This window comes from Vulpes vulpes, chromosome 12 (genome assembly GCF_048418805.1).
Source record: "Vulpes vulpes isolate BD-2025 chromosome 12, VulVul3, whole genome shotgun sequence".
NCBI classification, from domain to species: domain Eukaryota; kingdom Metazoa; phylum Chordata; class Mammalia; order Carnivora; family Canidae; genus Vulpes; species Vulpes vulpes.
The window spans coordinates 171938980-172072305 of NC_132791.1; the positions used below are offsets into that span (position 1 = coordinate 171938980).

The window sequence follows — 133326 nt, forward strand, 5'->3', positions numbered from 1 at the left end:
ATTTTTTTTACAAAGCCTAAGAGTTAAATTCAATAAGCACATGCTAGGTTAATAGTAATACATTTATTTTCCGGAGTTTCTTTTGAAGCAAAATCTCTTTTGAAAAAAATATGAAGAAATGGTCTCTCTCTGATTGTAAACGAGCAATTCTAATTTCCGATTCTACTCACCATTTGAGTGGCATGTGTTTTTAAGTCAGAGCTAACTAGAGAAGGAGACCATGGTCTTGTTGCGCTCGAATGAACGCTCACAAGGACCGTGTGGGCCGAAGCCCACGGGCCCGGTCCTGCGGTGGGTGTGCAGGTGGCTGGGGTGCAGGCGAGCCATCTGGGCCCCCTGAACACGCCTCGCCAGGTGATGTGGGACCCGCACAGTGCCTTGTGGCTGGGTGCTGAGGTAGTACGTGTGGCATCTGGAGCCCCTTCTCCTGGCTCGGAGAGGAGCCCCAAGGACCTCCAGGCAGGTGTGGAAGGCGGCCGAGCTGTGCCCCAGGGAGGCTGTTCTAGTCTCCAACGGCTTGGGGAGCCTCAGCTCTGCAGCTGGCCATACCTCAGAGGGAGGCTCTGGCCCTGAGCTCTAACCCGAGAGGAGCAGGGTGGCAAGGACTCTGGGAAGCTCCCCGGGGCCTAGGGGACAGGTCTGGCTCTCTTGCAGCCAGCCAGGGCCAGCTGGCTGTGGAAAGTGCTAGTCACAAAGCTTGGGTCAGGAGCTCCCAGAAGAATGCCTTTTCAATAAATATTTTTAGGCTAATAGTCTGGGGAACAAGAGGAGGATTTTTTTCTTGCCCCCCCCCCCATTCTTTTTGGGATACATACTTTATAAGTAGTTAAAACCCTCGGCTGGGACAGGTATGGGATGAGGAGCAGAGGGCAGGGTGGGAAGGCCAAGCAGAGTGTGTCAATAAGATGACCCTTGAAAACAAGACCAAAATAACTTCTTCCACAATGACTGAAGTCCCTGAACTGGTACAGAGAGACATGCCAACTGAGGAGGAGCCTGTTTCCTGGTCTTTGGGCAGCCACGGTGGGATGTGGGGAGGAAAGCCAACACCGGTTCAAATGGAGCTTATTAGTAAGTGAAGACAACTCAAGAACTCAAGAAATGTAGAGAAAAGCACAAGAGATGGGAGAGCACAGACGACTCCCTCCCAAGGACTCAAGTGCATGCCCCAGCTGACGCCTGTTTCCTCTATTTTGGGGCAGATCTTTGCCAAAGCCAGTGGGGCCAGAAGAGACACGCAGAGTGAGGCGCAACCTCCCATCCCTCCAGGACTAAGACTGCCTTAGGCTTTCAGAGAAGAGGGTAAGTAAAGCCACCAGTGGAATCTGATCCCTTGGAAACTCTTCTCAAAGGAAGACAAGAATCCATCAAGCTAGAAGGGGCCTGAGGTGGTAGGCCAGCCCATCTGGCCCAGCACCCTGCTCAAAAGAATGCAGTTTTTACTTATTAGCTTTCTTAAATCTGCAGAGGTACTGACAGATTTCAAGCAAAAAGGAGATAAAAAGCAATAATCGCTGTACTAGTTGACAATATGGTTTTAGGCAAATCTCTAGAACTGTGCCTATTTCTGAAAGTTCAGCTGAAGAAGGCCATGGCTATTGGCCAGAGGCCACAGTAAGGAGGCTGTGGATAGGTGGTAGGCAGGAAGGGAAGAGAGAGAGAACAGATTGAAAGGGACAAGGACTCTTCTCCTTAAAAATCAATGTGCAAGTACAAGCCCTCCCACCCCCATGTTTTACTCAACTGTTCATCTGCAAGGAGCTTTGGAGATCGTGACCAGTATCTTACAACAAAGCAAGAACCCTCTCACTGACACGATCATGCTGCAAGAACTCTCCTAGGGGCATGTCCAGAGATAAATGCTCAGAACCAGGGAGGGCACCCATTTTACCATGAGGCCACTCTGTCTCCACATTCACTGTCGGCCTGAGCCATGCACATCTGCTATGTTCTAAAGACATCCCCACAGACCAGAGCCTCAGGCCTCCAGAGCCCCCACCACCTACCTTGGGCTTGCTCAGGTCTCTCCAATGGCGGCACCCGGAACTGGGTCCTGGGGCCCATCCAAGGGCAGCCCGTGGACAGAGTAGCAGAAGAGATTTCCTTTTCTGGCTACCAGTCCCCCACACAAACACTCTTCTTTTTTTGTTATTTTTAATTAATTTTTATTTTTTAAAGTATGCTCTACCCACAACATGGGGCTTGAACTCACGACCCTGAGATCAAGTCACATGCTCTACCGACTGAGCCAGCCAGGCGCCTGCCTCTATTCTTATTTTTAAACAGCTGGCTTATGTTCAAATCATCAATGATTCCTGCCCCACCCATTTTCTTTCTTTTTCATTTAGGAACTATCTTTTCTGAACCTAGATATAAGACTCTCTATTTAGCCATTTATTAGACTGTTACAGCGCTGCAGACCCTAATACCCAACACTTCATCCTTCTCAGCAATTTTCTCAGCCTTCTTTTTTATATGTTACTAAGAAAAGCGTTACAAACCTCCAGCCATTCTGGGCAGCACTGTCAGGCACGGCTGTTCCATACATTTCTCAGCCTTGTCGGCTCTGTTTCAACTGCCTTTTCTTATTCACAGAGAGATCGAGAATGATTTTATAGAATGCCTTCCATGTTGCTACATCTGCCAGTCCCAGGGTGTGAACTGGAGAGGAAGTGACCGTAGGAAAGGGTTAAGGGGCTCACTTTCTGTATCACTTTCTTAAGTAATCCTACTTTATTTGAAGGTGCAAAAGCTCTACATACACACATACACAAAAATGTATTTGTAACACAAATTTTGTTTGCTTAAGTTTCACATAGCATCCAAGTTAAGAGAGAATAGGTATACTGATCTCAAATAGAGATGTAAAATATACCCAGTTTATTTGACCAGTATAGCCCACTACTTGTGACATATTAGGGTAAAAAGAAAGATTCAACTTTGATAAAGAGTTTTAAGTATTATTAGAGGACTTCATTAGGCGAATTCTGATTTGAGGGTTATTTAAAACAACTCTAAATATTCTAAGTACATATTATGGGATGTTTCAGTTCTACAGAATCATCCTGAATTCAAATATTAGAGCAGCAGGAGAGCAATGGCATGGGTCCAGAAAGTAAATCATTTTATCAACACAAATATCCATTTACTTATAGATCCTGTGGCAGCAGACATTGGAATGGGGAGGTGCCAAGGCCAGGACATACCACGAGGGCAGTGCTGCCCCCTGACCAGTGACCCGAGGCTGTGGTGAGTGGCCATAGTGGCCATGGTTACAGCTCAAGCATGGTGGTGCTAGGTTCTCACCTTTAAAACGTATCTGATCTTCAGAGCAGCCCAAAGAGGTAAACACCCCCATTAACCTACATCTGTAGGTAAGGAACTGGGCTTCAGGGTTAAAGGGTCCCGAAGGGTCCCCAACAGCCTGCAGTGCTAGTCTTCATCTCACCTGCACCTGGCACCATGGCCTGTGTGTGCCTGAAGCCACTAGGTTTGCTTGGGAAAAAGTACATCAAGTGTTTATACATGTTTTCCTCAAAATAACCGAAAAAGTTGAGGCTCTAAGGCAGAAAGTCTCGGTTCTCTTGGAAACCACTCAGGAAAAGGTCTCACACCTGCTGCCAGACCCACATGGTGCTGACGTACTGTCATGTGGGGAGAAACTCTGCCCTCTGCTCTAGAAACTACAAGCTGAACAGCGAGATTGTATTAGAGCATAGTGACTGACCGTTTCATTGTTAGGTTTTATCTGGTCCGTAAGTTATTCCAGGTTGGCTAGGTTTTTAGGAATGGGCATAACTCTTCTGGGCACTAGCGATGCTGGGTAATTCCGGTGAGAAACCACCCCAGAGGGGAAGGAGTGACTGCAGGGCATCGGGGGGCCTTGCGGCCGCCCCGCCCAACTTACTAACTGGGGAAGCTGACAGATGCGGGTGCGGACAGAGCCCACGTATGCCACGTGGACAAGGCACATTTGACTGATGTCCAATACAAATCCAATTACTCATGAGTTTAAGTATAATGCAATTCTGTGCTGTTTGGTCAACCTCAATCAACTCTGTACTTCCTTTCACAACCCCAGCATGTCAGATCAGAACGAAGAGACGACGAATCTACTAATGAGCCTCTGTTTTCATCAAAATTAAAGATTCCTGGGAAACAAATTCATGAAAATACACTTCATAGCTCCTTAAACTGCTCACAGTAGCACCTTGCAGACCATGAAACACAGTAGCCCCAAGCATCTGAGCTCCATATTCTGGGTCAGATTCCACAGACACCTCCTATCTGACCATAGCAGGATGGGGAGTGAGCCCTCTGTCTTACACAGCAGTGCAGTTTAAATATACTACTTTCCTACGTTATGAAAACATAGTCTCTTAAAGACTCTTTAAAGTTCAAGTTGAGTTTCAAGTAATCATTTTGCAGCAGCTCTAGGAGAATGATTGTTCCTCCTGATTAAAAGTGCCTATTTAAAAAAAAAAAAAAAAGGTAGTAAAATGGAAAACATGCCTTAGAGAATTGTATTCCTCAAGGCCACCCGCTGCTTGCTTCCAGGCTTTTGTTAAAGGACAGAATGTGTTGAATTCTCCTAAATTGGCAGGGGATCAAGCACAACACTACATAATGAGGTAGCTGAGAACAGAGTTTTTCCTATAAACACAAAGAACAAGGGAATAAGTGCATGTAATTCTCATCCAATTAAACAGGAAACATGATAAAGTGAGCTACATATAGTCGTATTTATACCAAGTTCACAGGTTTAACTGGAAAAAATTCAATCCAAGGTTCTAACATATGTCTTATTTCTAATTGATGAGTAGGAACAATAAAAATAAGGCATTTAAAAACCTATGATTTTTGTGGAAACACCAAAAATAAAGGTCTAATAAATATAATCTGCTGACCAGAAAGAAAGTTGAACCTGCATCTACTTGGGATCTGAATTATCTTAAGTGGCCACGTATTTATACAAGTCACATGGAAGGCCTGATCTTTCTCCTCGTTACCTTAATGCAGTGTATACCTAGGCTGTGTGCACTGCCTTCCTCCCTCCGGCTCATCACTTCTCTAACGCAGATCACAGTGACTGAGGAATTTATGGCAGCTAGGTTGGACCACAAGGACGCCAATATTAAAAATTATAATTAGCCCAAATTTCGGCTGAGCAGCAATTTTAAAGTATTAGTTTTTATCTCAAAAAAAGAAAAGAGAAGGCGACAGGTATTTCCCTCTAGGTAATTAGGCAATGTCATTTTATCTATCAGGTATATGACGTGGTGAGGAAGAGGAGAAGCTTAAAGACCCAATCACTTAGAGAACTTCAGTATCAGAACCAAACGTGAGCAAGCCTTCCTCAAAGGTATGCCCTTAGACGAAAGAACAGAGTCATAACTGAGCTCCTCAGATATCACATAAACACAATGACTGTCATGAGACAAAGCTGAGATAGACTTAAGATTAAAAATAGAATCACTTCCAAAAAATAGAAAAGTTTAAAAAGTTTTACCAGTTGGTGTGCAAAAAAGGAAAAGTCTACCTTTCAATACTATTGACTTTACCTCCAAGAGGCAGCAAAACCTCAACCTGATTTCATATTCTCTGGTTATGGGCAAGTGGGTCATCCCTCACCTTTATACCATACATTTCTGTAATTCCTGAACTGACTAAACAGAGTACTTCAGGGGTTGTAAGAAGGTTACCAAAATACTTTCTCCAACATTCTAAGACACAATCTCTTCTCCCTTACTGATCAGATGTGGTAAGAAAAGCAGTATAAAATAAAGCTCCAGATTTTTATTTTTATTTATTTATTTTTTTTTAAGCTCCAGATTTTTAAAAGTTAGAACTGCTTCTCCATAAAATACACTTGGTACTTCTGTTCTCATGACCTTAATAAATTCTTAAATTTCCTATGGCTAACGGAAAGAAAACCAAAGATCTTTCAGCTTACATCTGTGTAACTTATAAAAGGACATATTTGGAGGCTTATGTTATGCCACAAATGATTATTTTATGACTAAAAATACTTGTATGCCTAGAAAATTAAGTGGTAGTCTCAAAGGCTGAATGGTGAAATGATAATAGAAAGACCCGGATTCTGCTTCTGGTTTCTACTCATGTGAGAGGTGGGAAATGAAGCCGTATCTACTGGGCCTCAGAGACTGCTCTCTGTCCAATGAGGGGGGCAGTGGAGGGCTCTGCACCCATTGCAGGAACATGAGGATCAAAGCAGTTTATTATGGGAAAGGCTTGGAGCCATATATAAAAAACAATAAATAAAACCCAACATTAAATGCGATAAATGGCATTAGATGTGCTGAGTATAGCCCCCCCCCCCCCCCCCAAATCCTACAGAACATTTGGAGACCACCAAATTCTGAGTCCATATGTCAGGCACTTTTTGCATTTTTTTAATTCTGTATTAGTTTCTCACTCTATAATATGAAGCCAGTCTGTGTACAAAGTTTCTCATCTAAAATCCAGCAAAATAAATCGCTCATGAGAGAACTTCTCAATCCTGTGAAGAACACTGCTTTGATTACAAGGGTACTATGCACTGGCCAACCATTTACTGACTACCTGCTGTGTGCCAAGCACTGGGATTAGCAGATGGCCAAGACAGGGTTGCTGCCCACAAGGAGTTTATGATCTAGAGGGATGGCAGCATGACAGCTCCCCAGAAATCCAAATAGAATTCTTAGTGGGTGCTCTAGAAGCATTTGCTGATTAAATCCAGGGCAGCTTTTTCACACTAATTGGAGTCTCCACTCTCCCTGGTTCCCCCCAAGGCTCACACACGTGAGGGGCAGCCACAGAAAGAGAGCAGTCTCATCCTACCCTTCCACCAGGTGCTTTTTAAGGGGGTTCCAGTGCCTTTTAAATTCATGCAAAGGGCCACCTCATTCTTTCCCCAGATAATCAAATGTCTTCATCTGACCACAGGAGACTCCTCTGGAATTAAGAAGACCAACAAGAAGGTAACACTGCAGTGTTTTTTTTTAGTACTCCTTTGAAAACTTTTTGGTTTGGTACACTGAAGTCAGAATGCACCAAATGGAACCCCAATGGACCAAGGCAGCTAAAGAATTTCTCTAAAAACCTAGCTTACTACCATGAATAAGAAGGTGCCATAGCAAAGACAGCCCTATCTTTACCAGGTCAATATAAGGATGTGTTTCCTGTATATTGCCTGAGGATACCCCCCCCCCATAAATTATAAAAATGGCACCTTCAAAGCATTATTGAAGTGGTAGTGCAATATAACAAGACACTTCAGTACAAAGAATATCATCACTCATATATTCTCTCTGGATTGTTGCAGTTTGAGCAAAGCCTACTGTTAGCTATCAATTCCTCACAGCAATGAAATAAAGAACTAATGAAATAAACAATGAACTTAAAAATTTCTTAGGCCAAATCTTTATAGTCTACCAACTGTACTAGTTGGTAAACACTGTTTTTAATCCCAGTAAAGAAATGCAAACATCAAGTAAAACTTACTACAAACCACAACGCTATGGATATTTACACCTGATTTGAGCTTAACACAGTAGTATAAACTGAAGGGCCACGGGCTCAAGAATTTATCTGAAGCACCAGGAGACAGTAATATATGTAGTTTGGAACTACAATTTAAAAAGTAAACATATATAAACAAACTTACCAAGACACATAACACACACATTCTCTCCCTCTCACAGGATATACACACTATCACACGCTCACAAAAAAAACCACTTCATTTTAAATTAAACACTTACCTCTTCGAAAAATCTATATTTGGATGCATTAAACAAACAAACAAACAAGCCTACTGTAGACTGTAGCCTAGGAGAGATCCTTTAAATATTCATTGACTCTAACCTGAGACAACTTTCCTTCTGTTGGCAGGTTAATGAAAATACATTGCACTTCCCCCAAAATTATTTTATTTAAAATTTTAAGATCTGTCCTCAACTGCCAATTCCAACCTACACCCGGTAAAAGTGCCTATGATAAAGAAGTATTAAAAATTTATCAAGAAAAGAGGTTTCAAGGCGTAAGTGGAATGTTAAAGCGAACCTGCATGAAATGAGTTAAAATTTATTTCACAATACTGAAGTAAATATCATTTACAAAAAAAGTCATGATTAATTTTGGAACATAATAAAATTAAATATATTCCTATACTTCAACATAATGTATATATATTTTTTCATATATATTTCACATATATATGAAAATAACAGTTTGGCACTTAGCAGCTTCTGTTGGTTATAGCATCCCATATTATGTGGCAAATTTATTGTAAAAAACATTACTTAAATTTTTGCAGCTACCGTGTCAATGAACAGAATAAAAAACTAAAAATGAACTGTTTTTATAAAATGAATTGACCAAGTCATGCAGGCACTGTAAATATTGCAATAGCGACCCATTCACTCCTCAACAATGAATTGTCTCCTTGGAGAGGCCTGGCGTAGACTGGAAAGTTTTAAACTTCAGAGATTAAACAGAGAGAGTTGCTGACTGTCATGGCTTTCATAGGACATCAGTCACTGCTTTCATGTACCTCAGCTGCAACTTCTGAAGGCCAAGGTTCTGTTCCACACAGGATAGGTTATCCAAGAAAGTTAACTTTTCCAGCAATTTGCTTCTCCTAGAAAATGAGTATCTAATTGAAAAAAAGAAGTTTCCTTTCTTTGCAGTGGCCATATGGCTTGCTTTGATGAAAAGATACCCCAGGCATTGCTGGGACAGTGTGCAGACTACAGCTGACTGGTACACAATACAAAGAAAAAAGGTCTTTACTTTATACATCGAATTCGACTGTGATACATGAATGTGTGGCAAATCTGGCCTACTGCCTCTGATCTAGAAGATAAACACTGCATGCCTTCTTTTACCAGTACTTTCTGCCACACATAACAGTTTTTAGAACCCCCACAGGCAAGGCTTCTTCCAGCAACGTTTATAGCATTGTACTGACTCCTAACAGGTATTAAGAAAAAAAGCTGCAGATGGGGTTTACCCTTCTTTTCTGTTCATGGGTGGGGAAATATAAGCGATGTTTCATATGCATGTTTTTAACAATATACAAGCATTCCATCTAGGAAGTTTCCAGAAGAAACTCCTATTCTCAAATTTATAACCAAATGATACATTTATACATTTATTAATCATTAAGACAAAATACTGCTTCTTCTAGACATTTACCAAGAGGGGGGAAAAAGCTGTAGAAAACAATCAGAAATGAAGAGTTTGGTATTAAATTGATTAGAAATCTGATATTGCATAAAATTCAAATTATGACATCATCAAGCACTTTGAAGTCCCCGACTGCACACTAAGGTGGCATAATTTGAATGGAAAACAAAGTATCTTATAAGGTAAGTGCTACTAATGACAGACTTTTTCCCTCAGTGGGAAGTGGGGTAGTGTGGGGTGACACAGGAGAGCTGTAGAAGAGCAGAGGCGGAGGAAGAGATGAATTTGCTCTACTATGAACAGAATGAAATTAAGTTGAGGTAGTTTATTCTACCAGCCAAACGTTACTTATAATGTAATTTGTCTAAAACTCTTGCTAGTGAACGGCATTGAGAAAATTCTGTTATAAAGACTAGATTCTTAACACAGGTATGCGTTCTAAGACAAGTTTTCAATCTCAAACAGGAGTAAACAAGACTTTGTGTGCTTTCGGACAGATTGAAGGTTTTGATCCCTATATATTTCGTCTGGACAGTTTTTGTAGTCATGGTAGATCTTTATTATTTGTCTGACTTAGGTCTTTCTTCTAGAAAATCTCCTATTCTGCTTAATAACCTCGTGTTTATAAAATGGTTCTAATTATTTGCAAGGAAGAATGGCACTGCATGAGATCCTTCACAACTCCAAGAGAACTACCCCAGAAACTATGGCAAGACCCACCTGAATCAACACAGAAGTTAGCAACTTCCCTTCAGTTCACAAGAGGGCTGCAACCTGACTCATTAATTTATTGAACCTTTAGATGACTAAGATAGAATGTCATAAAAGAGAAATTTTATCTTAGTTTCAATTCATGATAATATAATTTAAAAAAGATTCTTAGGACACAGTACTAGTAGTAAATGGAGACTAACCGGCATACAGTCCAATCTAACATTTTAGGCACAAACCTTAATTTGTCGGGCAGGGTTAGGCGTGATATTTCCTTCCAGGTGCAGTAGAAAAGCAATCTTGGTATGTTTGGATATGTTGATTTGCATATATGGATTTTTGTTTGTTTACCAAAGCCAGGTACTAGAACACAGCAGTCACTCAGATAGGAGTTCCCTTCAGGAAAAATGCACCCTAGTATTTTAACTTCACTATTTTACATGATACCGATTCCCACTTCCCTTCTCCTTTTGACATTTACTAGCCTGTTTGTCTGCAGACACATCTAACTGGAGGAACGGATTCCTCCAAGTTAGCTTTTCCAACAGTTACAGGTTCTCCCAAACGAGAGTGGAAGCTCAGGCTTCTAAGCATTATAGTAAAACCACCAGAGTTACCATACAAAGCCCGGCACACAGAGCAAGTTTCGGCTGCCACCTCTGTTCCCCTCGCAGAAAGCCGTGTTATGGTGCGCTTGGTCAGGAGCTCTGCTTCTGCTCTGTTTTCTCCTCAAGGTGAATGAACACGGATACGGAATAAGCCTTGCTGAAGCTGTAGGCGGAAAAGCTTGCAATTTGCAATGCGTAAGGCTGCACAACCCGTGCGGCGAAGGTCAGATGGAAGGAGTGGTTTGGTGTGATGCCAGGTTCCTGTGCTTCTTTTAAACTCACGCACATAGTCGTAATTGGTACCTAGACCATGAGAAGCGGCAAAGGTGATGCAAGGCGCCTTGGAGTCACCAGGAAACAGATCCAGCAAAATCACCACAACGTCCTTACCTGTATCAAGATCTCCAATAACATAAATACTGGCTCCTATGGGTACAGCTCCATAAACGAAAGAGGAACTGGCAGGGATGCATAAGTTCTGGTCGTTAAGATAGATCCACCTGAAAATGAACAGATGGGCAAATCCAAGGAAGTCAAGAGGATGACCACAATATCCAGGGAGACCATCAAACTTGGGGAGCCAACAAACAGCACTAGGAACTGCACCAGTTCAGCTCGACCTGCATCCCCATTGCCGGGTAACTGCTGAGTTCTCTCCCGTCACTATGGATACTAGTTTTGCCTGTTCTAGAATGTCACATATATTAAAACGTAAAGAGCATGCACTTTTCAATCAGCTTCTTTTGCTCAGCACAATTCATCTACACTGTTGTGTGCATTAATAATTCGTTTCTTTTTAAGTGTTATTCCATTATATGGATAGACCAGAACTGGTTTATGTGTTGACCTGCTCATGTTCATTTGGGTGATTGTCAGTGTGTGGCTGTTGTGAATAACGCGGTTTTGGACACTGGAGTGCAAATCTTCTTTGTGTGGATGATGTCATGGAATTGACTGGTTTTGTGGCTTAAGGTACATTCTATGCGATAAGAAAATGCCGCACTGTTTTCCAAAGCATTGTGCCATTCTGCATTCTAATTTGCAATGTCTGGGAATTCCAACTGCTTGGCATTACCAAGCCTGCTCTCAATACTGCTGGTTTTTCTGACTGTAGCCGTGTTAGTGGTGTGGGCTTCCCCAAGAAGGGTGCTGGCTATCTCCATGTGTGCTCACTGGCCGTTTTATCTATCTTCTTTTGTGAAATGTCTGCTCCAAGAGTTGCTCATTTTTAAAATTGGGTTTTCTGTCTTCCTACTGAATTTTAAGATTCTTTTGTGTTGTGGGATACAAGTCCTTTGTTAGATACATATATCATGAATATTTCCCCCAGCTTGTAGATTATCTTTTTGTTTTCTTAATTGAGCCTTCTGAAGAATGGTTTTTAATTTTGACAAATTCCTATTTGTTTATTTATTTAAATAGTTCATGCTTTCTGTGCCCTTCTTGGAAATCCCTGCCTATTCCAAGGTTGCAAAGGTCTTCCTCCTATGCTTTTTTCTGGAGATTTCACAGTTTCAGCTTTCACATTCAGGTCTTATCATACATCTCAAGTTGAATTTTGGGTATGGTATGAGGTAGAAGTTCACTTTTCTTCCATACAGATATCTAGTTGCTCTAGCATCATTTGCTGAAAGGACGTTTCTTTCTCCCACTAAATTGCCTTGGCATTTCTGTTGAGAATCAATTTAATAACCACAAAAAGGATCCAGGGCTCCACAAAGAGTAGCTGATTCCCCAGATGAGACAGAAAATACAAGATGAGTCTGGAGCATCTTGTGCTGCCAGACAGGAAGGGCTTAAGAAGGGTAGGGTGTGTCCAAAGGACATGGAGCTAATAGGGAGGTTCCCAGTGGCCAAAGCTGGAACAGCTGAGCAACAAAATGAATAATGATAGTATTGGATTTATAACTTATAAAATAAAAAAAAATATCTGTGAGTTCATACAGATACAAATAAGTAACTGAATATGTTAAAAAAAATAGGGAGGAGGGAACGGTCTTCTTTACTGAGTTCCAGTTAACAAATGTAGACAGAATGAGGGAAATAGATCAACATTAGGAAACCACCACAGTTGTAACTACTGCTGGTGTAACTACTCCACTGATAGGTGCTTAATTAGTGGTGAAAGTTTGAGAAGAAATGGTGTATTTGCACATTCTCATTTATCTCTTCCAATGTATTTGTAAATTAAAAGGGAAATATAGCAAATTTACAGTGGAGAAACCCAACAGACACTACCTTAACCAGGTAATCAAGGTTACTGTCACCAGTAATAAGACATGGAGATAGCATGTCCTCCTTGATGGAGTGTATCACCTCTGTGGTGCTCCTGCCAAAGATGCCTATCCTCAGCTCAATCACGAGAAATTATCAGACAAATCCAAATTAAGAGATATCCTATAAAAACACGGACCAACTATCTTTAAGAATATCCTGGTCATGAAAGGCAGGGAAAGACCAAAGAACCATCACAGGTTAAAAAAGACTAAAGAAACACAACTCAGTGTGTTGTCAGTTCCCACATGGCATCCTAGAGCAAAGGGAAAAGAGAGATTAGTGGATAAGCTGGTGAAATTCGAATAAAGATTAGCGTTTACTTAATAATACCGTGCCAACATAAATATCTTGATTGTGATATCTGTACTATGGTTATGTAAGATGTTAACACGAAGAGAAGCTGGGTGAATGTCTTACTGGGGATTCTATTTTTGCAATTTTTCTTTAAGTGTAAAATTATTCCAAAATAGAAGTGATTTTTGTTTAAAAAACCACCACCACAACAACCGTGGATTCCACTATATAATAACATTCACTTAAGGTAATTGGAACAAATAATTTCCTTTCAATAGCTAATGACATAGCTGGGGTAAAGCAGCTCTAAGTCAGACCCTGGGAACATATCTAAACCCTAAGAACTACAAATGTCCAGGCTGACATGCATTATTGGAGCATATGACATACGGACGTTATTCCTGTTCTCTCTGTGCTATGAAGTGTCCAAGAAGCCAGCAGCTCAGACCTAGTACATCTGGATGTCAAATATAAATGTGAAACTGTTCCACTAAGAACAGTGCTTTTATTTCAAAGAACTCTTCCCAGATTGTTATAAAGCAGCAGCTTCCATATTTTGAATTCTAAGAAACAGGGAAGCAAAATTATCTGTCCAAGATCACATAACAACTCAGAAGCAAGCTAACGTAAAGCTGCTATATTCGAAAAACCTTCATTCAACACTTGATTCATCTTATACCCCCATCTTGTTGACTGGTATCCAGCAGTTTGCTGGAACTGGGACTACAGCTTGGCTCCTGGTTTCAAAATGTCTCTAGGAAACAGGGGAAGGGAAAAATTCAAGAGCTCTCACTGAAAAGTAAAAATAGGGACATGAACAGGCCTTTGAAAGAAAATGTTTGAAAATATCAAACTACAATAACTGGCTTATTCACATTTTATGTCTTCAGGGCTAAGCATCGCTATCTAAACCTTGACATTTAAATTCTTCCCAGGTTCTGAATCAAACGAATCCAATGACTGTCCCCCAGGCCTTGTCTGTGGCTGAACCTTATACCCAGGCCCAAACTCAGGGGAGAGGCACAACACTCTTCTGGGCAAACTCATGATGGGGCCATGTGTATGCTCACAAGAGTAACTGGTACTTCTAAATGAGCATCAATGACTAGACTGTTTACTGAAAAGCATATCAGAATACAACAATATTTTGGCATAATTTTGTAGAGTTGAGAATCTCACATTATTCCTCCCAGGAATAATTAAACAGAGCTCAAGAAACCAGTCTATGTAGATGATCTACCAAATTTGGTCCAAAGCAGATCAATGACTCAGAGTTCCTGAGTTTCAGAAAAATAATCCTAGCTGATCTATTTCCTATAATGCTGAGGGTTCAAATGAAGTGAAACTAACATAAAAACTTAACTGCATCATGTACTTAGCCGCTGCTTTTAAAGCAGGTATAAAAGGTATATGGCTTTGCCTTCTTTCTCTGCCATCTATCACCTCGCTGACCTTAGACAATTTAGCTGTCATCTATAAAGTGGGGACACCAAACACCACCACTAACATCCAGTGACCTGTGGGGATGACATGACATGGCCAGTGCAAAATACTTCACATACTGTCTAGCACCAAGTGGGCATCTGTAAGTAGCAGTCATGCTTGTAACGGATGAAAGCAATAGTATCCCTTAGTTCCAATGTTTCCAAACATGGGCTTATTAGGACCTGAGGCTATAAGACGGGTCCTCTGGTAACTTAGAATTAGCAATGTCCATTGTGCAGGAGATTTTTAGAATATAGCCTGGTTTGTAGCAGCGAGCTTTGGCAAGAGCAGAGCAGGAGGGAAAGACAGGCAAGGAGAGATGGGGGTAGGGATAGCAATCAACTGGAGAGGAGAAGGAAGGACAGAGGTTTCTGCTTCTGGCCGGGGAGAAAGCAACTCTCCGCAGGCTGACTGTCCTGCAAGGAGCAGCTACAAACTCTGGACAAGATACAAAAGACAACTGCCTGGGGGCTCTGAAGACTGAGAAAAAGCAGGCAGGTTTGAGATAAAAAGTGAAAGTTGAAGAAGCAACGCACACGAAGGGAATTTCTGCATCTTCGGTAGCTTCGACCAAAGGCAGGGTGACACTGGCAGCTCCAGGTGGCTGAAACCCCTGGAGAAAAATCCTGCCGTCTTTGTGGTCACTGGAATCAGGGCAGAGTGTCTTGAGGCAACCAGAATCTCCTGAGTGAATACAAGTCTCAGAAAGAGGAGAGCCAGAGAAGGATGCCTAATTTTATACATATGCACTTGTCTCAAGTCTTCGATCCCAGAGTCATGAGTGCTTGTAACTGAGGCTGGCTTATAGAACTGAAGAGAGGTTGGAACCGCCATGTGCAGCAGTGTGACAGCCTGCCAGGAGCCTAAGCAGGTGCGAGGGAGGCCTGTTGAAACTCTCCATGTAATGCTCTGAAGTGCCAGAAGAGATGTCAGGGCCTCAGCAATGTGCCATTCACGATGTTTGGGATGCAACCCGTAATTACTCAACAAAAGAAAAGCCAGAAAAATGAGAACCCGTTCTCAAGAGAATAAACCATAAACATATGCCAACTCCAAGATGACCAAATGCTGGGATTATCTATCAGGTGGCAACTTGAATGTGGCTACCAGAACTGCATTCAAAAGAGAAAGGGAAACGTGTTTATGATGAAAAGATGGGAGATTTCAGTAAAGAAATGAAAAAATCTAAAATTCTACCTGAAGAAGCTGGTAAAGGAAGAATAGAATAAACCCAAAGAAAGTAAGAGGAAGGAAATAATATGGACAAGAGCAGATGCCAATGGAAGGCAGAACAAAGTGGAAAAACAGCCTTGAAAAGATAAACGCAGTGGTAGGCTTTGCGAATAGAGGGCACCGGAGGGACTGCAAGGCCAGGCAGCAAGAAGGGTTTCTTTCCTGGGGTTGGTATGCCTTTGTCCTTCCTCCCATCAGCTGCTGCCTGCAAGTGTGCAGGAGACTCAGAGGTGCGGGTCCTCAGCAAGGCTCTCTGCCACCCAACACACAGCGTCCTGCATGCACTGGCCACACCACACCCTTGCAGGGTGGGGGGATGTCTCTTCACAATTTGCTCCTTCTTAGGAGATTTCCCTCAGCCCTAAAGATAGTAGTAGCTGCGTTTTCTACAGTAGCAATTTTTGCGTTCATCAGAGCTCTCTTTCATCAGTTAGCAGTTAACCACCTCTTACTAGTTTATAATTATGTGAATTAAATTTTCCCTGTTCAGGGTACTGATGTGGTTTCTGTCTCTTGACTGGACTGTGGCTGAAACAGATTTGTCAGGAGAGTGTTCAGCTCCTCATCTCTTACAAAGGCATCTGTAGTACCTGCTACTTCCTAACCATCGATCCAAACACCATAATGTCAATGGGGAGATCAATATGATGCTTTAAAGGAACACGAAGGTGATCAAAATGTTCCTGGACTAACATATAGTAGACAGTAGAACCAACATAGGCCTGAGGCCAGACAGTGCCGGGGTACTGCTGGCCCTGCAGGGCAAACTGCTTCTGGTGATCCCTGCAAATTGGTGCCAAGACAAAGCATTAGCTGGGTTAATAGCTGCCTACTCTTGCATTTTCAAGTTTTTGATGGTGGCACTAATTGCTCTAACTTCCTCAAGGATGTGGAACTGTTTCTGGTTTTCTGTCACAGTAGGAAAGGAAAGTCATAGTGATTTCCATGCTATCCTTCCTACTGTAATGGGCCCCAAGCCTTGGGTCAGAGAACCACCACAAGATTCTACCGGTTGTCAAGTGTGTCTGCTCAATTATACCTTCAGGGATCAAAAGATGAAACTGACAGGCCTTGACTTCAACAGTCACCATGACTGTCTTATAGAAGCAAATGGTGGGAATCCAGACTGAGCAGATGCATGGAGGCAGTCAAACACAGGATGGGTTAAAAGGTGAGCTGGAGTGCAGGACAATGGGAAGGAAGAGACTGGAAAAGACTGAACATTTCTCTTAACCTCAGACAACAGAGGACTCCAGCAGGAGGCTACATACTATTATCTTTGTTTGGTAAGCAATGGGGGAATACCCAGAGTTTCCAGGATGAGAATGAAATGACCAAAGTCAGATTAATTAAACACAAACAGGCCAAATGCACAGGAAGACAGGTTATAAGGCTAATGCCATTGCACACATGAGAAAGTGAACACAGTAGGGCAGGAGCAGAGAAATGAAGGTGGGTGATGTGGAAAATATTCCAGAGTCTAAAAAAGAAGACAAGACTTGGCAGCTGATAAGACATGTAGCATGCGAGAGAATCAACAATGAGCTTTTTTTGAGTATGAATAACTAGGAGGATGGTGGTATCAGTGAAAGAGCAGAGACACCGGGAACAGAGACTGCCTGTCATTCTGGGTATATTAAGTTGTTACTATGACATGATGTAACTTATGGCAATTTCTTTGCTTTCCTTCAAACCATTTTGTTTTTAGTCAGAAACACAGAAAATAAGATATGGCATTTTTCCAGGAAAGTTTTAACCTAAAAATAGGGAACAAAGACAGGAAAGACAAGAGATTACTTAAAAACAATAAATGGTCTCCAATCTAATACAGATTGCTCATCTGGCAACAGTTTCAACAGTACGCAAATATAACATACTTGGAAACATCTGCTCTTTTAAGAAATAAACTACTGCTGTATGTTATTTTCTTCCTATAGATATTTACAGGAAAGCCTGTATTTTTAATGCAATGTAGTGTGGTGGCTGAAGAGATGGACCCTGGGGCCAGAGTTCAAACTCCTTGCTACCTTTGTGTCTCTTGGCACATTACTTAACCTGTGTTTTGGTTTAAAGTAGGAATAAAAAGAGGACATAGGGACTCAGTTGTTTTGAAGACTGAATGAGTTACAAATAAGTTAATATGTGGCACTTAGTGTTATGTCTGCATCATATAAACAAGAATCCTATATGTTATACTGACAAAAGAAATTTAGCTTTCTTCATTCTATTACCTAAAAACTAACATTGGTGGGCACTTGGCTAGCTCAGTTGGTAAAACACATGACTCTTGATCTCAGGGTTGTGGGTTCCAGTCCCCACACTGGGCCTACAACTTACTTTAATAACTAATACTGGATCCAAAAAAAGAAACTAATGATCCATGAATTTATTTGGAAGTGCTTTTAAGTAGCAAGGAAGGAGCCATACTCTTATGTCTAATACTTATGAACTGAAAGCAAGTAATAAGCTTATATTTAAAGCTTATCGACTATTAATTTGGAACAACCTGACAGAAATATAAAAGTTCTAGCAATTTATTGCACGTCAGGGGCAGACTGAGAAACTCTGCAGCCAGATTTTAAGCCCTATATACAAATGGGGACAGGGTAGGGTGAGGCATACCTAAGTGGCCTTGATTACTCCAGCAAACAAGGGGCAGCCTCTAGTTCACACTGCCCAAACAGTAGCTCAGTCATTGTGAAGAAAGCACAAGTCAGTATTTTATGGGAAACCAAACACACTAACCACTGCTTATATTTTTAATTTTTTAAAAAGATTTTATTTATTTATTTGAGAGAGAGAGCGAGAGAGAGCGTGCTAAGCAAAAGCAGGGGGAGTGGCAGGCAGAGGGAGGGAGAAGCAGACTCCCCACTGAGCAGGGAGCCTGCCAGTGGGGCTTGATCCCTGGATCTGGGATTACCACCCAGCTGAAATAACCACTGCTTATAAACGACGCTGAGCAGTCTTGAGATTCGCTTGGGGAGGAGTTAACATACCACTTTATACCTTGGACAGTTAGCATCCACAGTAAGGTATCAAGAGAGATGTAGAAAAGTCCAAAATTCTGTCCCCTCCCCACTATAGCAGACATTCTCTAAATTGCTCTCATACTTTGTCTAGTAAGTTTTCCTAAGAGGGTCTACCCCTGTAATTCATGGGGGATGGGCTAGAGAGGCTATACAAATATCCTCAATTTAAAATACATTAAAAGTTAGATAACATTTACATATATTTCTAAAGTAACTGTTCATGGTTTGCCCTAATGGAAAACATGAAATTAAACATTGCCTTCTAGCACCCCCTACTGGTGACAGGGTTGAAATACTGTAACAAGATGAATTTTTACATGACCATTTCCCGGTAGGGTTTAAATAGTCCAGTTCAGTGGTTACCACAATAAATCCTGTGGGAGGAGAGAAGGGAAGGAGGTTGGTGGGAGGGTGGCTACTCTACAGGACCAGTACGGCAACCAGTCAGACGTTTTAAGACTCTGTGACCCCACACTTCACCCACTGAATCAACTTTCTGTCGAGCGTTTAACACAGGCCAGGGACGATTCTGGAGATAAGGATCTGTGGACAGCTGAGCTGAACCTTGCCCTTAAGAATCTTATGGTTAACGATTGCAATGCAAGAGACATGAACTGAATGTTAGGGGATCACAGATGGAGGAGCCTAAACTGGACTAGGAGATGTTAGAAGGCTTTCTCTAGGCAATGGTGATTAAGCATAGTTTTGGAAGAGGCTGTATTAACTGGATAAATATTGGAAGGGAAACTTTAGACAAAAGGAGTAATACAAAGACATAGAGCTAAGGTCATCATAACATGTTTTGGGGAAAAATGATGCTCAGTGTAACTCAAGTGAAGCATCTGTGTTGAACAGTAGCAGAAAGAATAGAGAAAGGCCCTATCACAGAAGGCCTTATATACCAGGTTAAGGAGTTAGCTTTCTCCTTCTTAAAAGCCAGATGGAGCCAACAACGATTTCAAACAACCAAGGCTCAAGATTTGATATACATGTAAGAAACACTTTCTTATGGTTTTAAGCTACAAATACTTCTCAAGTCTCTGATTAAACCTCTAGTAGGCATTAGGTATAATGTCCTAAATAGGATAATTCAGTCAAGTAACTTGAAAACAAAACTAATCTAAGACACGACTTTGAAAGCAGAAAGGAAAAGTTGCACAAGTTACGTGAAACTGCTCATACTTACCTTTTAAACTCGTCATGATAGAATTCCGACTTGCACGTGACCATCTCACTCCCCTGGATGTCCTCACGACTTCTGACTCCCCCAAACACGTACAGTTCCATGGCCACTCCACAGGCCACAGCTCCAAATCTGAAAGGCCACACGGAGCATATTAGCTGCTGGACTTATAACTCACAGCCTGATTCCCAAACTCCTCTTACGCTGGTTTTGACTCTGCGACATTCAGGGTTTCATGAATATGTGGGTCTGCCTTTTTAGGAGATGGACTATTCATTTACTTTTATAGAAACCAAATACCAAGTGAAGTGAAAAGTTTATTTGAATGAAAGAGGGCACCTACAAAGTCCACATCCACATTCTTGTACCTTCTCTCCTTTAGCGGACAGATAGCAGTCCACTGCTGGGTCCTTGGGTCATAACATTCCACAGATTCGAAGAGCTTTCCATATGATCCTCCACCCATGGCATAGATTTTCTTTTTCATAGCTGCATAGCAGCCAATCTGGAAGAAGAAAGTAAGAAGCAGTGAGGCAACACTTAATTATTCATATTAGACAAATACTAACTCTAGTCTGAAAAGCACCGTAGAGTGTCTGGGAAAGGATTCGATTTCTAATAGTAAATCTATGGTGCTTTCCAATATTACAAACACAAGATTTTAAAAACAAGAAGAGGAGGTAATACATGTACTGTTCGTTAACTCCATCTGACACAAGTGCATTCAGTGACATATGTAAATGTCCCTATTTTTTTTTTATGTCCCTAATTTTTAAGGACTTCTCTAGTCTCTCCATTCTTCCACCACTATTTGCAGATTCCAATATTTAGATTCTGTTGAGCATCATGTCACTCAATTCCTGCATCAACTGAGTTGAGCAGAGAGAGCAGGAACACAGTAGCCGAAGTGTAAATCCCCACAGGACTGGACGAAGTTTCCTTGTGAAGAAGAGCCCCTCCCTCCCACACCAAAGAATGAGAGTAAGACAGATCACGCTCTAAACAGCTAACAGGAGCCATGTCTTCACTCTACTCCTGGTGCAATGGCCGTGTTTACCTGTAGACTGTTTTCTCCTCACGCCTGCATGATGATTAAGAAAATAGGTTTGGAAGACCTGGCTGCTTCCCAAGTGAGGGTGTTCACAAAGCATTTGTCAAGCACAGGCGTGTGGCAGAGAACTTACCATCAGGATAAGCTCTCACACACACTCCATCTCCTATCATGGTGTACAGCTGATGATAATGAAGGCAAGCCACTGACAGGGACAGAAGTCATGAGTTCTTTTAACACTATCGATCATACTAAAAGGCTAATGTGGGAAAGGAAGAAACGCTAATTTCAAAGCCCAATTTGTAATTACAAGATATGGTTCTCACCTTTCTAACCATGGTCAAATCAGGTTGCTTTGTCCAGGTTTTGGAATAAATGTCATAACACTCCATGGAAATTAGCTCCTTTTCACCATCCTCTCCTCCTAAAATGTACAGCATGCCATCTATCTCCACAATTCCAAAATTATGTCGTGGCTGAAAAGACATCAAAGATCTCTGTATACAAAAGGCCAACTCCCAGACTAAAAGCAGATATCCATGCATTTAATAACAATGACAGGTATTCCAGAGTTCCAGCAAAGAGGTGCCATGCTCAAAACCATCTCTCTCTGGTATCTGTGATTGCCCTAGCGGCTCACCCTTCTGCCATAAGAGACAGAACCCAACCCAGGTGTGATTTGGAACAAGGGAATCACCTACACGATAAATTCACTGGTGGAATTATGATTTTCTACTCACAACAGCTCAGAACAATAGGAACAACTATTACCTTCTGGTTCAATAAAACTATCTGCGTTTAGCAGTGGGCTATAGTTCAGTATTTCGAAGCTAGTGTGTGAAAGGAGGAACCACAGCTCAGGCACTGCCTGAGGCTGGGAGAGGCATGGGGAGGTGGGCCAGGCTCCTGCTACAGCCATCTAGAATGACGGAAGCCTGAGGGGTCATTTGTTAATGAATATTTGCTTAGAGTCCTTCCCCTTGGTGCCCAGAGCTATTTTCGTGCTGACAGCAGAGTCCTCAGCAGACAGACAAAATCCCCCACCATCAAGGAGTTTACGTGAACAATTAAAAAATACCCAGTATGTGAAAGGTGCCATGTGACGTTAAGAGAAAGAAAGTGGGCAGAGATGGGAGAGCACTGAGGGGCGGGAGGGAAAGCCTACCTGGGAAGTGCCCCATGCACACACACCAACAGAAGGAGGGAGGGAGCCACGATGGTGTCTGGCAAAGGTCCCAAAGCAAGAGTGTGTGTAGGTTTGAGGAACCATAGGAGGCCTGATGGAGCAAAGGCAGGCACAGAGAGGAGAGCTAAGGCAGTGGGTACAAGCATGGTGGGCAGGGGCCTGTGGCAGGGCCTACACTTCTCTCCTTACATGAACACAGACACAAAACAAAAGTGCAAAAGGAAAGACACGCTACCAAACTAATGAAAAAGAACGTCTTACCTCATTCATTGGTGGCAATGCCGTCCATGTATTTGCATCCGGGTCATATTTTTCTCCTGAGCTCAGGGTCTGCTTATTTTCATCTTGGCCCCCAAATACAAACAAGAATCCCTCTGCAAAAATAGAACAAGACACAGGAAAGATGAAACTTTCTTCAATTTCCATCTCCTGAATATAAATGCCACAGCTGTAGGGACAGTTATGTGGAGGCAACTACTCTAATTATAAGAGTGGATTTGAGGTCTTCATCACAATTCATCTGATCCTCGGTGAGAGAGGCTAATTCACGTTTGTGAGTCACTCTGGCCATTTTACATCACTCCACATCTGAGTGGATTCCTACTACCCTACAGTGTACAACCAAGATTGGCACTACCCACACAGACCAAGCAGCTCCATCTATTTCTATTCTCCCTGTGATTCTCAAACAACTTCTGATCCACAGCCCACATCTGTTCATTCAAGACCCAGGAGTGCTCAGGTCCAGGGCACCTTTATGTGCTTCAAATTCAAAACAGGATCTAAGAGTCACTGTTGCACTTCTTATTTTAGGTCATGGTGGATTAGGTAGGTTACTTGTACCAACTCTTGTGCAAAACAGCTAAACTGTAAGACAAAACATTTTGAAATAAAATAATCTTAAAAGAGAAGAAGCCAACAGGGCAATATGATAAAGCTGAAAGGAAAAGAGTGAGCCGGAGAGGTTACCACCCATGGAAACCATTTTGCTCTACGTACATTTGCCAATCTGGGAGATTTCCAAACTTTCTTATAATTTCCAACCTTCCCACCTTTTGAGGGCATGAGAGGAACAAAAATCAAAACCCCAGGCCCACAGGAAGTGTGACTTCTGGTAGCAGAGCCTCTCCAAAGTTCAACAGGAACCAGAACACTTAGATTTAAATCTCCTTCCTTGTCGAGGAGACCCTCAAGGTTTGAATTTGATTTACAGTAATTCAATTCCAAATTTTCAGTGTTTATAGGCAACTGGAAGAAACAAATATAAAACCTGTGTGGAAGAAAGTATTTTTATCTAATCTTTAGATTTTAATATTCTAAGATTTTAAAGTATCAAATTATTCATACAAATAATTTTTAATAAAATGATCAATACCCAGCCAAAGATATTAGGACACAGAAACTAGACTCTATGAAGAAGAACTGGCAACAGCAGACAATAGGAAGCAGTCTTGCATCAACTTCAAATTTCAAGCACTGGACTAACCAAAGAGATGATAAAATAACAATGCTTACTATGTTTACTGAAAGAAAAAATTTTTTTAAAGATTTTATTTTTTTGAGTGAGACATTGAGAGAGAGAGACAGAGATACTGAGAGAGAGCACGAGTGGGGAGGAGGGGCAAAGGCAGAAGGAGAAGCAGATTCATAACTGAGCAGGGAGCCCAATGTGGGGCTCAATCCCTGGACTGTGAGATCATGACCTGAGCTGAAGACAGATACTTAACTGAACTGAGCCACCCAGGTGCCCCCGAAAGACAAATTTTTAGAGAACTCTTGGAAAAAGGAACTGCAGAAGTGCCACAGGAGATCTGAAAAAGATTTAAAGAGAATCTCTAGGAATAAAAAAAGAAAAAAACATAAAATTTAAAAAATTCAATAGATGGGTTTAATGGCAGATCTGTCACAAAGAGAATTCATTAAATGGAGGGTAAATCCATCCAAAAAAAGAAACCATCAAGAAGGCAAAACATGGAGAGGCAAAAATATGGAAAACAAAACAAAATGAAGGCAGGAGGAGAGAGGACAACAGAGCAGAGGCAATATCTGAAGATGTAAAAATGAGTAAGAATTTTCCAGATTTGAGGAAAGGCCAAGCCAGAGTCAGGATGCCCTACAATTCTGTATCTAGCACAGGTATCCTTTAAGAATGAAGGCAAAACAATGACATTGTTAAACAAAGAAATCAAAGTGTTTGCTACCAATAGACCCAGAATAAAGGAAATTCAAAAACATAGACCTCAGAGAGAAGGAAAATAAGAGATGGAAGTTCTGAGGAATAAGAAGGAAAAACAAAGAAACTGGTGAATGTGTGGGTAAATCTAAACACTCTAGAGATATATACATATTCAAAACACAGATGAATAAAACATGTTCATATGCAGATACTTATTCATAAATAGTCATACATTTTAATGCTGCAAGCCTGTGAAACATGAAAAAGAGTAGAAATTCACTTAGGCTTTTGTAACTTAAGAATACAGGCTATGGTATCCACTATGACTTTCAAAGGAATACAAAGGATATAACTTCTAACCTGTAAGAGAGAACAAAGTGAATAACCAAAAAAAAAAAAAAAAGTCCATCAATTGAAAAAAAAGGCAGGAAAGCAAGAAACACAGTACAGGCAGGATAAGTAGGAACCACTAGGTCATGTCACAGTTTCAACTCACTACAATTGGACACAACCCCATCCTCACTGTTCAATGTTTCTAAAGTACCAACTCCTGTAGGAAATCTTGGAAAATCTGTGACACAGGAACCATTATGGTAGGTGTGTGCATGTGGAAATTATGAATAAATGCACATATTATGGAAATAAAATGTAAGAAAGCTAATTCTGAGAAGAGAGAACAAGGAAATCAGACTCACATTCTGTCGGCTACACAACTGCATCCCGTTTATTACTGACAATAACTTCAACAATCTTGGAACCAATAAAATGATTCCATTTCTGTACTACAGTATAGCTTCAGCCATTTCTATAATATGGAATGGTATGGTATAGCTTTCAAAATCTTTAAAATAACATTAGTGGGCAAGCAGAGACTATAAAGTATAAAGGATTCCAGGAAGACTATTGATAATAGTTAGAAGACTACTGATAATAATTAGAGTTTAGTGAAATAGCACTTGTGGGTGAACCCAAAACAAGACAGCAAGGTGAAGAGAAAGGCAGCAGTCAGAAGGCAGCAAGTACAACCTTTTCTATCACCTTCCTGAGTGAGAGCTTTGGCTGATGTGGAGTTGCTTCCTACTTGTGAAGGTCAAGTGAAACAACTTTCTGTAGTAAAATAACCTGAAGAAATTGCTAATGTAAGTAGTATTTTCTAAAGTCTCACATGAAATGTCTGCTTTTACATAACACTTCTATTTCTCATACAGTTACTTTAAATTGCATGAATTTCAAAAACGGGATTATCAAGGCTCAAAGGAATTCTGTGTTCTAGGTGTGGCCATACAGCTAACAGGTCGTAAGAGTCACTGAATACTGTTCTATCAGTTAAGTCATCAAGTAAAATGCTCCTCTACTAAAGTCTTAAAAATAGCTACATATTAAAGATTCAGGAACAATAAAGACCGGCAGAAGACATTCCTCTCCTCACAAAGTCCTGAAAGCTAGAGCCACACAGAAGATGTCATCATAGAGATAATATTATTTCTTAAAATTAAAATCAAATCTCTAAAAAGGTTTCGAGTCATTCTGTACAACCCTAAAATTACATATTACTCGATCTTGTGTTTAAGTAAAATTGACCACAGAATGGTACCTGCTGAGAGAACTCCGTGGTTAATTCTTGGCATGCTTAAAGGGGCCAGTTCAATCCAAAGCTGCCTATTAGGGTCATAAAGAGGGCACATACATCGCATCGCTGCTGTTGGTTTCCGTGAACTAAGGAAATAAATAATTGATTAGCAGTTAATGTGTTTTATATAGTTTTGCTCATAATAACTATGACTAGTTTTACTGCTCTAAAAATGTTTAAAACATTTTTTTTTAAATCTATTGCTATTATGCTTAGATACCAAAAAATACCACGAATTCCTGTTTACACGGAAATAGCTTCCCTTTTATGACTTTTGAAACGATTCACATCCATACTTACACTCTTTCTTCTCCACCAACAGTCACAATGCACTCAGAGTAGCCCCGGGGCTTGAAGTTTGCCAGCATGGCCTCCCCTTGCTGTGGCTGGCTCAGTGGTATGTTGTTGCACTCTCTGACAATTTCTCGTACTAATGGTTCATTGAGCATCTGTTCCCGTAAGTAGCTGGAATCTAACCCTGAAACCCACAGTGCTGACATCACGTCCTTCATGTGGACCTGCACAAGAGGGTTGGAAGGATGGGAGAAAAAAATGTAGGACATAGCACACAGTTCTTAGAACACACATTTTCTGACTCATGGAAAGCTAAAATTGTTAACAGATTATCAGCGGGCAAGTCACAAATGCCAGTACTGCTTGAATATGCCTTACTGGCCCTTTCTACTTCCCCATAGCCTCGATAAATACAAATTTAACTTAAAAAATAATCAGATTTATATTTGATGTATCATGGAAAAGCTTCAAGCAGCTTTCTTTACACCCTAAAGGATCACCTTAGCAATAGGAAACCTTGGAACTCGGCTGCAGTGGCCTTATTTCACAGAGCTGGATGTGCTGGGCGTTAAATCACATTCATGGGGACATTATATGTAGTAATAGCTATGTAGAACAGATAATCAAAATGGATCAACATTAACATTACAAGAAAAATACAGAAAAGCCAAAGTTCAGAAGAATCCTGAGTACTATGTATTTCTTCAAATATTATTGTTAAAAAATATCTAACACATATAATATGAATTATGTACCTTTCATGATCAGTCATTAAATTTGAAATAATGGAATACAGCGTACTACATACATGAGGTCAAAGTCCTTAGGGACTAGCTTTTCTTGGTTTTGGAATGGTTATTTTAAGGTATACTATTCCATATCCTGAGTGGCAAAAGCCAAGAGGTCTTAAGGCACGAAGTTCAGATTAATCAAAGGGTGAAGAACTACCTCTTGTTTCCCTGGCAATCTCATCCCTAGAAGAAAGGAAGAGACAGCTAGTGACAATGGTCTCTATGAGTAGCAGTGAATCCAGAACTCTCTTATCCTCTTTCCTTATCTACCCAATGAACGTGGAAAACCAATGCTAGCTGTGCTAACTATGCCAAGACTACTATCATATGGGAATGTGTATTTCTATATCATTACAGATCTAACAGTTTCCATCTCTATTACAGTAGTTCATAGTTCCTAAATAGGCTGATAGAATTTTAAAAGTTACAAGATATTCACTAAAACCTACATCAACAGCTGCTGAGAATGATTAACAATGCAATTATACCTTTTAAAACTACTCTAAAACCTTATTTTGAATATAGTAGTTGAAGCTGGTGTCTATAAATACCAGACTTAAAGGTCTGTGATTTTGCCCCCTCCCACACTGTAGTAACAGTTTGGCTCTAAAGGCTGATAATTCTGAGACCCTTCCTTCCCAGTTGTTGCTCCCACAACCTTCCCATCTGGAATTGCATTGTCACATTACAGAGTGATCTCCTGCTTTGTGCTGAGTGGTATCAATCACTCCCGGGACAGCCCATACCACAGAGGTTCCTGAGGTCCACTCCCCTCACTCCTCTGCCAGAGCGGTGTGTGCCCCCTCCCACTCTGCTGCCTATATCAGAGTTCCTGCATGGGTCACCAGTAATGATACAGGGATGGATGCTGAACAAGACAGTGGAGACACTGAATTTCTATAATCCCCACCTCAAGCTTGAAATTAATTTTCCCACTAAAGGCAATGCACAAACAATATTATGTTCCTTACAAGTATTAATATTTTTATTGCTATGAGTTACATGAGCTTTTATAGTCTGGTCTGAAAAAAACAACCACTTCAATGATACTATGCAAAGATGTACCACAGACATCTTTTATTTTCTTAAGAGATTTTATTATTTGACAGAGAGAGAGAGAAAAAGAGACATCACGTAGGGGGAGGGGCAGAGAGAGGAGAGAGAGAGAATCCCAAGTCTGGAGGGTGGGGCCTGATGCAGGGCTTGATCTCATGACCCTGAGATCATGACCTGGGCCAAAATCAAGAGTTGGAGGTCAATCGACTGAGCCAGCCGGGTGCCCCAGACATCTTTTAAATCACAACTTTGTAAGTCTTTCAAGTTGAAGGGGAGAGACAGAACATCTATACTTTGGACTAAATAAATGAAGGAATGAATGGAATAAGTAAGTAAAAAGGCAAAGTCAGACCATGTTATAAACCACAGGTACCTTTCTTAGTTCTGTATCATGTGCTATCCATCGAATTACTGCTTCAAACACATATCTTTCGTTGCCAACATTTAACTTCTCGAGAGAAATCACTTCTTTAAGCTTCTGAGGACTGAGTTCTAAGAATTCTTCTGTGCTGCTGACATCTCGGAAATGAGTCTCCAGGTATTCTGTGGCAAGGTAATGGACATGGTGCAGGCAGTAGTGGAGTGCAAAGTCGCGGATGCCAATGCAGTTCTCAGCGGCGATGCAGCCTTCCAAAAACTCACAGCACAGAGTTTTAAGATCCGTCAGCAGGAGCAAGTCTGCTGCCTGTACAACATCTTGGATTGTATCTTCATTCAGCCGGATCTGCAGGAGTATCACAAATACTTTACATTTCAATATATATATTAAAGCCCAAACTGCTAACCTATTAGGTGGAACTACATGAAAGTTCCACTTTTGTAGGTCAAAGATGATCAAATATTGGCAATTTCACACAGTCCAACCTAGGTCATCTTTTTCAAAAGGAGTTTGAGGGCACCGGCGAATCTTCAAACGATGTGAACAGAATATGGCCGGTTGAGTTTTCCCAGCACTTTCCTTGCTTTACCAACATTAACTATCATGAACCCTTCCTGGGTGCACTGTCCATATTGCTTACTTCTAGGCCTAAGTGGCTGAGATGCTTAGGAGGTGGAAAGTTCTCCTTTCTGTGGTAAACTGAAGGGAGTTCTTTAAATACTAGCACTGGAACTGTGGCAAATCTTGCCTCTAGATATATACCACGTTCCATCTTTTGCCAGATGGCTTGCCAGAAACACATCAGCCCCTTGGAGAAGGGAGGGCCATGCTGCCCAAGGACCTCATTCCAAATGCCAAACTGCATTCAGTGCAACACGTACACTCTGGTCTCAAATCTACTTTCTGGAAGGAACTCCTAAGGTAAGATTTCTTGTTTATCATTATGAACTTCACTTTTCTTTAATCTTCTGATGATTCTTCATCCACCCACTTCAGTTTTTTCATGCAACACTAAGGCAATTTAAAGAAACAAGCCTCTAAAATATTACCACAATCACAACGGTCAGACTCTTCTTTCCCAAAGAATGGGCAGTTGTGCTACACTTGAAAATGTGAAGGAGAGGTTCCAGGGTACAGTACAGCAAGAAACATTTTGCCACATTTTATACATTGTGTACCACAGATATAGAAAAAAAAATGTATGACTGTCAATCACCTTATAAACTGAGCAACAAAACTGTGGAAAGAAGTGTGTTGAGTAAGTCACAAGTAAGAAAAAATTTCCTGTTTACTTGATATATTAAATTCAGCCACAAAACAGTGATAGCCGTACACCAGTCAGGTACAGGCATGTGAGAAAATCACTACATTCCATCCTGATAAAACTAAACTGCCAGATAAGGAGTTTGTTATAACTTATGTTGCAACTATGGTTTTAAACCATAATTAATTTTTTTTGTTTATTTTTCTTTTCTTAAACCATAATTAATTTAAATTGGGAACAAAACACAGAAGTCAACCTGTAAATAAGGTTTCAAGATTCAAATCCAAGCCTGAACAGGAATATGCAATTACTGGCTTACAACTTGTTATAGCTGCTGCTGAACTGATTTTAAAAGTTAGATACGAGGATTGGTCCCCAGTCTAGTTTCCTGATGCTTCTGAGTATCTTCAGTATTTTAAGGACTGTCCCAAAATTAATCTAAATGCATTCATTTTTAACAATCATACATATAACCTACATGCATCCCCCACCACCTAGTGTTCAGAGAAAAGGAAGGAATAGTGTCATGAAATTAACCCAAAAACTTCAAAAAGAATGACAATCACCAAAGTTGACTGAATGAATGTATCCAGAGAAGGCAAGCAGTACATTTAGGATACTTAGAAAACATGTAGGATGAGGCTCTCACAAATGAGAAAGGTAAAGTAAGATGAGGAAGGAATAAGGGAGAGAACAGGAAAGAAGCTCTCAAAAAGAGTAAAGATAAAATGCATTCTCACATCACCACATGTAAGATATAATAACCTCTTCCTGTTAAAAAGCTAGTTCTGGTTCAACCTAAGATTATTCTTAAGAGCCCTCATGTTATACTTTAAATCATAAAATCAGGGGTTGGGGGCTTGAGGATGGCAAAGAAAAATAAAGTCTCATTATTTATTACCTTCTTCCCTGGGTTTCATTAAATCCCCAGCAAAATAAGTGGGCACAGAGAGTAAAGGGACATCAGCAAGAATGGGATGCAACAGGGATAATGGTTCTACTGAAGCAACAGTACCCAGGCATCACAAATACAATGCAGGTGCCTGTCATATGCGCGAATCTCAAACTCTTTTTTTTTTTCTATAAAACAATTCCCTCTGCCCAAGGAAGCTCCCCTTTCCAAGCTATGGGGTACAGAGCAAGATGGGAATTAAGGTTTAGAGATAGCTATGAAAGGAGATCCCAGTTCCTTTCTATCTCATGATGGAAGGTGGAGCTTGGAATGATAAATACAAAAACTGGGACTGGGTTAAGATTTTACTCAGTCAGCTTTTCTTTTAAGAGCAGAGCCCTGGAAGAACAGTTGGGTGCCATTCCCAGCAGGAGATATACATCACGCAGACAATGACAGATGAAGAGGACGGTGTTGCTGGATCATAGAATGGATGAAGGAGACCCTCACCCTGAGCTTGAGAGGCCTCTACTTCGTCTTCCTCCCTGTGTGTCTCATCATACCTGCCCACTGAAGATGTAATCCAGGATCTCTCTCATAACCATTACCGATATCCCTTCAAGTTCAATCTTATAGGTTGATCCATCATCTTTTGGAGGATTATAGTTTAATTTTGTCCTAAGAAAGGGAAAAAAATGTAAAATTTCTATGAAAGAACAGAAATAGCTATAAATATTTATGCACTAAAACTCAGCACAAGGTAGATATTTATCAGCATATGAACCCGGCCTAGGAAATGTAGTTAGTTTATATATATATATGTATATTTTATAACTTCTGACTACAAAACACTTGTTCCAGGATTCCGAATACTACTTCTTAAAAAACAAAACAGACAACCATAGAACTAAGAGCCACCTAAGCAAGGATCTCTACTTCACCTTGGGAGTCTAGCTCTGTTAGGCTTATTTTTTTAAAGTATTTCATTATCTATTTCCAGTACTGTAACAAGGACCCCACGAACCTCCCACCCAAAACAAAAGCTAGGAAGTTGACAAAGAACCTGCTTCTACCCAAACATATCCTCTCACTATTCATCTCTCTGCTTTTCCCCATCTGAAGTAATTATCATCCTAAATCCTATTTGATTTTCCTTTGCTTCTTGATATTACTGTACCCACAAAACCACTCTCCCTGTGGTTGTGTGCACTGCCCTGACATACAAGTGTCAAACACCTCTTCATGTCTACGGTCACATGTGTTTCCTCTTCTGTGAAACACATGCTAAGTTCAAATCTGTTTTTCATTTTTTAAAATTGAGTTATCTTCATATGGAGGTGTATGAGTTCTTTGTCATATTCTTGGTATTAAATCTTTGGCAGACTTGGCACATTTAAGGCAATGAGTAATTTGAAGAATGATTTTTCATGGTGAATGTTTTTTGTGTCTTAAGAATTGGTCTTACCCAAGATCTGAAAGATATTTGTAACTTAGCACTGACTAAAGCTAATACACAATCTAAATTGCACTTAAGAACCCCCCCACCCCCGACGCCCTCACGGTTGAGAATTGGTCAAATCAGGCAGCTGCGGAAGGAGGGTGAGAGATGAGCCAAAAAGACACAGGTTGACCAGTGGTAGTAAGGAGCTGAATTCCCAGGTCCTGCCTCCACATATATACGTGACTCCCTGTAAGGCCCTCCCCACCTAGCTCTAGTGCAAGATAACGGATTGACATCCTGAAGAGTCAAAAACAGAGGGTAGGTCACAGGAGGATAATCAGGCACATTTGAGGATGGGTGTATGGTACCAAAAATAGAGCAAATATAGTGTTTACACACTGGATGCTGAGACCGTCAATTTTTCCCCCTCAGTTCTGCTCTTCTTACATGTTGAAAGCCAGACCTATATTCTCCAGGCAAGAAACTGGAAGACTCTTTGGAGGATGTAATCAGCCCTAAAGGGAAAGATCTAAAGCTATGGATGTAGGGCTGCCCCAAGAGCACAGGACTTCAAACTTCTGAAGAAAAATTCTTTCCAACCTAGATTTTTTAAAAAACATTTTATTTATTTATTTACGAGAGACACACAGTAGAGGCAGAGACACAGGCAGAGGGAAGAGAAACAGGCTCCATGCAGGGAGCCCGATGCAGGACCCGATCCTGGGTCTCCAGGATCATGCCCTGAACCAAAGGCAGATACTCAACCACTGAGCCACCCAGGTGTCCCTCCAACCTACATTTTTATAACCAGCCAAACTACCAATCAAATGTTAGGATCCAACAGATATTTTCAGCCATACATGGTCTCAAAACAATCTCCCATGCAACCTTTCTCAATGTGCTGCTACAAAATGTGCCCCCCCAAAACAAAGGCGTACATCAAGAAAGAGGAAGATTTCAGGAATGAAAAGACACGTTCCAACATAGGAAAGAAGTGAAGTCAATGCAGGGAAGGGTGCAGAATGGACCTAGGACAGCAGCTATCTACAAGCAGAAGAAAGCCAGTCCATCCTGCTGCCAGTAAGAGGCCTTGGGAGACTCCAAAGATGAAACTGATGGGATAATGTATCTGGAGGTAGGAAGAAGATACTTAGACAACCTTGTTTCTCTCTTTCTTTTTTTTTTAATAAATTAATTTTTATTGGTGTTCAATTTACCAACATACAGAAAAACACCCAGTGCTCATCCCGTCAAGTGTCCCCCTCAGTGCCCGTCACCCATTCCCTCCCACCCCCCGCCCTCCTCCCCTTCCACCACCCCTAGTTCGTTTCCCAGAGTTAGGAGTCTTTATGTTCTGTCTCCCTTCCTGATATTTCCCACACATTTCTTCTCCCTTCCCTTATATTCCCTTTCACTATTATTTATATTCCCCAAATGAATGAGAACATACACTGTTTGTCCTTTTCTGATTGACTTACTTCACTCAGCATAATACCCTCCAGTTCCATCCACGTTGAAGCAAATGGTGGGTATTTGTCGTTTCTAATGGCTGAGGAATATTCCATTGTATACATAGACCACAGCTTCTTTATCCATTCATCTTTCGATGGACACCGAGGCTCCTTCCACAGTTTGGCTATTGTGGACATTGCTGCTAGAAACATCGGGGTGCAGGTGTCCCGGCGTTTCATTGCATCTGAGTCTTTGGGGTAAATCCCCAACAGTGCAACTGCTGGGTTGTAGGGCAGGTCTATTTTTAACTCTTTGAGGAACCTCCACACAGTTTTCCAGAGTGGCTGCACCAGTTCACATTCCCACCAACAGTGTAAGAGGGTTCCCTTTTCTCCGCATCCTCTCCAACATTTGTTGTTTCCTGCCTTGTTAATTCTCCCCATTCTCACTGGTGTGAGGTGGTATCTCATTGTGGTTTTGATTTGTATTTCCCTGATGGCAAGTGATGCAGAGCATTTTTTCATGTGCATGTTGGCCATGTCCATGTCTTCCTCTGTGAGGAAGTCCTCTGTCTTCATGTCTTTTGCCCATTTCATGATTGGATTGTTTGTTTCTTTGGTGTTGAGTGTAATAAGTTCTTTATAGATTTTGGAAACTAGCCCTTTATCTGATATGTCATTTGCAAATATCTTCTCCCATTCTGTAGGTTGTCTTTTAGTTTTGTTGACTGTATCCTTTGCTGTGCAAAAGCTTCTTATCTTGATGAAGTCCCAATAGTTCATTTTTGCTTTTGTTTCTTTTGCCTTTGTGGATGTATCTTGCAAGAAATTACTGTGGCCAAGTTCAAAAAGGGTGTTGCCTGACCTTGTTTCTTTCCTTATTTCATGTCTGCTATTCCTGTCTCTACAATTCCTATTGAACTAAATAGTTTTACTCAAAAGATACTTCATTTCTGCTTGCTGCATTCCAGGGTTTATCTATATGCTTGACACTTTTAATAAGTGAAGAAAAAAAATTTTTATTAATTCCCGACCAAGAGAGAAAAATCATGTAAGTGCTAAGACTAAGACCAAGTCTGAAATGCACTGTGGTCTTTCTGGCAGCACACATGGTATTTTTCACTTAGGATGTCATAACTATTTGTATTTCTCAATCACTGATTCTTCCTTTTTGCATGCTCTGTGAAAACGGATCTGAGCCTTTTAAATAATTTTCTTTTGTCAACTGGTATGATGTTAAGCTTTTCAGTAGGGAGTGCTGGAAAGACAGTGCTTCTTGGTTCTGGTCTAGCAGCTTGGAAGGCTCCTATAAGGCAGCCAATCTTTCCAGCATGGAGCTCCTACAGTGCTCAGCCAGCCACCAGCAGCCCGCTGCAGTCTCCCCTGGAATTCCCTCAGGCAGTTTTGACACTTCTTATGAACAGTTTTCCCAGGCACCCGAGGGGAAAGACTTCTGGCAAGTTCCAGCTGTGCCATTTCCCTGCCATGCAGGGAGTGTGGCTGTGCCCTGTCCAAAACATCTGGAGCTCAGCCCACGGTGGTGGCTGCTTGGGCTATTCCTGTATTTTTAAGTTTTCCTTTCTTCTTACTAGCTGATCTCTCATTACTCCAAATCTCTTGTTGTAGTTTATAATTCTTTATATTAAGCTTTCTTTGCTGAAGTTACTGTGTAGACTTTTTAATCCAGACAAGACCCAGACTGAGAAAGTTGCTAACTATTTTAAGGCTGTAACTCCAGAACATAATCAGGTGGAAGAGCCTCAACCTAGAACTGGAGCTGTTCCTGTTTTAAAGTAATCCATGTTCACACAAGAGCTGGCTGTGCCTGCCTGTGCGTGCTGTGGATGGTAGGAGGAGGAGCCTTCTAGACTAGGGGCAGAACTACAAGTAGACCTTTCCTAGCTGTCTGTCTGTCCCTTTTCAGTTTTCAACCATGTGACTGGCTCACTGCCATTTTTTTGGAAGTTGACTATACTGTCTTATGTTTTTATAATTAAGAGTAAAGTTTTCTCTCTCAGTGAGAGATGGCTAAGAGGACAGAAAAAAGATGCCTGAATATAAGTATGGACCGTTTCAGACTTCTCTAAAACCAGACCTTTTTCAAAGCCCATGAAAAATCAATCACTGTATCATCAAGTCTCTAAACATCTGAAGCCTAAATTATAAAACTTAAAAGTACGGTTTAAATTCAGATCCCTACACCTGCCCCCAAACTTTTCCCTCTTCCTACCCTGCTTCTGATCTTTCCTGGTACCATCTGTGCACACTCCATTCCTACCCATCTTGTAAAGAATGGCTTACATGCCAGTTCCACACAAAGTTATTCTTTATCGCTCCACCCTGCCACAGGCTGCACCTCCACCCTTACCTCCATGTAGGTAAAAATAATTTCTCTGCTACAGATTTCCCAAACACTTTATATTATGGGTTTGTCAAATTCTGTTTTTATTGTGGCATTTAAGTATATATCCCATTTCCTAACTCCCTTATTTAACTGTTAAGTTCCTTGAGGCCAGAGTCCTCTTTATCATAGTAACCCTATAGTGTAGCCCAGTGGCTCACAGAGAAAAAATGTTCAACACTTATTTGTAAAATAAGCGTTTGAATCGATAGTGGTCTTTAAATATCTCAAGCACTGTCACATGGTTTTTTTCCTGCATGACCTCAGGTATAGTGAAACAGAACCAGAAGCAGTAGGAGGAAGAACTTTTATAGTCTCACATGTCCAATGCTAAAAGGACGAAAGCATGGGCTTTCTCAAACTCTAATGTTCATAGGGATCATCTAGGGGTCTTGACTCAGTCTCAGTGTGGCCTGTGTTTCTGCATGTGTAACAAAGTCTCAGGCAGCACAGATGCTGCTGGTCTCCAGACCAACTCGGAGTAGCAAGGGGTTAATTGATGCTTCCCAAATCACCCATGATATGTTTGGTACTTGTAATCCATCCCACATGAGTATTTTTTAAAATGTAGTAAAAATATAATGGGGATATAATGTACCAGATGGTGACTACAGTTAATAATATTGTAGTGTGTATTTAAAAGCTGCGAAGAGAGTACATCTTACAAATTCTCATCACAAGAAAAGAAGTTTTATAACTATATCAGATGACAGGTTAACTAGACTAACTGTGGTGATTGTTTTATAATGTAAACAAATACAGAATAATTATGTTATATACCTGAAGCTAATACAATGTTATGTCAATTATACCTCAATTAAAAAATGGATTATTAGAAAAATGAAATTAAAAAGACACATGAAATGCAGGCCCTGATTGTCTTTTCATCTCATTCAATAAGCATAAAATTACTTTGTCAAATTGCTACAAGTGTCTAAACTCTTAACTGCCACACATACACTTATATTGTGGCAGATTGCTATCTAACCATCAGCAGTGTGCAGGTGATGTCCCAGTAGGCTGGATGACCAGACCACCCATCTGTCAAGAATACAGTGAAAGCTGATTGAGTCCCTTCCAATCCTAGTTGGTAAGAGTCACGTCACTCAAATTTATTTTGAAACAGTCTTGCTTTAGAGCCTACCATCATTCTGTTACCTCCCATTTCTCTTATTCTCCCATTTCTTGGAGACCTGCCATCCTTTCCCAACTCAGTAACCTCCACTGTGTCTTATTCTCCCTCCTTTTGTCTTCACTTTTTTTTTTTCTGATTCCCCAGCTAAGTCTCTTGGTCCTTTTAGCTTTTGTTGCATTCTGTCTTTCATTTTTTTCCTTCAGGAAATAACTTAATTTGCCCAAGATCCACCAATGAACTGTCCTCACTCTCGAGCCCAACACATTTTCTCCATAGCTTTTCCCTTTATATCTGGAATTTTCTCATCTTGCACATCATTTTTCCTTCCTTTGCTAGAGAATTCAGTGAGCTGGACTGAATGAGTTAACAAATTAAAAAGAAAGAAAGAAAAAGCAAGCAAGCAGGCAAGCTAACCCAAAGTGTTAATAACTGACAGCTCTGTTTTGAAAGTTAGCCCGTAAAAAAAACAGGAGGTAAATCAACCGTTCCTTTCTGTGTTCATCTTTCCCCTAGGAAGCTATAGGGTCATATGTAAATTTACTGGAAGTCACAGTATCCTTGTTTTTATTATCATGTGACGTCAACTTATAAACTCTCTCTTGGAAAATGCAGTAGTCTTAAAATACCATTTTGAGAATTTTATCATATGCTGAAAAACTAGAAATAATTGAGAGTATTATAAAATTGGGCCTCAGGTGTTCAGATATAAATATCCATGCCAGTTGCATTTTTCCCCAGTTTTGTTTCTAGGGCAAGACATTTCCCCTCTGTGCCCATTTTCTCATTTGTAAAAAGAAGAGGTTAGATAAGGTGATTTGAGAACTCTCTCACCCCTAAACATTTTTGGACAAAACTGCTGAAACAGACCAATGAGTTAGCACAGAGACTTGACTCTAGAGGCATCCTGTGGAGTCCTAGAGGGTGAAGTCCCACCAACTTAATCAGTGATCTAGGATTTATAACACAACTTCTGTGGAATATGCAGTGCAAGTTTATTTTTCTTCCAATCACCTATCCTCTGGGCAAGCATTTATTTTCTGTCCTATTAAAGTTGAACAGATGTGAAACAAAATCAATTTTCTTATTCTTGGCAACACTGAAAGAGATTTTGTAAAACAACAACATGTTGTTGGCCAGTAGCTAATAAAGAAGCTGGTATTATTCAAAATTTTACATCCCTGAAAGAGGCCTACAACTTTTATTTTTTTTTTTATTTTTTTTTAATTAATTTTTATTGGTGTTCAATTTACCAACATACAGAAAAACACCCAGTGCTCATCCCGTCAAGTGTCCCCCTCAGTGCCCGTCACCCATTCCCCTCCAACACCCGCCCTCCTCCCCTTCCACCACCCCTAGTTCGTTTCCCCGAGTTAGGAGTCTTTATGTTCTGTCTCCCTTTCTGATATTTCCCAACATTTCTTCTCCCTTCCTTTATATTCCCTTTCACTATTATTCATATTCCCCAAATGAATGAGAACATACACTGTTTGTCCTTCTCCGATTGACTTATTTCACTCAGCATAATACCCTCCAGCTCCATCCACGTTGAAGCAAATGGTGGGTATTTGTCGTTTCTAATTGCTGAGTAATATTCCATTGTATACATAAACCTCATCTTCTTTATCCATTCATCTTTCGATGGACACCGAGGCTCCTTCCACAGTTTGGCTATTGTGGCCATTGCTGATAGAAACATCGGGGTGCAGGTGTCCCGACGTTTCATTGCATCTGTATCTTTGGGGTAAATCCCCAACAGTGCAATTGCTGGGTCGTAGGGCAGGTCTATTTTTAACTCTTTGAGGAACCTCCACACAGTTTTCCAGAGTGGCTGCACCAGTTCACATTCCCACCAACAGTGTAAGAGGGTTCCCCTTTCTCCACATCCTCTCCAACATTTGTTGTTTCCTGCCTTGTTAATTTTCCCCATTCTCACTGGTGTGAGGTGGTATCTCATTGTGGTTTTGATTTGTATTTCCCTGATGGCAAGTGATGCAGAGCATTTTCTCATGTGCTAGGCCTACAACTTTTAAATGAGTATAACAGAGCCAAAGTAAACTGCTGGGTTATAAATAGTTCTTTTCTCACTGGCTTCCAATTGCTGAGAAAATTCAATGTGTCAAATTGCTCAGGTAGCCAGGACTGATTCTACTCTTCCAAGAACCATCTTAGACATCATTGAATGGGATGTGATGTAACACTGACAGAGAATACATTTAAGTGACTTTTCTTCCTCTCTGATGCAAAAGCTCCTCTCCAATAAAAGCAAGGAAATGCACTCAAATAGAATGCAAGAGAATGTAATGTTTAAGTCAAGATTTAGAGAAATTCTGGGGTGATTCATGGGCATTACTCATATGGTTTTAAATGATTCATGTCGCCTCAAACTATGTAGCTACTGACAGCAGGCTCTTTGAGATGTGTGCAGAGGGGCTTAGGATCATCACTACATTTGCCCACTTAAGCCAAACTCCTAATTCATGTTCCCAGAGCAGGGGTGGGGTAGGGAAGTGGGGGTGGGGATGGGAATCTGTTTTACAGATGCTCCTCCCCTCCTCTTTCATCTTCATGAGCTCCTAAAAACTATATCAAAAATGGATAGTTGGGGCAGTGAAACTACTCTGTATGACACTGCAGTGATGGAGACCTGTCATCATACTTTTGCCTAAACTTACCTACATCATACATTTGCCTAAATTTACAGAATGTGTATGACCCAGAGTGAACACTAATGTAAGCTACGGGCTCTGGGTGACAGTGATCTGTCAGTGTAGGTCCATCATCTGTAACAAATGTCCCACTCTGGTGGGGGCGCTGATTACGTGGGAGGTGACGCATCTGTGGGGCCTCATCTCTGTACCTGAACTGAAAGGTCAATCTTGCTGTGAACCCTCCCCAATCAGCTTAGTGAAATATAAATTTGCAAGTAATATTTCCGTCAACAGAAGGCACCATCCCATGACAAGGCCTTTTATGGCCTATATTTTTTGGGGGGGGAGGGGGACAGGAACCCAGCTTTCCCATGGTTCCTGCCACACAAGAATGCCACCTATGTGAAAGAGAAGCATTTACATGGGTATCTGAGACAGGAGCAGGGATCCCAGAGGGAGGCCCATGGAGCCCCCAGACTCCCCTGGGGAGATATGCACCAGATGCCACAGACTGCTAGGTGAGTCCCCCCTCAACCCCTGCACTGGGGCCAACAAAGGCTCACGAGCCAGCCACTAAGATGCTCTTCCTACAGGATCAAAGTCAGGGAGCAATGAGGAGAGGAAACCACAGGAAAGCAGGGGTATGATTGCTGTGGACCCAGCCAGGAACTGCCACCAGCTTAACGCTGCACACCTAGGGCCAGGATTACCAAGTGGGAGGTGGGTAAAGGAAAGAAAATGCAGAGCTGGGACAGGGCTGCATTCCTCCTATTACGATTTCTAGGAGGGGAGCCTCACTACTGGGGTGGCATGCTAATGGAGCTTCCATACTACTTCTCCTTCATTATTTCCTTCACTCTCCCTCCATTCCTTTTTCTTCACTTCCAGCCTCCAGCTATTCTTACCTAGACGAATTAGTTTTCACTTCCTTACCATCAAAACTTTCTGCCTCACACACATCCTGCAATGATTCATAATTTGAATAGGTTTTAAGAGTACCGCCTGAACCTGGCTTCCCAGAATCTTGGGGCAAACTCTTGAGAGAAAAGCAGATCCCTGGGTACCCTCCCAGACCAAATGAGTCAGGTTCCAAGACTGTGTACATTTAAAAAGCATTCCAGCTTATCATGACACATTCCCTCACCCCTGGAATATTACCATCGCCCTCCATCTCCCCTCATCACATGGTTTAATACTTTACTCCTAGTCTCTGCTCTAAAGAGCCGCCCAAGTACCACACTATCTAAAATGACACCTCTAGGGGCACTTGGGTGGCTCAGTGGTTGAGCGTCTGCCTTTGGCTCAGATCATGATCGCAGGGTCCTGGGATAGAGTCCTGCATCAGGCTTCCTGCAGGGAGCCCGCTTTTCCCTCTGCCTATGTCTCTGCCTCTCTCTCTCTGTGTCTCTTATGAATAAATAAAAAAATCTTAAAAAAAAATAAGATGACATCTCTACCTCCTTCCCTGCTTTATTTTTCTTCATAGAATTTATCACCATCTCATAAACTACATCTATTTAATGTCCATATCCATGACAATGGGGCTTTGTCTTGTTTACCATTCTATCTCCATACCTCATGAAGAGCCTGGTACCAAACAGGCACTTGACAAATACGTATGGACTTAAGTTAGTAGCAGCATACAGCCAGGCTGGGGGAATGATGAATTTCACCACTGCAACACCAGTTACTGAAACAACACAAGCACAACTGTGCAGATGGTATTACTGACCAGCTGAACAGTTGTGAGCTTTTCCACACTGCATCTCCCTGGTTCGCCCACACTGAGGGAGGTGATGCTTCCCCCAGCACCCAATCCACGTGTGCTGTATTCAGCAATTCAAGTACTGAATGTTCCCCTGCTGCAAAGCTATTTGAATGTCCATGGTGTCATTACCTGCCTTTGTGCTGAGGGCAAATGTAAACTAGACTCAGGGTGCCTGGGTGGCTCAGTTGGTTAAAAATCTGCCTTTGGCTCAGGTCATAATCCTGGAGTCCTGGGATAAAGCCCTGCATCAGGCTCCCTGGTCAGCCGGGAGTCTACTTCTCCTTCTCCCCCTGCCCCAGCTTGTGCACGCGTGTGCGCACTCTCTCTCTCTCTCATGAACTCCCTCTCAAATAAATAAAATCTAAAAAACAAAAACAAAAACAAAAAAAAACAAACAAAACAGTAAACTGGACTTTAAGGTTGGCTGTAGGGAAGGTTCGTGGTCTGTGAATAAACCTGCCTAACTGGCCAGTACCCCATCTCTGCTTCATCGCTCTCTGTTCACCATCACTAGTGCACTGAGTGGAAAAATGCAAAGATTAGGAAAAATTTCTGGAAAAGCAAGAGTTTACTGTTCAGGTGTCATGCTACCAAGATGCCCCACAGTAATGAAGCTGAAGCAGAACCAGCTCACCATAGAGGATGTAGGAACAAGTCTGAAGAGGCCCTGGCCATTCCTGACAACCTCCCTGCTCCCCCACCGACCAGGCAGCACACAAGGAGTTATAAAAACATTTTCCATTTTCCTTCTGATAGCACATCATCCACTCTGAAGATGAAATACAGTGTTCCTATTTAGACTGCTCTGAGTTACCATGTTCAATTACATCAATATCTGGAAGAAATATGAGAACAGAAAGTGTATGCCTCTGAGGCATGTGATCTGAACAAAGGAAAAATTTATCTAAAGGGAGATAATGTTTTCAGAAAGAGAACATGCAAAGTGTGAACTACCTTCAGCAGGAGGACAGCTTGAGAAAACCCGCAGCGTGTGCGTTTGGGGGATGGGGCGGGGGGGGGGCGGTGGTAACACACAGCACATCACAGGGACTGTGGACATGCACAGCTTTAAGTGACATCACTTACACCTGCAGAGGCACATGATCTCTGAAGGGAGAGAGACGAAGTGTGACCAAACCCATAAAAACTATAGCCCTAGGCCAGTGACCTTGCTATAAGTCCCTCCACTGTTCCAGGCAGAGCATCAAGTACCAGGTACGGATTCAGAAATCAGATCTCAACTAGTTGGTGGGCCCTGATCTCGAGGGACTGATGAACCATCACTTGTAACCATGGGCTTTGGATCAGTAAAATGAAATGCCACAAGTTATTTCTACAAGTCTGAAGCCTCTAGCATTATGTCCCACAAGAAATCTCTTTCCTAGCCTGCTGAAAGCCTATTTCTCCCCCAGGCTGTCCCCATCTTAGGACGCGGTGCTATTCTCTACCCAGCTGCATAAGCCTGAGACTCAGGAGTCTAATAACTAACAGAAGGAGTGACTGAGTTACAAAGCACAAGTGGATGCTAGAACTGGCAAAAGTTGATGAGGCATGGAATACTTTCATGATCTCAAAGTATAGCCCCATAATTCTTTTTTTTTTTAAATTGGAGTTCAATTTGCCAACATATAGCCTATCACCCAGTGCTCATCCCGTCAAGTGCCCCCCTCAGTGCCCTTCACCCAGTCACCCCATCCCCCTGCCCACCTCCCCTTCCACTACCCCTTGTTTGTTTCCCAGAGTTAGGAGTCTCTCATGTTCTGTCATCTTCACTGATATTTTCACTCATTTTCTCTCCTTTCCCCTTTATTCCCTTTCACTATTTCTTATATTCCTCAAATGAATGAGACCATATAATGTTTGTCTTTCTACGATTGACTTATTTCACTCAGCATAATACCCTCCAGTTGCATCCACATTGAAGCAAATGATGGGTATTTGTCATTTCTAATTAGCCCCATAATTCTTAATTACAAAGAGAAAAACAGTGGATTAAACCAGTGGACACCATCTTTAACCATGTGATCAACTAATGTTATCTAAAGCTGGGACAAACCAACATCATGGCGCCTGACACGGTACATGGAGAGGGGTGCCACGTCACTCCTGTGGTCTTCTCGCCACAAATGCATAACCTCAGTCTAAATTTAAGAAATCAGGGATCCCTGGGTGGCGCAGCGGTTTGGCGCCTGCCTTTGGCCCAGGGCGCAATCCTGGAGACCCGGGATCGAATCCCATGCCGGGCTCCCAGTGCATGGAGCCTGCTTCTCCCTCTGCCTCTCTCTCTCTGTGACTATCATAAATAAATAAATAAATAAATAAATAAATAAATAAATAAATAAATAAATAAATTAGAAAGAAAAGAAAGAAAGAAAGAAAGAAAGAAAGAAAGAAAGAAAGAAAGAAAGAAAGAAGAAATCAAACAAACCCAAGTTGAGGAACAACCTACCAAATTAAGTGTTCACCCACCAAACGTGCCAATACCAAGAAAGATAAAGGCAGACAGAGGAACAGTCACAGGAGACACAAAAAGACACCAAGGGGGCAGGACAAGTGAATCACTGTAAAGACGGTGGAGCAGGTGCTGTGCTAAGTACCATGGAGGCAAAATAGTTCTCCAAGGAGACTGGTCAGAGAATGCTTCACAGAAGTAGACCTGAATAGGACCTCGGCTGAGCATTTCACACTGAGAAGCGAGGACAGCAAAGGCAGTAAAGTAAGTATTGTGGCACTCAAGGAATGACGGGGACAATCAGCTGAGCATGGCTGGAGAGAGTAGCACATGGGGAAGGAGGACAGGGGCGAGCCAGCTCCTGGAGGACCTAGGCAAACACACAGATCTGGACTTCCCCTTGAGGGAGATGGAGCTATATGTGAGGAATTACTTAAAACTTTTTATTCTGAAATAATTTTAGGCTTACAGAAAAGTTTTTAATCATAGAGTTCCTATATCCCCCTCATCTGGCTTTCACTAATGTTGGTATCTTAAATCATCTTAGTATACCTATCAATACTAAGAACTAAATATTTATTGGTATAATACTATTAAATAAATTATGGACTTTATTCAGATTTCACCAGTTTTCCTCTTAATGTCTTCTCTCTGTTCTGTGGTCCAATCTGGGATTCCAAACTTCAGTTGATGATTGTCTCCAACTCATGACAGTCCTTCAAATCTTCACCTTTTAAGGCCTTGACTCTTTGGTGAGTTGTGGTCAATTACTTTGTACAATGTCCCTCAAGTTTAGTTTAATTTCTTATGATTAGACTGAGGTTACACATTTTTGGCAGAAACCCTACAAAAGTGGTATCATGTCCTGTGCAGCATGTTGTGATGTTGATGAAAAGGATGTTAACCTTGGCCACTTGGCTATGATGGTGTCTGCTGGGTTTCTCCATTAAGAAGTTAAAGTTCCTATTAAGAAGTTAAAGTTCCAAAGTTTCCCTTTGTTAAATCTATTGGAGGAGATAATTTGAGAATATCCAAATATCCTTTCTCTCCCCAAACTCTTGCCCACTGATTTTAGTATCCACTGGTAGATCTTGCCTATAATAATTATTATTATGGTGCTCAAATAATGATTTTCTATTCTTTTATTCCATCTACATTTATTAATGGAAATTCTTCAGTAAGGAAGAGCTATCTCAGAGCGCCTGGGTGGCTTGGTCAATTAGGCGTCCAACTCCTGGTTTCAGTTCAGGTTATGATCTCAGGGTCGTGAGATCAAGCCCATTGGGCTCTATGCTGGGTGTGGAGTTTGCTTAAGATTTTCTCTCTCTCCCTCTGTCCCTCTCTGCCCCAGCTTGTGCATGCACATTCTCTCCCAAAATTTTTTTTATAAAACTGAAAAAAAAAGCTATCCCTTTTCCTCATTTATTTATTCACCCACTCAATTCACTTACTCATGCCTACACATGTGGATATGTGTTCTGTTCTATGGTATATAATCCAATGTTATTGATATTCATTTCCTTGCTCAAATTGCCACAGCCTTGGGCACTGAGAGTTCTTTCACGTTGGCTCTCTCGTCTTTTGGGCACCTCCTTACTTTCTGGCACAAATACTCTAGGCTCATGGTGTATTTTTCCTGCTCCAGTACCTGCATCAACCTCATCTCGGAAGACATTAGCTTTATGCATTATCTAATTACCTTCTAGAAGCATCACTGTGGCAGCAGCAGCAAGTGTGGAAGACTGATGGGGATCGAGCATGGAGACAGACAGACCAGTTCTGTCACCTTCTGGAACTACAGTGGCTGGAATGTGAGCAGCAGTAATGGTGAAGCAGAGACAGGTTGTGGAGATCTGAGATGTGTCATTTAGATGTATGTGTGGGGGTGCATCCCTAAGGACTTCCAGTTTCTCCCAGGGAATCTGGCAATATACTGACCAGCGAGGTGAAGGGAGGACTGCCCACCTTGGGGAAGGGAGCTGGCCTGGTGCTCAGGAGAGGCCAAGGTGGCGGCATCTCCGGAGTAGATGATATTATGAGAGAGTGGAGGGGGAGGACAGACCTTGTGCCACATCACGTATAGTGAGAAAAAGGGAGGAGAGCCAGAAAAGCTGACTGTAGGGGAAATGGGACAAGAGGGGTCACAGGAGCCTGCAGAGACCAAGTGTCAAGAAAATGACCAAGAGTGATAAACAGAGCAGACAGGCCGAGTCAGATAAACACTTCCAAGTTTTCACTAGATTTGGTCATTCTTTTTAGCAATTTTTAAGAGCATTTTAATGGAGTGATAAGACAGGAGACAAGAGAAGGAAAAAAAGAGGTGAGACCATGGACAAGATAAAGACCCTTATATAAAGAATTATGTGCTTTTGGGGTGCCTGAATGGCTCAGTTGGTTAAGAGTCTTTTTTTTTTTTTAAGATTTTATTTATTCGTTCATGAGAGACACACACACACACACACACAGAGAGAGAGAGAGAGAGAGGCAGAGACACAAGCAGAGGGAGAAGCAGGCTCCATGCAGGGAGCCCGACATGGGGCTCGATCCCGGGTCTCCAGGATCACGCCCTGGACCAAAGGCAGGCGCCAAACCACTGAGCCACCCAGGCTGCCCAAGTGTCTGACTCTTGATTGATCTCAGGTCTTGATCCTGGGGTCATGAGTTCAAGTCCCAGGTTGGGCTCCATGCTGGGCATGGAACCTACTTAAACAAATAATAACAATTTAAAAAAGAATCATGTGCTTGTTAGCAGAGGATGCAGAGATGCATCTGGACATTTGTATATCTCCCATGTACCAGGCACTGGAAGAGACTCAAGCATGTCTCTGTGCCAAGGGAAGGAGCCAGAAGAGAAGGGAAAAATTAAAAATATAGAAGGAAGAAGATATGCAATAGAACATCCTAGAAGAAAGAGGAGAAGATGGGAGGGTGGGCCAGGGAGAATCAGTCTTGACTGTGGATCTCTGTTCTACCCAAAGCTGGCCTACAAGTCATCGTTACATGATTTAAGTGGCTTTAAAGATGATCTTCAGGGGATCCCTGGGTGGCTCAGTGGTTTGGTGCCTGCCTTTGGCCCAGGGTGTGATCTTGGGAGGCCCAGGATCAAGTCCTGCGTCAGGCTCCCTGCATGGAGCCTGCTTCTCCCCTTCTCCCTCTGCCTGTGTCTCTGCCTCTCTCTCTCTCTCTGTGTCTCTATGAATAATAAATAAATAAATCTTTAAAAAAATAAAGATGATCTTCAGGGTTATAGTTTCTATATCTGAACTTAAAAAAAATTAATACTCTAGGGTCAATGGTCAACAAACTACAACCTACTGCCTATTTCTGTAGGGTCTTTGAGCTAAAAATGGTTTTTATATTTTTAAAAGGTTGTTAAAACAAAAACCAAGAAGACTATGTGTCAGAGGCCCCCTGTGGCCTGAAAAGCCTAAAATATTCGACTCTGTACAGAAAAACTTTGCCAAACCCTACTCTAAATATTTTTATAGTAGAAAGCATACAACATTTAAAAATCCGGTCTATGGACACCTGGGTGGCTCAGCAGTTGAGCATCTGCCTTTGGCTCAGGGCATGATCCCAGGGTCTGGGATCAAGTTCCACATCGGGCTCCATGCATGGAGCCGGCTTCTCCCTCTGCCTATGTCCCTGCCTCTCTCTCTCTCTCTCTCTCTCCTCTCTGTGTGCCTCATGAATAAATAAAATCTTTAAAAAAGAAAAAGAAAAAAGAACTGGATATTAAAATGTCAAAGGGGAATGATGAAGCAAGTTGCATCACACAGCAACATGATGTAATAACAACTGGCTATTAAAAAGGATGATTAGGGCATGATATTGAACTGTAAGAAAGGAGAGGGAAAGATGAACCATAAGTGACGGGTCCTTCCGGATGACAAGTAGGCTGTCCAGAACTAGAATTTAGGGTGACATAAATAACTCTTGTGTGATCTTTTGTGATTATTTTTGTGTAAAAAAAAAATCTTAATATTTAAATCTGGTTCTTGTAATTTTGCAAATAAAGCAGTCAATAAAATTTACCTCTTAGAAGACAAGGTTTGAAAATGCATGTTAAAGTTTTAAGATGAGTTCAAAGGCAGAATCATGATGCAGCAAACTTGTGAAGCAAAAAATTCCTCTAGAATGAAACAAGCCTGAGCCCTCACTCTGGTCACACCCTGACCTTCTGGAAACGCACATAAAAGACAGATATTCATGCCACAACCTGTCAAGACAGTTCCAGATTTTCTACTCAGAATGCATTTTCAGATGCTATTTAAAAGAGGCTCCTTCTGTGCCCTTTGAAGACCCCATGAACATGGTCCTCTCAAGCGCTGGCCCTCTGATTTGGGGGCACTTCTGACAAGGGTTCTTTAACTGAAAACTGGCTCCTCTGGTTCTTTTTCACTGCAGCATACAAATGGCACGAAGAACTACAGAACTTCCGTATTTCTATTCACCTTCTATTCCCTCGTTGCCAATGTAGAGAGTCAGAAGGAGGGCTTATGCCTTTTCAAAGGCAGAGCAAGTGGAACTCCTGAATAAACTCAACGGAAAAGTAAGAATTTATATGAATATATTATTGTGTTCATATTCATCCTTTCAAAGTAGTTCAAAGCATGAAATGAAGGTTAAGAAACAGGGTTTTGTTTTTTTCTTTTTGGGAAAGGAGATAGTGGGGGTAGAGAAAAACAGAAACAAAAACAGCCTCAACATAGCCCCATGAGCTCCCTTTCAGAAAGGATGTGCTGAGCGCCTCTCCAGCAGCTTCAAGCCGCCTTCTTGCTTCTGGCGCCTCCGTAATTTACAATCTACCGGTATAAACTTCTCCAAACAACTTGAAGCTGAAAGTGCCTTCCAAAATGTTGTCAAGGGAATGAATGCTCCTCAATTAATTCTTTAGTCATGTTGTAACAAAAGCGCTCTCACTGGAGCTGCTCCTTCTGAATAAAGAATTTGGTCCCTTCCCCAGGTTTCCTGGCACCAGAAATGGCCTGTTGGGTTGACTGTGCATCTCAAACAGAGCAAATTCAAGACTCTTGCAGGAACCTCTGCTGTAGGATGGTTTATTCTGTCCCTTTGCCCCGACCCCAGCAGATGTTCAGCTACTCAGCAAAATGTTATAGCAAGAAGTGTAACCTTGTCTGGAAGCAGCGTGTCCAGCATCCTGAACTCTGATCTTCCAAGTCTTCGTCAGTCCCTATAGACAGCAGCCAACCCACTCCTCTTGTGGATGGGGTTTCCAGTAGTCGGCTTAGTGCCTCTGGCCCTAGAGATAAAGACAAGGGCTCTGAAAGCACCCAGTCCACCTATTTCTCCCCACTAAATGACAGACCGGCAGGCAGCGCTGAGGGCACGCACAATATGCTAGAGGAGCTGAAAGGGAAGGACTACTAGGTGGAACTGGGGAAATAGCTATGGGAACCAGGTCCTGAAGGATGAGCACAAATGTGTCTGCCAGGAAAGAGGAGGTTGAGAAAGGCAGAGCTAAGAAACACGTGTAAAAATAAACACACATATTCACAGATCTGCGAAGCACTCGTAGAATCTTCAAGAAGCAGAAGAGAATTCAACACAAAACAAAATGTTACGTTCCCCACTTTCCTTAGGCAGCCAGGCTGAAAACCCGCTACCTCCCTCTTTTCCTTCCTCATCCTTGGTCCCCACATTCAGTGAATGGCAGGCTGCTTTCTTCCCGAATCCTGGATACTGGCCACTCTCTGGTGCCCAGGATACTGCCACGGCAAGCTGTCCACAGCAGCCAGCAACTCCAGTGCCCTCCCAGTCCTGTGTATGTACAACTACTAAGTCATCTTCCTGAAGTGAAGCTCCATTCATAGTACTAGTGTTTAATGAGTGAATAAAAATCACAGCTAATTAGCTGGCACTCTTGAATATAGCTCTTACCTGCCTGTCATCCACACCTGCAACCATGCCTATTTGAGCCTCCAGTCCAGTGAGTCTACTGACTATGTGATGCACATCTTCTGATCCTGAGCCTACCTTTCTCTTGCCTGAATGATCCTTGCCCCTCTGTGGGCACCACCACTCCCTCACTCCCTAGTCTTTCCTCTTCAAGGCTCTGCCCAAGTTCTGTTTCCTGCATGAAGCCTTAGGTGATCACCTAAGTACTCCTTCCCCTGCACAACTCCTATAGCCACAGGCATTTATACAATTCAATTAGTTTCTATCCTATGCTCTGTCTTTGCGTAACTAAGGTGTAAACTTTGAGAACAGATTCTCTAAAGCGGTCCCTAATCTGATACAGTAAGTGATAAGCACGGTTTCCTGGTGATCAGGAGGATGTAAACTTAAGACTCTCTTTGGTCCTTCCCTTCTTCTCAATGACAAATCCTATTGCCACTATCTGTAATCCAGATAGTTCACTCTGACTCACTGACAAACCCTCGTTCAGGGCCTCCTTATTTCCCGGCCCAACAACTGCAGCATCCTCCTAAATAGGACCACATCTTTTCCTTCTTAAAACCTCAGGGTCTATCCATACATAACCCTTAAAATAAAACCTCAACTCTTGTTTGAACTAAACTATGTTGGAAGATTCTATTGGGTTCCTTGCCCACCCCCCACTACCTCCCCAGTCAGCTCCCAAACTCAGGGGAATGCTACAGTGAAAGTTTAATCTTACTGGAGCACAGAGTGAGGGCCAACCCAGAACAATGGGGTCCTGTCCACCCTGCTAACCTTGTTTCATGCCATTCTACCTAGCGCTCACCATCTTGTGTTGGCATCCTTCTGACCCTGCCCCCATCTGATGTGCCAGTCTGTTCTCGTCCCTGGACCACAGCCCTTCAGTTTCCTGTGCCCCCTGAGCTACCCCCTGCCCAACCCCACCCTCCACCCCTGCTCATGTCAAATCCTCCTCCTCCTCTACCACCACAGTCAGCCCTCCAGACTGCAGCAGCACCCATGTCCATCCCTTACATCTCCCTGTGGTGAGCTTCTTCACTGCCTGCCTCCTCAGATGGACTCACGGGTGCTGGAGCCCCGTGTGCCCAGTGCATGGCTGTGCAGCACAAAAACACTCAAGAAAAGTTTAGTGAATGAATGGGCATATTAGGGAACTTTGAGCAAGAATCCATGTTCTCTATTTAAAGACAGGTGTTTCTGTAAATGTGATTAACTGGGGTCACTAATGTAGTAGTGAATGATCAGATGAGTCATTTCAATATACTTTTACAGCTGACTCTCAGAATGATCTACTCCAAAAATAAAGTCAATGTATCCTTTTCCCATTCTTGAAATGGATGGTACCACACAACATCAGGATACACAGTACTAAAAAATTAAGCGAACATCAAAAATCAGTTGAAAAGTCTTTGGGTCAATGTTTATTTCCTTTCCTAGCCCCACAGAGGTAGGAAAAAATATGAAGTAATTTAGTTTCCACGTACTTAGTCTCAGTTTTGACACTGTTTGTGGGACATGCACTCAGATAGCAGCCAGCACACAAAGAAAACAAAGCCTTGGAAAGTGCAATACTCTGTCAACTAGTGAAATGTGTCCTTGTCTGTCACCTGTTACCATGGTCTTCCCAGCACCTAGCTGTCAGAGTATCTTCAGGAGTATCTGAAGAACAAATGTCTAAACCTACAGTCAAGCCCTGAGACCGATAACACTAATGACTATAAGGTCCCTTTACTGCCAACTCAAGCTGTGATGAGTTAATACATAGGACATTTCAATACTTTAAGACAATGCTATTTTTTTAATGCTTTTTTAAAATGGATTTTTTTTCTTTTTGAGAACAGATGACACTCAATGTTACCTTAGTTTCAGGTGTACAACATAGCGACTCACAAGTTTGTACATTATGCTGTGCTCACCACAAGTGTGGCTACCATCTGTTGCCATACAACTATTATAATATTACTGACTTTATTCCCTATGCTGTGCCTTCTATTCCCATGACTTACTCATTTCATAATTGGAAGCCTGTATCTCCCCCTTACCATCACCCCACCCCCCACCAGCTCCCAGAACTATAAGCTCGTTCTCTGTATTTCTAGGTCTGAGTTTTTGCTTTTTGTTGTTTATTCATTTATGGCTTTTTTTTTCTTTTAGATTTTACTTATGTGTGAAATTATATGATATTTTCTTTCTCACTCTGACTTATTTCACTAAGCATAAAACCCTCTAGGCTCATCCATATTGTCTCAAATGGCAGGATCTTATCCTTTTTCATGGTTGTGTAATATTCCACCATATACATATACCACATCTTCCTTACCCATTCATCTATTGTTGGACACTCAGGTTGCTTACATGTCTTGGCTATTGTAAATAATGCTGCAATAAATGTAGGAATATATATATATATATATTTCAAATTAGTGTTTCCATTTTCTTGGATAAACAATAGTGGAATTATTGGATATGTTATTTCTAATTTTAATTTTCTGAGGAATCTCCATACTGTTTTCTGCAGTGACTATACCAGTTTGTATTCCCAGCAACAATGTATGAGGGTTCCTTCTCTACATCCTTGCCAACACTTGCTATTTCTTATCTTTTTTATTTTAGCCCTTCTAACAGGTATACAGTAACATCTCACTGTGACTTTGATTTGCATTTCCCTGATGATGAGTGATGTCGAGCACCTTTTGATGTGTCTGTTGACCATTTGGATGTCTTCTTTGGAAAAAAAGACAATGTTAATTCTTGAACTGTAGTTTATTATTGGTTAAGTGCAATCCCACAAGTGTATGGGTTAAGGCAGGGATGACATTTCTAAGAATGTACCAACAGGGCAGCCAGGGTGGCTCAGCAGTTTGGCGCAGCCTTTCGGCCCAGGGTGTTACCCTGGAGACCGGGGATTGAGTCCCGCGTCGGGTTCCCTGCATGGAGCCTGCTTCTCCCTCTGCCTGTGTCTCTGCCTCTCTCTCTGAGTCTCTCATGAATAAATAAATAAAATCTTAAAAAAGAAATAGTGTACCAACAGCTGTGACAGTGGTGCATATTTTCATAATTCACTTTCCTATCAATAGCAAAGGAGATGGTAGGGAAAGGAAGTCAATCTTTGTTCTTTCCCCTGCATCCCCCAACTGCAGGAGGTGAGAAAACTGAAATTTTATTCCCACCCTGCCAACCATAGGGACTAGCATTTTCAGGCAGGGATAAAGTTGGTATCTCTGTTCACACAAGGCAGTACAGGGGCCAGGCAGGAAATCCAACAAGCAAACAAAGAAACCAATTAATCAATCACACCCACAATGTCCCCTATATGCTAGGGTAGGTCTAAACTTTGCACACTAGCTTTGGTGTCGGAAGAAAAACTGGGCATTGGTAGGAAAGGCTTCCTTTTACTAACCAAAAGACTATATAGGAAGACAACAGAGGATACTGGCCTCCAATTCCACCCTGAAGGAGAAGTGGGCAAGGAGAGAAGGGGAACCGAGGATTCTCTTGGCTCTTCACAGGGCCACTTTCCCAAACTTCCGACCACGGCCACTTCAGAAGAGGCTCATACCAACCCCATACTTCAATGAGACGTTTCCTCCAATTCAAGGACAGATATGATTTAAGTGGCAAAAGTCTAAAAATAATTTGAGCTCAATAATAATAAACAATTCATAATTATTCAGAAGTACAGGCAACTAGTTACTGAAGATGCTCATGTGACTATGAAACCATGTTCCATGGTATTTCTATTCATCTTACCATGCTAAATACAAAAATCACAAGAATCAAAAAATTATTCCTAATTTTTTAGGAATATTATTCCTAAATTATTAGGAAAATTTTCCTAATTATTCCTAAAATTATTCCTAAAAAGAAAACTACAGAAACACTCAGTAGTTGAAAAGAATCACAAAATATCTGTGAGCAAAAATAGACATTTAAGGTTCTAAATTTTTTTTTTTTAATTTATGTTCATACAGAGAGTGAGGGGGGGGGGGGCAGAGACACAGGCAGAGGGAGAAGCAGGCTCCATGCACCGGGAGCCCGACATGGAATTCGATCCCGGGTCTCCAGGATCGCGCCCTGGGCCAAAGGCAGGCGCCAAACCACTGCGCCACCCAGGGTTCCCGACATTTAAGGTTCTATACCCATCAGCACGTTAACTTGACAACGGATATGAAGGACATTTTGTCTATATCCCATAACTCATTTTATTTGTCTATATCCCATAACTCATCAGTCTATTTTTTAAAACGAAACCTTCCATCTTCCATTTCCGATACATGCTCTCAAAGCCTTAGTGTTTAAAGCCTGTCTCATTTAACAAAATTTTACCAAGACCTTATCTTCCATAAGTATTCTATTTTTTAAATCTCTCTGAATAGAGGGGAAAATATTATAATTTATTCTCACAGAGGAATGGAATCCGCAAACATTAGACCATCATTTTAGAGCTAAGTCACTTTTTGGCAGTAACTACCAAGAAAGAAGACTTCACTCTCTGCTCCTCTGAGCACAGGGGTCAAGAGCTTTGGCTGAGCACTAGCGGGCATTTAGACACACATGACCTTTGCCCTCCAAAGAACTACAGATGCCACTCCGTCTCAGCCTCTCATTTCCTTCCTTCTTTGGACCCAGCATGTCTCAGGGGATGGAGAGCCCACAGGAAGTACTTGAATTCAAGGCTGCAACCACAGTGCCACTTGTCACACCCCATACCTCCACGTCTCCACCCTTAACCTAGAATTCTAACTTACAAATTATTCATTTATATTACAGCTTCAGTGGACAAAATGATAGACTTGTCTTCTGCCCAAGGATCATGCGGCTCCCTGAAGGACTAACCTCACGGTACTTATAAGCCAAATGACTCCTTATTTGTCCTAATTATGTTTTCTTTATGGATTATAAATAGATTTTAAACCTCACTTTGATATCATGAGACAAACTGATGAACAGTGTAAACAATAGAGTGGCTTTGTAATCCAGACGCTTAGACTGTATTATCCAAATCTACATCCTAAGAACCAGAGTTTGTGGAAAAGCACTTCGCTTGACTCTCTAAATTACCTAAGAGAAATTACTTTAAAAACATTGAAGAGGACTTACAGGGAAAAATACAAACTGTAAGAAGAGGTAGAAGTCAAAAGGCATAGGTTAAAGAATGAGAACTTATCTGTGTTCATTAGAGCTACCTTTTACTTCTATCACATATACTGTTACTCATAATAATCCTCAGGCAAGTTCTACAGTTAAATCTAAACACTCAACATTTCACTTTATGTCAGACTCATTAGTCTAACGAGTACTGATTTGTTTCATCATTTGAAACCTTCCAAAAACCTCTCCAGACTTAGAGCATTCACTGCTACTAGAAGGAGGAACCACTGTTTCAGATAAATAAACAAATACCTTTAGGCTGAAATGAGTAATCTATGTTAAATGTGGAGCTCCAACTCGCAAGTGTTTAGTTTCCTTAGAAGCCAAAGAAAATACTGCTTTGGTCTTCTGAAACAGAACATACTTTAGTATCAGTTCTGAAAAACTCACAGGGTTGAATCAAACACAAATGCCAACACTAAAAAGGGAAGGAGAGGGCAGCCCCGGGTGGCTCAGCAGTTTAGCACTGCCTTCAGCCCAAGGCCTGATCCTGGAGACCTAGGATCAAGTCCCACGTCGGGCTCCCTGAGTAGAGCCTACTTCTCCCTCTGCCTGTGTCTCTACCTCTCTTTCTCTGTGTGTCTCTCATGAATAAATAAATAAAATCTTAAAAAAAAAAAAAAGGGGGAAGGAGAAGTGGGAGAAACACAAAGAGGAGAAGAAGAAAAAAAAATCATTTTGTGTGATGTGACTGCAAGCCCTTCAGGACAGATGTTATTTTGTGAAGTAGTTGTTTGGGATGCCTTACAGCGGCTAGACACAAACAAGGCCCAGATCCATTACAAGATATTCAGGCCCAACTTATTTCCCATCACCATGAAGAACAGCAAGAGGCAGGTGTCACCATTTGAATTGAAGAACACTCAAGATTCAGTTAAGAGTCTCAGAACAGAAGCTTCTTATAGCTGAACCCTTGGGCACTAACTAAGCAACTTAACAGGCTACAGTCACCATTCAAAATCCCATGACAGTTAGGAGCAGCTGCATGCAAGGGACCTCAAACTCAAAGCGTAAGTCTCAGAAAAGGGACTTGGGTACTAGCAGTGTGCTCTGCACACAGTAGACAACTAATGGACCTTAGGGCCTATCAAGCACAGGACAGGTTTCAGGTGCCCAAAGAAAGGATGATGACAATTTCTATGCTGTTCTGAAACTTGGACTTCCTACAGAGATCATATTAGTCTCCATAAGTAGTTCATCAGCATCATCTATGAGTCAAAGTTTAGATTTAAATGGCAAAACAGACTCATCGATAATTAGGCCTTGGAATACATCCAGATTAACAACATAAAGTAAATGCTTGTTACAGAACAGCTCTACGAGGCTGGGTTTATATAGAATACCCAACCAAATCCTGTATGACAGGGCAAAGGAAATGCTTTAATGTCAATGCACAACACAACTTTAAATGATACAATAAAGCTGTAAGAACAGAAACAGACCCCCTCTCCACAACATATACACACACAGCAAAACAAAAATACCATGGAGCTGCACAATTCAGACTTAAAGGGGATCTGCCATTCATGGGGCCTGGCCAACCTCACTTTGCAGATGAGGAAACCAAATCCCAGAAATGCAGTCCAAAACAATGTAGGCTGGATTCTGGGCCCAACGTCTCTACTCCACCCTTGCAAGACCAGCTTTGTCCGAAAAAAATAAGGAAGGGGGACAAACTGCCATTCTTACTGTCCGCTGATTCAAGGGATCTAAAAATCTTGAGACTTTTTCTTCCCTTTACTCTCCTGGACTTTAGCTCCAGGAAATGCTAAATAAATTAATGTTCCAATAGATCCTCTAGGAAAAAAAAAATGAAATTCTCAAAATGAATAGAGGCTTTTCTGGGTCCATGTTTGCGGAGGTGACAGTAGGCACATCCTCGACGTGCAGGAGGATGCAGGCAAGTTTGTGTACCTGTCCATGCTGTGGAAATGTTCCGCCAGCAACTACTTTGTCAGCTATAAGGACCACACATCCATGCAAGTAAATGTAGTTGAGGCTGACAAGGTGACAGGCAAGCTCAACAGCCAGTTTAAAACCAATGCTATCTGGGAGGGCATACACAGGTTGGGTGAATCAGAGGACTTCATCCTCCAACTGGCCAAGGCTGATGGCATCGTTTCAAAAAACTTCCGACTGGAGAGGATCATGGATGTGGAATATATGTCATAAATAAATAGCACCTCTCTCCCCAAAAGAGAGTGAATAAAAGACAGGAACCTGCACATGGCCCCGCAGATTCATACAGCAGTTCTCTGCAAATCCTTTTCACATATCTTATTCCCAAAGAACCACAGCTCACAAAAGAGTCTGAACTCTGTATCAGATCAATGGGATTGTGCCAGAATCAGAAGAGCCTCAGACATGAAGCAAAGCAAACTTTGCAATATTCAAGAGAAAGGGAAATTTCCTATAAGCCTCAGGGAATCTTTCCCAGAAGGTCTCAGGGTTGCTGAGAAAGGAAAGATTCTGTGGGTCATTATATCAACAAATTCAATTTTGCCACCCTTAGAGGTCATCGGCTACATTTAGATTTAGTTTACCCAACAAACCAAAGGAAAACATCATTCAGAGATCAGAATGAGGAAAAGCTGGGTAGAGGGAGTACTGTGAAAGCAGCATCCCACTTACTGAGCTTAATGATGGACAAGGCAAGGTCCTGCCTTTCAGTATCATCTGTATCCTGACGCTGCATGACACGTACTCTACACAAATTTTCTGTTTCTTCCCTTTTATACTGAAAGTCTTTCTAGTGTATGATAGCTAAGACTATGAGGCGGAAAAATAAATCCTAAACCAAAGATAAAGCACAGGAAAAGATCAAACCAATAAGTTAGGTTAAAAAGCTTTTCTATATTAAGTAGAAAGTATACCAAGCTAACTGCTTTAATTCCTACTCTGACAAAGCTGAATTGGTTCCCTTTGTTGAGCATTGAGAAGCAATATATAACAGTTTCTAAATCACACAACTTTATGCTTCTTAGGATAGTTACTTAAACTAGATTACCTAATGACATTAAATAAACAAAACTCAAATGTTTATAAAATTTCAGAGACTACCAAACTTTGGAACACCCAATCCAGATAGATTAATGACACCACAGACCTAAATGCTTAAGCTTCAAAAGGGAAAGAAATATCAAGTGCTGGAACATGCAAATTCATTTTGTTTCAACATAATTCTTTAGAGTTCCTTTCAAACAAAACAGATACAGATAAAAGCCCAAAATCATAGGTGTCAAATATTATTAAACAGTTTATTTCTCGGTAGTAATACAGATCAGTCAAATTACTTTGAAGTAGTCTTGAGATTGACCATTTTAAAAGATAACCAAGACATCAAGAACATTTTACCACGTCTACAAATAAACCTAAAATGATTAATCGGTCACTGGCAAAAAAACCTATACTGGCTGATTCATGTTTATCTATAAAAGGTCAAAAATATCCACCCTACCTACAAAACAAGATGGTTGAAAGTGAAAATGAAAATGAGACAGTATATAAAAGCACTTGATAAGCATTTAAATTACAACATTGTGAATCGACTGACAGTAGAGTTTACGCAAAAAATAGTTAAGTATGAGTTAAGGTTGTAACTTGGTATGGCTACAGTAGAAGATGAGGCGTCAGTAACTTGGAGTCTGATCTGAGTTCATCCACTAAGTACTACTAACTTCATCATAATACAGATCACTAAGGCCCACTGAGCCCCATTTCCCTATTTGAGAAGTAACAGGATCAGACCAGAGAAGATCTAAAGTCCCTTCCAGCTTAGCCACTTTGACTGGTAACATTTCATGCCTTAGTTACTGCTATTATAAGTAAGTAACATTTGACATTACTAAATATTCTCATGATTTGCCACCTGTCACAAGAGGATACCACACCTTTCCTAATACAGCATATACAGCAGGGAATACCACCACTAACTTTGGAGACCCATGTGCTCACCTGGAGGAGTTCAAAGCACTATTACATATTCCTGCGAAGGTCAAAGATTAAATGAGATGAAGACACATTGTCTCTCTCATTTATCAGACGAGTGAGCTGAAGTCAAGAGTTAAGTCATCTGCCAACAGCTCACAGCTATAAAAGCAAAAAAGCTGGAAGGAGAAAACAGGCCTAGGGCTCTTCTCAATTAGGGATAACTGAGCATCTGAAATGAAATATAACAGAGCCAATCGTCTAATGTCCAACCTGCTGGAGAAGAAGGGCAGGCAATCACGCATTCAGCACATCCGCTGAACCACGAGGCACCGTTCTTTCTGGCTGCCAGGGATACAGTAATGGACAAAAGAAAAATTCCTGGCCTCACAGAGCTTACACTGTGGTTGGGGAAGATGGACAAAGCCAATGAGTAAAATACAGAGCACACTATAGTGATAAGAGGTTATGGGGAAAATTGAAGCATGGAAAGGGGATAGAAAGCATGGGCTTGGTGATTTGTAATGTTCTTTTGAGCCTGCTGGATGCCTCTTACAGGACTACAACAATAACGTGTCCAAAGTGTTTCCCCAAACAGAGAATACTATGGATACAGGGAAGACTCTGACCTGCTGATTCCGATTTGACATGGATTGCTCAAACCTCTGAACTGCCAGCTAGGAGCGGGCTATCCTACTGGCAATCCAAATTCCATACTAAGACTCTCTCCGCTCCCCCTTTAACTCCACAAGGAGTGCAAGCGGATTTGCAGGAGGCAGTCAGGAGAAGTTCCAAGGGCGCCTGCACGGCTTCTGACTTAGCACAGATAATGCAAAACTGCAAATGGGAGTTTGGGCGCTGTGCTGGGCCGGGACACAGCACTAAAAACACAGTGCCCATCATTTTGCTTTTTCTGATCTGTCGATTCCACTGACAGTCTCTACTATTAGTCTATATTTAACCAGCTTACTGGACAGTTTCTCCAGCTTTTGGCTTTTTTTTTTTTTCCTTTCTTTTATTAAAAGAGCAACCCAGTTTGCAAGAAAGTTGCTGTAAGAGAATAATAGCTTCCCTGCAAGATCTGATAGGCTCGGTTAGGCAGGATCTTACCAACCTCAATTAACCCGGTTAAGCGGGGCGAGCATATCGGGTTAAGCTTTGTTTTACTTGAGTTTTAAAATGCCCTCTGAGCCTCTAGAATCTCAGGATCCTCGCCTGCAACCGCATCCTGAGAATGACAGTAAGTGCTCTAAAATTAGCTACGGCTTACTCCAACGTGTCTCTAACGCACAGCCCTGTTCTAAGCGGAGCTTCCACCGCAAGTGAAGAGAAGGCACCTCCGGCGAGAACGTGGGCCTCGGGTCGGCCCGCCGCTCCGGGGAGAGGGTCCCACGGGGCTTCCCGGCGCCCCGGGCCGGCGAGGAAGCGCTTGTTTGGCTCCCCGGCGGGAGGGGCGCGCCCGGCCCACGACGCGAGGCGGAGGCGAGCGGCCGGCAAACTTCAGCCGCGCTCGAGGGCCAGGCCCGGGCGAGGCTCCGCCCTGCCCGCCCGCGGGTGCGGGTGCGGGTGCGGGTCCCGGGCCGGCCGAGGACGGCGTCCGGGGGCCCCGGGCAGCTCGGAGGCCCGGGCGGGCGGCGGGCGGCGGGCGGCGGGCGGCGCAGCAGGGAGCGCGGGAGGGCTGCGGCCCGGGCTCCGGGGGCGCTCCGGCGGGCACAGGCCCGGCCCGAGGGTGACCGCAGCTCAGGGGCGGCCCCGGGGCCCCGGAGGGACGCGGCGCCCAGCGGGCGGCGGGCGGCGGGCGGCGGGGAGGGGAGGGGAGCGGAGGGGAGGGGCCGGGGCGGCCGGGGGCTCCGGGCGGCGCGGCCCCTCCTCACCTGATGTACGGGCTGGCCGCCGCCAGGATGTTCTTCTGCACCGGGATCTCCTCCCCGTCGAGGACCAGGTGCGCGTCGCAGAAGCGGGACTCCTCGCGGAACGAGCTGAGGGCTCGCAGCAGACGCGCGGCGTGCTGAGGGTCGGACACGGCGCTGCCCTCGGCCATCGCGGCGCCGGCTCGTCGGCGGACTGGTCCCGCTGCCCCCGCTGCCCCCGCCGCCCCGCCGGACCCCTCGAGCTGCCCGCGGCCGGCGCGCTCCCCGCCTGCCCAGCCCGCGCGCGCGCGCCCGTCCGGCCCGGCTCTCAGCGCTCGGAGACCAAGCGGGAGCCCCCGGAACGCGCCTGCGCCATCCGCGGCGCAAGGGGCCGGCGCCTTTAAGGAGTCGCGGCGTTGCGTCATTTCTCCGCGACGCCCCCGCGCCGTCGGTCCCGCCCTCTCGCCGGGGGTCGCCGGAGGCGGCCAATCAGAAGCCTCCTGGGGACGCGCGGGGGGCGCAGCCGAGGGGCGGGCGGCGGCCCGGAGCGCTCGCTGCTGAGGCGCGGGGCGTGCGGGCGCCCGGGGCTGTGTGGCTGGGCCCGCGGCCTCTGGCGCCGGGAGTCTGCGTCCGAGCCTCGGCTCTTCCGCTGCGTGGCCATGGTAAGGTGTCCATCCCCAGTTTCTCCATCTGCAAAGTGCAGCGGCTGACTTCGTGTGAGCTCACGCGTGTGAGCGGCGGCGCGGCCCTGATGAGAGGCGCAGAGACCCGAGAAAGCGGGCCCTCAAGTAGAGCGCTTGGCCGCAGGCTGGGAGGAGAGGCGGCGGGCGGAGCCGGAGAGGTAACCCACAGGCCCGTGTTTTGCGGAGCCTCCTGGTCCGCGGTGACGGGGGTTGGCCTTGTCCCCGCAGGGGCTGGGAACTCTGAAAGGGCTTTGAGCAGCGTGTTTTGTGAAGATCACCCAGTGGAGGCGAGAGGAGGAGGAGGAGGGTGCTAAAGGAGAAGGATGCCTACGTAGTGCAAGACTTGAGGGCGCCGGCGTCCTAGATTGAGGGATGCTGTGGACGTGGATATTAGTGGGTGGCTTTACTTATTTAGGTTTTAAAAGATTTTATTAATGAGAGACAGAGAAAGGGAGGCAGAGGCACAAGCAGAGGGAGAAGCAGGCTCCCAGCGGGGAGCCGGATGCGGGACTCGATCCCAGGACCCTGGGGTCACGCTCACCACTGAGCCACCCACGTGGCTTTAAAACAAAACAAAACAAAACAAAACAAAACAAAACAACTGTGAGGGAGCCCAGGACAGTGTCCTGGTTGAGTAAGTGCTGGGATGGATGTTGGTACCTTCCAGACGGATAGGAAATGGCAGCCGTGTGGAGGGAGCCAGCTGCTCAGGTGCGACTAAGATCAGAGTTGTGACAGGAAGCAGCGCTGGCCTGAGGTTTCCCTGGAGGTTGAGGGCACACGGAAATGTGGGACGTGACCACCATCCTGGACAAACACTAGGTTGTTTGTACAACCTGATTGCACAAACATCAGTTGGTTTGTACAACTAATAAGCTCTTAAAGAATTGGCAATTCTTCTGAAGATTTAGCAATCAGAACCCAGGACCCAAGGAATGGTGTCAGCCTTTCAGAGAAGGTAGGAGGGGGTTTTCACTGGATCAGTTCAGTCTTTTCCTTCAGCCAACCAGAAAAGTCCAATAGCGAAGGCTTTGGAGTCACTGCAGGAGTAAGAGTATATGCCTATGGCAGAGTCATCTGCAGAAGAATAGATGCGGGAAAGGAAGTTAGTAGTGGAAGCTCTAGGCTTTCCCAGTTCCTTCTTCAAACTCCGCTCAGCATTTATGGGTGAAACGATAAAGATGTCTAGGATTGGCTTCAAAACAAAATGAAGGGATGGAGGGAAGCAGGGGAGGGTATGGATGAATCAGAAGTGCTGATGAGTTACTAATTGCCAAAGCGGGTTGTGGGTTCATGGAGTTTCATTGCACTAGCCTCTGTATTTTTGTGTATGTTGTAAAATGTCACAATAAAAGCAAAAAAGAAACAAAAACAAGATAAGCGGCTCAAACTTATCTTCTCCATGCTACCTGCCTAGTACCCTGGGGGTACTAGGTACACATGTCTCTCCAAGTTGTTGCTGTACTTTGAACATTGCTCTGACGGGTAACTCGTTATAAATGGGTTTATGTATCCATGTCCGCGGCTAGCTTGTATATTTTAGTGGCTCGATTTCCAGGTGCAAAGCACAGTGCCGGGCCTTAGAAGTGCTCACTCAACGTTGGATGGATGAAGAAGGACCAACAAAATTGTGAATACCGGGCACTTAATAAATGTTTTCTGAATTTTATCGTCTGTTTTTAGTTTTTGTCTTCATTCCCAACTCGCTTGTTGGGGTCAAAAATGACGTACATGACAAAGAAATAGTACTCTATATACAATATAGATATTTGGTAAATACTTATTAATTGCATGGAATGCTGGTCGACTCTTCAGCTATCAGTAGGTTCCAAAACAAAACAAAGTTCAAATAACAGAATCACCCTCAGGTGACCAGTTTCCCCGGAATGGGAGTGTTGCCTCAGTTGAAATTACCAGAGGTGACTGGGGATTAGTCAGGTAGGCTCTTCCTGGTAGAGGTGAACCTTCTCTGGCATTTTGACAGAAGGAAGGAAGGGGCAGGCTCTGCCCCACAGATCCTTCCTCCCATGCTCGGGCCCTCTTCTTTCCTTCCCTACAGCACCAGGATGAGTTTTCTTGGGGCACCTGAGCTGACCTCAACACTTTATTGCAAACCTAGCATCCTTTTGTCAACTCCCCTTTCAGGAAACCAAGATGATTTTCTGATTATCAGGGGATACCCAGGCAGAGAGCTGTAGACAGACCTGCACTGATCAGCAAAAAGGTAGTTGCTGGCTCTGAGGGTCACCTGTGCACCAGGCGGCTCATCAGCAGACCTTATATATGCTTTCAAACAGCCCCACTATTTGCAATATTTCCCAGTTGTCCACTCGCCTGAGTAACTCATCTTTCAAAACCAAGCTCAAACATGACCTTCAGGGAATCTGGGCAGCCTCTCAGGGGAGAGTCCCTGGGCTATGTCATGTTTCTGCTCTCCATGCTGCCCTTACTGCACTGTAATTAGCCGGTTCCTAAGCTAGTTTGCAAGAGCTTCTCCAAGGTAGGAGCTGTGTTGTGTTCACTCAGTGTTCCAAGGAACTTGCACAGTGCCTGGTACTTAATAGATGCCGCTTGAGTGCTTTTGCATAATTAGAGGTAGCAAGTTGGGTAAATGAGCACAGTAGGCAGGATGTAACAGTGGGGTTGGGGGATGATGGAGCTGAGGAACACTCTCTAGAGCAGGAGGCTGCCCCTTAGCTCTCGCTGATTGCTCCATGGGATAATGGGTAGTGGTGCCGCCAAATCCAGTGATTTTTCAAGAGATCTGTAAAATTCATGTCCGCATGTCAAATGTCTCAGTTTTTAACATTAGCCACTCCTTCCATTTGGGAGAAAAAGATGCATCATGGGTGTGCAGCCAGGATCTGGATTTAATTCATTTCCAGAGGTAATCCGAAAATCATCTTGGTTTCCTGAGAGGGGAGTTAACAATCAAAAAGATGCTAGGTTTGCAATAAAGTGCTGAGGTCAGCTCAGGTGCCCCAAGAAAACTCATCCTGGTGCTGTAGGGAAGGAAGGAAGAGGGCCGAGTGTGGGAGGAAAGATCTGTGGGGCAGAGCCTGCCCTCCTCCCATCAGCTGCAGGAGCCACTCCTGGTCAGACCTTGGACTGTTTTGTAGCCTTTCTTGTTGTTGCTCAAACTGAGCCACCCTTGATATTGTTTACAGCCATCAGAATGGTGTATTTGATGTTATTGTTTCCCTACATGACATAGATTTCAGATCTCAGCTATTGTGAAACCAGTAATTTGAGATCCAGTAGGCTCCCAACCGTTTCAGTCTCTGGTGACTCTAGTGGCTAAACAACGCCCCAGAGAAAGGATTTTCTTCTCCTCCTCCTTTTTCTTCTCCTTCTCCTTTTTGGTCTGAAGACTAAAAAGGATGTTCACAAGATATTAGAAATGGTCATTCATTCAACAAATATTATTCAGCATCTGCCATATGACACGTTGCAGATACAATGATGGTGAAAACAGACATAATTACCTCAGTGGTATCATTGTAGAGACGTCCTACCCTCTGTGCTTTTGTGATCATGGATCATTTTTACAGTCAAAAAAATTTTCCAGTTGCAAAAAAGGAAAAAAACAGCTTTATTTTGTTTTGAAAAATGAGCCCTCATAGAAGAGAAGAATCACCTTGGAGTTTGGGGTTTTGTTTTTTAATAAATGTTGGAAAGAGGAATGAGAGTCCTGCAAGAGAAATAATGCAAAGAAAGAACTTAATAGTTTGGAGGCTTTTTAGAAAACATTGACTCTCAGATTCAATTTATTGAAGAGAAAACTGATGCAAGATGAGTCAAGGACTCAGTCAAGGTCATACATGTGATCTCGTTGAAACAGAACACACAGGCCCGGAGCTTCTGCCTTCCAGCCCTGTAAGCTTTTCCATTACACTAGGTTGACTCTTTGTAAACATTAATTTGGTTGAGACAGTCTCTTCTGATTCATTTTAAGGCGGTCTTCGCATATTTTATGGGTAAATCTGTCATTTGTCCAAATCTATATATAGCTCCTTTCTTTCGGAAAATCTAAGCTCTTCCAAATTGCTGAGTCAGAGAGCATCTGAGTATTTATAACTTTTGAGAGTTGATTTCATATATTTACATAATATTCAGAGAAGTGTCTCAGAAACCAGTGAACTAATTAAGTTGTAATGAAGATAGTGACTGTTTCTGACCAAAGCACACTGTACTCCCCAGCACCCAGTACAGTACCTAACACACCGTAGGTACTCAAGAAGTATTTGCCGAGTAAGTGTTAGTAACTAGGGAGAACTGAGATTTTTTTCTGTCCGTAAGATGTCTGGCAGATGTTTTCTACAATTCCCTCACTGAACACCAAGCAAGAGCTTGCTAACAACTCCAAGTGAGTATCTAACGGCCATCTGCAACTAACATGTCAGAAATTCAACTCGTGGTTTACCCCTTAAACCTAATCATTCCCCAAATCAGTGGAAGCATCGTTCATTGATGGACTGAAGGACTGGAGGACATTAGGGACATCCTTGACCTCTTTCTCTCACACCCTTCTTACCAGCAAACCTTGCAGTTCTTCCTGCAGACAGTCTCCTGAATTCAGCCTCATCTTACAGCCTCTGGGAGTACCACCCTGATAGAGCCACTAATCAATGCCCCCTACCTAGACTCTAGCAATGGCCTCCCAGTTGGTCTCCTTGCTTTTTCTCTTGCCCCCTTATGAGTTCTTTCTCCCTATAAGCTAATCAGATCAAGTTGCTTCCCAGTGCAAAACCTTCTAATGACTTCCCTGTAGCTGATGAAGCCCTATGTGAACTTTATTTCCTCTGCGACCTCATTTCCTCCCACTGTCCTCTCCCTCAGTGTGCACTAACCAGGATGGTTCTTTTTGCTTTTCAACCAAGCCTCATATATGCCCACCTCAGGGCCTTTGCGCTGGCTGATTTCTGGGCCTGGAAGTCTCCTTCCTCGTGTTCTCATAGCTTGTCTTTCATTCTACTTAGATCAGAGCTTAAACATCAACTCCTCCAAAAGCCCTCCATTTAGCTAACTTCATTCTTCCTCACTGCATTTGATCACTATAGTTATATATGTTTAGTTTATTGTATGTTTGTTTATTGTATGTTTCCTCTGACTATCATATGGGTTTCATGAGGCCTGGTAGGAGCTTCCTATTTTATTCATCACTGTATCCTCAGCCTCTAAAATGATGCATGGAATATATTATGTGTGTAATAAATATACACTTATCAAAAGAAAGAAATGTAAAGAAGGAAGCTGGGGGGAAGGCAGGGCAACCTCCCTGAACCTTTTCATCCCTTGCTGTCTGACCTGACATTGCCAACGTAGAGGAAGATGAATTATCAAGAGTGACCCAAAGGACGCAAAATGAAACTTCCCAGATCTTAGGAGGTCACAGTATAACAGCTCTGGGCATAGGGTGTCCTAATAACTACTTTCAAACCAAGTTCCGTGCAAGAACCTTACCTTCCCCCTTCAAGCCACACCCTTTTGCACATCGTACCCTTTAAATGTAGTTTAGGTATTATATGTTTAAATACCTGAAAACATAAAAAATACTCAGTTTCTGCTCTTTTCCTAGGATTCTGGTCAATACACTGCTGAGTGTACAATGAACTCGTGTATCCTGCAGAATTTGCATTGTGTAAGTAATCCATCTGTTCCTCAGACCTGTTCAGATGTCTCATGTCATCTGAATTCCTTTAATTCATTGGATTTCATACCTGCCTGCCCTCTTTCTGCGACCCTTGGCGACCCTGGGGAAGTTACTGCAGTCTGTAACTTGGCATAGCCAGAGTAACTTCACAGAGCGGTCAGGAAGATTAAAGGAAAGGACTCCAGTGAAGTGGTGACAACAGGGCCTGGCTTGTGGTCAGTGCTCAGTAAATGCTAAGTGTTAGGTTGGTTGTCGCTGCCGCCTCCATCCTAATCCTGGTTTTCAGTTGCATCCTTGCCCATCTCAGGAATGATTAGCTTCTTTTCTCTCTTTTTTAAAGATTTGATTTATTTACTTAGAGCGTGGGTGGGCAGAAGGCAGAGGGAGAGGGAGAGAAAGAATCCCAAGTAAGCACATTCCGGGTGGAGCCCAGTATGGGGCTAGATCCCATGACCCTGAGATCATGACCTGAGCGGAAATCACGAGTCAGATGCTCAACTGAGCCCCCTAGGCACCTGAGGAATTAGCTTCTAGTTGACTTCCACACCAAAATCTAGTCTCTTTCCCTGTGCAGTCAGGGCCCCCACCCACCAGGTCCTCTGTGGATCTGGGTTGACAACCTCCCTGGGCTTTCTCCCTGATGCTGGGCTCTAGGTGGGCACAGCTGGTCTTCTCATATCCTCTAACACTCCCTTTTCCTGCTCCAGCTCTTAAAACACCCCATTCTAGTCCTTTTATTGTTTTAACATTTAAATTTATTTTTACGTTTTCTGAAATATGTCCGACCTCTTCTCCAGCAAGTTTTGAAACTAGCACTGTCGTATATTTATTATCAAACCATTTTTATTGAGGTATAACATACGGTAGAGTGCACTAATCTTAAGCATACAGCCCAGTGAATTGGTCCATATGAGCAGGCCTGTGGAATCACCAGCCAGATCAAGATAAAGGACATTTCCAGCAACCCAGAGGCTCCCATAGACCCATGTCCAGGCAACACCTCCCAGAGGAACCCACTGTCTGACTTCTGTCACTGATTGGTTTTTCCTGTTCTTGGACCTTTGTGTCCAGCGTGTTTCACTCACAGTGTCTTTTGAAATTCTTCTATTTTGTTGTTTATAGCACTCTCTCTCTCTCTCTCTCTCGCTCTCTCTCTCTCTCTCTCTATATATATATATATATTTTTTTTTTTTTTGTAAATGTGATTCATGGAGGAGCCAGTGTATGACTGGGCCACTATGTGTTTATACATTTTCCTGTTGATGGATGTTTGGATTGTTTCAGTTTGGGGCTATAACAGAAGCGCTGTTATGAACAACTCTTTGGGTGGCCTATTGGCACTTTTTTCTTGTGTCAATGTGCCAAAGAGTTGAATTGCTGGGTCATAGGGCAGGCATAGGTTCAGCTTTAGCAAATACTGCCAGACAGTTTTCCAGAGTGGTTGTACCAAATTATACTCTCACCCATCATGCATGAGAGTTCCAGTTGCTTTGCATCCCTCTGTAATTGGTGGTGTTGGTCTTTTAATTATACCCATTCTGGTGGGTGTGTGGTGGTATATGTACATATGTATGTATTTTAATATATGTCTATATGTATGCATGTGTATATATTTATTAAGTCCATGTGTATATGTATTAAATACATATATTTAAGTGCTTGTTTGAGTTGTGCTTCATTTTTAAAATTAGTTCTTCAAAGTGATATTTAGGAGTTCTTTAACGTATATGTGGGAACATACATTTTTTCACCCTCTCTGTGGCTTGGCTTTCACTCTCTAAATAGTATCTTTGATGAACAGACATTCTTAATTGTAATGAAGTTGAGTTTATCACTCTTTCCTTTTATGGCTAGTGCTTTTCATGTTCTGTTTGAAAATCTTTGTGACCACAATGCTATTTTCCTAAGGTTTCTTCTAGAAGCTTCTGTTTCCCTTTCACATTTAGGTCCATGATCCATCACCTCAGCTTACATGCATTTTCTTAAATCCAGCTCACAACTCAGTTCTTCAGAGATTCATTTATTTGTTCATGCTTGTAATCACTCATTCATCTGATTCTTCAAGTACCTAGATTTGCCTGACCCTTATGGGAGAAGAAAAGCAGTTAGAGTCAACATTTAAGGAACTTACTGGCCAATAGGGGAGAGGGGAGACTTGCACACACATAATATCTAGAAAGTAGTAATTTAGTTAGAAAATGTGATATGGGGACACCCGGATGGCTCAGTGGTTGAGTGTCTGCCTTCGGCCCATGGCGTGATCGTGGAGTCCCGGGATCAAGTCTCGCATCGGGTTCCCTGCATGGAGCCTGCTTCTCCCTCTGCCTATGTCTCTGCCTCTTTCTGTGTCTCTCATGAATAAATAAAATCTTAAAAAAAAATGTGATATGACCTGATTATTCTAATAGACCACCCAGAGTCATTTCCTCTCTGAACCTAGTAGACAGGTGCATTCCCCACATGCCGTGACCCCGTCTTTCTCATCCTTCATTGGTTCTGCCTTTCCTTCAGGTAGAAGTCCAAGTCCCTATGCCTGGTATTGAGGTATCCTTCCGCCCCCTCTTCATCTTCTAGATCCCCACCATCCTCATCCCAAACTCTTGCGCACACCCACCTGAATTCCCAAATAGAACAAGCTGTACTTCCCACCAGCTGTTTGCTTCTGCCTTTTCCTCCTTCCTGGGCTCCTTTTCCTATGACTGGTGCCTGAAGTATCACCTCTGTGAAGCCTCCCCTGGTTTCTCTCTCTCTCTCTCTCTCTCTCTCTCTCGCCTTGAAATCTCCCTCTGGAGTCAGATTGCTGGGTTTAAACCCTGCTTCTTACCACTTTCCAGCTCTGTGCCCCTGGGCATGTTCCTTAAAGTGCCTCTGAGCCTTACATTCCCCATGGGGAACAACTGTGGTTCCTGCACAATAAATACACTTATCCAGCTACAATGTTAAACACAGTACCTGGCCCATAGTAAGTGCTCAGCAAATGTTCACTTGAAAAATAGTCACACCAATCACACTAATGGCATTTGTCTGCTAACATACTGGTCTTTTCACTAGATGCGAGGTTTCTTGAAATTAGACATCACTTCCTTAATTTTTCCACAATTCCCACTTCTTGTGCCCATCCATGGAGTCGTCAGTGCAGTCCCCTGTGTGGAGAGCTTTTTGCCCATCACCCAAACTAACCTTAACAACAACCTGCAAGATAAGTATTAGGTTCTCCATGTTGTGGTTTAAAAAAACCAAGGCTCAGAGAGCTAAAAACTCCGTTCCACATTCCCTCAGCTGATTCATGGAGGAGCCAGGATTTTGACTCTGTTTTATTGCCAAGAGCCCTCCATCATGTACCCTTGCTTCTCATTGCATGGCGGGCACTAACAGAACTCAGTAAATATCTGATGAACAGAATTCAATCTAATAAACCTAGAACCTACCCGTGCTTGTCAGAAAGGGACATGGATTTATTTGTGCCACTGAAGTTGTGAATGTGGCCCTCAAAGGTCAAGCCATCAGAGACTGAGACTCTTCTGGCAAACTAGAGCAGGTGACTGCTTTCAACTTTTCCCTCTTGGGAAACACTCGTTTCGTCATCAATAATTTGTACTTTGCGACAGCAAGGTGTGCTCTCTAATTGACACAATGCTGTCTTTCCAGAGAAACAGGTTGTCACTTTTCACAAAATTTGTCCTATTTAATGACACTTTTTGTTTGGTGTTTAATTACCATTTCTTCTGTTGCTACAGTACAGTCCCAAGGTTTTAAAATGTTGTGCCAAGAGTCTTGGGAAGATCTTTTCCTGGCAGATTCTGGAAGCCTGGCCTTTCCAGCTCAATTGTAAATGTCTTGAGAGCAGTGATCACATCATATCCGACTGAATCTCCATGGTACCTGAACTTGGTTAGGCAGGCTTGCAATAAATATTTGCCAAATTCAGTATCTCTGTGCTTTTTCATGCTGCATGCTGGACTAGGCCTCAGGAGGGAGAAAGGAGGAATCAGATTCAGCTCTTGCCCTCCAGGAACTTCTAGTCCAATGCAGGAGATAAGTCTTGAAAATGAACAGCAAACATCTGACATGGAAAATGCAGTTTGGGATGCAGATTGTAGCAGAGCTACATGGGGGTAAACCCCCTTCCCAGAGCATTATTTGTACTTAAAGATTGCTGATAAATTCTTTGATGTTTAAACAATCAAAGGGCATATTATAGGGCATAATATGGAATGCACTATATAACATATGCATGCATTTTAAGGTAAAACACAGATTTTTTTAAAAAGATTTTATTTATTTATTCATGAGAGACTAGGCAGAGGGGAAAGCAGGCTCCCCTCAAGGAGCCCAATGCGGGACTCAATCCGGGATCCCAGGATCAGGACCTAAGCTGAAGGCAGATGCTCAACCACTGAGCCACATTTCAAGGTGCTATATTTGGTAGATTTGTCCTCCCGCCTTCCTTCTGGGAGCTAGCTCCCCTCTCCTCTGCCTTCAGGAGTATTTCGATGGTTGATGATGGTGAGCACTGCCATTGCAGCAGTCAGAATTAGGCTTTTAATTGGGCTCTGCTCTATCACTTTCTAGATTTTGAGTAACCTGAGCTTTCTGAACCTCGGTTTATTCGAGATTTTTAAAAAGCTTCTGTCACATACATGGTAGCTTTTATGCATGTTGTGAGGAAGCAGAGATTTATGGGATGGATGGATGGCAGGCAGGCAGGCATAGGAAACAAGTCAGTTTTTTGCCTCGTAGCAAAAAAAAAAAGTACATATTTTCTTTATCATCAATACTTTGTGATTCTACAGCATTTGTACCCTCAAAGAATTTTCATACTCATAAAAATCAAAGAAAGTAGAGCAATCCCAATTCTACTTGTAAGAAGAAGTGGGGCCTTAAGAAATGCCCAGAGCCTTACAAAAATTGAGACTGGCTAACTTGAGATTTTAACCAGTGCTTGGTTCAGCATCTTTAACACAATAGCTTGGGGACTTATTAGGGGGTAGGGGTGGTTAGAAGGGGGCATGCCTTTCCTCCCGGAGCTGTGTGTAGCCTGTTAATTTGGGCTATTTGTCATGAGTCACAGAATCACAGAATCCTCATGGCTGGGGCCCAAAGTTCTCCTCTTTTCCTATGGAGAAGCTGATTCAAGCAATAGACTCTACTCTCCTTAAGAACATATATTTACACAAGAGTTCATATGCAGTTGCAGGAAGCTCATGGACACCCTGAAGCCCCTCCACCATGCCCCCTCAGGTGCTCAGGACCTCTCTACAGCCAGCCTCTTAAGCTTGACCAACTACAGAAACACAAACTCATTATCTCCAGGAAGACTAGTTAGAAACAGTATAACTCAACAAATCCCAGCAACTTCAGCCAGGGACCACTTACCTTCCCATCTCTGTATCATCTGAATTCTCAAAAGTTTGCCCTTCAGTAAATATCTAAAGCCAAACCATCCATTGCCCTCCCAGACTTTTGCAAGTCTTGGTAGAGATAAGAATTGAGGTTATATGTATTTTAGAGATCAAAATTGCCAGTGTGCTAATGGAACGGGGTGGAGACCATGAATAGGATAATACATAGCTTGCCTAGAATCGATTGGCCTCACCACAGGCAATGCCTTCATTGTTATGAAAGCCACGATCAACCACAGAAGATAAAGAACTAGATTCACAGCTGACAGAAACTTGGTGAGGCCATGCAGGTCATATATTCATTCAACACTCATGTACTGAGCACTGGCTATGTGCCCAGGACTGCTCTAGGCCTCTAGGAGACATAGGAGATGAAAACAGAAAAGTCCTTGCCCTGAAAGTAATCATTGAGTTTCTATTCCATTGAGGAAGATGGACAAATACCATGAACTATAATAAACACGTAAATTTTACAGTGTGCTAGAAGGCCAAAAGTGCTTTGGGGAAAATGAAGTTAAAAGGGATAAAGGGATCAGGAGTGTGTGTGATGACGGAGTTAAAGAGTTACAGTGTTAAGTTGGGGTCAGGAAATCCACACTGAAGGGGAGAATTGAGCAGGTTCTGAAGTCGAGGAGGCCATGTGTGCTACCGTGGTCATTCCTGGAGGGGCCGAGCCAGGTGATGCTGGTGGCACTGTTCAATGTCTAGCATTTGTGCATTCATGCAGCAGGTATTTACTGAATACATTAGGAGCTAGGTGCTTGGGGTAGCTGGATAATAGTCTCCAAAGATATCCAGGTCCTAATCCTTGGAATCTGTGAATATCACCTAGATGGCAAAGGAACTTTGCAGATGTCATAAAGTTAAGGATTTTAGATAGGAAGGGTATCCTGTGTTATCTGGTGTGCTCTAAATGTAACTGTAAGTGTCCTAAGAAGAGGGAGGTAGGAGGAGATTTTGACTGCAGATGGAGGAACGTGATGGGACACTGAAGCAGGGGACGAAGGAGGAGGTGGTGTGAGATCCCAAGCCAGGGGATGAGAAAGCTGGAAGAGGCAAGGAAACAGACTCTCCTTTGCAGTCTCCAGAAGGAAGCTGCCCTTCTGCACCTTGATTTTATTCCTGTAAGACTCATTTTGGACTTCTGACCTCCAGAACTGTAAGAATAAATCTGTGTTGCTTACATCATCATGGTTGTGGTGATTTCTTCCAGCAGCTATATAGAAAACAATCCAATGTTATTTCAGACAAGGATATAGTGATGAACCAAACCGATAAAAATCCCTGCTGTGTACACTCCCCGTTCTTGACCACTGAACCTGTGCCTGACTGGCCTGTGCCCTTGGTATGTAGTATCCCCAATTAGTTGTCACATCAACCCCAGGAGATGGCTGTTTGAACTGAAACCAAGTAACTCAGAGACCCTGCTCTCTAACCATCGTAATTGTGTTCTGCCCATGCCCAATTAGACAATTTGTTGTTCAGTGGCTATTTGGGCCATGCCAACAATCTGCTTATGTCATTTCTGATGCCACTGGCCAGCAGGGTGGACTGGAACACTCTGGTGCCTGGGAGGCTGACCCTTTGTTCTTTCACCACAGCAGGAGGAAGGCCTTGCTCAGAGAGAGGAAAATCATCCTTCATTCAAGAGTTTATGAGTAGCAGCCACTGCTTGAATTGCCCACATAACCTCAGCTAACTCAGATGGTGGTAAGTGGCAGGCACATCTCCTAAGGACTTTAAGAACACTGATTTATTTAATCCTCACTGTAGCCCTGTGAGCTACATTCTGTTACTATCCTCATTCCATGGATGAGGAAAGAGAAGCATAAAGAAGTTAAATAATCTATCCACTTTGTCCCAGGCACTGTACTAAATCCTGAACGTGGAAAAGTGAGTAAAATTCAGGCAATAAAAGTAGTGGTTAAGAATTTGGACTCTGGAGTCCATTTGCCAAAGAAGAAATTTTAAAAATTACATAAATTGGACTTCATCAAAATTTTAAAACTTTTGTACTTCAAGGCATCATCAAGAAAATAAAGACTACCCACAAAATGGGAAAAAAATATTACAAATCATATATTTGATAAGAGATTTACATCCATAATATATAAAGAACTCTTAACAAATGAACAATAAAAAGACAAATACCCCAGTTTATTTATTTTTTATTTTTTTTTAATTAATTTTTATTGGTGTTCAATTTAATACCCCAGTTTAAAAATGTCAAGAGAATGGTGCATGGGTGGCTCAGTTGGTTAAGGGTTCAACTCTTGATCTCAGCTCAGGTCTTGGATCTCAGGGTTGTGAGTTCAAGCCCCTGTCAGGCTCCACAATGGGCATGGAGCCTATTTTTAAAAAAAATGGCAAAAAAAAAAAAATGGCAAAAGACTTGAGTAGGTATTTCTCCAAAGAAGACATACACATGGCCAGTATGGAAGCATATGGAAGGATATTCAACATCATTAGTTATTAGGAAAATGCAAATCAAAACCACAAGATACCACTTCATTGTATCGAGGACAGCTAAAATAAAAACAGCAGACAATAACATGTTAGGAAGGATGTGGACAGATGGAAACTCTCATATATGTCTGGTGGAATGTAAAATGGTGCAGCCACTTTGAAAAGCTGCTAGGCAGTTCCTCAAAATGTTAAACACAGTTATATGACACAGCAATTTCACTCCTAGGAATATATGTAAGAGGAATGAAAACGTATGTCCACATAATGTTCATAGCAGCATTATTCACAATAGCCAAAGAGAGGAAACAGCCCAGATGTCTATCACCTGATGAATGGATAGACAAAATGTGGGCTATTCATACAATGGAATATTATTTGGCCACAAAAAGAATGAAGTGTTGATTTATGCAACAGCATAAACAAACCTTGAAAACATGCTAAGTGAAAGCAGTCACAAAAACTCCATACCTTGTGTGATTCAATTTATATGAAATGTCCACAGCAGACAAATCCACAGAGACAGAAAGCAGATTTGAGTTGTCTTGAATTGGGGTGGGGACACAGAAGGTGGAGAGACTGCTAATGCAGACAGGGTTTCTTTCTGGGGTGATGACAATGTTCTAAAATTAGACCATGGTGTTTGTTACACAGCACTGAATATACAAAAACCACTTAATTGTGTATTTTATGAGTGAATTTTAAAATTTTTATTTAAATGTATATGAACAAATTTCATGGTATGTGAGTTTGATCTTAAAAAAGTATTATTATGAAGAATGACTATCAGGGCACCTGGGTGGCTCAGATGGTTAAGCATCCAACTCTTCATTTTGGCTTAGGGTCATGATTTCAGTTTGTGAGACTGAGCCCTGTGTCAGGCTCTGTGCTGAGGAGTCTGCTGGAGATTCTCTCTCTTTGCCTCTGCCCCCACCCCCATGCCTGCTCCCTCTTTCTCTCTCTCTTTCTAAATAAATCCATAAAATATTTTAAAAAATAAATAGAAGAATGACTATCAGTCCTTGATTGTCCTCGAAGAGGCCACTGGAGATTTCTGTTTAGATAGTGCCAGTTCCATTTCTTACAGATAAATTGGGGATCTGGCCCAAACCTGTCTTCTCTGCGCAGTTTATACCCCATGGTTCAAGTTTTTTAAATTTGCCAACTTCTCTCCTGATTCCAAGCCTCGACACAGGACTGTTTCTTTATCCAGATCACCCATTTCCCCTGGTTCCCTACTGCCATCCTTCCCGTATGAGCTATCCCAGGTTTTCAGGGCAGCATTGGGCACCCCCTGAGGTGTTCCTTTTTCTTACCACCATTTCCCTGAATCGTGTTGGGTGTTTCCCTGGTGATGTGTCCTTCACTGTGCCATATGTTCCCTGAGGACAGCTGAGGTTGTGCTCAGCATTAAATGCCAACACAATTTTGGTAATCACTGAATGGATGAATGAATGAGTGAAGTGAATATAGACCTGGAAAAGTGGGAGCATCTGCACGGAGTGGAAAGATATGGAGGAGATGGAATAGAGAAGAGGAGAAAGGGAGGATTTGGATGAAAGCTATATTACCAAGTACCCCCCTTTTCTATGACCTATAGCCGCTTTGACCCTGTGAGCCTCTTGGATTCTATAAAGGCTTCTCAGTTCCTCTGAATCAACCAAAACCTTAGGTCTTTCAAAGAACACCTCAAATGTTGTTTTTCTACTCTTTGGCTCAGAAATACCACGTTGGGGATCTAGTCAAAGAAAATTGCAATAATAAGCAGTTGAATAGAGCGGGGGCGAAGGGTAAGCTCTAGAAATGTGTGTGCAAAGTTACTAATCTGGCATTATTTATAATAGTAAAAAATTGGAAGCAACCTAAATATCCAGTGGTAGGATAGTATACATCATGCCATGTCCCAAAGATGAAATGATGTGCTCCCATTAGAAGAATTCAGTACTTTGAGAAAATACCTGTATCGTACGTTCAGTGAGAGAAGCAAGTTATAAACTGGGGTAGGTTACTGGTGGGTAGCTTACCAATTGCTACTCTAAGCTGTGCACAAAAATATCTTAAACTGAAAAAAAAAAAAACCCACCAGAATGATTTCAGGAGTTTTCTCTTGATAGTAGGATTATGGGTGTCTTTCCCATTTCTTTTTTAATGTAACCAGGTATTTGATGAATATATATGATTTTTATAATCAGACAAAAAAATAACCTAATTCTCTCACTCTTTCAACTGCTCTTTCTTGGGGAAGTCACTCTCCATCTGCTTTGTTCAGTCAACCCACACCTGTCCCCAAATCCTTTTCCTGAGCTACACTATCAGCCTGCAAGGACCAGCACTTTGTCAGGGGCTCCATCCACACACTGAGGCAGCGCCTGAAGATGCACTCCTCCAGGGAAGCCTTTCCTGATCACCAAAAGGAAAGAAGACTGGCTCATCCCCACCCTGCCCAAACACAGTGCTTTCACATCTCTCTCTGCTCACCTTGTCCAAGAAGGCTGGACAAGCCTCCAAGACGCTGGTGCTTGACCTCAAGGGACTCTTTCCTGACGTGGCCCAGCAGCTGGTGCAGTCAGGTGTGTGTATGTGTCTGTGTCTGCACCTGGTGGCTGATCCAAACTTCTAGAAGGAAGTTGAGGTAGAAGCCACAGGTCTCATCCCTGTTGGGTGATGAGGAAGATGGTAATGACTCTTCTGACTGCATGTCCTGATTTGCCATGGGTAAGACTTCTGTTGGCCATTTTAAAACCGCCCAAACAGTCTTTAAACAACTTAAGAAGTGATCAAAGGTGTTTGGACTTAACCTGGACCAGCAACGTTCTCAATGGAGTCAGCTCCGTGACTTTGGTTGGGAGGAAACAAATGTGAACCAGTAATGCAGATGTAGCTCGAAAGCACTGAGATGTTTCCTAAGTTGATCTGTCCCAAGTATACATCCAGCTTATTCCTGAATTGGAATCAAATTAGAAAAACCTCTGAAGGAAAAAGTGGGTGAGCAGACGTTTGAGGGCTTACCAAGTACCTGACACATCTCAGAGCACTTGTGAAATGCTGTGGATTTATGAAAGCAATAAACAGGTCTGTGTGATTGATTGTTCCCGTCGCACTTCCTGGTCACATGTCACACCCACATGAAGCATAACAAGGAAGACTCAGAGAGGGTAAGACGGAGGTCTCGTGCCTTCAAGACAGGCACATGCGTCTTAGCTCCCATGGCATTTTGGGCTGATTACCCTGGCCTATGTGTAATGAGACACGACAGAGTTAAGGATCAAGATAAATCAGGTATTGTCATCGACCTTTGGTGTTTTTGAGACTGAGAAAGAAAGATTTGGTGTGCCAGGCTTCCTCATCAGTCTGGTATCTCACCTGTCATCTTAAACACGGTAAACAAACCACAGACATATTTTTCTTCCTTGCAGAACTGCACCCTTTTTCGTGAGTAGGTCTGGATACTGTTTGGCAATTGCAGTTGAGTAGAATGGGGGTGGGGAAGTGTTCGATTCCACCCTCTTCTCAAATACCTGAAGTAGAGTAATGAGTAGGTGTCACATTTGTCACCTCTTTTCCACTCCTACTATCTGCATGCAGACCTTAATCATGTTTTCCTTAGGCCACCATAGCTGACATTTCCTTCCAATTGATCTCATGAAGGCTGGAGGTGCTGGGACACCCAGAGGGAGCAAGATGCTCTTCATTCTGCCATCGCCGGGGGTCAGAGGCGTGGGATCTATAAGCCAACAGTGAAATGGAAATGCTGGGATGGGAGAAAGGATTTGAGGAACCAATAGGGAAAGAGAACGGGGAGGGATCATGGATGGCAGGGAGAGGAATCTGCTTGGGGACTCTTGGGTGCTGTCACTGGATTCCATGTGAACGGTCTTCCTTATCTTCCCAGGAGATCACTAGGAAATACCCATTTCTTGGTGGTACATTATCAACCAACAATCTGTTTATTGAAGGAATTCACTCGTGCATTCACTCAGCGAATATTGAGAGCCTGTTATGCACCAGGTGGTGTTCTAGGTACTGAAGATACAGTAGTGAACAAAAACACTCAACACAGAACAACATGGATGAATCTCCAAGCAGTTCTGCTATGAAAAGTCAACCCCCGAAAGCTAATACTGGTGATTCCATTTATAGAAAAATTTTGAAATGGCAACATTTTAGAAATGGTGGTTGCCAGGACTTAGGGATGGGGTGAGGGGTGGTTCATGGTGGGAGAAAGTTGGTATTGTGGTAAAAAAGCACCATACGGAATCCTTGTGTTGACATGCTATTCAGTATCTTGACTATGAGGGTGGATACAAGAACTTACACATGATAAAATCACATAGAGCTAAACACACACACCAATGAGTACAAGTAAAACTGTGGAGATGTGAAAAAGATCTGTGGGTTGAATCAATGTCAGTATCTTCTTGGTTGCAATAGTGTACTATAATGCTACTATTGGGAAAACTGGGTAAAGTCCATGCAGGATCTCTTTTGTATTATTTCTTAGAACTGTACATGGATCTATAATTATTCCAATAAAAATGTCCAAAAACAACCCCCCCAAAAAAACCCAGCTCCCAGACCTGATGGAGCCTACATTTGAGTGGGAGCTAAGTGTGGCTTCGTGGTGGCCACAGGTTAAAAGCCAAGACCACACTCAGAGGTCTACCCCTTCTGGGTTATTCCATGTCCTCAAGACATGTCATTGGATCCCTACTGGTGACCGAAGGAAATCCAGACTTAGGGTAGGAGGCAGATACAGAATAAGGGTGGACTCCCAGCTCCCCTGACCCTGTGACATGGGCATGTTGGAATTATCCAGTCTGCCTTTGGGTCTCTAAACCAGGCACCCATTAGACTAAAGGTGGGACTCAACTATCCATGGAGCTCCCAGTGCTCATGTGAGACCCTTCGTGGCTTATTCCCCACTTCTGCCATCCCCACCACCAACCTGCTTTCACCTCTGTGCAAACACTTGGTCCATCCTGGCAGCACATTCAGCTTGCAGAACCTACTTTCCCATACAGATACTAGCATGGCTCACTGCCCTAGTTCTCACCATTAGGCAAGAACTCCTCATGCCAGCCCTGGGCCTTGATCCTAGATTCTAGCCCCCTAGCCATGGCTAGAAGTGAGTGTCCAGCCCCTTAACCCCCTCCTGCAAAGGGGAATGCACACACCATTGCTGTCCCAGTGGTTGTACAATGGGGCATCTAGCTGGCTACAAACTGTCCAGCTCTATTTTATTGCCTTAGAAGAACTTCAGAGGAAAGAAGCCACATAAAAATTAAATAAGGTTGGAACAGATTTTAAAGTTTTTATTATTTTATATCATGCCATGCCTTGCATGGAATGACCACAAAGCACTCTGCCTTCCTGGCCACATAATTTACTAACAGGGCTCGGTGGAGAAAGCTAGGACTCTCAGATGCACAATCTAGTCTCCTGGAAAGAGGGAAAGAAGGGGTGGCAGGACGGAGCAGCGAAAAATACTTACTTGTCTCTTCTTTGACAAGTCAGTGGTTGCTTATTCTAAGAAGGATGATTATATGACTTAATACAATTTCTGGTCATTGTTATTATAATAAAGGAAAAAGGCTTTCTTAGAAGTGCTTGAGCTAATCAATAAATATTTGATCCACTTTTAAACAAGGTTTTTATGGCCAAAATAAGTTGAAAGAAAAGATACTGACAAGCACACTATTTCCATACCTTCGTCTCAAAGCAACCACAGAAAGAATAAGTGCAAAACGAAATGAAGGATGTCCCCTTCACCCAGAGAAGAAGCAACCCTGGAGTCCTTCTTCCCGGGGAGGGGCCCAGGCCCCAGCCCAGTCAGATCTGTGGGGTCGCGTGGCAGTCCAGAGCCCTGTCCCGCTCTTCCTGGGAAGGGGCCTGCTTCCCGGTGTTGCAGTCTGTGTCCGGGATGAATAGCCCATGGAGATCCAGGTGCATCTCTACATCAATAGATGCACGGGCTAATTCTGTAAAACTTTTGGCATCCAGAATAAGTAGAAAAGGCAGCTTTTGGGGATCAGTAGAGACGATGGCTGATAAGATAATCCCTTTGGGGAAACAAAGAGAGACACCTTGTAAAAGTGCACACTTGAACTTCCTTTAGCTGGAGGGCTAAGTCTCTCAGCTATGTCTCCCTGTCCTCTTTAAGTATAGAATCAAAATAAAAGGAAAACAAATTTGAGATTCTGTGTGAGAAGGGAGAGGCCAGGGAACTAGGAATCAGAAGACTTGGTTCCAGCCCTGCCAGGGCCAGTCCCTCTGCCTCTCCCAACCTTAGTCCATTCATCTGCAGAGTAGGGATTATCCTCCCTACTCCCACAGGGTTACGGAGAGAATCTCTTGTATGGGGAACAATGAAAGCTTTTTGGAAAGTATTGCATATGTTGGAGAATGGTTATTTGGCTATTATTTAGAAAGTCTGATTATAGAGAATCAGTTTAGATGCTGTATTTAGGCTAATATATGGCACTTAACTAAACTCAGACTGGCTGCACTCAATGGCATTTGAATGAGCCCAACTCACTTTATGCACATGCAGCACGCTAGTAGCTTCAGCCCTCCCCTCTATAAAATGGATGTGTGTGTGTGTGTGTGTGTGTGCGCGCGCACGTGCGTGTATATGTGTTCTAAGGACTCACTCTATATAGGATTAAATGAAATAAATGCCCATAAACTTCCTCCCAAGGCCTCCTGGGTCTCAGGATGATTGGCTTAGATTAAAATCCTAACTCTGTAGGCACAGTGTGTGTGGCCTTGTAAGTGACATCATTCCCTCAGCCTCTCCTTTGGTGAAGACATTGCTACTCCCTGCCCACAAGAGAATGTAGGGGAAGCCCTGGTCCAGCCCAGTGGGAGGCCAGCTTCAGCAGGAGGTGCTTCCCCCCATCCCCTACCTCTGAGGTGACAGTAACGTGGGGTCCCCCGCTTGGTGTGCCATACCACGCCACACATGGCCAGTAGGTAGACAGGACCCAGGCAGAAAACCACTCCTCACTGAGGGAAGCACCTGGCAAGCTCAGTGGGGCAGCCCCACCCATGGTTCTAGTTGCCCTCCTTAGCATCCCCAGGAGTATATGCATTTACAGGTGCTCCATGCAGAAGACACATGCTTAGAGATAGTTAAGAATTCTCTCCCAGCCATTGCAATGAATTTTAAAGTGGAAAGGAACTGGGCTTTTGTGTAATGAATAATTTAATGTCTCCCACAGGGAGGTCTGAGCTTTGCTCCTGGAAAGTGACCTCTAAGCCCCTATACTGTCCTCCCTCAGAAGAGTGTCTTTATTTACCTGGGGCCAGCCTGATAATCTGTCCTCACAAAGTGATTTAGATGTCAGTTTGACCTCCAGAGAGGCTGAAGGCTGAAGGTCAGCCACATGGCCAACCAACCATGTCTACATGACCAAGCCCCTAAAAAGCTCTGCCTTCCTGGCTTGGAGGAGCTTCCTTGGTTGGTGATACCGCATGGATATTGTTGAAGGAGTTGGGGTGGGCCATGACCTCCAGGGACAACCAGATACTTCATGCACACAATTCTCCTGGATTCTGTCCCATGAGCATCTTTTCTTTCAATCTGCATCCTTTCACTCGATAAACTGTAACCATGAGTAACAGTAGTTTTTAGTGTATTCTGTGCATCCCTCTGTCGAAACCCAGGGTGGTCTTGGGGCTGCTCAACTTGTAGTTGGTGTCAGAAGTGAGGGTGCTTTGAGGGACTCCTTAACCTCACAGCTTTGGACTCGGACAGACCTGGGTTTCAAAGCCTGGTTCCACCAGCTATGTGCTGTGGGGGTCGTGGAGGGAGGTCACTGCCCCCCAAATGATGTCTCTGTTTGAGGGGTGATTGCAAGTAGAGCACAGCAGGCAGGCTCCCTTTCCTGGAGTCTTACCATCATCCTCGTCCTTGGCACCCGGTGTGGGTACAAACAGGGGTTCTGCTGGCCAGCAGTGTTCCTGTCCCCATTTTAAGGATGACTTTGTGAGTACATCATATTTCAGTATCTATACATCCAAAGAGGAGAGACACATGAGTGACCTGTTGGAAAGCAGGCTCATTCCCTGGGAACAGATGACATCAATGCCCACAAAGAGAGGATTAAGCCCCTCCAGTGTAGACTCCAAGTGACATCTACTTAGGATCAGCGGCAGAAATGAAAGCAGCTAGCTTCTTCCTCCTCCATCTTTAAGCAAAGGTCCTCCTGCCCATCCCCCCCCCCCCCCCCCCACATAACTGACACTACATACTGAAGTTTTAAAAATAAAAATCCTGAATTTATCTAGTATTTGGAGCTACGTTGCAATTTTTACATGTGTTACATAAACTAATGTATTCGATGCAAACATTTAAAGTGTAATACTATCCTTTTGTTGTTTTAAAAGTGCAAGTCCCTGGATTTCTCTTAATCCTTAATAGACCTGTTTCCCCTTAGGATGTGAGATTAGTGGGGAGTGGCTTGGGTGTGTGTGTGTGTGCCTGTATTTATGTGTGTGTGTGAACCTTAAGTTTTTGCTTTGTACATTTCTGCACTGCTTGCATTTTTGAGAAAAGATATTCCATTTATTATTAAAAATGAAAACATTAAAGACAAGTGATGTCTGTATACTCAGCATAGTTTCTGGGATACAGTAAGTGTCCAACAAATGGTAACAAGTAACAAAATAAATGCTTTAAGTTTCAGCCCTCTGCTTGAAAGGGTGAGTTCCTTCAGGCAGGGACTGGGATCACTCTGTTCACTTCCTAGCCTCACTGCTGCCATGTTGTAGCACATGGTCGGTGCTCAATAAAATGTATTGAATAAAGAAATCAGTGGATAAACTACAGCTGTGACTTCTTTGCTGAGCTTCTGTCCATCAGGTATGGCTGCCTCTCTTGGATGACTCATCATTGCTTCCATTGTATACTGTCCCAACTGGACTTCACTCTCTGATATGCTCCAAAGGGACCTCCCTTTTCTGTTCAAGGTCACCCAGTCTGAGAACCTAGGGTTCAGCTTTGCAGGCAGACACAGTCATTGTAGGGAGCACGAGCCCAAGTCACATAGGGATCGGTACCTTGGTTGGGATGGGACTCCACTGAACTTCAGCAGCAAAGACATAGCGGTATCGCTTCCCATTGTGAGCATAATTGATCCGAGGCAGCTCTAAACCTGGAGAGAATGACACCGCTGATGAAGCCCCCGTCACTGAGGACTGGGAGCATCCACCCTTCATGCTATGTTGGGCATCCTGTCCACAAAAACCACTCCCAATCCAGGATCCCTGAACTGGCTTCAGGCCCTGGATTAGATCAAGGTTGGTAACAGGGCAGGGGGAGGGAACCTCTGATAATTACCCTGGCTCTATTAGAAGGTTCAGGAGCAAGGAAAGATAGACCTAGTTTTTTGTGTATAAGCATCTTTAATTATCCAAGATAGAAATCAAAAAGAATTGCATGATTAAAATCAGAGGCTACTGCAATTTTTTTAAAGCTCTTTTAAAAAAAAGTACTCATGTATGCATGCACATGTATGAGGGTGTGGAAAAAAACTTCTAAAGCTGTGGAAAGGGGTGTCCATGGGGAATAAATAAATCTGGGGAATTAATATAATAACCTAAGTAAAACTAATGTTTACGAAGAAATTTAATAACACGGGAAAGTGTCCATAAGACAAAGTATAAAAGGCTAGTTACAGAATTATCTCTACTATGTTACAAATGTAGAGAAAATTGCTAGGATAATAATTTCCTTGTAGTTTATGATTTATATTGTACACTGTACAAATTATAATAAATTTTTGTTATGCCTATTACTTTTGTAATAAAAAAAATACCTTAAAATTTTGTCCATGTGCATGTATACATATATGCCTGTCTTGTCAAATTAAATTTCTGAGTGCTAAAATGAAAATCACTCCCCTTCCCCCGCTCTTATGGAATATTTCAGGCAGTTAGAGCCAACTGCTGATGAAAATGTCCAAGAAAAGAGGAAGCAGGCATGGAAAATCTGCCACACAGAGGCCTCCTAAAACGGATGCAAGGCATGAGTAGTGATTAGGATCAAGGGAAGTGCAGGGGAATGGCCTATTTTTTTTTAAAGATTTTATTTATTTATTCATGAGAGACACACACAGAGAGAGAGAGAGAGAGAGAGAGAGAGGCAGAGACACAGGCAGAGGGAGAAGCAGGCCCCATGCAGGGAGCCCGATATTGGACTCGATCCTGGGACTCCAGGATCACGCCCTGAGCTGAAGGCAGATGCTAAACCGCTGAGCCACCCAGGCATCCTGGAAATGGCCTATTGAGGTAGAAGATGTCCAGTCCCACAGACAAATAATCATGAAAGTTCCAAGAAGACAGGTCACAGTGACCATGAGCAGGAAGGACCACCCATATACTGAAATCAGAAAAAGGTGCCCACAATTGGCTCCAGAATAGGTCTGAGACTTCGCATGGTGCTCCTGGGCCTCAAACCTGGTCTGGAGACCACCCTCCTCCCCTTTACCTCCACCCTGTAAATGACCAGCCTCAGGTACTTGGTTAAGTAAAATAGTAAAATTCATCCCTGTGAATTTTGTGAGGCTCCTGAAACCATGCTCTTGAAGAATCTTCAGGAAATGGGGAAATTCCCAGGCTATATTCATTAAGTGGAAGAAGCCATTTCAGAATATTCAAGATGGTATGGTACGTACACATTTTGTAAAACTATAAATGCAGAGGTTAAGGGTTTTTGAGTCTAAGAGACATGCATTCAGATCCTGGCTCTGCTCCCTGTCTTTGGGAAAGTTATGGTATTATCTTCAGCTTTGCTGTCCTCAGCTCTGAAGCAAAAATGACACATGCTGACACCTGCCTCCCAGAGAAGTTCTCCCACAACTTTTACCTTGTGCTGGACTCTCACTATGGGCCAGGCCCTTGGAGCAAACTCATCTAATGTCCAAAGATAACAGGGTGAGACTGTCGGGGTGAGGTCTGGGAAGCTCTAGAAGAGGGCCTGACACATGCCAAGCAACCCATACACTACAGAAAGATGATGCGTATTTCCAAAGAGTTGTCATGGGTGGAGGGATTCGGAGGGATTTACCTATTGCCATGCTTTTCAGCACTGCCCAAGACTGCCACAATAAGCAAGAAGTCTCTCCTCAGATACAAAAAAGACCATAATGTTTTAAGCTTCCATCTACCCACACAATGTGCCAGGTGAGTGGGGATGCAAGTTGATCCCTTAAGAACTGAGGCCAAGATCTATATATTCACTTGTAAAGACTCCCAGTGCCTGGGGTTCCACAGATTCTGTTGTATAGCAGTGGTTCTTATGTGCAAATCTGGGGTTGTCCAACAAAGTCTCTAGGATGGTGTCCTTCCAGATGCCTGAACCTGGCATGGGGCAGCCAACATGGGGAGCAAAGCAGAGCCACGCCTGGCCACCCTCTGGCTGAGTGTCCTGTACAGCCCATTCATTCCACACCTGTGTTGAGCAGAGACCCCTCTAAGCCATACTTCTGTCACATACTGGTGATAACACCGAGCACAGAAACATGGTCCCTGCCTCACAGGCTTATATTCTAGGGCAGTGGTTCTCCATCAGGGTGATGGTGCCCCCACCAGACACTGGCAATGTCTGGACAGGTTTTTGGCTGTTCCAATTCAGGGTGTCGGTGCTACAGGCATCTGGTGGATCAAGACCAGGGATGCTGGTCAATATCCTACAGTGCCCAGGATGACCCCCGGCACAAAGCATGACCCAAACCCCAAATATCAGGTGTGCCCAGGTTGAGAAGCCCTGCTCTCATGGGTGCAACTTTTATTGGAGGGGTTTACATTCTGTGGGGGGCATACCTTTCCAAGCCATCTCCTCCTCCGTAAAATGGGGCTGATGGCTTCTATTCTGTAGGATATTCTGAAAGTGTAGAAGTAGAAATGCAAACACACTGTCCCTGTTCAGTAAGTGAGCATTCAATAAATCAGAGTGTTTATAGAGGCCAGCCATGAAAGTCACCCGATCCAATGACCACCCCCACCCCTGGCCACCCTCTGGCTGAGTGCCTTTCTGGGAGGTGTTTGAAGATAAATGAAAGAGAACTGTCCCCAAATGCTTTCCACTGGGGCACCTCAAGAGCCTTCCTGTTTGTCCCTTGTCTGTATGCATCAGAAGGAGGTACAGAGAGGCCTCAGGAATTCACAAAAGCCTGCCTCTTCCCTAAGCATCTACTATATTTTTTTATTTTTGTATATTCTTTTATTGGAGTTCGATTTGCCAGCATATAGCATATCACCCAGTGCTCATCCCATCAAGTGCCCCCCTCAGTGCCTGTCACCCAGTCACCCCAACCCCCTGCCCACCTCCCCTTCCACTACCCCTTGTTCATTTCCCAGAGTTAGGAGTCTCTCATGTTTGTCACCCTCTCCAATTTTTCTCACTCATTTTCTCTCCTTTCCCTTATGCATAGAAAGAGGATGCATTTTACCTTCATAAAGCAACTCCGGCTGGCAGTAGACTTGGTCATCCTTTTCCTTCAGGGCTCTTGCTGTTGTAGATGCCAGTTTGATTAGATTTGAGCCCACCTCTGCATTCTGAAAGAATCAGTTTAAAAAAAACCCGAAAACTGGTTATCCAGAGCAGACACTTGCTTTACTGAATATGTTATAAAAAGTGCTTCGGTGGATGTCATCTTGTTCTGGCCTCACATGAGCCACAGGAAGCAGCCAGCATATTGTCGGTATTTTTTACTCTTATTCTCAGAGACAGCATAGCTATGGGGGTAGGATGGGTCTCTAAACTCCTGGCTCTTTTCTCCTAGCTTATCTTTCACAGGTGAAATTAATGTACTGGTAGGTTCTCACTTTTTAAATACTGACTGATTCACTTGTATAAGGCTGCATCAGTCATTAAAGGGATGTTTATAAAGAGTTCATAATGACATGGGAAATGCTCATGATAGAATCCTGAGAAAAGCAGTAAATTGCATACGCTGTCTGAGCTTAATCAGGCTAAAAAAAAAAAAAAAAAAAAAAAAAAAAAAAAAACTTACACCTAAAAGAGCCTGAGGGAAATACACCAGTTATTAACAAGACAGCAGGCAGTGGGATTATGGGGACTTTTTTTTCTGTGTTCATCTGTATTTTCGGGATTTTCTCCTATGAAAATGTACCATTGCTGAATGAAGACAGGCAATAAATAACTGCTTGGAGTGAAAGGTCTAGGGAGGGCATACCTTGGTTTCAACTTACAGGCTTTGTTCAGGGCCTTACCATTGTCATTGTAATCCAGGAGAGGGACTTAAAACAATTGATTAAACATTTATTGGGCTTCTATTGCTCCCTGTTTCCAGCTATGGGGCTTCGAGCAAGTGACTTAGTAAAGCTGAAGTTCTGTGGCCTCATCTGTGTAAGGTATAGTAGATGCCTCATGCAAAGAGTGTATGCGTCTCCAAAGTATTGTGCAGAATAAATAATCCATACAAATGGTTTACAAGAGGGCCTGATTAACAGTCAGTACTAAATAAATGTTAGCTGCAGTTGAAAATGTTTTTAAAGATTTGAGAGAGAGCGGATGTGCATGCAAGTGGTGTGCATGCGAGTGGGAGGGGCAGAGGGAGATGGAAAATCTCAAGCAGACCCCGTGCTCAGCGAGGAGCCCAACAAAGGGCTCAATCTCACGACCCTGAGATCATGACCTGAGCCAAAACCAAGAGTCATATACTTAATCGACTGCACCACCCAGGTGCCCCTACATCGTTTTTATTATTTTTTTATTATTATGTTACTACCACTGAGGGGAGTGCAGGTTAGGCAATATAGGAGGAGAAATAAGACCGAGTCCCTGTTTTCATGGAGTTTACAGGGTGAGAATTATTGTTATGGCTGACTTCTTCTCATTTAAACTCTTTTCTACTTTCCAAATTTTCCAAAAAAGGATTTTATCATTAAAAGATACCTATTCAGGGGCACCTGGGTGGCTCAGTCAGTGAAGCGTCTGCCTTTGGCTCAGGTCATGATTCCAGGGTCCTACTTCTTCTCCCTTCACCTTCCACTCTCCCTTGCTTGTGTGTCTGTGCACACTCTCTGTCAAATAAATAAATAAAATCTTAAAAAAAAAATAAAGGAAACCTATTTGAATGACAGCATCAGGCAGCCTGGGTGGCTCAGCAGTTTAGCGCCGCCTTCATCCCTAGGCATGATCCTGGAGACCCGGGATCGAGTCCCACATCAGGCTCCCTGCATGGAGCCTGCCTCTCTCTCTCTGCGTCTCTCATGAATAAATAAATAAAATCTTAAAAAAAAATAATAAAGGAAACCTATTTGAATGACAGCAGCTTTTTGCTGGGAAAGAGGGTGAATTTGCTGCATCCTAGCAGTTGAACTGCAGGGGCCCTTTGAGATTTGTTTAGTTCAACTCAAGTGACAGAAGAGTAAAACAAAGCCCAGAGAAGGAAAGTGACTTGCCCAAGGCCACACAGAGGAAAGGAGAGTCTAGGCCCTTTGCATCAGAATTCTTTTGCTTAGAAGCAAGAGCATTGCAGGCAGAGGGCAAAGCAGGTACAAAGACCCTGGGGCTGGCCTGTTCCCATCCTGTAGGTCTTTGCCCAAATAACCCCTTCCCTAACTGCATCTACAGTGTCTCCGAGGCATTTGTCCTGAGCTGTAATTATCTCCTGCATGGAGCTGCTTCCTTCATGTTGTCTTCCTCTTGAAGACTGGAACCAGATTTTGTTCAATGCATGGCACATAGCTCCCAGGAAGTAACTGCTGAATGAATGAGTGAATACATGATTCAATTAGTTTTCCTTCCACTGTCAAGGTGCAAAACATGTACTTTACAGGGTAGTTGTAGGAATTAAATGAGATGAAAGGCATGCAAAAGTCACCTGACACCCAGCACATCGGTGGGGTCTTGTAAACAGAAGGTCTGAAGGCCTCCACCTGCACCACACCACACACTGGGGAGGCTCTGCTCAGTGCTTGCTAAGTCACCTGACAGCAACAGGCCTGTTGTGCATGCCCTGGGCTTGTGTCTCAGGGAGTATGTCTCAGAGACGTCTTTTAATTCCAGCCTAAAACTGGTCAGACTGGTTGAGGGATAAACTGAATTTTTCCACACAGCAGTAATGAACATGACTCGGCTACTTTTGGTGGCCAGCATGCTCAGCATTGAAAGAGCTTTCCAGCCCAAAGTCAACAAAATCCTACAGGTTTACCTTGAAATCCTGGGAGAAGCAGCCATCTCGATAATTCTCTGAAACATTGGCTTTGGGGTTCAGAAGCCCTGCATGTGAAACCTGACTCGAGGGGTTTCTATGTGAACTTGAGCAGCCTCTCCCCACCCTCATCCCCAAGCCTTCCTTGAGCCTGTTTCCTCATTTATAAAATATGAGGGCAACTCATAACTTTTTGACAGGTAGTGACCATAAGTGGGGATGCTTTGACCTGTGTCTAAAGGCTATAGTTACAATGAAATAATAGGTATAAAAACACCGTGTTGAGGGTCAGATACATCGCAGTTAGTAACTTGGACCCAGACAGACCTGCATTCAAATCCCAGCTCAAATCCCACAGATGTTCCTGTGATGTTGGGCAAGTTACTTTCTCTCTCATCTGTAGTCATGAGGATAATAAACAACTCAGAGGAGTGTCCTACTAATCAGGTGAGAAGCATGGAAAGCATTAACAGTTCCTAAATTTTGCAGGACCCAAGACAAGAGTGGAGACCACCAACCCTATGTCTAAATACATTGAGCAAATACATAGACCTTCCTAATGTGGAACCGTGCTCTCCAGTATGGCAACCACCGACCACATGTGGCTATTTACACTTAACTTAAAAATTAAGTACAATTAAACATCCAGTTCCTCAGCTGCATTGGCCACATTTCAATGGCATACGGGGCTAGTGGCTACTGCCTTAGATAATGTTTCATCATTGCAGCGGATTCTTTTGCACGAGGCTGGTCTGGAAGGATGTGTGAATTTGGAATTCTAGGACTCCTTGGAGTTCTGAGCTGGAATTGGCAGAATGAGGATCAGCCTCTGGGCCTGGCCTTCTTGGTCTCTGCCCCCTTTTCTCTCACTGCACAGATACCCCAGCCAGCATGACTGAGGCAATTGCCAACCCTGGCCACCTCATGGGTCTGAGGCCAGTATACCAGTGGCACAGCCTGCTCTCAGGATGAGAGAGGCAGGTGCTGGGAGCAGTCTTGGGGCTATTTGGGCTGGGTATCCAGGGACCCCAGGTAGCTGGTTCACGGTTGGGGCAGGGGAAGGCCCCTCTCTGGGTGGGCACAGCCCCTCGAGCCCTATGAACTCCTCTGAGGAAGGGACACTGCCAGAGAAAGCCTGATCAGGCCATCCCCTCTCCCCGCCAATGCCAGGTCCAGAGCAGTGGCCCCTCTTGCTGGGGTCTAAGAGGAAAAAAGGCATCTAACACAGGGCCTGGTACATACTGAGCACTCAGTAAATGGCAGCTTCTTTTATTACTGGACCTTTGTTTTTGCACTTGGGGTCAAGACAAAAACCAAATCTACTCAGCCGGTTGAAACCGCTCCTTGTAAGTCCACAAAGCCGCCTTCCCTGATGGCACCTTGTGCATACGTAGCTGTCGGAAGGGAAGGCCAGTGCTTACGAACCCACCTGGAGGCAGCGCTCCGAGCCCTGCAGGACGAGGGCAGGGCGGCCGCCTGAACTGTCTGTACTTGTCCACGCCCCTCCCAGCCCAGCTCCGCCTTAGACAACCCTGAGCCACCCAACATAAACAGGCCGAAGGTGCCAAGGGGCCCCACCTTCCTTTGACCCTAGCTGGCCGGACCACAAGAGAATCTGGGGCAGCTGGGAGGTCCCAGACTCTTAAATATATTTCACTATTGCACATTCCTTCCACGTGGGAAATGTTCCAAATGCTAAAGAAACACCCGTGTCCTTTTAGAGACCCCCCCACTTCACACATTTCTCACTCACCTGTCACTCGTTCATTGATTTAAAGTAGTTACAAGCTTGCCCTGTGACAGGCACAGGGGATAGATGGCTGATAAGACCAATGGCTCTGGCCCTCTCAAAGCTTTCCCAGGGCAGGTGACTAACAAGCTCCTTTACCTGGGATAAATGTTCAGCAAGGAGCTGCAGGGGCAGAGCACAGCATACAAACTTCACTAAGATGATCCTGACATCTGAAGGGTGAGCAGGAATTTGCTAGACTGGCTGCAAATTAGAAGCCCCTGGGGGCTGAGACCCTGCTCTTCCCTCCCCACCCTCCTCCCCACCTCCACGTCCCAGGACCTAGCCCAGGTGTAGTCTCAAAGCCCCCAGGTGAGTCCAACCTGCAGGCAAGACTGCAGTGGAGGCCTGATGGGAAGAGGGCAGGGTTGCAGGCAGAGGGACAGTGGCATGTGAAGGCCCCAGACTGATGGGTGCCAGAGAAAGGTGGTGTCTCCCACAGTCTGTCCTAAAAAGCCTTGGATAGGATGGAATTAGAGGTGCCAGATCTGGACATGTCCACCATGTCCATCTGCTCAACTTTTTGATTTCATATGCAGCCAGGGCAACTTGAAAGTGAAGCAGGAAGACTTTTTAAGGGATAATAAATAGCAATTAAAAAGCGTGGCCAGAGCTACTCTTCCCAGGGCTCACACTTCTTTGCTAGTTTCAAAGCAGTAGGTGGCTCACATGGCAGCTTTTCAAAATATACGTGCAAAACATCTTAGCTTGGTTCCAAGGAAGCAAATCATTTTTCAAGCACGATAAAAGGTTATAAAATCCCTCGGTGTGTGGGCAGTGGGAGGAAGCGTTTCCTCTGTTTCATCCCCAGGCTGAGGTCTGCGTGAGGCAGGGCCAGGCCTTGGGATTTGCCACCTGTGTGCTCTGTGACACCACCGCCCACCCCCCACCGCTTCCTGGAACCAGGAGACCAAGCATGGCACTGCATGGCATTGTGGTGCCGCCCAGAGCACAGGCCGCAGAGGGCAGGGGCCCATGTGATGACTTCATGGAATGTGGCTGTTCATTCAGCAGCCCTGAACTACAAGGGGAGAAAGTTCATTCCCTTGTCTCTTCCAGTCTTCCTGGTTGGGTCGAGGAGAGTCTCAGTGAGGTGCCACTATGTCTTTAACACCTCATAGTTTTAGAACTTTCTTTTTAACAATGAGATTAAGTCCTGAAAAGCAAGAATATCTGGCTGGAGCTTCAGACCTTTGCTTTATCTCCAGTGCTTTATGCCCATGCCTTATGCCCGTGCTTGTCTTCTATTTGCAACAAGCAATGCTAGCTTTCCACTGGCCGGTGACAGGTTTCCTTTCAAGAGTGAGATGGTTTGAACAAAACATGACTTTGTGAATGTTAAATTGAGGTGATAGGAGATATGGTGAAAATCATGACAGAGCTACACCTATGACTGCAGGTGGGGAAATGCCAGGAAGATAGCAAAGAACCCTGACTCCAGAGCCAGACAAACCTGGGTGCACATGCAGAGCCCTGCTTACTGAGTGGGAGCGTGCCTGAGCTTCTGCATCGAGGAGCCCAGCAATGAGACTGGGGGAAGGCTCCCTGGGCCTTCTGGAGCAGAGTCCTCCATTCCCGAGACCTGCAGAACCCCGAGAGGGGTCAGGATGATCTCTGTGGGCTCCTTCCAGGAGTTAGGCCTGCTGGGGAGGATCGTAGAGTTGTACCTTCACACCAGCTACAAGTGCGGTTGGAAGGTAGGCTGTTGCAGGGGCTAACCATGGCTCTGCCCCTGGAGGCTGTGTGACCTTGGGCATATTCCTTAACCTCTCTGAGTCTCAGTTTCTTTGTAAAATGAGGCTAACATGAGGACCTCTCCCATAGGTTGTTCTGATAGTTAAGTGAGGCAAGGAAAATAAAATGCTTAGCAAAGTACCTGGCACATAGAGTGCATTTAGTAAATAGGAGCCATCAAAATTGAGTTGAATTGAATTTGCTTTCATTTAAATTAATTAAGTCATGAAGTCAGTGAGTTCTGGAGCCAGAAATCTCTGTAGCCTTCTGAAACCAAGCCTGGAGCCTTGGTAGCATCACCCTAATTGAGGATAATATCTGGCCTACTGGTCATTTTTAATGCAGGAAGGGAACTAATCAACAGGAGGGCATTAGGTAAGCGAGTAGTTACGAATCCTGGTGGAGACCATCAGACAAATATCTAAAATGATGTTGGAGAACAATATTGGAGGTCATGGAGAGATGTTTATATATACACATAAGTGAAAAAAAGCATTTGCATATTCTGCCATGAAAAGGAAGTAAGGGCTGCCACACGCTGTGGCAGAAACAGACCTTGGAAACACGAGACAGAGGGAGGGTGGCCACCGTGGGAAACCGCCCTGCGCGTGTCTCCACGTGTGTGATGTGTCTGGAACAGGCAGGTCCTCGAGATGGGAAGTGGGTCGGTGCTGGGGCTCCTGGGGTGGAGGGGTGGAGGGGCTTGGTGGAAGGGCACAAGGTTTCTTGCCGGGGCAAAAAAGGGTTTTAAAATCCAGTTGGCGGCACAACTCTGCGAAGTTACTAAAAGCAACTGAAATGGTGCACTTTAAATGTATGGTATATGAAATTATGTCTCAATAAAGCTGCGTGGAATTCTGTGACTTCCTTCTCTGAAATTAAGCAATATATAAAATATACATATATATTTCTAAGTTTTAGAGAAGTTATATTACACAGAATTTTTAACAGCTTTATGGAGATATGTATTAATAGTATATATTAATAGTATATAATACATATTATATATACATATATACAGATACATTAATATGTGTATCAATATGTCTGTCTACCTATGGAGAGAGATGTTGGAGGTAATATAAATATATCCATAATAGGTTCATGGGTTTTTTTCCTTTTTTCCTAATCTCTTTTTTCTTAGGTTTCTATGATGAATATGCAGCACTTTTGGAAAAACAATGAAAAAATGTTTTGCCTTTAAGAACAGCTCACTTTGGATTTCAAGGTCAATTAAATGAGTGCCAAAGTCCCTCCCACGAAGGCTCATGGCTCCCCAGGAATGAAACGGGTCCCCTTCCAAGCCATTACCTTGTCCACATTGAGAGGCACAGCAAACCTCCTGAGGGTGGGGATGGAGGTTAGCCTTGAGTTCTCCTCAAAGTCCTGGTTCAGGTTGGCCAAGTAGAAGAGCTGGTAAAGGCTGCTGTCCTCGTAGGCAATGACGTCAAAGAGAAGGCAGCCATCCTCCTCGTAGGCATTGACGTGATGAAAGACCACCATGGGGTCCGTGTAAAACTTGGTGGGCACAGGTTTCCTGGTCCTTTGGTCGATGATATGAATATAAGTCTGAAAGAAGATGCCCACCAAGGGGTCAGCTTTCCCTCAGCAGCCTGGCAGTATAGCATTGGGCACAAGTCAAGACCTAGCCCTGCCCTCCACCAGCTAGTGACCCTGGAGCATCCCCCTCCCCCAGAGCTCCAGCGGAGCGAGGCTAAGAAAATGGGAGCTGCCAGCTGGTGCATATCCCTGATCGTCAGATGGAGCAGAGGGAAGCTCTGCTGCTGGGGCCTCTGCATCACCAGGAGGACAGAGAGTGGGGGAGACTCTGGAGGGTACACTGTCCCTCTACCCCCTTCACTTGACTGTGACTCATGGTGGGCCAGGACAAACTAGCTCCCTGGCAATGGCCAAGTCGGGGAGAACTGACCAGTGTTCTAGCCCTCCTTGGGCTCTAGCCACAGCTGGAGCCCCTAAAACCACACCAACCCTTCTGGGACCCTCTCCTGACCTCCACCTGCTGCCTGGTTTGCCAGGATGCAGTTGTCATGGCAACCTCCCTTATCCTGGAGGCTCTAGGGTGCAAAGACCTGTTCTAGCTAAGGAGCCCACATGGGTATCTGCACACACCTCTGGGTGTCACAAGGCAGTATCACTCTGGGTGGTAATTAGCCATATCTGCAACCCCAGTTGCCTAATTCAAGGTATGTGTGGGGGTTCTTTCTTTTGGCATTTCTGGCCTAACCACCCTCCTTCTGAAAGGCAGGGAGGGACTCTCCAGGCTGTTCTGTGGCCGTCACCTCCCAGCTCATGTGCCTCTTTCTCTCCTTCCCCAGAATCCAGTTTTGAATGCTAAGTGGGAATGCAGAGGAGGAAGGCTTTGACAGTGTGGGGGGTGGGCGATGGGCAGGTTGCTTCTCTGTGATCCCAATCCCTGAGTCAGGTGCAGGAACTTTTCAGAAATCTCTCTTCTAAATGCATTCCAAAGTCCTTCCCAGGGCTTTCTGCCCTCCTCCTGGCAGCCGGGTCTTCTCACTGTGGGATTCTCTGAGGGTCAACGGATCTCCAGGGGCCAAAGAGCAAAACCAGCTACAGCTGGCTTCCCTGCTGGCCCCCTTGCCCCAGTGCGTTCATTCCAGTGAACACTTTTCCGGGAAATACAGAATAGAACCAAGCCCCTGCTTTCATGGAACTTATAGTTCAGTGGGGGAGAGGCCAGCAGTATCAAATAATGTGCCTTGGACAATGAACATTACTGAGAAAAATGAAGCCAGGTAGGGGATGGAGAAGCCTACGGCAGGGTCTGTTAGAGATTGGTTCATCACAGAAGGCCTCAAGGATCTGGATATTTTAGCTGAGACCTGGATTAATTGAGGGAGGAAGACTTCTGGGAAAGAACATTCCAGGTGGAAGGGACAGAAAATGCAAAGGCCCTGAGGCAGGAACATGTTAGGCTGGTTTGAGATACAGGAGGCCCAAGAGGAGGCTGAGTGAGCAGGGAGCCAGTGGTTGGGATATGGGCCTGTGAGGATTTGCAGGCTGGTCAGTGAAGCCTTTGGAACTTACCCTGAGGAAGATGAGAAATCACTAGAATGTTCTGAGCAGAGGAGGGACCTCACTCTCCTCCCTGAGAAGGACAGGTCTTAAAGTTGCATAGTGGTGGTTACCTCTGGAGAGTGGATTGGCAGCAGCAAGGGAGAGGAGAGGGGACTTGACATGTTACTTTCTCTACTTGTGTATTGTTTGAATAAAGGACATTAAGAATTACTTGATATTTATCACACGTAAAAATTTACTCATTTCAACAGGAAGCAAACACACACACATATCCATGCATAGATATATCCATACACATACATATGTGCACATACACACACCCCTGAATATACAAGCATGCATGTACACAGGCAGGCACACACACATATGCACGCCTCCACACTCTGAGCACTCAGGTGTGCCTGAAGATGTTTGGCTGTACTATCTGGTGAATGCTCTGTCATTATGATGTCTAAATCATATATAGAACCTCTTCCCTGACATTACCGGTGGCTGCCAGGATGCTGGAAGGGCCTTGTCCATGGACAAGACCCATGGTGGAAGCTGCAAGAAGCCCAGATATAGGTCAGCACTGATGAGTAGCCCTTGGCTGCTGGGCTGGTGTAGACTGCCTGGCTGATGAGAGCTGGCTTGCCCAAGGTCACTCGCTCTTCTGACAGGGACAGTCTGCTCCCCTGACTCATTGACTTGGGGCCCCGGCCCCCTTGCCCTAACCTGGGACAACTCTGCAGGACCATCCAGCTTCAGAGCCCTCTGGAAGTTTGGATGATGCCTCTGGGGAGACTGGATGGTAGCTCATTTCTCCCTCCCTAAGAAACCTCCTGCATGCCAACCTCCATCTCAGTCTGCTTCCCAGGATACCTCACTCTGGCTGTCCTTGTGTTGAGGGGTCTCCTGGCCCAGTGGGGCTGGGGGGTCCCAGCCAGGCCTTACCTTGTCTTCCTTGTGGAAAGCCATGCAGGAAGCCCAGTTCACTCCCCGGATGTACGCAGTTGACATTTTGAGGATATCCAGCTTGAAAGGCTGCTCGAGGAAAATGACGTAGTTCTCCGTGACTCCGAAGCTGTGGTAATAGCTCGGGGAGAGGAGGGAGCGGGAGGCGATGGAGCAGAACACCTCCGTGTGCTTCAAGGGGTTCTTCTCCTTCTTGTCCTCTAGAGAAAGGCAAGCCTCAGGAGCAGCACAGGACCTGGCTGCCCGCAGACAACGCCACCATCACCTGCAGCTGAGCCTTTCAAACTGACCTGGCCACTAAGAAGAACCTTAGGATGAGAGCTGACAACTAAACCAATGAAGGGCTTGCTGCCTGGCTCACATAGGGGCTCTGAGTGCTTCCCACCTAAGCCCTCCTGCTCTGTGAGACCTGGTGCTACGATCTGAAAACACTGAGCCACAGAGCCAGGCCTCTGGGCTAGGGGTCTGTACCATAGCCTAGGGGCTGAAGCCAGCCTCCCCCTGCTTTTGCATCAGGGTTTCTTTGGAAACATAGCCACACTCCTTCCTTTATGCAGGGTCCATGGCCACACTTGCTCTCAGGCTGCAGTGGCATTGCTGAGTAGTTGCAACAGAGACCGCGTATCTGCAAAGCCTCAGATATTTATTCTTGGGCCCCTACAGATAAAGCTTGTTAGCCCCTGTTCTGGAACAACACCTCTTTATGGACACAAATCATTGGGGATCATGATCAAAGTGTGGAGTTTGATTCAGTATGTGGGGCTAGGGCCTGAGGTCTTGCATTTCTATCAAGCACCCACAGGATGGGCTGGCTTCACAGGCTTTGACTTTAATATTTTGCTGAGGACCACCATTTAAGATGTATCTCATAGGGTTTCCATGAATTTCTCTTCACTCTGACCATTGTGAAACACCTGGGAGTGAGACTAAGTACCCAATGTGATAAGGGGCTATTGTACATCTTGTGACAATCGAAGTAGACTGTATGATCCCCATTTTACAGATGGGAAACTGAGGCGTAATGGAATGGTCTATCATTACGGCCAAAGGCAAAAGGTTAAGCCAAGAAGACATGGCCCCCTTAGCCTGGCTACCTCCTCTGTTATTAGGGATAATGACACAGAGTGGAGAGAGAGAACAGAATGAAATCATGAAGTAGTCCAAGTAGCTCACCCAAGCATCCAGACAGCAAAGGTGCTCGGTACATGTTCCTGTTCTTATTCCTCTGTAAGGATGAGTCACTACTGGCCAAAAGGCCTTCCCACCCAGGCCTGGGGCTGGTTTATAATGAGTTATCTGCAAGCGTCCCCACCTTTCTTGTGGCCACCTGTGCACACTGTAAACAGCTGGCTGGTGGGAGGGATGCTGTGGGGCTTGGGGGTGGTTCTTTTATTCACAAAACAAATGGAGCACAAAGCAAACTGAAATGAAAAGCACCCTGGCCTAGGAGGCAAGACACAGGCGTGAATCCCAGGGAAGCCACTAGCAGAGAGCAGGTGCTTAGTGGGGGAGCCGGTGGCATGATGTTGGTGGCTCCTGTGACCAGCATGACCGTGAGTATGTCACCTGATCCCCTTGGGCCTCATCATCATCCTTTTGTAATATGAGGTGACAAACTCAAATGCCTAGACCATCCCTAGGGCTGACATTCTAGGATCCTGGCTAGACCCTCTATTCCTCCATTAGCTTAAGTCATGGGATTCCATTTAACAAGAATACTCATTGTGCCTTCTGACCTTACGGGCTCACCTCAGCCAACAGAGTCTAGTAATTAGCTCAGGAGGTTCTCCAGGACATGAGGGAAGGGGCCAGCAGGGATCACAGAAGGAAGCCAATTTCCCTAAGCTGGCAGGTCAAGCCAAGCACCCTCATAGTTCTTCCCTGTCTCCTAAGCCCTGTGCAACTACCCTCAGAGGCCTGGTCTCCTGGGTGTGCTTCCCAGGAGGGTCCTGGACAAATAAGGGTCAGGAGCCTCCTCTTCTCAGGAATATGCAATCACAACTGGCCTGGGATTTTCTCCAGTTTCCTGGCCTTAAAAGGAAAAGGTACAGAAGGTCCTGAGAACAGAGTGTGTGTGTGGGGGGGGGAGCGGTGTCTGAAAGGCTGAAGGTCTGAAGCAGGGCTGAGCTCCCATATCGACACTAGGAACCTGGGTTCAGGGGCTGGGATGAAAGTGGGCAGCAGCACAAAAAACAAAACAAAAAGAACAAACAAACACAAAAAAACAGATGGAAGGATGAATGGAAGGAAGAATGGATGGAAGGAAAAGATATTTGATGGGCAAGTGGATGGATGGGTGGACAAACTGATGGTTGGACGGATGATGAATGGATAGGTGGATGGATGATGGATAGTTAGATGGATGATGGGTGGATAAACAGACGGATGGACAGGTAGATGGTGGATGAATAATGAATAAATTAATGAATGAATGAACTAGAGCCTAAAGAAAATCAGGTTAGGATAGTAAAAGAATTCATTCTTCAAAAGGAAGCCCAGCAACATCTCTTTCCTCCTAAAGGAAAAAAGTATGTTCATGGTCATTCTGAATCACCCATGAGGGAAAGTTTCAGATTGTGTCTTACATCATCAATAAAAATCAGAACTCTTTGGAGGGAGCCACCCTTGGTGTCTGTGCTTCATTATATCCCCAGAATGACCTACCTGGGACTGTGGCAGGGATTTTAAAGATCACATATTTTGTCTTCCCCTTGTCCATGATGGACGTGCCCATATTAAGAACATTTCCAGCTTCATCATAATGAGGATGTGCTGTTGCCAGATTTACAGCCACAAACTTGCGATAATCAACCTGCAAAATGACAGCCACCTGGTTTTAAAAATGGGAGCAGGTGAAACTTGATGAAATGCAACTGCTCTAGGTTCAGAGAGATGAGGGCTACTTTTGCAGATCTTCTGATCTGAAAATAAGACAGACTTCACCTTTAAAGAGGAGGTTTACTCATGTGACCTGATAGAACCCCACGACAGTCAGCCTCCTACAGCATAGAGCTTGCAGGGGAGTTGGTGAGCTGTGTATGTTTTCTGTGGCTGTTGTGTTTCGGCCCTGCTGCCCCTGGTCCTGCTGGGTGTCCTCAGCATGGCAGCAGATGCCTCACCACAGAGCGATGACCTGGGCAGAGAGGCAGCCTTTAGCTCTAATCTTAACTGCTCTGGTTATGTCATTTAAATTCTCTCCTTTTGCATACCACAGAGGCATAAATCTCTGGGCCTCTCTCATAGCATTATTCTGGGAACAGAGTTACAAAAACACTTGGTCAAAGCCAAACGACTAACAAGCTCAATAATGACCACCCCCAAAAACTCCCAACAGGGCACAGCCACAGAATAATGCATGGCCGGGGAACCAACTGTCCTCCTTTCCTTCCTCAGAATAGCACGACCTCCAGCCAAAAGTCAGGGAAGGCTTCATTCTCTCTTAGTATTTCCTCTCTGAGGCTTTGTGGAAAGCATACATCAGTTGGACCGATGCCGCTCAGCTTAAAAGGTGCTGGACATAATTTCACAGCTAAGAAAAGCATTCCCTTTAACAGATCATTAAAATGTATGGAGAAGACATTGAGGCTTCGAATAGCCAGCTGGAGAAAAATGAGTGGGTCTATTGATTTTCATGAAAATGTTGACTTGCTTCAGCCCAGGAAAGATATCTGCTTGGACATTTATTTTTGTCTCTTTGCTCTCTGCCTAAGGCCTCCCTCTTCAGGTCAATACAAGGTAGGGCTACTCAAGTCCAGACAATTTGGTACAATCATTCAAACTCCCATTAAGCTCCCACTTTGTGCCAAGATAGTGGACACTGTTAAGGGTTGAATTGTGTCTTCCAAAAAGATATGTTGAAGCCCTAATCCTTGGTACGTATATTTGGAAAAAGGGCCTTTGTAGATGTAATCAAGTTAAAATAAAGTCATTCTGGATGGAGGAGGGCCCCAATCCAATGATGTGTATTGGAGTGATGCATCTATAAGCCAAGGAACATTGAGGATTCCTGGCAGCCATCAGAAGCTGGAAGAGGCAAGCCTGTATCTTCCCTTAGAACCTTCAGAGAGCATGGCTCCATGAACACCCCAATTTCAGATTTCCAGCCCCTAGAACCGTGAGAGAATAAGTTTCTGTTGTCCTAACAGAACTTTGATTCTTTGTTTTTGGTACTTTGTTTTAGTAGTCCTAAGAACAAACACAGACACAGAAATGAAATGACACAGCCCCTGCCCTAAGGGAGCTTAGAATATAGTGCTAAATGCTGTACTGGGGAAGCTCAGGATCCAATGGCATTAAAGGAGGGACAGCCCCTCATGAGTTCCTACAGGCCACATGGCCCCACCCGGGATCCCTTTCACAAGCCAGGAATTAATGCTGGTTGTAGTAGATTCAATAGTACCTTCTCCAGGGTTTCCAGAGTATGTGGGTTGATTTTCCTGATGTAATTGGTCTCTGTGGTCGCATAGAAGTCTTCCCCACACTTCATGATGTTAATCAGGCAATTGTCTGTGAAATCAGGGATGGTATGGGACAAGTAGGAGAAAGCTCTGTGGGGGGAAGCAGATCAATAGCAAATCAATGGCTGTGTCTACCCAATTGGAAAGCTCTACTTAAGATGGCTTTAAGTTTTCCTGCCACTTAAAATACTCTACTTCAATTAAGGGCGAAAAGTTTGGGGTCCCAAAAGATCACTTGAGGAATCTGGAGGACTCCAGTATCAAGTTGTTCAAAGATACCACCATGTTGAATTAGCTAAGAAGTGAGTCATCTGGGACAAGTTGGCCACCAATTGAACCCTCCTGGGCTCTCAAAAATCCAAAGGTCTCCCACACCAGAGACACTAAGAGCTAGTGGGTTGTTCCAAAGTATTTTTTTTGTATATTTTTTTTTTGGAGTTCGATTTGCCAACATATAGTATAACACCCAGTGCTCATCCCGTCAAGTGCCCCCCTCAGTGCCCGTCACCCAGTCACCCCATCCCCCCACCCACCTCCCTTTCCACTACCCCTTGTTCATTTCCCAGAGTTAGGTGTCTCTCATGTTCTGTACCCTCTCTGATATTTCCAACTCGTTTTCTCTCCTTTCCCCTTTCACTATTTTCCCTTTCACTATTTTTTATATTCCCCGAATGAATGAAACCATATGTTTGTCCTTCTCCAATTGACCTACTTCACTCAGCATAATACCCTCCAGTTCTATCCATGTTGAAGCAAATGGTGGGTATTCCTCTTTTCTAATGGCTGATTAATATTCCATTGTATATACAGACCACATCTTCTTTATCCATTCATCTTTCGATGGACACTGAGGCTCCTTCCACAGTGTGGAATCAATAGCCAGGGGAATATTGAAAAAGAAAACCAGAGCCGGGGGCATCACAATGCCTGATTTCAAGTTGTACTACAAAGCTGTGGTCATCAAGACAGTGTAGTACTGGGACAAAAGCAGACACACAGATCAATGGAACAGAATAGAGAACCCAGAAATGGGCCCTCAACTCTATGGTCAACTAATATTCAACAAAGTAGGAAGGACTCTCCACTGGAAAAAAGGACAGTCTCTTCAATAAATGGTGCTGGGAAAACTGGACAGCCATGTGCAGAAGAATGCAACTAGACCATTCTCTTACACCATACACAAAGATAAACTCAAAATGGATGAAAGATCTAAATGTGAGACAAGAATCCATCGAAATCCTGGAGAAAAACACAAGCAACACCCTTTTTAAACTTGGCCACAGCAACTTCTTGCAAGATACATCTATGAAGGCAAGGGAAACAAAAGCAAAAATGAACTATTGGGACTTAATTAAGATAAAAAGCTTCTGCACAGCAAAAGAAACAGTCAACAAAACTAAAAGACAACCTACAGAATGGGAGAAGATATTTGCAAATAACATCAGATAAAGGGCTAGTATCCAAGATCTATAAAGAACTTATTAAATTCAACAGCAAAGAAACAAACAGTCCAATCATGAAACAGGCAAAAGACATGAACAGAAATTTCACTAAAGAAGACATAGACATGGCCAACAAGCACATGAGAAAATGCTCCACATCACTGGCCATCAGGGAAATACAAATCAAACCCACAATGAGATACCACCTCACACCAGTGAGAATGGTGAGAATTAACAAGACAGGAAACCACAAATGTTGGAGAGGATGTGGAGAAAGGGGAACCCTCTTGCACTGCTGGTGGGAATGTGAACTGGTGCAGCCACTCTGGAAAACTGTGTGGAGGTTCCTCAAAGAATTAAAACTAGAACTGCCCTATGACCCAGCAATTGCACTGCTGGGGATTTACCCCAAAGATACAGATGCAGTGAAACGCCAGGATACCTGCACCCCAATGTTTATAGCAGCAATGTCCACAATAGCCAAAGTGTTCCAAAGTATTTTAAGAAGCTCTACAGAAAAAAAAAAAAAAAAAAGCTCTACAGAAGTCATACATATCCATCCATAATGGCCTCCTAAGACTAGCAAAACAGATAATCCTTACTTTTGGAAGGAATAAGAGTCCACAATGGACATTTTGAATTTGTCCAGGAAATTAGTTTAGTATTTTTTTTTTCTTTAAAGGAAAGCAAACAAATTATGGGAAAAAAACTCATCATTGTTTTGATCAGAAGATCCTGGATCTATGTGTTGGTTAGTGCCCCCCCTGCTGGCGAATGGTGAAGCAAGAAAACTGCCCTAGGGGAGCCTTGGTTTTGTGTTCCTTCTCTCCCCCTCCCGGCTTCCTGCTTGGCTCCTTCCCAACCTGCAAATGTGAATTCAGTGCTTGCTGTGTGCCAGCCCCAGCACTGGATCCTGGAACGAGAAAGATGACGTCAGTTACTGAAAAGCAGGAGCACTCTTCCATCTCTGGGCAGTCTACTGCTAGCACATTTCATAACTCTTCTATATCCGAAGAGTATCAAGCACGAGATCCTGACGGTGGGTCTGATTCCCCAGCCAAGAGTTTAGTCATCAAGTGTGTAATATATTCATAGTCATCCTAGCCCAGATGATTTGAAACGTATCCTACTAAAAATCTCTCCCTATCTCTTTCTCTCATTTGCCAATTTCCCACTTTACAGACCCTCCCACTTCCTCTGCACACATACAAGCAAAAATAAATCCAGATTTCTTCATGCTCTTCTAACACAAAACATATCATATGCTCTTTCTACACCTTGTTCTGCCCTGCGCCCACCACTCAATAAGTGATCTGGGAAATCTCTCCATTCAGTGCATAGACAGGATCCTCATCACTTTTGTTGTTGTTGTTGTTCCTGCCTGATATTTTCTTGTACAGTTTCACTCTTATTAACTACCCTTGTGTTGATGAACATTAGGGTTATTTTCGGTTCCTCATTATAACAAATGATGCAGCCGTGGATAAGGTTATAAGTTTGCCATTCCAGCCATGAGCAAGCCTATCTCTAGCCTGAAGAGAACGTGTGTTTATAATTTTGAGAGATAATTACCATATGGCTCTCCTACCAGCCACATGGAAAAATACCTAATAATCTGTCAGATGCTCTTTGCCTCTCTTGCTATCAGTGATCCAGAACTATGTGGCATATACAGGGAAAGCCCAGCCAGGTGAAGGTTTTCATGTGCCCTAAAGAGGATTGTCAGAGGAGCACATGCTGGTGGATATTGAAAAGCATGACTAGATTCAAAATGGACAGTTACTTAGAAAATATGTTTTTGCAGGGGTCTGGGTAGGCCATCGTTCCAAACTCTGACACCACAATCCTGTTGGCCTCGATGTTGTCTTTGTAGGTATCACTTCTCAGGTATTTGCTCCTGTAATAAACTTCACCTGAAAGAGAAGACACAGAATCATCCTGTGCTGACACCTTTACAGAGCTTTAAGGTCAATCTCAGCAGTTCTAGGGGTATTATGGGAAGGGGAGTCGAGTTCACTAGGACAATCTCCTTTAATAGTGCTGGATACAAGGAGTATTTGCGATGAGCTTTCACACACATTTCCTCACTTGAGACAACAATAAGGCAAGGTAAGCATCCCTAGGAGCTCCATTTTACACAGCAGGGACTGAGGCTCAGACACGTTCAGTTGCCTTGCCAAGAGGTGCTGAGGCCCATTGACCATCTCTTCCAATATGCTAGCATCCCTCCAGAGAAGGTCAGGTTTGGAGGACTGGTCCAGAAGGCCTCATACTTTGCCTAGGTTTCCCCAGGACCTGGTTCAGCCTTAGAAACCTTCCATTGACCATTTCAGCCCGTAGAGTAACATTTGATACCTACTCCAACCAGAGGGTGACCTGGCACCTGATTCTGCATATGGGAGAGGGCCAGTACATGTGTGGGTGTCTAATTTATGTAGACCCTGGAGAAAATCTAAAATCTAAGTCATTGCATAAAAGCAGGGACTGTGGACCAGTTCATCAAGACTAACCTGAAAATGTGCTGGATGGTTCTAGACCTGTATTAGGTTCCTATAGTTGCTGTAACAAATCACCACAAACTTAGTGGCTTAAAATTATACAAATCTGTTATCTTACCATTTTGGAAGATATAGCCTGAATGGGTCTTACAGGGCTAAAAAGCAAGGTGTCCATCTCTGACTTTTCTAGCTTCTAGAAGTTGCCTGCATTGCTTGGTTTGTGGTCACATCACTCTGATCTCTGATTCTACTGTCACATCTTTTTTGAATCCGACCTTCCTCTTTCCCTTGTAATGACCCTTGTGATTACACTGAGCCCACCTGGATAATCTCCCCACCTTCAAGGCCCTTAACTTAAAGACACTTTTGTAGTATATTCACAGGTTCCTTCTGGAAGAGAATGGGGGCAGGGGTGGGGGAAAAGAGAAGAGAGAGCTGAGGAAGCCCAGCTGGGAGTGGATGGATCAGGAAAGACTTCCTGAAGTGGGTGGCACTTGAAATGGCCCTTTGAAGATGAGTAAAATTATTGCCCACAATAGATTGAGGAGGTGCAAGTAGGGGAGAGAGTAGGGCATTTCCACTCACACTTCCTAGAAACTCTGAAAGCAAAGGCCTGGAGGTGGAAAGGCAACCCCACCTCCTGCAAGGGCTGAGTCAAGATGGGCTTCAGCATGAGGTAGGGGCTTGGGAGCAGCATGAATGAGGTGAGGTTAAGGACAGGGGCCCAACTGGGATACATGAGGCCTTCAAACTTGATTTGGCATACAATTTGAAATCCGTACTTAAAAAAAATTTTAATTTAATTTAGCTGTTAATTAGCAAGTGACATGTTGATTCCCACCCCTTCCCCTCCACAAAGAGCACATACCTTGCTGTAGTCTAATACATGCTTCCAATACGGGTACAACTATAATATGAAAAAAAGGAGGGCCAGGCCATACTGACATTTCATTCCCATTAAATAAGAGTTGATCAGAAAAATATCCTTCTTGTATCCACTGCCACAATGATGGGCTTAGGAGAGAATACCTTCCCAAGAAATTCTTGTCTGGTGACTTTATATCTAAGAAAGGAAATAGTGCTATGAGCACTATTGAGCATGCATGTGCTAAGTACTGTGTGGACACTTTATGTGTATTTTCTGGTGAATTCTAAAACATTGAAAGTGTATAGAATACACCAACTAGAAATGCATTCTTTAGGAGACAAAAATCAACCTAATGTCATTTGCTAATTAACAGCAAAATAAAACAAAATTTAAACAATGCTTGAAGGTTTTAAATTTCTTACCAAACGAAGTACAAAGGGCCTAGGCACTTGTGGCTCTGCAGACCCATTTCCAGTTGGTAAAATGGAGGCACAGAGAGGTTAAGTACCTCACTCTAAGCCACACAGCTAGGAAGGGGTAACCTGCATTCAAAGCTGACACAGACACCACCATCCATTTGACCAGTCTGTTTGATCATCTAAGGAGATGTGCTGCTGTGACTGCATGGCTTGATGAAGCTTCGCAAACTGGACAGACCCATATGAAGAACTACATCCTAATGAACAGAACATGAGAACCCCTGGAAGCCCCACACAGCTTGTCCAGTCACCAGCCCACCCTCCCCACCTGCCCCCTATTGACCCAGAGAGCCACTATCTTGACTTGGAATAGCCTCAACTAGTTTTGCCCTCAGGATTGTGTTTTCATGTCCTTCTCCAAAGGACGTGAGTGTCTGTTTCAGTGGTAAGGATTCCAACCTGTGCACCCAGATGGAAATAATAGCAATAATGATGATGCTAGTCTTCGTAAAATTGGAAAAGACCATGAAAGACCTTCTAGTTCTTTCTCCAGCCTTTAGGAGGCAAACTGTGTGTGTCCAGGTGCAGATAACCATCTATCCTCTTCTCAAACATCTTTTCAGAGGTGGCTGCTCTGAAAATAAGTATCATTGAGATATTTCAGGAGGCAGGGCTCTGTTCTGGGGCAACAGGAAGAAATAGGTAGGAATGGCTTTGGGTTAACCTGGAACTGGGTTTGTGCATTCAACCAGTGTGTATTAATCACCACAGTGGGCCAGGAAGTAGGGGTGAGCAGGGCAGGCATGTCTCTACTCCTGAGGGGATTCAAGTCTCCATGTAGCTATGAATCCTGTTCTGGTATCTACAAACCATGCAATTGACCTTGTGTCCAAGGCAAGACTTGGTCCTCTCTGCTCTGATGGGAGGATCATGACACATTCCTTATGGAGTTGCTGTGAGGTTAAGGACTATAAAGCACTCAGCATATAGTAGGTGCTCAATAAAAGCTACATATGCTCTCAAGATGCAATAGGTAGAGTGGGCAAGGCTTTGGTTCTGGGGTTAGTCCTAATCCAAGCCGTGTGATCCTGGGAGAGTCTCCTTATGTCATTGAACCTCATTTTTCTCAACTAGAAATTAGGGATCACACTGCCCTCCCCAGATAGGACTGGCAGTTTTAAATGAGATGGGGTGATAAAAGGAGTTTGGCCCATTGGCACACAGCATGCACTTGCTAAGTAATGGTTGTGGAAATTTTGAATTGTCCAACAAAATCCTGGAGGCAGGAAGACTCAGCTGGGGGTTGGTGAGGGTATACACACTGGTCTTTGGTCACCTGCTACACAGAACCTACTTCAGGGCCCTCCTGGTCTCCCCCTGAGCCAGCCTGTCCTTCACTGGTCACTTACTCTGAGGTTCGCCACCTCCAAGCACTGGCTAAGCTGCTTTGCCTAAAATGCGGAATTATGTTCACTTGAAATGTAAACACCCATCCCAGGCAGGCTGTCAGCAGGCCGCCCATTTCCTATAAACAGCCAGCCCAGAGCACACACAGAGGGCTCAGGGCCATAGGAAAACATGTCTCTGGAACAGCTCAAGGCTGACACTCAACTCTGAAGCTGAGATTAGAGGACAACAAACATTCCCCAGAAGCCCCCTCCCTGGTGAGCCCCAATTAGCTACATTCCTTCTAAAGGGACACAAGTAAACAGATGTGCTCCTGCTTGGAATCTTCTAGAACTGGGTCGAGTTTGATATTCTGGAGGGAGTGGGAGATTTTATAGGTAGATCTATATCTATCTCCCTTTTAAGCAAACTTCCAAAAAGCTACTTTAAAGCTATAATAATTGAAAAAGCTTCAGAACAGACAAAGTTCTGGAAGGCTTTTGTCTCTAAACCTCAGTGATGCTGACTCTTGGAATTCACATATTCAAATTCTCGTGAGACAATGACCTTGCCTCTTAATAAAAAAATTACCGAGTGTACTGCTGAGGGAGACTGGGGTTCATTCATCTCTATGTGTGCTTTATAACAAATTTTTAATTTTGAAATAATTTTAGGGGCACCCAGGTGGCTCAGTCGGTTATATGTCCAACTCTTGATCTCAGTTCAGATCTTGATCTCAGGGTCGTGAGTTCAAGCCATGCATTGGGCTTCATGCTTAAAAAAAAATTGAAATAATTTTTGGCTTAAAAAAAGAACACTCCTAAAAAAAAAAAAAAAAAAAAGAACACTCCTGTATATCCTCTGTCCAGCTTCTCCTCCACTCAGCCTCCTTTAATTAAATCTTTGTTAGGTTTTATATTTTATTTTTTAAAGATTTTATTTATTTATTCATGGGAGACAGAGAGAGAGGCAGAGACACAGGCAGAGGGAGAAGCAGGCTCCCTGCGGGGAGCCCATTGTGGGACTCGATCCCAGGACCCTAGGATCATGACCTGAGCCAAAGGCAGACACTCAACCACTGAGCCACCCAGGCGTCCTTTTGTTAGGTTTTTAAGGCATTAAATTTCACTGGCTTCTGCTGAAGGCCACAAACAATTTTTCTGTCTTTTTGCTTTCTTATTCCAGTCTTTTCTTACTGGTTTGACACTGATTCTGGTTCTCCATGCTGGCTGTACACTAAATCACCTGCTGCTTTGAAACAGTGGCAGAAGCCTGACCCCCACCTCCACGGCACCCTGATGAACTTGGTCTTGGGTGGGACAGGACAGCTAGGCTGGAGGCCCATTTTGAAGGTTTTCTGAAACCTCAGTGTACTCAGGGCCATCTAGGAAATGTGTTAGAAACACCGATGCTTGGATTATGGTTCATTCAGCTCTTGGTGGGGTCTCAGGATTTGAGCTTTAATCCTAGGGGATTCCGATGTAAGAGGTACACAAACCACCTTAGAGAAATATTGGCTTTGTGTTATCTGTAAATCAGAGAACACTGCTTACTCTGTGCATGTCTTCTTGGATCAGGTATAGTAGTACTTAACATTTTTGGTTTATGTTTCTACTTGAGGAGTAGAAAGGGGAACCATTGAGAGTTCTAGAGGAGAGGAGAGATGAGGCCAGGCTATCCCACACCAATGTTGGCAATCTGATAGCCTGGAGAGGATTGGGCTGGAGAGACAAGGAGAGAAGGTCGCCAGCAGGAGGGGGAAGTAGAGCAGAACTGCATAATGCTTACGTCATGGGATTCTGGATTTAGAGAGCTTTGGGTTTATACCTGACCTCCACCACTCCTTAGCTGTGTGCCTTTGGGCAAGTTACTTGGCCTCTCTGGGCTTCAGACTCATCTGTAAAATCGAGAAGTACCTTCCTCAGGAGCTGTCGTGAGGACTGAGTTGTGGGTGGGCATTCAGCACTTGGGCCAGTGGCCATCAAGCACTCCCTGTAGTGAATTTGAAGAGATCAACTGGGATCATATTGCTTCCTTCTCCCAAAACAACCTTCACCTTGTTTGAGCTCCATAAATAGTTTTCTAGTGCCGCTCCGGGCCAGGCCCAGTGCTGGGTAATGAACACACAACAATTTGAACAGAAACCCCGTGTTCTGGGGCCTCCCACACCAGGCTGGAGAAAGGCAAGCTGACCATTGAAAGCGGAGCGGGGCATGTACCTTCGACATAGGCCAGGTTCAAGAACAGGATGGGGAAGGGCAAGTAATTGAGTGGACTCTCTGTACTTCCTATTTTCCAGCCAGTTCCAGATCACACATAGAATTGAGTCTTTCATGCTGTTGCATATGGTTTTTAAATTTTCTGTATATTATGTTTTGATATCTTAAAAAAACCTTTCCAGCTGGGGGAGATGGTCCTTCCCTGGACTAGCCAATTCTTAGAAGTAGCAAAGGGCCCAGCATGTCTCTGAGATGAAAACTAACCAATCCACAGCCAGATCCCCTCTACCTGGCTCATGCACTCCAGGAGGCAATATTCCTCTGCCTTCATCACCCCAGGGCTAGGTGCCAGGCAACCAGAGACCACCCCTGGAGCCCAAAGCCTGCCAACACTATTCATACTAGCTGATCCTAAGTATTTAATCTGCCCCATCTTGTCTTTCCCTCGGAAACCCTAGGACAGGCTACGGGCTATGTGCTCCCTCTGCTCCTGTCTTCCACCTCTGGACCACCCTGGTGCTATCCACTGTGGGCCTGTGTGAGATGCTGTGCCTCCTAGGACCTGTGAGTATAATAGGCTTTGTTCCCACGCCTCTCTTGTCTCCATTTGTGGTCACATCTGACTGATCATCCCATAAAAAAAGACAAAATGGCTACTTACCTTTGACAATGAATTTTTAATTTGAGAATCTACTAGAGACTTTCAGAAAGTCTAAACACTATGGGATAACTTCAGTCACGTGCCTGTTTAGCCCACTCAAGGCTTTTGGTGGATGGCAGCCATGCTTCTGCAAGACAGCCATGGCTTGGTTATGCCCTGCTGGTTCTCCTGTCTCTGGAGCCTCTATGGAAGCATGTGAAAGCCACCATTCAGTAAGCTGAGAAGGGCCACTTAAGCTATCCGCCGTTTCTCAGGGGGGTGGTAGGGATGGGGAGAAGAGAGCAGGGATGGTTGCAAACTTGAACCCTAGAAAACACAAGTCAGATTTCAGCCCTACCTCAGTGACCTTGCTTGGGTAAGTCACTAAACCTTTCTAAAGTTCCCATTTCCACATCTGCAAAGATGGGACAAGCACACCTCCCATGCAGCACTAATGTGAACACCTGAAATGGACCACAAAGAAACTGGGACCTGCCCAGTAAAGCAGGGACTCATGGAAAGGAAGCCAGTGTACTTTTACTTTTTGTACATGTCATCCAAAACAGCATTATTTCCCCATGAATCATTGGTAACTTGTGTCTAGAAAAGGAGGGGATTATTAAGGCTTAGGGCTGTCAGGAAACATGGACCCACCCACTTTGTAGCTGAGTCTCAGTAAAATCTGTTGGGTTTTTGCAAACTCAGAGCTCATGGTTTTCACACATGGGGTCTCTATTTATGAAGTCTTAGAGCAAGCCACCGGTATAGAGTCTGTATTCAAAAAAATAATTGCTGACTGGCTTAGAAGAGAAGGTAATTAAGAAAAAAAAGGGGGGGGGGATGCTTATTAAGCATGTGTTATGTGCCAGGCATTATACAAAGCTCCTTATTCATATTAATGCCTTTAAATTCTGCAGCAACTCTGATATCTCTATTTTACAGATGGGGAGACAGACACAGAAAGGGTCAGTAACTTGGCCAAGGTCACACAGCTTGGATACACGTTAGCTCAGATAAAGATGGGATTTAAATGCAGCAACAATGATGGTGGTTTTTAATCTATTCTGTGCCTACCAGGTGTCAGGCCCTTGCTAGATACCTGGCCCTTCTAACTATCTGACAGCTCTCCAGAGAGGATCATCAAGCTCTTCTTACTGAGGAGGAAACAGAGGCCAAGGCAGGTGAAGTGACCAGTTTTTCATGCTGGAACACAGAGGTTTTTGTTTTTGTTTTTGTTTTTTTAATAATAAATTTATTTTTATTGGTGTTCACTTTGCCAACATACAGAATAACACCCAGTGCTCATCCCATCAAGTGTCCCCCTCAGTGCCCGTCACCCAGTCACCCCCACCCCCCGCCCTCCTCCCCTTCCACCACCCCTAGTTCATTTCCCAGAGTTAGGAGTCTTCATGTTCTGTCTCCCTTTCTGATATTTCCCACCCATTTCTTCTCCCTTCCCTTCTATTCCCTTTCACTATTATTTATATTCCCCAAATGAATGAGACCATATAATGTTTGTCCTTTTCTGATTGACTTACTGCACTCAGCATAATACCCTCCAGGTCCCTCCACATCGAAGCAAATAGTAGGTATTTGTCGTTTCTAATGGCTGAGGAATATTCCATTGTATACATAGACCACATCTTCTCTATCCATTCATCTTTTGATGGACACTGAGGCTCCTTCCACAGTTTGGCTATTGTGGACATTGCTGCTATAAATATCGGGGTGCAGGTGTCCCGGTGAGGAACACAGAGGTTAAAGAAAAATGTCACTAAGCTGAAGCACTGGGACACGAACTTCCCCAGCATGTGACCCTGAGCCTCCGAAAGCCTCATGTGACCCATCCTGAACTTCTCTAAGAACTCAGAGCATGCTGTTGTGACATACACCAGCTCAACAGCCAACAGCAAAGAGTTTACAATCCACCTCGTGAGCCAGTCACCTGAACCCAGAATTTTGCCTTATTCAGCCATTCAATCTCCCCCTAGGAAAGGCACTGAACTTGTTGCTTGAGTGATTGGCTCTCCCTTGCTTACTGAGCAACATATTGTTCCTTTCAGCTCTGTGCTCTTCCTATTTTAATTTGAGGCACATCTGAGTCCAAAGCCAGTAATCTCCTCCTGCTCTTGCTCATCTTACTGAGAATGTGTATCATTTGCAGGTTGGACTCTTTGAAAGAGAGCCTTGGCTGCCTTTCCAGGGGGGTTTGTGCCTGTGGTTGGCTGAATAATGGTCTCCCCAAGATGTCTATGTTCTAATCCCTGAAACTTGTGACTTTGTTACCTTACAGGGCAATATAGATGTGATTAAAGATTTTGAGACAGGGATCCCTGGGTGGCGCAGCGGTTTGGCGCCTGCCTTTGGCCCAGGGCGTGATCCTGGAGACCCGGGATCGAATCCCACGTCAGGCTCCCGGTGCATGGAGCCTGCTTCTCCCTCCGCCTGTGTCTCTGCCTCTCTCTCTCTCTCTCTGTGACTATCATAAATAAATAAAAAATTAAAAAAAATTAAAAAAAAAAAAAAAAAAGATTTTGAGACAGATGTTCCTGGATTATATGGTTGGGCCCAATCCATCACAAAGGTCCTTCTAAGAGGCAGACAGGAGGGTCAGAAAAGGAAATGTGATTATGGAAGCGAGGGAGATGGGGAGAGTGAGAGAGAGAGAGAGCAGGTGTGCATGAGGCTCGGCTGCTCTTTGCAGATGCAGCTGGGGCCACAAGCCAAGGAATTCAGGCAGCCTCTAGAAGCTGGAAAAGGCAAGGAAATGGACTGTCACTCTAGAGCTTCCAACACCATGATTTTAGCCCAGTTTTGACTTCTCACTTCTACAACTATAAGAATAAATTAGTGCTGTTTTAAGCTACTAAATTTGTGGCTGTCTTTACAGCAGCAATGGTAAACCAAGACAGTGCTCTTACCATCTCTGATTGTGAAGCTATGGAGCAAGGCCAGGCCATCGAACCAATGGTTGTATCTGGTCTCTCCCACTGTGTGCATTCCAGGCCCGTTACGGAGCAGGGTGCCCTGCAGCCATGTTGGAATCCTGCCTGTTAAGAGAAAGGAAGTTTTGTTTCCAAGTTTTCATGTCCCAACCAAAAAATCTCTGAGACACAGCCATGGAAAGGAATTGAGGCCACCGTCCCAACACGACTCACTGTACTCATTCATTCCTTTAGCAGTTATTTCCTGAAAGGGTGGGATATGCCTGAGTTGTACCAGCACTGAGGATACCAAGATGAGCCAATGTCATCCCTCTCTTCAAGTTGCTCACCATCCATAGAGCAGATGGATGAACAGACACTCAAACCACAACACGATAAAGGCAATGTGACAGGCTCAGCAAAGGGGGCTGCATGGAACAGAATCTCATCCCCAGGTGGGGTGAGAGCTGGAGGGTGGGGACTGTGTCCTGGAAGAGCTACTGAGTCTTGAGGGGGAGTAGGTGTTGGCCTCAAAAAGGCATGAGGAAAGAACATTCTAGAACTGTGCTATCCGATACAGTAGTCACAGCCTCATGTGGCCACTGAGCACTTGAAACCTGGCCAGTCCAAGTGGAGATGTGCTGTAAGTGTAAAATTCACACTGGATTTCAAAGGCTAAGTATGAAAAAAAAATGTAAAATATCTTATAGCAATTTAAAAAATATTACTTGTTGAACTTAAAAATATTTTGGATATATTGCCTTAAATAAAATATACTCTTAAAATTAATTTCACTGGTTTGTCTTTTTTTTTTGTACATAGAGGAATCACTGTATATTTTTCAGCTTTTTAAAATTATATAAGTAATAGGTTTGTTTGTTTACTTCTTAGAGTGTGGCTATTAGAAAGTTTAAAACCACATGCATGTGGGCATGCATTACACCTCTGTTGAATGGCACTGCTCTAGGGGTAGGGTCTGGAGCAGATGCTGTTGATGCCTCACCTTTGTCCTCTTAACAATGACCTCTCCTTGAAAGTTGCTTTCTGCAACTATCTTCAGCTCTCTGCTTGAGGGCTTTGTTTTCACTGTGGGAGCTACTCTGCCCATACCCTGGGCAAGCTGGAACACCTTGGAGGTAATGTCTCTGGAAGTGGCTGTCAGCCAAAGATGGATGGGGAGTTGGGCCTCATATGTCACCACTTCCTTGCCCTCAGCTGAGGCAATATGAGGCATGTTTTACACTATTCCCAGCGGGTTCCGCTCTGATGGCTCACAGTGGTCAGTGGCTTGACAATGCCCCTTTTATTGGTTTCCCTCCCAGTGTTTCTTGGGATCATGTCCCAAATAAACTACTTACATCTGAATCCTTTTTTTTTTAAAAAAAAAGATTTTAGTCACTTATTCATGACAGACAGAGAGAGGCAAAGGCACAGACAGAGGGAGAAGGAGGCTCCTCTCAGGGAGCCCGATGCGGGACTCGATCCCCAGACCGGGATCACACCCTGAGTTGAAGGCAGACATTCAACCGCTGAGCCACCCAGACATCCCTATATCTGAATTCTTATCTCTGGAGGAACTTGAACCAAGAGATCAAAGACCAGCTCAAAGACCAGCTCAAAGTCCAGCTCAAAGTCCAGTTCAAAGTCCAGTTCAAAGACCAGGAGATGTGTCAGTTGTTTAGCAAGCCTGGTCTGTAATTTTCAAATGAGGAAGCCATAAGTATTGAGGTTGGAGAGCTAGGCAGGGACCAAGTGAAAAAGGTCAATGAGACAACACCAAGGGCTTTGATTAGATGCTCAGAAGAATGGGACAGCTTGGTCAGTTAAAACAGGGAATGAGAGGATCAGATTTTTGCGCATGTGCACTTTTTTTTTTTTAGATAAAATTCACATAGAAAAATCCACCATTTTAAAGTGTACCATATGGAGGTTTTCAATATATTCACAATATTATGCAACCATCACCATCTAGTTCCAGAACATTCCATTACCCCAAAACAAAGCCCTGTCCTCCTGACAACTGCTAATCTACTTTGTCTTTTAGGATCTGCCTCTTCTGGACAGCTCGTATTAATGGAGTAGGCTTAGATTTGGAGTGACAAAAGTTGTCTCTGACTGTGGTGCTGAGTGTGGAGAAAGGAGGAGCCAAGAGGAGGTGGGAAGACCAGAGAGAGAGGATGGAGAGAAACAACAGAGAGTTGAAGGATGTGGAATGGATAGGACTGGGAGTTTGAATGAATATGGGGAAGAAGGGAGGGGTACCCCGAAGTGCCACCAAGTCTCCTGCCTTGGGCAACTAAGTGAATATGGGACTATTCAGAGACCCAGATGCAGGAGAAGGAGCAGGTGAGGCAGAGCAGAGAGAGATGAATCTGAGCACACAGTCAAAACCCTAGATAGGAGAACACATATTGAGCACTGGCTGCAGGTGCATTAAATCATATAGTCATTGCAGCAATCCTATGCGGCAAGTCACACGTGGGAGGTTTGATATAAGAGAGAATTGAGGCAGGAAATGCTTCAGTAACTGGCAAAGGAGGTCTCAGAGCCAACAATGCACAGCCCAACATGAAGCCTGGACATGGCCTCTGTGGGTAGACGTGGCCACATAGGCACAATCTTTAGTTAGCAGTTGGTTAATGGACACAAACCAACTGATTAGACTTGACCCAGGTCTGGAGGCCTCAACTGAGGGTTGGGACCCTGTCTTTCACTGGCTGCAGGCAAGTCACAGCCCCTCTCCAGCTTCCCTCGAGGAGGGAGGTGTGATTTCTCATACTTGGAAGCAGCCAGAGGGCTTGTAGAAACACAGATTGCTAGGCTACACCCGCAGCGTGTTTGATTCCGTGGGTCTGGAGTGGACCCAGGAATTCGTGATTCTAACAAGCACCCAGGTGATGGTGAGCCTGCAGCTGTGAGATGGAGGTGGGGAGAGCAGCTGATCTGGATCTAGAGGGTCCACTCAAGTCTGCAGGTGCTAGAATTCCAGGTTTCTAAAGTTTCCAAGGATTTCCATGCAATTATTAAATGTAAGGCTTATGGGCAACATGTTCATGACATCCCAGAGCATAAAAGGATAGGTATCAGAGGCTTTTTTAAAATAAAAAATAAAAAAATTAATATACATTTGTTTTTGAAAAAAATATTTGTAGCCTATACTATATCTTTTAAAAACTTGAAACTACTCCAATATTAGGAGTGTTTGAGGTGGAAATACAGCTGATTTCATTGCCCTCTGTGTTCCCATTAGCATTTTCAAGTTTTTATATATGCACATGTACATAAAAACACATATACATACAAAACATGTTACCTTTGTAATCAGAGAAAAACAAACATAAAAGCTATTCTTTCAAAAGCCTTCAGAGACAATTCCTTGGTTGAAAAGTTCCAATCTGACTTTGCTCATAGAGAAATGGTCACTCAGGAAAAACCTCCAGGTCCAAGTATCTGAAGATGAAACCTCCTGTGTGCCTGAGCCAGCCCACTCACCCATCCTCAGAGGCAGCACACAAGAGGAGAGAGACAGAGAAAAAAAAAGATGAAGAAAACAAGACACAAAGCCTGTTAAAAGAATTTTCTCCTAGAGCGTCCCACTCTGGGTCCATTTGACTTACGGTTCTGCAGGTACTTGAAGGCCCAGGTCACAGTGAACACCTGTGAGGAAACCAGGGCGTGCTCTGCATGCCCTCCAGCATGTGCATGTAGGAAGGGCAGCACAGGTACGCTTCTCATGCCATCTAGAATTTAACTTAGGATGCACATATTTGCACAAATGTACCCAAAGCTTGGAACGGGCCACGCTTTGCAGAATAATTCCCCTGTATGTGTGCCAGTTGTAGTGTTCCCGGGCTCTTCACCCGGAAGTAGTGAAAAGGACTCTCTCCCCCTGGAAACAGTTTCTGTGTATAAAAAGCACACCTAGATTTTCACAGAGAATATGTCTTGTGGATCATTCCCCACTATATATCATTTGCCATATTTTCCAAAAATAATTTACAATAAATGTTACTTTTGTGACCAGAAAAAAGGTATGTTTAAACATACAAGAAGAGGCAGCCATCTATATGGAACGCTCACCTGTCACTTTGGCCCGCACAGGTTCCAGCTGCTCCTTCTTATTTCTGCCAAATATTATATCCATGGCATGGGGCGCTGAGCAGGAGTGATGCTGACAGTGAACAGACACTCTGCTGTGTTCAAGGCAACTGCTCTTCGGCTCCTCCTTTTCTTCCTTCCTGCTCTCCTGCAGCTTCCTTCTCTCGCATCTCCTCCTGATGCTGAGAACCTGGTATCTCTTTGCACACAAGAGGGGAAGCTGGTGTTATTTATCTGTGGTCAAAGGTCAATTCCCCAGCCATGAGTTCTGGCTAATCTTTAACCCTCTTATTGTGTCCCCCCGCCACCCCCCCCCACTCCCTTTCCAGTTCCACTTCTGGCTTAAGCAAGAAAAGCTAGTCTTTTGCTGGGTTTATATTGGCAGGATAATTCAGTGGGTGCATTCTGCACAGATACGCAGCCTGAAATGATCCAGCCCAGGAGGTGGAGATGATTTATCAGAGAAGAGAAACTATCAGGACCTGGGATTAGGGGAGCCGAAAGTGCGTCAATCTGTAGAATCCCTTCTGCACATGGAACTTCTTGAGCAGAGAGAGGGTTTTGGTTTTGTTTTGAATAAAGGTCCCTGAGCCTCCCTCTCCTTAAAAAAAATCAGATGCAAAGAGCAACTTAATTTATTATATTTCTTTTTTGGAGAAGTAAACATAAAATGTTTACCCATTTAAACAAATATGGGGAACCAAAAACTCTACTTGAGAACAATGAGGAATTGTAAACCAAAAACCCAAAAAAACACACAAATGTCAGTTCGACTTCCTGGTCTAACGGGAGGGAGAAAGGACGTCCCTCTGTGATTTCAGAGTTCCCCTGTATCTGTGTCTCTCATGTGATGCCATTGCCTAAAACCCACATTCAAGCGCCTATGAACGTTGGATGACTAGTTAAAGGACTCCTCTCGACTTCTCTTGCTAAAAGAAAGCAGCTGTTTCATCTCTGGGTGGAGGAAGACAGGGTGTGGTGCTGGTCTTTACGTGGCTGCTGAGTACAGTTCCTGTCAGGTCTGGGCCGGGACTGTGTTCCTGGATCTCAGGGCCCAGTCCGACAGCTGCCTGGTCCACCTGGTCCGCTGTGCGCCCACCCCCGGCTGCGCTCCGATCACCTGGCTGCAGCTCTCCGGGGTCCAGGGCTGAGAGTCACTCCACACCCACTGATGCGGGATCTCTGAAGGTGGAGACCAGCCCTGGGTATGCTTAAAAACGTCTTGGATGATTCTGATTCTCAGCAGCTATTGAGGATCGCTGGTCCAGGGGAAGATCCTGTTTGGGTTGATAATAGATTTAGATTCTTCCCTTTTCTATGTGTCTACCTCATCCTCTTCCTTAACCATGAAATGGGGGTGTAATGCTATCAAAGTCTCAAAGTATTATAAGTCAAGCGTCTAGCAAAAGCACCTGGCCCCAACAGCTACCAGTTATTACCCCTTCTTCCCCATTCGCTCAGAAGGCAATGAATTCCCTTTGACCCACATTTTCCATTCCATCCCATAACATGCCCGCTTATTCTTCTGTCTGGTCTAAACATGTGTATCCATGTCAGGGTTATTATTCCTAGGTTGTGAAAGCTGTGTCCTTGTGGGGATTAAATGAGAATGTCTGGCGTAAACTATGGGATCAGGGAAAAAAATTGCACCACCACCAGCAGCAGCTCTAGTGCAGGAGAAAAAAGAAAGAGCTCAAGGCTTAGAGGTCCGAAGACCTGTTGGGATCTCAAGGCTGTGATTTAAAAGCTGTGACTGTTGTCACAACCCCTCTGAACCTCACTTTACTCTGAGAAACAGGATGGCAATACCTAGGCCACACGGTTTGTGGGGAGGGCAATACTGAAACCACAGAAGGGAAAACATGACCGTGTCTCCTTTCTTGTCCGTTCTGTACATCCAGCAAAGCAATGACCCCCATCCATCAAGCGCCTTCTCTGAGTCAAGCGCTTTGCAAAGCACTCTACGTGTGTCGGCTTGCTCTGACTTTATATAATCCTATGAGATGGGTATTCTTAGTATCATTCTAGAGATGCAGAAAGTCAGGAAAGATTACTAGCTTGCCTCAGGTCACACAGTGGCTAGGAGATAATTAGGAAGCCAAGCTGGGCAGCCCGACTCCAGAGTATACACTCCGTGACAATTCCACTCAGTGCTGATACATGATGGATGTTTGTCAGATTTTTGTTGAATGAAGTAACGGGTGGATGTGTTGATGGGTGGAGGACCTGAGAGGGCCAGTCTTGGGTTGATATCATTGCCTTGTTATATAATACTGAGAAACCAAGGCCCCAACCATACCCTGGGGACAAATACATGGTGAGGTCAGGATTTTTTGATAATGGGGATAATAAATTGATCATAACAATGGGTATCTGTATTAGCTTTCTGGGCTACCATAACAAAGTACCACTGGACGGCTTAAATAGCACAGGTTTGTTTTCTTACACTTCAGGCGGCTAGAAGTGCAAGATCAAAATGTCCACAGGGCTGGCTTCTTCTGAGGCCTCTCCCCTTGGTGTGTAGATGGCCATCTTTTCTCACTATGTCCTTACATGGTTGTTCCTGGTTGTGTGTCCAAACTTCCACTTTTTATAAGGCTATCATTCAGGATGGAATAGGACCTGCCCTAAATGGACTCATTTTAATTTAATCATCTTTTTAAAGGCTCTATCTCCAAATGCAGTCACATTCCGAGGTACTGGGGCTCCAACATGTGAATCTTGGGGTGGAAGGGAGACACACTTCAGCCTATAATGATATCATGAAGGTTTAGCAAGTTAATGGAAGATGCTCTGGCTGATAGTAACAGAATATCCGCAGAAACCCTGAGGATGCGCATTTGTCTCAGACATCAAGTCATCTGGGGGTCCTAGGTGGCCAGGAAGCTCATCTGGCCCATCTCATCAGGCACCACCATGCCGTCCTCAGAGGGCTGGCTTCTCATCCTTGGGCTCAGTTTTGCTTATGAGTGATTGCCTTCAACCCAGGAATCATGTCTTACAGAATACTGTGCTAAAGCCGAGCCACAAGGTAGGGATAAAGGAGGCATTTCCTTCTTATAGCTCCCTCTCTTCATGCCAAGGAAAACCTTTCCCAGAATCTGCCCAAGCAGATTTTTCTCTTAATCTCATTGGCTAGGGACGCCTGGGTGGCTCAGCAGTTGAGTGTCTGCCTTCGGCTCAGGGCGTGATCCCGGAGTCCTTGGATCAAGTCCCACATCGGGCTCCCTAAGTAGAGCCTGTTTCTCCTTCTGCCTAATGTCTCTGCTTCTCTCTTTGTGTGTCTCTCATGAAAAAATAAAATCTTAAAAAAAAATCTCATTGGCTAAATGGTATTGCATGACCACCCTTAGACCAATTCCTGACAAGGAGGAGCCAGAGTGCCCTGATTTTCTTAAACCCATCAGGAGGCTTCCTGGGCAGCATGTTGCCACCAGACTCACACCAGGAATCCATTAGCAAGGAGCAGAGGCAATGGCTTGGGACAGGCAACCTGCAGTGTTGGCTACAGGCCGTGCAACATTCATTCATCCCCACGTTCATTTATTCATTCAACACATTTTTACTAAACACCTACTATGTGCTGGAAATAAAACAGTGAATGAAGCAGGAAAATAATTCTGTGCCTTCTTTGAACATACACTGGCTAGTTGCCAGGCTCTGGGGTTATAGAGACAGTTAATGAGACTCAGTCTCTGCCTTCTTCACTCCTATGATGTTCTTTTTGTTGGGAGGCAGAGTCTTCATATCCCAAAGGACATACATTTCCCAAAGGGGTTGAGGGGCCTGCAGTGGTTCACAGGACAGCCTTCATGTTGAATGTCCATCCTCCTTCTTTGTAAACACAGATAACAAGCAGCAGCTGCTCTTTCTCAGGAAGCTCTGGCATTGCTCTGGCCGCATGAAAGCCTGACCTCTGCTTTCTAGGTCTTTGCTAATAAGGGAAGAGTGGGACAAGAGACTTGTCACCAGTAGGAGCTGTCTCCTGGCCTGTTCTTCAGCCTCTCATAAACATCATTCACTGGATGCTTGACATGTGCCAAGTACCATGCTAGGTGTCTGATTAGCAGTATTTTATTTAATTCCTACACATCCCTGCCAGGGAGTCATTGACAATCTTATTTTTACAGCCTCAGAGATGTGAAGGAACATGATTCAGGTCAACAGCTAGTCAGTGCATATTCCTCCCCATTACATAGTAATGCTTACCACTTGCTGAAGTCTCTGGTTGAAGAATAGATGGAGGTAGGAGAGCAAAAGTGGATGTCCCACAGACAATTTTTATAATGCATTGCTGCCTTCAAGTGGACCGAAAACTGGCCAGTGCAAAAGAGAGCAGGACAATGTGAACATGTAGCTCGTCTTAAACCACTCCAAAACTTAGTGGCTTAAAGCAACCGTCATTGTTCTTACCTCCCTGGGCTCCATTGTGTGGGCTCATTGGCTCTGCTGGGAATGTTTCTGTTTTCACCACTTGGGGTTCCTTATGTGGTTACAAGTCAGCTGGCAGTCAACTGGCATGCTATGAGGGCTGGGTCTGGGCTTCTCTCCCTCTCCATGTGGCCTCAGGGCCTGTCCTTGACCTTCTCCTTGGGATCTCTCCAGCAGGATCGCTGGACTCCTTCCATGGCAGCAAAAGCCTCCCAAAAGTATTTCTTTTTTCTTTTTTAAAAGATTTTATTTATTTACTTATTTATTTTTGTATATTTTTTATTGGAGTTCAACTTGCCAGCATATAGTATAACACTCAGTGCTCATCCCATCAAGTGCCCCTCTCAGTACCCGTCACCCAGTCACCCCATCCCCCCACCCACCTCCCCTTCCACTACCCCTGTTCATTTCCCAGAGTTAGGAGTCTCTCATGTTTTGTCACCCTCTCTAATTTCCCCACCATTTGCTTTGATGTGGATGGAACTGGAGGGGATTATGCTGAGTGAAGTAAGTCAATCGGAGGACAAACATGATATGGTTTCACTCATACAGGGAATGAGTGGGAAAAATCCCAAAAGTATTTCAAAAGAGAGGAAGTTGCCAGTCTCCTGTAAGGATGAGCCCAGGACTGGCATAGTTTCACTTCACTGCCTTCTATTGGTTAGTGCAAATCCCAGAGCCAGCCGAGGGTGGCTGAGTAAAGGTGTGAACATGGTATCTGGCTGGTGTGGTCCCTTATTGGGCCATCTTTGGCCCCAGCAACCTCAAGGGACCCATTTTCATTGGAGCCATAGCTCTTCCACTTACTAGCTGAGTGTCTGTATTGCTTGCTTCAATCTCAGACCCTCAGTTGACTGATCTTGAAAATAGGAATTATAATACCTAGCCCACCAGATGGCTGCCAAGTTTAAATTAAACTATAAAAACTGTCATCATATCCACTGTGGTGCTGAGAATAAGTGAGAGCTTAGAGCATGTTCCTCTCCTTTCTTTTCTTGGGAAAGAGAAAAATCGGAAAGATCAGCTAACATGATACTCAGAAATGCTAATTTTTTTCCAGTTACAATGCATACATATCTGGCCTGTCCCTGTAAGTAAAATATACATTCATGACCTAGTCTAGGATTTTAAGTTTGTTCTACTCTGGCTGTGAAGACATGTACACAGTAAGTAATAACTAGTTGCCTATCACAGCTGCTCTAGAAGAGGCACAGATAAGAAGTATTATGGGAGTTCTGAGGAAGGAAAGTTTGCTCAGGCTTGGGTAGGTTGGTAAAGAGGGCTTCCTGGAGGAAGGGGTGCACTTGAGAGTGGGAAGTGTTTGGGTAGGCAAAGAGGAGGACTAGTGTGAATGATGACATGGAGCTGGACAATTTAGTGAGGGGACAGTGAGGAGGACAGGCTGGCTGTGCCAGGGACACAGAGAGAAATAATGATATTTATAGGTGCCATTTACTGAGAGCTTCCTATGTGCCAGGCATTCTTCTAAGCCTTTGGCACATAGGAATGCATGTCCTCCTCACAAAAACCCTAAGTATAGGTATTCTACTCCATTTTACAGATAATGGAAGTGACCCTCAGAGGAGTTAGGTAATTTGCCAGCCCCCTGAGGCTGGACTTCGAACCCAAGCAGCTTGACTCCAGAGGCCATACTTGGAATCACTAATCATCTCTGCTAGCACTGAGATAAGGGCAGAAAGTGGTTTAGGGACTAGATTGTGCAAGTATGCAAGAATTTGGGCTTCATACTGTAGACAATGGTGTCCTAAGTTAAGAGATCATGTCCAACGAAGGCATTAAAGTAGGAGATTAGCTGTGCTCCCCACTACAGTAGCCACAAGAAGCATGCAGCTGGCTATATAAATATAAGTACAAATTAATTACAATGAAATTATATTCCTTGTTCATATGAACCACATTTCAAAGGCTCCATAGACACATGTGGCTAGGAGCTGCCCTACTGGCATGTGCAGATAGAACATCCCCATCATGAGGGGAAGTTCTACTGACAATGCTGAGCTAGCAGGAGAGCTGCTAAGACGGCATTTATATATGACTGAGGTGGAGAGAGGCAGCTATGGCTACACTGCAGGTCAGTTTAGAGGGTACAAGTGTCAGACAATTCCATGGTTGGCAATGGTAAAAAATGTGAAATATCTCATGTGTTCATTCATTCACTCATTCATTCATCTGTCCCTCAAATATGGAATACCACCCATCCAGTGGGAGCAGATGCACACCAGAGGTGACACAGCCTGCTGTGGCACCAGAGAGGAAGTGGGGGAAGTCCTCCAGGGCCAAGGGGCATGGTGAAGACAGGGAATGTCCATGCTTCCTGAAAATGGCAATGGTAAACCAGAAGCTGGGAGCTGGCCAAGCAGAGAACCTGGGAAGGTTGCAGATCCAGAGGCATCACAACACATGGCCACCCCACATGGCTCTGGATGATTATTGGAGGCGTGAGGCTGGGACAGGAGAGAAGCGGGAGAGGTGAGCAGGGGCCAGAGGAAGATGGCACGCAGGAGATAGAAGAAAGAGGTAAATGTTTGCAGACTTGGGGCCTGGAGGCTGGGGTTGCCGAGAGGGAAGCAGGAAGAAGCAGAGAGCCAGTGAAGGGTGGGAGTTCCATGGAGGTGCTGCCTGGCAGGGCTCTTCCTCAAGTCAGGTCAAGTATTTCCCAGGCTTTTCCCAAGTCACACACGTTTGCACAAGCTGGCCATACTGCCTCCAGCAGCGATGCAGAGACTGTAGAAGAGAATTCACTTCCAGAGGGTGCAGGACTTGGTATGGGACCACACATAGTCTGCCCTTTGGAGGGCCCGAAATGCTCCCTGGGCAAGCAGGAAGCCTTCATCTCCTCCCTTTGGTGGGGGGAAGTTGAGGCATTCACAGACAAAGTCCCCTCCTCTGTATTTTGCACACACCGTATCTTCTAATTCTGGCACAGAGCTGGCAGGTACTATTATTACCCCCTTTTTTTATTGAGGAAGCAGCTGAAGTTTGGTGAGGTTGTGCCCTTGGGCCATAGATCGCACATGTGGCAGAGGGGTAGAAGATATGAGCGTGGGATCCTCTTACCTTATAATCTGGGGAAGCAGCAAGGAAGAGGAGGCTGCCTTTCCAGAGGCCACTTTTTCCATGGGATGTGTTGCATCCATTAAGCAGTCATATGGTGAAGAAGTAAAACTGAATTCGAAAAGTTTTTCTGCTATAAAAAAAAATCACAACACAACGGCCTTATTTTGTAATTCTGTATCTCCTATTTCAAAGTCACTGCCAAAAATGAGTTAATATTTCCCTTTATGGAGATACTGTTATCATATCTAAATTACTTTGCAGTTTTCCAATTAAGTTAGCTTCTAAATGGTGGCTTTAATTAGCCAGCATGACAAACTGAGCAGACAATGTGGAAATCTTAGATAGCAGGGTTCAAGGTATAGGCAAAGTCCTAGCAAAGGTGGCAGCTGCCTTCCCAAGGGAGAGTATCAGTGGTGAGCTCCAGAACACCACTGCTCTCCACAGGCCTGGACAGGAAGCAGGACGTAGGGAGTGGCAGGGGGGCTGCCCTAGGATTCCTGGAGGGCCGACTTCACCACCAAAACAAAAGACCACAACTAACCCCATTAACACATAGGAGGGTTCATCAATCCCACAGAGTCCTATTACCTGCAGATCATATTGGGTACAAGAGAGATAGAAAGATGGAAAAATCATTAAGCCCTGAACTCAATGAACTCACAGCTTAATAGGGAAGAAAGGAAAGCAAATAATAATTATTTAATAATTATTTAATAAATAATATTATATAATATGCTATACCTGGGAGGTAGAAGAAACAAGACTGAAACACAGAGGACATTATTGGTAGAAAAGGAAGTACCTTCTAATGCCTGAGCTGAAACACTCTAACTTCCATGGTGTTGTACTCAGGGCTCAGTCAGTGAAGTGTCACAAAAATTCAACTTACAACTGTAGACCTGACATTTCTGCCTCCTAACTAATCTTCAGATTGTTCCTTTTTTCCTCCAGCCCCCTAACTACCATCCTCACTACTGCTCACCTCTTGGGAACAGCCTTCTCCTGGCCTCCCTGCCTCCAATCCCACCTACTTCAATCTACCTTCCCTGCTGCTGCCAGGTGACCTGCCTGAAATGCAAGCCTGATCATGTCATTCTCCAGTTTAAAATCCAGGGTTTAACACAGTGGCTAGCATGTAGTGGGGGCTCAACAAATATTTATTGAATGAATGAATGACAGACACGTGGCCTCACCGTGCTATATCATCATCATACTGGTTTTCTAGGGCTGCCATGACAAAGTACCGCCACAAACGCTTAAACAGAAATTTATTCTGTCACAGTTCTGGAGGTCAGAAGTCCAAAATCAAAGTGTCAGTGAAGCCATGAGCCTTCTGAAGTCTCTAGGGAAAATCCCTCCTTGCTTCTTCTAACTTCTGGTGTGGTTGCCAGCCGTTCTTAATGTTCCCTGGCTCCAGTCTCTGCCTCTGTTGTCACGTAGCCTTTTCCCCTCTGTGTCTGTTTGCCTCTGTGCTCAGATTCTTCCCTTTCTTATAAGGACCCTGTCACTGTGTTTGGATCCACCTTCACCCACCATGACCTCATCTTGATTACATTGCCAAAGTCCCCATTTCCAAAGAAGGCACATTCACAGGCACCAAGGCTTAGGACTCCAGCGTGTCTTTCTGGAAGACACAATTGAGCCCACAATAGTCATTAAGCAAAAACAGTTTAAAAGTAGAAATTTTAAAGGCTATATATACATGGACTTATTTTTACAGCCAAGCTCATAGTTCCTCTCTTGCTCTTGCTCTCTCTCTCTCTCTCTTTTTTTTTATGGCTAGAGACTTTTAAACAGTGCTAACATGGAAGGAGGTTAAACTGCTATGAAGACATGGAAGACAGGGCAGTTAACTCCTGTAGGCTCTGAGAAGGCTTCAGAGACGAGGTTTATAGCTGAGCCATACTTGAGAAAAGGATGCAGATGTACGAGCAAATGTATAAGAAGAGGCATTCGTTTGTTTTTTAAGATTTTTTTTATTTAAAGATTTTATTTATTCATTCATGAGAGGCACAGAGAAAGAGGCAGCGACATAGGCAGAGGAGAAGCAGGCTCCCTGCAGGGAGCCCACGTGGGACTCGATCCCAGAACTCCAAGATCACATCCTGAGGCATGCAGATGCTCAACCACTGAGCCACCCAGGCATCCCTTTAAGATTTTTTTTTTTTTTTTAATTTTAGAGAGAGCATGAGCATGCAGAGGCAGGGGCAGAGGGGGAGTGAAAGAGAACCTCAAGCAGACTTCCTACTGAGACAGAGCCTGATGTGGGGCTTGATCCCATCACAACCTGGGCTGAAACCAAGAGTCAGATGCTCAACTGAGCCACCCGAGTGCCCCAAAAAGAAGCACTCTTGTAAAGAAACTGCATGAATGAAACTGGAGGCAGAACACTGTGTGGATGATAATGCAGGGGGTTGTAGTTTATACTGGTTCTGAGGTACTGACAAGAAATAAGGAATTGGTATTATAGGGCCTCTCCCTGAGGCACTCTTTCTACTAGCTCTCCCTCCACCTCTACCTCTATCCCCACCCCATTCTTCCTGGCTAGCCCTTCAAGATCCAGGTCTACCCACCTGATAGAAGCAAACGGCTTAGCAAACATAAAGGACTCACCTACATACACGTCTAAAAAACCAAGAATAGGGGATTCCTGGGTGGCTCAGCGGTTTAGCGCCGCCTTCAGTCCAGGGTGTGATCCTGGAGTCCCGGGATCGAGTCCCACATCGGGCTCCCTGCATGGAGCCTGCTTCTCCCTCGGCCTGTGTCTCTGCCTCTCTCTCCCTCTCTGTGTCTCTCATGAATGAATAAATTAAAAATCTTAAAAAAAAAAAAAAAACAAGAATACCGTCCACCATCCCAATGCCCTGAGGTCATTATTAGTTGCTCAGAGATGGATCCCTAAGTATAAAATTGAAACCATCAGGAAAGTGTGCAAGACACAGCTCAGCTACGTGAGCCTGTTTCCTGGGATTTGACCTGGCAAATGGACTTGAGTCCTCAAGTGGGATCAGCAATATGAAAAACTAAAAGATAATTGATCTGGTTTAAATAAGCACTGAGTCCATAGCAAGAATCATGAAGATGTTTGTATCCTGTGGGCCAGGCAAGGATTCAAGTGCAAGTGGCTTATTTGGGAGGGGAAGCCAGGAAATGCCAGGAAGAGTATGGGGAAGTGAAACAGGGAGGGAAGATGTTAATGCTGCATTATCAAGGCTGTTACCATCATGGGCAATCAAAGCTCAGTCTGGCTGTTGGGCTGTGAGTTGGGCTGTCAGAGCGCTTTAGAGTTATCTTGAGGGATCTGGGGAATTGATCCACCAACCTGGCCAATCAAGGGTGAAAGTTTTTCACAAGAGGCACAAACTTTCAAGCACCTCCATCCCGTCCCTTGTGTGCACAGGGAGGCAGAAAGCTGTAGAGGCTTGCATTTAGAAGCCTCACGTGGTAAGTGTGAGGGGTTAAGATGGGTCCTTGGTAATGCCTGCTAACAACCCTCAGGAGATAGCTTAGGCTAAATGGCAAGTGCAAAAAGATGTTCACAGCAGTGTTGACTAGAATTGCAAAATTGAATATGTAACAAGTGACGAAAACTGCACAAAGTATCTATCACTGTGGGAATGGTGTAGTAAATGTCCATTCAGGGAAAGGGAGCACAGCCCCCACCATGCCAATTCCAAAGCCCTTTAGCAACATGGAAAAGTCCTACCATTGAAAGCTAAGTGGGAAGCATCCTATGAACTAATTATGTGCACAGCACACTTGTGCCTGAGCAAACACCCATCTCCAAGGCAAGAAGCACTTGAAGGAACCACAAAGAAATGAAACTGTCTTAGGGTAAGGGGACCATAAGGATTCTCTTGTTATGTTGTCTTTTCAGTTGAATGGAGGGCAAAGATTCAATTCATTTATGGCCAATAAAAACATCAATTCATATAAAGCAATGTACTCCCTTCTCCCCTGCTACTGTTTCCTGCATGCCCTCCCAAATAAACTGCTTGCTCTTGAATTCTTGTCTCATTAACGTCTGGGGGAACTCAAACTAAAATGGGTCCATTCCCAGAATTGGGATGGCTGTGCCACAGGGCATGAACATTTTTATGAAGATGTTCATTGACTTGAGACCCCAAATTTGCTTACTTTGCTTACTCCAAATTTGCTCTCTTTCTGTTTTCATTTGATGGTCCTGAAAAGCAGGGTTTAGAGGCTCAAGCAGCTGGGTCAGATCGCTGGGGACAGGCTCACACAGGTCAGCATGCCCTATTTCCTTTCTTCATGTACACAGATGCTAAGGCACATTGCATGCTGACTTCACCAAGATGAATTCTGTGCCCAGGAGTCTGCAATTTATCAGAACGTAAAGAAAGCAGAAGTGGAATTTAGCCTGCAGATTTGCATTTGTTATCAAATGTCTCCAAGCATGTTCCATGGAGGACGTAAATTAAGCTTTTACTCAGGAGATACATTATCACTGTATGCGGCCTTCCACATAGTTTTCTAATAGAAGTCATTAGGCGCTTGGCCCCCGGAGATAAGAGACCAGTGTTCTCTGTGTTCCAGCCTATGACTCAGCAATGACATCGAGTCCTGCTCTGGGCTACTGGCAGGGCTACTCCAGAGGGCTTGGAAGGGCTTCTGGGAAAGGGATGTGGGTCAAGGGTCAGCCCTGGTGTTGGTTCGAAAACTGGCCTCTGTACAACTAGGGCAGGAAGAGACCTAAGGAAGAAGCAGATCACTCCAGACTAGTAGGCGGCAGGTTTAACAAGCAAGGGAACTTAACATACAAGGCTTGTCCTAGGTAGATCTCCATACTTGCCAGCCAAATCTTAAAAGTTTATATAAAGGCTTTAACTGGGTTGAGTCATGTATACTGTCCAAATGATTTCCACACCATATCACTATTTCAAGGCTGTGTCCTTGAGACAGCTTCTGGGAGTGAGGAGGCAACCAGAAAGCACATTCTAAGGACGGGGAGGGCATGAGGAGCTTCTAATTGCCTGGGTCCCACTCATGGGTGGATTAGCAATCACATCCTCTCAACCTCTCCCAACACCCAAGGACCTGAGAGATGGCGCCAGGCTGGGAAATGTTCATTGAGTCCTACTGTGTGCCAGTCATGGTACAAGCAGAGATTAAGAGACTATCCCTTTCTTGCAAGAATAAAATAACCAAAATGTCCATCAATGGATGAATGGATAAGCAAAATGTAATATATCCATATACAGGACATTATTTAGCTATATGAAAGGTATGAAGTACTAATACACCCTCCAACATGGATGATGCTGGAAAAAAATTATGCTGAGTGAAAAAAGCTAGACACAAAAGTTCACATATTGTATAATTCCATTTACATGAAATGTTCCAAATCTGTAAATCCATAGAGACAGAGAATAATGGTTGCCAGGGACCGGAGGAGGAAATGGGGAGGGGGAGAAAAGTTGAATTATGTCATAGCAAGTGAGTATTTTATTTTTTTAAGATTTTTATTTATTTACATATTTATGAGGAGAGAGAGAGAGACAGAGAGAGAGAGAGGCAGAGACATAGAGGGAGAAGTAGGCTCCCTGCAAGGAGCCCAATGTAGGACTCGATCCCAGACCCTGGGATGATGCCCTGAGCCGAAGGCAGATGCTCAACCGCCTAGCCACCCAGGTGTCCCGTAAGTGAGTAATTTTTTTTTTTTTTTTTTGCTGGGACACCCCCACCCCCCCCCCCCACCCCCCGCCCTTGCCCGCCCCGGGCTCCCCTCCCGCCTCCCCGAGGGCGGCGCCCGTAATTTAAAGCCACATATTAGACCACTGTGTTCTGAAAGTCTTTGGCCACCCTGCTGTAAGAAACTATTTCCCTAATACCTTTTTCCTTAAAGATTTTGTTTATTTATTTGAGAGAGAGAACGCATGAGAGAGTACAAGTAGGGGACCCAGGGAGAGGGAGAAGCAGGCTCCTTGCTGAGCAGGCACCCTGGGATCATGACCTGAGTATGACCTGAGCCAAAGGCAGGTGCCCAACAAATTGAGCCACTCAGGCACCTTGCCTAATATCTTTTTTGAATGTTCTAGAGTCCTACCCCATGTTATATAGTCTTTTCTCCAACCTTGAATCACTGACTTCTTATGCAGGCCAGTCATCCAGTGCTGTGCTTTGTTGTAATAGTACAAACCATACCCTTGCTGTCTCCCCTGGCCCAACCCAAGTGGCCTATCTAGGAAAAGTGCCCAAGAGGAACTCTGGTGTTAGTAATTACAATTTTTCCCACCACCGAACCAACTTTGTAATTGTGTCAAACTCAGTTAATTTGGAAAGTTCTCATGAACAACAAACATTGCTCCGCAAACAAGAAGCTAAGGTGGGGGAATATATGAGTTCTGGAAAACTCTTTATTCAGTTTTTGTTGTTGTTGTTGTTTTGTTTTGTTTTTTTAAGATTTTATTTATTTATTCATGAGAGACACAGAGAGGCAGAGACACAGACAGAGGGAGAAGCAGGCTCCCTGCAGGGAGCCCAATGTGGAACTTGATCCCAGACTCCAGGATCACGCCCAGAGCCGAAGGCAGACGCTCAACTGCTGAGCCACCCAGGTGTCCCTCTTCATTCAATTTTATTCTATAAACTTTTATTGGGTGTCAAAAGAAAACAAACAAACAAAAGGAGTAAAGTAGTGAAGTAATGGTCCACACTATAAGATGGAGGAAGCTTGAACACACTATGCTGACATGAAAGGAGCTGGTCACAAAAACCACACGTTTGGGGATTCTGTGTATATGAAATGTGCAGAGGATGCAAACCCACAGAGCCAGAAAGGAGATCAGTGGTTGTCAGAAGCTGCGGGATAGAGGTTTGGCAGTGAATGCCAACGGGTAAAGGGTTTCCTTTTGGGGTCATGCAAAAGTTCTAAAATCAATCATGGTGAAGGCTGCACAACTTTGTGAATATACTAAAAACCACTGATCTGCATATTTTAAATGGGTGATTGTATGGTATGTGAACTCTATCTTAAGTTTTTATTGAAAGAAAGAAAAAGGAAAGTCAGAAGGGAGTGGCATATTATATGAGGCAAGGTCTACAAAATCCACAA

The 133326-nt window shown here is 43.9% G+C and overlaps 2 protein-coding genes and 1 long non-coding RNA gene across 5 annotated transcripts; 1 reads left to right on the forward strand and 2 right to left on the reverse strand.

Annotated features, from left to right (window-relative positions):
- Positions 1-8071: 8071 nt before the first annotated feature.
- On the reverse strand, positions 8072-61215 carry GAN (gigaxonin). Of its 3 annotated transcripts, none has more exons than XM_025988585.2 (11): positions 60899-61215; positions 31292-31406; positions 28567-28917; positions 26353-26570; positions 26017-26138; positions 22508-22620; positions 21387-21536; positions 20378-20514; positions 20013-20141; positions 10899-11008; positions 8072-10811 (listed from the first exon to the last, which is right to left on the reverse strand). In XM_025988585.2, exons 1-11 carry the CDS (start codon positions 61063-61065, stop codon positions 10630-10632), a joined length of 1794 nt encoding a protein of 597 aa, XP_025844370.1. In that variant the 5' UTR covers positions 61066-61215; the 3' UTR covers positions 8072-10629. The 3 variants fall into 3 exon arrangements, with proteins under 3 accessions (XP_025844370.1, XP_072587566.1, XP_072587567.1); XM_072731465.1 differs by lacking the exon at positions 60899-61215 and adding an exon at positions 49158-49226; XM_072731466.1 differs by lacking the exons at positions 31292-31406; positions 60899-61215 and adding an exon at positions 27295-27320 and having other exon boundaries at positions 28567-28648.
- Positions 61216-61402: 187 nt separating this feature from the next.
- On the forward strand, positions 61403-78157 carry LOC140594794 (uncharacterized). The gene is made up of 4 exons (XR_011996113.1): positions 61403-61536; positions 67136-67198; positions 74214-74322; positions 77321-78157. It is a non-coding gene; the product is annotated as an uncharacterized lncRNA (long non-coding RNA).
- A 2204-nt stretch (positions 78158-80361) lies between these two features.
- BCO1 (beta-carotene oxygenase 1) lies at positions 80362-119207 on the reverse strand. Its single transcript, XM_025988588.2, has 11 exons — positions 118725-119207; positions 114642-114770; positions 105474-105603; positions 102191-102338; positions 100456-100603; positions 97771-97991; positions 95092-95349; positions 87528-87633; positions 84136-84230; positions 82974-83085; positions 80362-81134 (listed from the first exon to the last, which is right to left on the reverse strand). The coding sequence occupies exons 1-11, from the start codon at positions 118786-118788 to the stop codon at positions 80905-80907; spliced, it is 1641 nt and encodes a 546-aa protein (XP_025844373.2). The 5' UTR covers positions 118789-119207; the 3' UTR covers positions 80362-80904.
- Positions 119208-133326: the final 14119 nt, after the last annotated feature.

What these genes read in the sequence shown, in the direction of transcription:
- GAN (XM_025988585.2), bottom strand. Translation starts at nt 61,065, where the DNA reads ATGGCCGAGGGCAGCGCCGTGTCCGACCCTCAGCACGCCGCGCGTCTG. An exon ending in GCGGCCAGCCCGTACATCAG is followed by an intron (nt 31,407 to 60,898) that starts GTGAGGAGGGGC and finishes TCCCTTTCTTAG; the next exon opens with GACAAAATTAAACTATAATC. An exon ending in ATTTGACCATGGTTAGAAAG is followed by an intron (nt 20,515 to 21,386) that starts GTGAGAACCATA and finishes TTCTTCTTCCAG; the next exon opens with ATTGGCTGCTATGCAGCTAT.
- BCO1 (XM_025988588.2), bottom strand. Translation starts at nt 118,788, where the DNA reads ATGGATATAATATTTGGCAGAAATAAGAAGGAGCAGCTGGAACCTGTG. An exon ending in CTTTCCACAAGGAAGACAAG is followed by an intron (nt 95,350 to 97,770) that starts GTAAGGCCTGGC and finishes ATCTTCTTTCAG; the next exon opens with ACTTATATTCATATCATCGA. An exon ending in TGCCTCTCAATGTGGACAAG is followed by an intron (nt 87,634 to 95,091) that starts GTAATGGCTTGG and finishes TGATTCTTTCAG; the next exon opens with AATGCAGAGGTGGGCTCAAA.